Here is a 124,991-nt window from a genome sequence, read left to right on the forward strand (position 1 = left end):
CACCTGCTCTGGGGGAAGCCAGCGGCCGTGCTGAGAGGACACTCAAGAAGCCCTGTGGAAGGGGCACAGGGAGCAGCCAAGGCCAGAATCCAGTCGATGATCATGAATTGCATTTAGTTTCATGCCGCTTTCTTCTCCTTTAATCTTTAATTTGTCCCTGTGTTGTTTGTATTGTCCTTCAAAACGTTGGCGTTTTTGAACCGTCCAGGCCGCAGTCAGGCTTTGCCCCTTTCCTCCTGAACCGATTCAGTTAGCAGGTGAGGTTGTGTCACATTAGAAGTTTTATCCCATTGGTGGTGTTCAACTGCATCTCTTCTTTGTCCGTGAGTTTCTCTAAGGTGCAGATGTTGTTTGTTTCATCGCGGTGATCACGGATCACTCTAATATTTGACATTTTTGAAATTACAAAGATTCAATACACCCAAATCTTGACACTGAGGAAAGGTCCGAAAGAAGAATCATAAATGTTAACAAAAAAGAATATCAATTACAGATATAGCCGGAATGTTAACAAGTCAAAATATTCCAAGGTGCTTTAAACTTCCCAAATTCACCACCTCAACAAGGCAAACAAACTTCACATCACCAAGTGAGATGATCTGACACCTTGTGCCTCCCGGTGATGGAATTTGAAATACACAAAGCAATAAAATTTCTCCAACAAACTTTGGGAACTAATTTAGGGTGACTGTTTTTTTTTTTTACATGACCAACACCAGTAAAATTACATAAAAAGATGAAAAAAAACAACATTACCATTTACTAACAAACATTTAATGAAAAAATGTAGTGTATGTAACAAACATTTTTTATACCACTTACTATGGGCTAGGCACTGTTCTAAGTGCTTTACAAAGATAACCTCATTATGTCATCTTCCAACACCTTTAAGAGCTGGGCTGGGCCTGCGAGGGGTGCAGAGGGAGGGGCGAGGGGTGGGCCGGAGACCCCCCGCTCTCAGGTACCAACACTGAACTTGCAAAACCCCAAGTGTCCCCCAGACACCCTGCCTGCCTGCCTCTGGTCCCAGCCCTGTGTTGGCAGTAAACACTCTTATTAGAATTATTTGACAGATGAGATAACAGGAGTACAGAGAAGTTTAGCAATTCGTCCCAATCACACAGCTAGTGAGTGGCAGAGCCAGCTGTGGAACCCAGGCTCTCTGACTCCAAACCCCATGTTTTTAATCACCTCTCTCTGCAAATAGGATGTTTTCATGTGAAAAGGAAGGATTACAGAGCAGAACAGAACAGTCCTTTACAAGAAAGAGGGCTTTACAACGTGATACACTCATGCACGCTGACAAATGTACTTGAAGGGACTTGTAATAAAAATTTGATGTTGCGATGTCCTGGGCTCCGCAGCTTGGTGGTAAGTGCAAAAGGGGGCTGATGCGGAGGATTTCTCTGCCTGGTCACAGACGGGGTCACTGGGCCTTGGTTTTTAGGCTTCTGAGCAGCCCCAGGAGAATACATATCTCCGTTTTTGTTAGGATTTGCTCTTGGAGGAAAAGGGAATAAAACTGGATTGTCCCTTCAAGAGAGGGGATGGTCTGTGCTTGGTGAGAAGAGGGTGTGGTTTAGGGCAGCAGCTGATGTAGGGGCTCGGAGGCAGGAAAGAAGTGCTTTCTAGATGGGCCAGTGGTCCACCCCAGCCCCCTGGGAAAGAACACGCCTGGGCAGGGGCAGACCATAACCATTTAGGTCTTAAAACAGCAGCTGAGCTTTCTCCAGCAGGGACAGAACCTCTCTGTGAAAGGACCCTTTGCTGGCAGCCAAGAGCCCGGAAAACTAAAAGTGGACTGGGCATCTCCTGACCTCAGAGGTGTTTCACCTTTCCTGAATTACTTTGCAATTTGCCTTAAGATTGCCTCTCATGAACCCAAGTAAAGAAGTATTGCATTTAAACATCAAGGAGCAATTCATACTAGAAAGAAAGATTCCCCTCCCTTGCTCTAGTATTTTTCACATTTCAACAGAGTCCAGAGAAAATGCCATCAGGAACTGACCCAGAGTTTTGACCCCCCCTCCTTCACAACCTTAAAATGAACTTCACAGGCTCATTCATGCCCTCAACCAGCATCATCAGACTGAGCACGTCTGTGTGCCAGACAGTCCAGGCACGTGGAATACAAATGGTCCCTGGATGGTTCTGCTTATGATTTTCCAACTTAACCATGCTGTGCTTTCACTTGAGTGGTTAATGGTGAGAATCCATACGAACATGCCGTGTTTCACTTTCAGGACAGTATTCAATAAATTACACAAGCTATTCAACACTTTTTTATAAAACAGGCTTTGTGTTAGATGATTTTGCCCAACTGTAGGTTAATATAAGTGTTCTGAGCACATTTGAGGTAGACTAGGCGAAGCTATGATGTTCAGTAGGTTAGGTGCATTAAATGCATTTTTTATTTACTATATTTTGTTATTGATTGATCCTGAGAGAGAGAGAGAGAGAGGAAGGGGGAGGGGGGAGAGAGATCGATTTGTTGTTCTGCTTACTTACGTATTCATTCTCTATGAAACGGGGATTGGAGTCTCCTACTGTCTTCTTAGGGGTGATGAAAATTAAAGGAGGTATTGCGATCATAAGAGTTGGTACAGAGTAAGTGCTCAATAAAGTGCCTATTATTATTATTATCCCCAGAATAATAAAAGAGAGCCCTCACCAAGCTTATACCCTAGTATTGAAAATAAAATAGACATACGTTGTACAAAAAAGTGCTAGAGTCCTGGCCATTTGGTTCAGTGGCTAGAGTGTCCGCCTGCGGACTGAAAGGTCCCAGGTTCGATTCTGGCCAAGGGCACGCACATACCTTGGTTGCAGGAGGCAATCTATCCATGTGCCTCTCTCACATCCATCTCTCTCTCTCTCTCTCCCCCCTTCCACTCTCTCTAAAAAGCAATGGAAAAAAATCCTCAGGTGAGGATTAAAATAAATTAATTAATTAAAATAGAATAAAATCAGGGGGGAAAAAAGTGCTAGAAATGAAAACGCCCATAGAGGGCACTGTGGCAAGACATGCCTCCCCTTGAAATAAAACAGCAAATGGAACCGAGTCCTTTTCGGGTCTTACTCGTGATCCTCTGTGTGAATTTCTGCTGTGCAGTGTCCTGCCTTCTTCTACGCACTTCAAACAGGGGCTTTTGATGACCTTTCTCCAAAGAATGACCAGTTTTTATTCCTGTAAAATGAGTCGTCTGTCAGGAGGGAGGACTCTCCTTCAGGAGCCTGGGCTGGGTCCCCTGCCTCCGGAGAACCTGAGGCCTCCCCTGACCCGAATGCGGACCCCAGCCAGGCCGGGTGCCAGGTGACATCAGCAGGGCCCCCCAGCCAGGCCGGGTGCCAGGTGACATCAGCAGGGGCAGAGGGTTGCCAGGAGTTCTGAGGCTTCTCTGCAGGGTCACTCACCGCTCACCACCACCTCCACCCCATTCTGCCTTCCACTGTGTGTGTGTGTGTGTGTGTGTGTGTGTGTATTAGTATTTACCCAAGGATGCTTTCTCTTGCTTTTAGATAGAGTGGAAGAGAGGGAGGGAGGAGAGAAAGAGAGAGAGAAGCATCAGTTGGTGGCCACCCACACTCGCCCCGCAACCCAGGTACCTACCCTTGGCCGGGAACCGAACCCACACCCTTTGGTGTGCCAGCCCAGGCTCTGAGTTCCACCCATCCCCTTCCAGGCTGGGGGCTGGGGTGCAGGGCAGGGGGAGGCATTGTCTTACACTAGAAATAGCCATCATTTATTGGTACTCCTCGGTGCCACAGACTTGAAAGGTCATTTTTAAAAAATTCAAAGATGTAGAGGTAATGTCTATGCAGAACCAAAAAAGGGATCATCAGTAAATACCTCCCCCCACCATTGTCCCGAGGCATACTATGCATTTACAAACACATACATATTCTTGTTTTTCCTTGCCCAAATGGTAGCTCACCTACTACACTTCTGCACGTAGAACTTTCTATATGTCTACATGTAGAGCTATATAATAGCTGAACGTATGTGTCAAAATTGATTTAACCAGCCTCCTTTCTATGGCGATTTAGACCACTGCCACTCTTTTGCTATTATAAACAACATTGCAAGTGTCATTGTGCTGCAGGATTTAAAATTTTTAAGTAGTTGAAGTTATTGTGCTTTTTTGGCTTCTGGGTTTGGGTCAGACTTCGTAAGTCCTACCCCTCTCCGATACTTTAAACAACAACAACAACAACCCACCTTATTATTATTATTTTAGTACTTCCATGGTTTTACTATTTACATTTATATCTTTGGATTTTATTTTATGTAGATGTAGTGTTGGTGTCCAGATTACGTCCCCCCCCCCCCCAGATGCTCTGCCCAGGCATTTCAGGTTATTATTCTCACCACAGCTTGGGATCTAGTAGTATATGCCCATATTACAGGTGAGAAAACAGAGGCATGTGGACCAGCTCACTCAGGGAATAATTGGAAATGAGGTTCCAATAGGAAACCAGTGACTCTACCCTTAATACAATAAAAATAGCCTTTTTTTTTTTTTGAGCCCGGCAAGTACTTTAAAAAAAAAAAAAAAAGCCTTTTGTTTTGGAATAGTTTTACAGCTACGAAATTTTTTTGAGAATAGTACAGAGGGTTTCCATACACCTCAGACTCAGTTTCTCTGATTATTACTATCTTACATCAGTATGGTACATTTCTCACAATAGATAAACCAATATCCACACATTGTTATTACCTGAAGTCCATACTTTGTTTGGGTTTGCTTAGCTGTTACTTTTCCCTTTTCCACATTCCCACCCTGGCTGCCACATTATACTTACGTGGTCGTGTCTCCATAGGCTCCTCTTGGCTGTGACAGTTCTCAGACTTTCCTCGTCTCTGATGACTCTGACAGCTTTGTGGAGCTGATCAGGTATCTTGGAGAATGTCCCTCCATTAGGGTTTGTCTGATGTTTTTCTTAGGATCAGACTGGGGTTATGGCTTTGGAGAGGTGAAGTGTCATTCTCATGACTTCATATCAAGAGTGCATACCATCGCCCTGGCCGGTGTGCTCAGTGGTTAGCGCGCCTGTCCATGCACCGATGGGTCGAGGGTTTGATTCCCAGTCAAGGGCAGGTACCTGGGTTGCAAGTTCCATCCCCAGCCCTCATCAGGGAGCCTGCAGGAGGCAACCAATTGATGTGTTTCTCTCACAAGACACATTGATCCTCCCTCCTCTCCCCTCTCCCTCTCCCTCTCCCTCTCCCTCTCCCTCCCCCTCCCCCTCCCCCTCCCCCTCCCCTCTCCCCTCTCCCCTCTCCCCTCTCCCCTCTCCCCTCTCTCCTCCCCTCTCCCCTCCCCTTTTCCTTTCCTTTCCCTCTCCCTTCCACTTTCTCTAAAAAATGCAATGGAAAAATATCCTCTGGTGAATATTAACAAAAAACAAAAAAAGGCGTGTTGATGTTGACCTTGATTCTCTGCCTTAAGTGTTTGTCCAGTGTTACCCAGGTAAAGTCACTGGTGCGCCCCACCCTCCTCTTTCCATACTGTCCCCCTTCTGTCCTCTTTGGAGGGAAGTCACTGTGTGCAGGTCACTGTGTGCAGCTCACAAAAAAGATGGGCAGCTAAGCTCCACCTCCTGGAAACACTCATGCCCATTATTTGGAATTCTTGAGCAGAGGACACTTCCCCATTGACGATTACATTGATTTGCTTGGCATTTACTTTTAATTCTGTTTTAAACTGTACCTGAATAGATGTATACGGGCAGAGAAGAAACATGGATACGGTGTTAAAATTTAACAAACACGGCGTAAAGGAAAAACCCCGTCTGGCACCTTTCTCACCCAGCTCCCCACTCGAGGGAGATCTTACGCATTTACAAACACGTGCAAACAGACGCCCCTCCGCCCGCGTTTTGTACCCAAATGGTAACTTACTAGAAACACTTGTTTGCCGTTTATTTTTATTATATTTAAAAAAAATTTTAGTGAGACATGTGGGAGGCCGTCCCTTATCAGGCCTCTGGATGGAGCTGCCCGGGGTCTCCAGCCGCGGTGCCCGTCCCTGAGCGGGGACGCGGCGGGGCTGACATCACCCCACCCGCTGCGGCACGTCCTGGCCCCGCGCGCCCCGCGCGCCCCCTCGCCGCCCGCGCCCCCCGCGCGCCCCGCCGCCCCTGGAGCGGTCCAGCGCGCGGCCCCGGGAAGAGCGGTGTCCGCGCCCCGCCCCGGCCTCTGTGACGTCCGCGCCGGAACCTGGAATCCCGGCTCCGGCGGGGAGGCCAGGAGGCGGCGGCGGCGCGGCCGGAGCGCGTCTCCGGCGGCCTCTCGGGGCGGGGGGCGCAGCCATGAGCGAGCCGGGCGCCAGCGCGCTCCCGCCCGGAAAGCCCAGGAAAGCGCCCTTCGTGCACCCAGGTAGGGCGGCGGGGCGGTGTCGCTCGTGTCGCTAGCGGTCGGAGGGCGCACGGCGCGCGCGGGGTGCCCGGGACGCGTCGCGGGCCCAGCCTCCGCCCACCTCCCCGTCTTTGGGGAAAGCGGGCTCCCTCATTCCTGCTTTCTCTCCTCCAACCTGTCCTCCCGCGGTTAGGAGGGCGCACGTCCCACCAAAGGAGCACTGCGGCGGGAGTCCGGACGGCGGTGGCTTTGCCATCCAGTTGCTGGCCGAGGGATCCCCTGCGAGTCTCCAAAGAGCCTTGCCTGTTCAATGAAAAGATTTTGAGGTTCCCCGCCAGTTCTAACACTCTGGGAGGAGGTGCCAGCCCCCAGACGTTTCAGGGTTTACGATCAGATGGGCTCGGAGCCGAGTTCTGCCTCAGCTCTTTATGGTTGTGTGATCTTTGGTAAGTGGCTTTGCCTTCTCGGAGCCTCCGGCTCTTAAACAGTAACATGGGAATAGGATGTTGGTGGGGTTGGCGCAGAGAAAAATGTATGAAGTGCCTAGCGCAGTGTCCGGTGCAGAGAAAGCCCAATAAATGGTAACCAAGCAAGCATTATAAGGCGTGTGTTTTCGGTCTTTTTGTTTTTTTTTTTCTTTTTTCTTGGGGGAAAGTTGTGTCCTGCTCTGTGAAATTTTACAGAATTACGTACAGCCTTCACCCAGTCAAGACAGAAAAGTTGCCAGCATCCAGGCAGGCTTCCTTGTAGCATTTGTATCTTATATTTGTCCTTAACAAGACACAAGACGGCACTGTGAGTTTTATCTGCAGTGTTTTCTCTAATTCAGTTTGAGAATAGTGGTTTTGTTACAAGGATTTACAGTAAAACATGAGTGGAGATTTCGCCATTAGGCCCTTATGATTGGATTGTTCTCAACGTCTAGAAGACGACAAAGGAAAGACATCTAGACAGGACTCAAACCCTGGGAATTTGCTCAGGAATCAGAACTCAGACTGAGTTTGATGATAATTCTTTTTTGTCTCATTATTAATACTGCTGGCATCAGCTCAGTTCTAGCTTTTCAATAATGGCCTTCAAGGATTTTTTTAGTTGGTTTCTGTTTGTCTTCCTCTTATTTTAGCACAATCACATTTAAGATGCCAGTAATGGTTTCATATACAAGAGGGCATGAGATTAATCTTTTTTGGATCTTTACTGGGTGTTTAAGGGACCTCTAAACATCTTTTTTATAAGTATTATAACTGGTCCTTCTAAAGTCTCCCCCATCCCTTGGACAGATGGTATTTTTGACCTTGTACCCATCAGCATGGGTTGGAAGGCTCAGAAGGGACATGTTTATAACTTTGTAGCACTTTGTAAACTGTTAAGCTTTATATGGGCATCATGGGAGTACAGTTGGAGGTGCGCAGGAGACAAAGGGGATCTGGTTTACAGAATGGGCTTTGTGCTTCCTTCTAATCAGGGGTGGGGAACCTTTTTTCTGCCAAGGGCCATTTGGATATTTATAACATCATTTGTGGGCCATACAAAATTATCCACTTAAAAATTAGCCTGCTGTATTTGGTCAAGCATTTAATTAACTCACCCCTAATGTGATCTCTGGCACTGCTTCTCTTGGGTGAGGCCTTGGCAGGGTCAGACCAAATGTTTTTGAGGGCCGTATAGATGGCCTGCGGGCTGGATGTTCCTCACCCCTGTTCTAAATGATAAAACAGATCATACCACTCCCCTTTGTAATTAAAACTTTCCAGTGGCTTCCCATTGCTCTGAGTATTAACTCCAGGCTTTTCTGTGGTGGCCAACAAAGCCTGGTGATTTGACCCCAACTTCTTTCCCCCTCATCACCCTTAACCCGTTCTGCTCCAGCTACACTGGCTGCCTTCCCATTCCTCCAACATATCCAGCTTGTTTCTGCCTCAGGGCCTTTGCATCTGCTGTTCTCTTTGCCTGTACTACATTTCTCTTTGCTCTTTGTATGGCAGCCTCCACTTCCTCCTCCTGTCAGGTCTCAGCTCAAATGTCCTTTCAGAGAGGTGGACCTCTGGAGTCATCTTGGCTGAAGAAGTACCCCCATCTCACTTTCCCTGACCCCATTACCTTGCTTATTCCTTCAAAGCACTTAAGTGCTTGGTGCCTCAGTTTCCTTACGTATTAAGTGGAAATGACAGAACCTACTTCAGGGGGTTATTATAAAGATTAAGAGATTTTATTTATATAAAGAACTTCAGGTTTGTATTAATTATCTATGCTGTGTTACAAATTACCCCAAACTTAATGGCTTAGAACAGTAATACTCATTATCTTCCGGTTTCTGATGATCAGGACTTTGGAATGACCTGTCTAGGTAGTTCTGACTCAGGGTCTCTCATGAGGTTGCAGTCATGGTGTCAGCCAGGTATGCAGTCATCTGAAGGCTTGCCTGTGGCTGCAAGATCCCTTCCCAGATTACAAAGTGATAGTGGCTGTTGGCAGGAGGCCTCATTTCCTTTCCATGTGGACCTCCCAGGGGCTGCTGAGTGTCATCATGCCTTGGCAGCTGCTTTCCCCCAGAGCAGACGATCTAAGAGAGAGCAAAGCAAAAGCTATAATGCCTTGATGATCTGGTGTGGGAAATCACACTGTGCTATTTCTGCGATATTTTATTGGTCACATGGGTAAGTCCCATTCAGTGTGGAAGGAACCTTTATAAAGGTGTGAATGTCAGGATATTGGGGGAGAGGATGGATCACTGGGACCCATCTTGGAGACTGGCTGCCATGGGACCCTGGGAGTGTTAACTGCTGTTAATTAATGTCTCTGCCTCTCCCACTAGATGATAAGCTCCAGGAGGACAGGGGCTGGGCCTGTTTGGCTCACCCTTGCATCCCCGTGCTTAGCACAGTATTTGGTGCATAGTAGGCCTTCAGTAAATATTAGTTGAGGGATGCCCTTTGTGGTTTGGCCCCTGTCTTAGCTCCCATATGTCCCTCACATCCACCTAATGGTCTGCATGTTGTTTCTTGTGCCTGAGAAGCTCCTTCTGTTCCCTTTCCCGTGGGGGCCATTTACCTTACTAAGGCATGCTGCTCTGCTCTTTTTTCAATCTGGTGCCAATTCCCCCCCAAAGCCTTCCCTGATTACCTCTCCTCCCACAGGCTGGACTCTATATTCCTTCTCTGTAACCCACACAGATACTGTCAGAGTATCCACGGAACTGTATTCTCAATTCTCCTGAGTTGTTTTGCTTTTAAGAGTAGGGATGGTGTTCAGACACTGACTTAACCTCTTATAAGCCTGTGGTCAGGTGGAATCATAGCCAGTGATAGAAAGTTCTCTTTGGCCAGCTTTGCAGCTTTCATTGCCTTGGTAACTGTTCATTATTACCCCATCCCTTGTGTTATACAAATTTCCAAATTATGAAAACAATAAAGATTGTGTATAACAGAAAGTCTTTGTGGTGAGAGTTCTACTCATCAGCTTCATATCTAGAGATCACATTTCTGCCCCAGACATTTTATTGTTGCTTTAAAAAAAAGCCTTGTGGTGTTGAGCAAGTTACTTCCTTTTCTGAGCCTCAGTTTCCCCATCTATAAAGTGGATGTTCTGATAGCAGTAGAAGGTGCAGGATCACTTTGACCCAGGGCCCCTAGAGATGACTGACATCTGAGCCAGTCCCTGTCTACCTCTCCAGCCTCTACGCCTGCTGCACCCCCTTACCCCGCAGGCCCCAACCACCCGATAGTCCCTCTTTGTGTTTCCTTCCTCGTGTCTTTGTAGTCACTGTTCCCTCTGCCTGACACACCCTTGATTGACCCTGATCTTCCTGGAGCCACCTCCTCACACTTCTGATATCAACTTGAATGTCACCTCCTCCAAAAGGCAAAAACCCCACCAGGAGACATTTTGGGGGACCCCTGGACCCCTCAGCCCTATGATGTCTGGCATGTTCATTGTTTGTTGAATAGAATGACTCTTCTTTGCCAAATCTCTCTGATATTCCTGACACTGAGCACTTCATACCAGGTCATCTTCATCTAGCATGCATGCAGTGACTGTTTTTCTAATTGAGGTATAATTCACATCACAGAATCAACCATTTGAAAGTGTACAGTTCAGCAGCATTTAGTACATTCATAGTGTTAGGCAGCCATCACCTCTATTTAGTTTTAAAATATTTTCATCACCTCAAAGGAATCCCTGTGCCCAGTAAGCAGTCACTCCCTGTTTCCCCTCCCCCAGACCCCTGGCTACCACCGATCTGCTTTCTGTCCCTGTGGATTTACCTATTCTGGACATTTCATATAAGTGGAATCACGCAATATGTGACCGTTTGTGGTGTTTGTTTTTTTCACTTACAATAAGTAACATTTTTGAGGTTCATCCATGTTGTAACATGTATCGGTACTGGACTCCTTTTTATGGCTGAATAGTATTCCATTGGTTTATCCATTCATCCATTGATGCACATTTGGTGTTTCCACCTGTTGGCCATTAGAAGAAATGCTGCTGTGAACATTTATGTACAAGTTTTTGAATATCTGTGTTCAGTTATTTGGGGCATGTACCCAGGAGTGGAACTGCTGGATAATATGGTAATTTTGTGTTTAACTTTTTGAAGAGGGGCCAAACTCAGAGACTCCTGACCCTTCTGTGGGGAGTGACTATGACCATCATCTCATTGTTCAGTGGGGGAACTGAAGTGACTCAACCAAGATGATCCAATCACCACAATGTGGTTGCTGGCAGAATTACAACCTGTGTGATGGCTTCAGAGCCACTGACCTCTCCTCTCTCTTCCTCAAGGGCACCGCTCTTAGGAGGGGACCTGGAGGGCCCAGATGGGACTGTATTTGGATTGATCGCATCTGCCAGAGAGTGAGACTTGGTCTGGGCCTTTGAAGCCCGGAACACCTAGAAGGGTTAATTCTCATAACAGAATTCACTAAACAGCCCCCTTAGACTCCTCCTGTGAGGGGAGTTGGAACTTGTTTTGTTTTTTTAAAGATAAATGAAGAGAACCTTAGTTGGTAGTTTTTATGGAGCCTTCTGGGCTAGGTGTGGATTCTAACTTGGCCAGTTATTAGCTATGTGACCTTGAGCAAGTCCTGTTACCTCTCTGAACCTCAGTTTTCTTACCTGTAAAGTTGGGATAATCATACCCTTCTGCTAGGGTCACTAAGAGGATGCAGGGAGATAAGCATGTCAAGAATCTAGCGCTCGATTGGTAGCTGTTGGCATTGTTATTATTTGGCCTTCTCTAGCCCTAGTGCTGTAAGATTGGAGGACTGCATGTGCTGTGTGCCTGTTCTTTCTGCAGATAGGCTATGAGATATTTATAGAATCAAACAACTATTCTTTGGGCTTTTTCAGTCCAACAGAGTGTATTAAACTTGAAGTAACCATTCAACCTGCAGTGTTTATTTTTTCTCTCCCTATCTGCTAAGCCCATTCATCCGGGTCACTCATCACCCTTACAGGTGTCCCGGAGGGAGGGATCTTCTGCAAGCCTGGAACAGCTGCAGGTTCCACGGGCCATATTTGGGCTGCAATGGTTCTCTGGTGAGCCAGCCATCTGGCTTATTTTTGACCCTGTCTGGAAGAGTCTGACTTCTGCCCAGCAGCTCAGGCCGGGATTAGGCCCAGGGCCCTTGGTGGCTTTTTATTGTTTTGTTTTTGTTTCTTTTAGGAAGTGAAGAATTTATGGAGAGATAAAAGGGGGAAATGACTTTCCAGTGTTGTCAACTGTGTTGTAATCTGGTTGCTTTTTAAAGGAGCATTGTTTGGGTGTGGGACCCAGCCCAGACCCCTGGGGGCCTCCCCCTCCACCCACCAGGAGGAGGAAGGAAACTGACCTTGAGCCTTAACCATGCACCAGGCGGCTGGTCTACTGGTGAAAGAGGCAGGCTAGGGACACGCTTTCACAAAGCAGGGGAGACACCCACTGAACAGTGAAAGACAAAAATAGGGTAGTTACAGATCACCAGAACTGCTGAGAAGGAAATAAACAGGAGATGGGACAGAGCGGGGGAGGGGGGGACCTGCTAGATGGGTGGTCGGGAAGGCCTCTCTGAGGAGGGGACTTCTGAGCTGAGGCTGAAGATGTAAAGGAGTCAGTGCAGGTGACTCTGAAGTGCAGGTGGAAAGAGCGTTCAGAAGGAGGGACAGGAAGAGCAAAGGGCTGGAGCGGGAATGACCTTTGTGTGTTTGAGGAGGCCCCAGCTGGAGCTCGGAGGAGGAGATGGGATGAGGTCAGGCGAGCAGGAACCCGCTCCTGAAGATCCGCTAGGCCCGGGGCCGGTTGTTTGAGTTTGGTTTCAAATGTGTAACTTTCTTGAATCCTTACAGCAACTCAGTGAAGTAAGGTGTTATTTGTCCCTTTTATCCCTGTGGAAACTGAGGCTCTGAAAAGTTACTCACCAAGCTCCTGAAACAGAAGGACATTATGTTGTCAACCTGGAGCCAGCATGGCCATGTAGTCACTTTACAAATGTTTATTTGAACACCTGTTATGTGTCAGGCCCCATGCGAGTTGCCAGAGGTCTTTGCCCTCAGGGTGCAGACCGTAGTTCAGCCTGGGCAAAGTTCTTGTCTTCTCTGAACTTTCCATATTGTGAAATCAGTGATACATGGAGTCACTGTGAGAGTCGCAGGAGGTAATCATGTAAAGAGTTTGGCATAATCATAGCACATGGTAAATATTAGTTGCCATGAATGTCACTTCCAGGAACTTTGAAAATGTCTTTTGGAGAGATCTTTGCCAAGGACGATAAACACACCACATAAGGAGTAGCTTGGTCCATAGCAAGAATCATGTACGTTAAGTTCATCAGTAAATAATGTCAACCGATGGTCACTGGCGACAATTCACCAACAGGAACCCTCCATTTGGGGTGTGGTGAAGAAGGAAACTTTATTCAGTGCAAACAGCTCAATTGTGATACAGCACAGCTGTGAAAACAACAGGGCTGTGAAGCAGTCCTAAGGCCTGGTGGCCCTGAGGCCAGGTCCCTATTGACTAAAAGGGCTCTGCTCCACTCCTTGCTGTTCTGCTTTGCACTGCTCTGGTCTACTCCACTGTGCTGGGGTCTGTTCCAGCCTGTGCTGGTCTCCTCCAGTGAGATATCATCAGTGTTTTAGCTCAGCCAGGGAAACACACTCTTCTGTCTTTGGTGGGAAGAGAAAAGGCCCTCTGAGCCAGAGAAAAGTACAGCCCGTGGGCCAAATCCTGGCTGCCACCTATATTTATGAATAAAGTTTTATTAGAGCACAGTTATGCCCATTTATTTATGGATTATGGTTGCTTTCCTGCTACAACGTCAGAGTTGAGTAGTTGTGACAAAGACCGTGTGGTAAGTAGTATTTACTATCTGGCCCTTCACAGAAAAGTTTTGCTGACCTGTTTTCTGAGTATCTTATATAGCATAACTGTTTAACCCTCAGGAAGGCTGTGTGAGGTGGGAACTACTCCTAACGTGTGGGAAACTGAGGCACAGAATGGTTAAGAAACTCGCCAGGTCACACAGGTGGCAACTGGAGTTGGGATCTGAACCCAGGCAGCAGGCTTCAGAGGCCATGCTCTTAACCACCGTGTGATATCACCTCCTCAGACAGACAGAATCAAAGTAACTGCTCCACTGACAGCCCACCGGGTGCTCTGCTGGCTTGAAAACCGGGAGACCTGGGTCCTGCGCCCAGCATGGCTCTGATCACCCAGTTAGTCACTGCTCCTGTAGGCTGTTTGCTCAATGTTTGTAAAGCCTTGGACCCAACCAGTCTCTAGGCCCCACCCAAGGTGCCAGGTGCCAGGTGCCATGATTCATGATTCATGCAGTTCCTCCCAGCCCTGAAGTTCTGAAGCCTGGCAGACAGAGGAGGCTCCCAGGGCTCTTGGCACCTCCCCTCTCAGATTAGGCTCTGGGCTCCTGTGAATGAAGCCCCTTTACATTGTTCAATACATGTGTGGCTATGGAGATGTAAATTGAACGAAGTCTAATAAAATGAAAAATTCATTTCCTTAGTCTTACCAGCCACGTTTCAATTGCTCAGTAGCTACGTGTGGCTAGTAGTTACCATACTGGACAGCACAGATGTAGAACATTCCCACCATTGCAGAGGGACAGCACAGCCTGACATGTGATGCCCCGGCATGGGACATAGATATGCCAAACTTCAGCTCACTGACAAAAATAGCCACGGGACTGGCCAGAGAGATCCTGTTAAATATGAGTTAGATCAATGTCATTCCTCTGCTCAAAGCCCCTCATGGTTTCCACCTTACCAACTAAAAGTCATGGCCTCACCTTAACCCATAGGCCCTGGTGGCCTTGACCTCCTACCCCAGTACTCCCCTCCCTGCTGACTCTTCTACAGCCACACTGACCTCCTTTCTATTCCTCAGACTGGCTGAGCATGGTCCTGCCTCGGGGCCTTTGCACTTGCTCTTCTTCCAGTTAGCTTTGTGGTTCTTTCTCTCCCGTCAAGCTTTGCTCAAACCCATCCTTGCCTTATTTTTTTCCACACACTTATCTACCTGAAATATGTTGTTGCTCATTTACTGTCTCCTTTAGCTAGAATGTAAGTCCCATAAAGGCAGGAGAATTTGTGAATTATATTCAGGGCTGTATTCCAGTCCTAGGACAGTGCTTGGCACATAGCAGTTGCTCAGTAAATGCTTTCAAGTATGTGAATGAATGAACAGGCAGATAGGTGGGTGGCCTTTCCAGGGGTAGGGCAGTGATGAGTCTCTGGCCTCAGAGGTTTTTGAGCACTTGGTGGGGATGTCAGCGGCTTTAGCTAAATTCCCTGGATTGTGAGCCCCTAGTTAAGACCCCGTGGTAGCTGTGAGCACAAGTTACTCAGGTACCCCACCTCTAGTTAGCATCCAAGATAAAAACAATGTCAAACCTTAGAATATGAGTGAAAAGAAGTCCAGAGAGTTCTGAAATTGATGTCCACATTTCCTTAGTAGCAATACCAGTCTAGGTGAGCTCGTGCCATTTATTTCTTAAGCAATAATGGCAAAGCAGGTTCCCAATTGGGTTGGTTCATGTAAAGTACCTGAAAGAGGAAGAATGTACTATATGGTCAATATCTCGATACTTTTGCCAGCTTTTTTACCCTCCTTTAAATTTTTTTTAATTGTGAAAAATATCCATATAAAAAAGAATAATGTTAAATGCTTAAGTTCCTTAAATATTTTTCTGATTTTGGGGTGCACCTGCTTTGCTGGTATGCTAAGCATGTACTTTGGTCTGTCTGGTGGGTGATCCAATGTTACCTGTATATCCCCAGCACCAAATTCATTCATTCATGATTCATTCATTCTGTGGTGAAGGAGAAAGATGGGGCCTCTGCCCTCATGGATCATGGAGGCTACAGAATAATAGGGGAGGGAGAGGGTCCAAGACAACACACAAGTAAACAATTAGGAAGGGGGATGGAATAATGCCAGGGATGTGTGCAATGGGATGGGCTCTTAGGAGATTTGTGCTGATTGAAGGAGTGAGTGACAGCTCATCCAGGCAGGAAGGAGTCTTCATCTCCAGAGTCCCAATGCCCAGCCCAGAGTCCCATGCAGAGAGGGGCTCCATGCAACCAAACTAATTCCCATGGCAGCTGGCAAGAGGCCAGGACTGGATGACCCAGAAGGTCCCATCATATCCAGAGTTTCCATGATTCTGCAAATGGGAAGAAAATCCCTGAAGAAAATCCAGCACTAAATATGGTTGGGCTCAGTTCCTGGCAAACACTCAAGGGAGGCTGGTGGTGGTTTTAGTACCATTCAGATCACAGTTGGCCTGTGCCCACATCCTGGGAGTGTTTGTGCTCGTTGGCAGGATTTGGTGTCCTGTGGAAGGAGCTTCAAAGAAAGTTGGGACCTAAAGATGCTTTCCAGATGTGCCTGCACCTGCCCATTCGTTCATTCATTCTTCAAATGGAAGCCCTTCTACCAGCAAGACTCTGCTCTAAGCCTCAAAGAGACTAACTTTGTCCTTAACCTGGAAGATTACGGGACACCAGAAAAAGTACTTATGCCTGCCCCTGTCCCCACCCCTCCTGTGATCACCCAGTCACCTGTCCACCTAAATGATCATCTAATTGCTGAAACCTGGCTCCAGTGGCAACCAGAGTCTAGGTATTCCCAGATGGAGGCACCTCAGTATCTGAAATATGTTCCCAATCGCTTCCCCGTGCAAATGGTCAACAAACAGCCCACACATTGACCACAGGACTTAAGTGGCCACACTGATGACACTTTCAGCTGGACCAACTCAGGAAGACATTCTGACAATAACTGTGACGAGACATTCTTATTATCTCTGGGGATGAGAAAACCGAGGCTCAGAGAGCTGACATGACCTGCCTCTGTGAGAAGCAGTGGAACCAGGAGTCTGCCAAACATCAAAGCCTTGGGCAAGCCGCCATCTGTCTGGCCTCGGCCTCCCTGCTGCAAAGCCAGGGCACCTCGCTGCCTGCCTCTGCAGGCCGGCCTGAGAAACCACATGCTGCTACGCTCTGAAAAGTGTGTAGTCCTGTGTGAAAAGGAGAAGAGGTGGACCATAGTTATAAAAATGATGCCTGTGTTCAAAGGTATGGTTGTGATTTTTTAAAAAAAAATTTGAAGATGGAGAACTTCCCAAGAATGTCTGAAAAGGAAAAATCATTTCTCTTCAATGATGGCCATTTAAAAAATATAGTTTTCCACCAGGGACTGTCGTTATGAAATGTGAACAGGACACATTTTCCTGTGGAACGTATGCAAGAACAATCAAATTATGACTTTTAAAAACTATGTTTTTATTGATTTTAGAGAGAGGGGAAAGGAGAGGGAGAGAGAGAAACATTGATGAGAGAGAAACTGATCAGCTGCCTCCTGCGTGGCCCCCACTGGGGATTGAGCCCAGAGCAAGCCCACGACCCGGGCATGTGCCCTGACCGGGAATTGAACTGGCGACCTCCTGGTGCGTGGGTTGACGCTCAAACACAACCACACCAGCTGGGCAACCAAATCATTACTTTAATTGATATGGAATTTTAGCGATTATGAAACATTTTCAAATCCATGGCCCATTGAATCGTTTCATGGTGAAAACCACAGCTTGACACCTGACAAGCCTATGGTAGGGCCCTAGTTCCAACACTTAATAGGTGTGTGAGTGGGAAAGGCACTTAACCTCTCTAAGCCTCAGTTTAGTCATCTGCTAAATGGGATAATTCTATTCAAAGTTAAGTTCAAAGTATTAAACATGGTGATACATTCTGAGTACCTCGAATAGCCTATTTCAGTAAGTACTCAATGAATCCTAGCCAGTAACCCTGTCTTCACGATCACACCCATGAAGTCCATGAGGTCACATCCCCAGTTCTGGAGATGAGAAACATCACTGAGACAGTCATTGTCTTGCCTGGTTAGTGGGTGAGAAGCCAGCCTAGACTCCAGCTCCAGTGCATCGCCCTGACCCCACAGCTGCTGAATATTCAATAGGTCAGTGCTGCTCCATATTTAAAGACCTTTGTTTGTGGTTAATAGCAGCTCTTTGTTGCTGTCTAGAGGGAGGAGAGGCCTCTTGCCTGGATTACTTGGACCCTCTTGCCTCTAGACCCGCCCGTCATGCCCCTGATTTGCTTTAGGGAGCCATCATTACTAATTGGAAGTGTGTCATATCCTCGGGGTGCACTGGGGCAGGGAAATGGAAGGTTGAGGGAGACTGGCAGCCTTGTACTTGGCAACTGGCCAGGCTCCAGACGCGTGGCTGTGTGTCATCTGCGGTGGGACAGCTGTTCCTTTGTGTCTGCACAAGCCCATCAGAGAGGCGAAGGTTACAGCCCTGCCCTGTCAGACTCCCACTCAGAGCGAGGCCTTGGCTGGCTCCCTGCTCCCCAGCACTCCCTCTGTCCCTGCTGGGGAGCCCCTCCTTGTCCTGTTAGCTACATGGGCATTGATGGAGTCCAGTGGACTGAGTGCTTCCATCTGTAGGATCGCTTTCAGTGCTCATAAGTGGGCCCTTGTGGTGGGTCCTGTCCTTAGCCTCAAAGCCTCCAGAGTGATCCTTTAAAATTAAGTCAGATTATGACATGCTTCGGCCCAGAGCCCTCAGTGGCTTTTCGTCTGCCACATCCAAGGGTCGTAGCACAGCCAACAAAGTCTGACTTGGTCTGGCCCTGCCACCTCTTTGACCTTGACCTCCGCTTTTCCATCCTCCCTGTCCCAGTTACCTGTTGTTGCTTAACAAACTGCTCCAAACGGGGTGGTTAAAGCCATTTTATTATTTCTGCTGATTCTGTGCATCAGGGAATCAGTGGAGCCTGGAGGAGAGGGTTTGCTCTGCTGGATGTCATGTTTGCTGGGACCGAGTGTCCAGATGGCCTCTTCACACCCATGGCGGTGCCTGGTGCAGATGACCCAGAGGTCTGGGGACTGGTTGTAATGGCCTGCCAGGGTCGTAAGCCTGGGACCTTTGGTTCTCCTCGTTGGAGGTTGGGGCCTCTTCCTCTCCATGTAGTTGTCCCAGCAGCTTAGTCTGACTCTTTACATGGCAGCCCATGTAGGAAGCTTCAAGCACTTTTAAAGCTTGGGTCTGCAGCTGGCAGAGCATCACTTCTGTTGCATCCTTTGGTTAAGCCACAGGTCCAGCCCGGATTCAAGAGGGGGCAATAGAGGGCTGGTGTGGCTCATCAGGGACCACCAATGAAACTTCCATTAATTTACTTTTTCGTTCATTTACTTTTCTCCAGCCACACAGGTCTCCGTGCTCTTCTTCAAACTGCCATGCACATCCCTGCCCCAGGGCCTTTGCACTTGCTGTTTTCCTCTTCCCCAAATATCCACAGGGCTCACACCTCCCTCCATTCAGCCTCAGCTTAAATGCCACCTTAATAGAGACCATACCCGACCCCAGCTTATCAAAAACAGTGTACTCTGCCCATCACCTCTGCTCCCTTACCCCACTCTGTATCTTTTTTCACTTATTGCCTCCTGGCATAATATGTATTGCCTATGTATTGTCTGATCCCCCCTGCCCTCACCTTAGAAAATAAGTACCACATGAACAGGGCATTTGCTCAGCTCAGGCGCCAGATCTGACACTTGGTAGATATATTTGTTGAATGAATATATATTAAAGTTTAGGAAACTGAGGCTCAGAAAAGTTAAATAAATTTCCTAAGGACACAACTGTAACTAACAGAGCCAAGATTCAAACCCAAGCAATTTAGCATCTAACATTGAGCCATAGATGCTCTGCTCCCTGTAGGGTTAATTGTTTAGTTAATTATGGCTCCCTCCTATTTTCTCTCCTTGTGTCCTGTCTCCACTCAGAGTGATTGTCCCACAACTAAAATTGGATCAGGCATGAAACCCATCCTGAAGGCAGTGTCCCTCACCTTCAACAGAAGGACTTCCCTTAGACCACTGCACAAGGCACAGCAAAGCTTAGCCTCTAGCTGTGGCCTGATGTAGTAGAGCAAATATAAATTTTTGAGCCAGGCAGACCTGGTTCTGTTCCCAGCACCCCTGCTCACAGCTTCTGTAAACATGAGCAAGTTAGGATTGCCATCCATTCCTGCATCCTCCCGATTGGTACTTATGAACTCCCGCTCTGAGCCAAGGATGGTGCTAGGTCTTGGTTCACTGGGGGAGACAGTGAACCAAGAATGTGATAAGTGCTGTGGAGGACTCACTGGTATGGAACAGTGTGTAACAAGGCACCTGCACTAGTGCAGTGAGGCAGGGACAGTTTCCTGAGGAAGTGACATTTGAGCAGGAGCTAAGAGGTTAAAGAGGTAGGCACGTCCATTCCAGGCATAGAGGGAACAGCATATGCAAAGGCTCTGAGGAGGAGGGGACACATTTTAGTATCTGAAAGATCCCCAAAAGTGTGTGGGTGTAGGGCAGGGAGCCTGAGGAGCTGGAGAGGCAGGCAGGAGTCCGATCATGCAGGACTTTGAGGGCCTGGACAAGGGGTTGGGGAACCATCAATGACTCTATTCTCTCACCTGTAAAATGGGGATGATAATAAACCCATCCCCAGTATGTGGAGTGTCTGTGGTCCGCTGGGCATCAGCTGGCTGTAGGCTGGTCTGGGTTGGTCTCAGCAGGGTGGTCATCGAGCTCCGCGTGGTCTGATCGTCTGGCAGGTAAGCTCAGCTTGTTTACATGGCAGAAGCTGGGGTACAGAGAGAGAAATCCACAAGCTTAGACCTGGCATAGCATCATTTCCACTGTATTCTGTGGTCCAAGCAGATCACAGGGCTAGTCCCAATCCCGTGATGCATGTGAAACTCTCAACACAGTGCCTGGTTCATAGGAATTGTTCTGTAAACATTGTTGTTGTTACTATGCAAGGCACTTTTTCCTTTTCAATGTTTTATTCCATACGTCATTCTACCCTACACTGTGTGAAGATAGTTGAGGCAAATATTACTAGCCCCATTTGACAAATGAAGAACAGAGAGATTTAGATTAACTGCCTTAGGTCACACATTTAGCTAGTGGTCGCAGCCCCAAACACTAGCACTCAGATATCATGTAACTTAGAGCATATTTGCAGACTCATTTGTTGAAAGGGAACCCATTTGCAGATGATTTCATTGTCCTGAGCACCATCCTGGTAAATAAAATAAGATACCAACGCTTTTGTCAGTGGCCCAGGCTAGTGGCTGTCTCCAAGGCTGAGTTATGGTCTTTGTGGTCCAAGTCTCCTATGCAACTTATTCTTGTTGGCTCCCAACAAAAGTTGTTGGCTCACTGTGAGTAAATGATGCTTTTCTTCTTTCCCACCCAGAGAACTTATGTTTGGATGCCAGTTGCTTTTCTTCTCCACCTGTGAATTTCCTGCAAGAATTGCCAAGCTACCGGTCCGTTGCACGCAAGAGGACGAACATCCCTTCTCGAGACAAGCAAAGTGGCACTTTGCTGAAGCCAGTAGACTCTTATAGCTCTCAGCTGGAGGAGGGAATCACTGAAAACCTCGATGGCCAATCCATTCGAAAGTATGCACTGAACATCTCTGAGAAGCGGAGACTAAGGTTTGTTCAATAGCCACCTGGAAGGCATCTGATGTAGGTTTGGGGCAGAGGTGCATTTTATGCATGGCCTGCGTTTCCTCAAGAGCTCACATAATCAAAACTTCTTTTCTTAGAGTAAGCTAAGCTGCTGTGACAAAGATACCCAAACATGTAAAAGCTCAGTCTATTAGAAGTTTATTTCTTACTCACATAAAAGTCCTGGATCAGGTCAGTGGAGGACTTTGCAGTCACTTAGGGACCAGGTTCTTTCCATCTTGTGGCTCTGCAACCCTCCCAAAGCTTCACTGTTGTCTGCATCTGGCCAATAGGAAGGGAAAGAGTCTGGAGTATGAGTGCACCAAGTTAGCTGTGCTGTGTAATAAGTCACCCCACAACTTTGTAGTTTCAAGCAATAATCTCACAAGTCTACAAGTCAGCACTGGGCAATTCTTCTAGTTCTATTTGGGCTTACTATGTATCTATGGCCAGCTGTGGTCGAGAGGTAGCTCTGCTATCTAGGCTTGGGGTCAGCTGGCTGTAGGCTAGTCTGGAATGGTCTCATCCTCCACCAGGTTAGCTCAGGCTTGTTTGCATGGCAACAGCTGGCAATCCTGCAAGTCTTCTTGAAACCTGGGCTTAGAACTGGTACAGCATCACTTCTGCATTCTGTGGTCTGACCAGATCACAAGGCCAATCCAGAATATAATGTTTTCGAGGTTCATTCATGTTGTAGCATGCATCAGTACTTTATTCTTTTTTTTTGGTAGGGTTTTTTTTTGTTATCACCTAAGGATATTTTTTCCATTGATTTTGAGAGTGTGGAAGGGAGGGAGGGTGGAGGAGAGAGAGAGAGACATCGATGTGAGAGACACACATTGATTGGTTGCCTCCTGAATGTGCCCTGAGTAGGGCAGGGATTGAACCTGCAACCCAGGTATGTGCCCTTGACCGGGAATCGAACCCATGACTCTTCGTCACTCTAACCACTGAGACCACCAGTCAGGGCAGTACTTTATTCTTTATTATGGCTGAGTAATGTTCTGTTATGTAGCTATAGCTCATTTTGTTTATCTGTTGATAGACATTTGGTTTGTTTCCACCTTTTGACTGTTGTGAATAGTGCTGCTATGAATATTCTGGCATAAGTTTTGGTTTGAGACCCTGCTTTCCATTCTTTTGGGGTGTCTACCTCCGAGTGGGATTATTGGGTCATATGTTAATCCCAGCTTTAACTTTTGAAGGAACGGCCACTCTGCTTTCCCTAGTGGCCACACATTTTACATTCCCACCAGCCCGCTGGGGTTTTAGTTGATGCTAAGGCTTAGCAGTGGTGCCACAGTCATTGTCACGCTTGTTTTTTAATGCAGGGACATTCAGGAGACTCAAATGAAGTATTTATCTGAGTGGGACCAGTGGAAACGGTATAGCAGCAAGTCTTGGAAGAGGTTCCTAGAGAAAGCTCGCGAGGTGACGGCCCACCTGGAGCTGTGGCGGGAGGACATTCGCAGCATAGGAGGTACCGTGCCCGCGCCACCCGGTGCTCCGCCCGGTGCTCCGCCCCAGGGCCTGGGGAGAGGCGCCGCTTCGCCTTCTCTGACTTCCAGCGGCAATCTAGCGTTCCCTTCCACCACGAACAGGAGCAACACCACAGTTAGGAGCGGCAGAGCCTGTGTCTTTGTCACCAGGAAGGTCACAGATATTTTCCTGTTCCTTCCAGTCGTAGTTGTCTTGGAAGCCACTTAAGCTCATCGCTACTGTGAAATTACAGCCGGCTTTAGATGTGCCCCTAGGTCTTGCTATTTAACGTGCTAATGAAGATGCTCATGCGTTGTTCCATCACAGATCTGGCTTTGTTTATATTTTGTGCATTTAAAACATTATTCTGAGATGTCGTTCGTTAGGCTTCCCCACACTGCCACAGGTGCCCATGGCCCTGAGGACACTGAGAATCCCCACTTTCCCAGACGGTGACGGTGGGACGCAGCACTGCATTAGGCAGCTTGGGGTGCCATGGCAAAGTACCACAGGCTGGGGAGCTTCGACTACAGGCATTCATTTTCTTGCAGTTCTGGAGACCGCAAGTTTAAGTTCAGGCCACTTTCTCACTGTGTCTTCATGACCTCTTTTTTGTGCACACTCCAGGAGCGAGGGAGAGGAGGAGAGAAAGAAGGCTCTCGAACTGGTACCTCTTATATGGGCACTAATCCCATCATGAGGTCCCCACCGTTATGACCTCATCTAAACCTCATTACCTCCCAAAGGCCCTATCTCCAAATACCATCACATTGGGGTTAGGGCTCCAACATATGAATTTTGGGGGGACACAATTCATTCTATAGAAAGTATACAAAAATTGGAAGTTGTACCAGAGTATAAAATTAGGAGAAAAACATTTTTACGTTTGGGCGACATAGTAGAGCCAGAGGCGAAAATACCTTTTAGGTTTACATAGTTTCTACCATAAAGCAAAATTATTTACAAAAGTATCTCCTCTAAACTGCTAGGATGGACATTTTGTGAAATTTGTAAGCAGCAATGCAGGAAATACGGAAGAAATGATCGCCCCCATGATTACTATTACAAGACCTATAAAATACCATTGTTGATAATCTATTCAATGAACTACCTTTTGTGGTGGTTGTTTTAGTCAGAGAACGTAAACATGTTTCTAAGGAGTTTCATTAGAAACTTAGAACTTCAACCATCCACTTTTGAAAGTTAAGCAAAACTCACATTTGGAGTAAAATTATAAAAGCTGGCCTTTATTGAGCCTTTACTATGAACCAGGCCTTGTGTTAAACATTTCACTGGTCGTGTCTCCGTTAGTCCTCGCAAGATCCTTTCCTACGGGTGTTTATCACTTGCATGGCTCAGAGAAGTTAAAACACTTGTGCAAATTCACTGGCTAGGACAAGGCAGACCCAGAATGTGAACCCAGGCAGTCAGGCTTCAGAGGCTAAGGTTTTATACACCACACCTGTCTTATTAAGTGGCAGCCTTTCTGGAGATTTTCATTCAGAAAGTGGCTTGTGTATTGGAGGGCAGTTCTCCCTGGGGAACTGGGACCTGGATTTTCTCTTCAGTGCTTCCACTCCTGTGATTTCCTGGCTGGCAGGGTACTCCTCTGGCAGGAGGTGAAGGTGTGACAGCCGAGCTCCTTGCCCTGGCAAGGCTCCTGGGGTTAGAGAGAAGCAAAGATTGTGCGTCTCTTATATCTTCAGTCTCAGAAGATAAGTTTTCTGCTCCCACAAAGGACAAGCAGACATCCTTACTCTTCAAGTGCTTTCTGACCGTCCTTAATAATTGAACCATTATGTGACGGGAAGTTTGTTTTCTTCTTGAAAAATCATTGACTGTAATCCTTAACAGAATTAGGAGAAAAATTATGATTATCCCAACAAAGGCGTATAATTGATAACATTCAATTCTCATTCTTAGCGAATAAGGAATAGATGGGAACTTTCTTAGTCTGGTAAATGTATCTATAAAAATTCTGCAGCAAGCATCATACTTAACTGTGAAATGCTGCAGGTGTTCCCCGAGTCGAGAACGAGAAAAGGGTGCTAATTATCACTGACTGTAAGCTGCATCCTCCTGGAAGTTGTAGCCCATGTACAGCCTTGGGGGGAAAGATGTAGTGAGTGGAAAGGAAGAAACAAAATGCTGTTTTTAAAAAAAATAAAGTTTCTTGACACAAGATCTCTGTATAAAACCAACTGTATTTCTGTATACCAGCAACAAACACTTAGAAAATGAATATTTAAAAATGATGCAATTTACAATAGCATAAAAAAAATTGAATACCTAGGAATATAGATATGAAGGGAGATATGAATCACTCTGCACATAAAAATATACATTATTGAGGTTAAATAACCTAAATATATCATGTTCATGGATCAGAAAATTTAATATTATAAAGATGTCACGTCTTCAAATTGACCCCACATGTTTTCCATGTAATCCCAATCAGAATCTCAGCAGCTTTTGTTTATATGTGTGAAAATGACCATGCTGATTCTAAAATTTATATAGAAATGCAGAGGACCATACCTGAGGAAGAGCAAAGCTGAAGGACTTATAGCACTCTATGTTAAGTATCATTATACGTCTACAATAATTACAGTCAGGTATTGGTGCAAGGATAGACAAATAGACCAATAGAACAGAATAGAGAATTCAGAAACAGCTTCATACGTTTGGTCAGTTACTGAAGCACCACTGTATTTCATTGGGGAAAGATAGTCTTGCAATAAATGGTGCTGAAGTGAATTAGATTTTCATATGAGAAAAGATAACTATTGAGTCCTGGCACACCATTCTCAAATGGTTAATTCACAATTGAATGTATATTTACAAGTCAAAGTTTAAACAATTAAAAATAGAACCTTAAATTCAACAGTAGAAAAAAATAAACTGTTTCTCTGTCCTCCCCTCCCACCAGGATTCCTCCAACTTCAGCCCTATGTAGCTGATTAAATCTACAGTGGGTTAAAGGGTCGACACTTCTGGTCAGTGATGTCTGGATTTCTTTTCTTCCAGGGAAATTTGGCACTGGGATTCAGTCCTATTTCTCGTTCTTGCGATTTCTGGTGTTGCTGAATTTGGTGATCTTTCTGATCATCTTTATTCTGGTTTTGCTCCCAGTCTTGCTCACTGGATACAAGGTGACCAACAGCAGCTTCGTGCTCATTCCAGCCAAAGACGTAGGTGAGTCTAAGGCCTGATTTTCCCTGAAGAGTGTTACCTGGCTACAGTGCTCCCTTCTTTAGAAATCTTTATATTCTTAATCTTGGGTTACTGTATTAGTCAAGATGGGTTAGGTTATGCTGCAGAAACAAATGACCCTGTAACTCTCAGCACCTCATATCCACAGAGGTTTCTTGCTCACAGTACATGTCCGTCACTGTTTGGTGGTGGCTTTTTTACATGTTATCTTCATGCTGGAGACCAAGCTGATGGAGCACCCTCTTTCTAGACCACTCACAGTCACTATGTCCAAAAGAAAAAGAGCCATGACAAATGTGCTGTCTCCTAAAGCTTCTGCCTGAAGATGACACACGTCATTTCTGCCACATCTCATTAGCCAAAGCAAGTCATTCAGCCACTCCTGAGTTCAGCAAAGCATTTGGGAGGAGACCTGCAGTTTCAGAAAGTGGAATATTTAGCAAACATAATACAATCTACTCCAGTGTTTTCATTTCACACCTTTCATCTCCAAAAATGGTGATTCTTGGGGCTTCCATTAATTAAACACCAGTCATGCGCCAATGGCAAGTGCTGGGCCTGTGTCTTCTTACTGAATTCTCAACACAAGCCAGATCTCCTGGGTATTTTCTTTATTCACATGGGGAGAGCTTCAGTCATTCCACAGACATTTGATTACCCTCTAGTACCAGGTTCTGTGCTGGGGCTGGAAGTGGCAGCCGCAGACTTCTCCCGTCACATAATTCCTTTCCCTGGAGGACTCCTCCTTTAGAATCACTTCCGTGGCCCTAAACATTCCTCCTCTTCGTATTTGTTTCTGTCTTTATTTCATTACACTTCAAAAGAAAATGAGGGTAATGTGGAAACCCTGACTTAGTTCAGGGCATTGGCACTTGTATTGAGTGCCTACTGTGTGCCGGATGCTACCTTCTCATTTTTGCATAAGTCTGTTTTACAGATAAGTATTCCCTGCTGCTATATGAAAACCCTGGGTTCAGTTTCAAGGCCTCGCTCTGCTAGTTGATTAGACTTTCTGAGCCTCAGTTTCCTTATCCGTAGAATGGCGGTGACAATTTATTTTATTATTTATTTTTAAATATATCTTTATTGATTTCAGAGAGAGGAAGGGAGAAGGAGAGAGAGAGAGAGAGAAACATCAGTGATGAGAGAGTCATTGATTGACTGCCTCCTGCACGCCCCCGACTGGGGATCGAGCCCACAACCAGGGCATGTGCCCTGACCGGGAATCGAACCACAATCTCCTGGATCCTAAGTCGATGCTCAACCGCTGAGCCACGCCGGCCTGGCTGGCGGTGATAATTTAAATAATGAGACGATTAATTTCATTATTCAAATAACACCTCACTATTTAATACTTTGTTCATTAAAAGTAATAAATACTTATTTAAATTATAAATAATTGAAACAGTAATATAAATTCTGTATCATTTAACATAGAAAATAAGAATGTTTAAATAATTAAGCAGTACTCATAACTTAAAAATGAGTATTAAGTAAGACAATACAATGATCAGCACATGGAAACAGCTCAATACATGACAGCTTTTTTTTTTTTTTTTAGTGTTATTTCTTTCTAGAAGCACTGAATGCTATTCTGTCTCTCATGGGAATCGAGCCTGGGCACTTAACTACTAGACTCAACAGCCTGGTCACTTCTCCCTTCAGCCGTAGGCAGGGCCTTGGTCGTAGAGGAGTCACCCCCCTGCAGAAAATGCAGCTGGACTAAGTGTGGCCAGCGTGCATCCCTTCTTTCTCGTCACTATTTTCTCTGTGTCTTCTCCCCTCTTAAAAAATCACTTAAAAAAAAAAATTTACCTAGTAAACTCTTTCCCTTAAGAAAAGGATCAGAAGCCTTTCTCTTCCTTTTCTCACTTTCCTTCCCTTCTTCATTCCTTCAACAAGTGTTTATTGAGCACCTACTGTGTGCCGGGCCCTGAGCCTGACACTGAGGCTACAGCAGGGAACGGCACACCTGCATCCACAGTGTTAATACATTCTAGCAGATGGTGGGCTTTAAGGAATGAACCACACAAAGTACAGAAGGCATGAATTGGGCCATGGGGAAAGGGAAGAGATAGTCCTGAGAAGCTGGACGCCAGGACACTGGAGGCTGAGGGGTCCCCAAAGCCCTTTGTGAAGGCAGGGACATTTAAGGCCAGCCCAAGAGGGTGAGAGGAGGGCAACTTTTGAACTCAGGGAAGTGTCTTCATGCAGAGGAACAGCATCTGTGAAGGTCCAGAGGTGGGAAGTAACTCAGCATATGAGAGAAACAAAAAGCCTGGCATGGCTTTTCCTGTTAAGGGCCAGATAGTAAATATTTTGTTCTTTGCAGGCCATACAGTCTCAGTTGCCACTATTCATCGTTGCCACGAATGTCATGAATGGGCAAGGCTGTGTTCCCCTAAGTCCCTATTAACAAAAACAGGCAGCTGGCCAGATTTGGCCCACAGGCCATAGTTTGCCAGCCTCTAGGCTGGAGGACAGTGAGTGAGGAACAGAGTGGCAGGCATCTCATTTTATCTCCCTGGCTCCTCTCCAAATAGAATGACTGTCTCTCTCCTCTGCGTATAATGCCATGTTCATGCAACCATCTGAGTACCTTATGTAAACCTAACTGCTACTTGTCTTTCTTTACCCCTTGATGGGGAGCTTTTCAAGGGCAGGAACTGCTGCTTACTCATCATGTTATCTCCAACACCTAAGTGATTAAGAAATGTTTGTTGAATGAGTAAATGAACACATGCATATGTTAGAGTTATAAAATGGCAGAGCTGGAGAAACTGGTTCATTTATTTTAATAAAGGGGAAATTAGGACCCAGAAAACGGGTGATAAATTGGATTATTTTCCCCAATTTGTTGCTCCCTGTATTTGTGACTTTGCAGGGCCTCTCACTGTGGACAGAGAATACTTCCTGCTCCATTGCTTTTGCACTTGGTCACATGGCTTGTTTTGTCTAGTGGAGTGTTAGCTTGAAATGGCTTTGCGTGGCTTATCTTATGAGACAAACCATGAGGAGAGCATCCCCCAGGTGAGCCATTTCCTCTTCAGCCTGGGCCCCAGAATGGAATCATGGGGAGCAGTTCTGAGCCCAAGTGGAAGCCCAGAGTCTATCCTGGCTTAGCCTAAATCAGCTGAATTAACCCTAACTGCAGATTCATGAATGAGAAAATAAATGGTTGGTATGTGAAGTCACTGAGATTTTGAGGTTATTTGTTACAAAGCAATAACTGACTGACACAGAGGAAGTGAATTAATTCAAGGATAAGGTAGTGTCACTAAAATTGTTATTTAAATAATTTCTTGGTTAATTATACAAATATAAATATATGTATTTTCAAATGAAACTTCATATTTACACACACATAGAGAGCTTTTAAAATTGGATGTGCTTAAAATGGAATAACAATTATATCAATCACTTATTCTAAAACATGTACAAACATGAACCCCAAAACACAAAATACAGTGTGAGCAGAAAACATTACTATAAGTGGACCCACATGCAAAATGTACAGAAAAAAACATACATCCCCAGATATTTAGGGAGAATAGTGAAACGGAAATGCTTTTGTACTTGGTGCGTTGGGGTTTGGTCTGCAAATAGAAAGTCACTAACATACAAACACGTCCCTACATAAATATATCTATATATAATGATATCTAAATGTGTGTACATACACGTATGTGCATGTGTACACAAAGTGTGATAGACAAGTTATAAAGGCTGTGAAACTGTTTCCACTGATCTTGGTTTTTGTTTTTTTACAGATATTCAATGCACAGTGTATCCAATAAGTAGTTCTGGACTCATCTACTTTTACAGTTATATCATAGACTTGCTCTCTGGCACTGTAAGTATTTAACGTAATTCTGTATTGGAGCCCTCAAGATCCTGAAAATAGGTTAATTTAAACATCAGTTTCCTGAATGTTGTTAGTGAGAGCCAAACAGTGTGGACACAATTCCAGTAAAAGGCACAGGATTTGCAGTGACCTCTTCAGCGAGGAAAATGTTACCCATCACCTGCTAGAGTGCACAGGAGATAGGCATTATCTCTTGCAGCCATTGCCTTTTTCCTGCCCCAGCCACCTTCATGTTGACCTGCAACAAAATACTGAGTTCCCCCTTAGAAAAGTCAATGAAAATAAACCCGGATAGAATTATTTAATTTCTCTGACATTGAAAACCTAAGATTTGGGGTTTCTAGACCACCTGGGTGGAAGCTGTGGCTCTTCTCTGTAGAAATTACATACCCAGACGTGTGATGCACACATGCACACATACGCCCATACATGTGTGTGCTCACCCCATTTGTACACATACGTACACATGTCCTGAAATCCCTTAAAAGTCTACCGATCCCAGGTTAAGGCCCCCTTCTCTAAAGTGGAATTAATCTCGTCCTTCTTATAGTATTTCAAAAGGATTTTTTAACCTTCTAAAAAATGATTTTTTTGGTGAGCTTTCATTTTTTTAATCCCACTTTTTTTCAGCATATAAGAACACAGTCATGAAAAGTGACCATCTGCCCTCTAGATCAGGGTTTCTCAACCTCAGCACTGTGGACTTGTCAGGCCTGATAATTCCTTGCCTTGGGGGCCTGTCCTGTGCACTGTAGGTCTCCTCCCATTAGATGCCAGTAGCGGTTCTGCAGTTGTGACACCCAGAAATGTCTCCAGACACTGCCAAATGTTTCCTGGGGGCAAAATTGCCGCTCGTTGAGAACCACTCCATTCGATATTTATAAAATAATCTTTCTGAAAGTTATTGGTATTAAAATACTATGTCATTGAACTTCCACTTTTCTGAATAGATAATAGAAAGTATTGAGTTTGTCCATTGTGCTTAATTCTGAAAAAGTGTTTTTTACATCTCTGATATTTTTCTCAAAACAACGGAGAGGAATTGTCAGGTGGGTTTTGAAATGTCCTCTACACAAGGAGAAAAAAAATTCAGTGACTCACCCAAGGTCACACAACTATGGAAAACAAAGTGGGAACAAATCCCAGAACTGCTGTTATCCCCATTTCTTTAGATTACATCCCCAAAGAGAAATCTGTAAGAGCTCCACACATCATAATCTTTCTTATAGGAATTTTTTTTAAATCCTCACCTGAGGATATGTTTTTATTGATTGACTGACTGATTGAGAGAGAGAGAGAGAAACATCTCATCCTGACCAGGGATCAAACCCGCAACCCTTTTGGTATAGGTACGATTCTTCAACCGAGCCGCCCAGCCAGGGCCTATAGGAAATATTTTATTTTCTTTCTTTATTTATTTTTAAATATATCTTTATTGATTTCAGAGAGGAAAGGAGAGGGAGAGAGAGAGACATAGAAACATCAATGATGAGAGAGTCATTGATCGGCTGCCTCCTGCACGCCCCCGACTGGGGATCGAGCCCGCAACCCGGGCATGTGCCCTGACCGGGAATCGAACCCCAATCGCCTGGATCCTAGGTTGATGCTCAGCCGCTGAGCCACGCCCGGCCGGGCTATAGGAAACATTTTATAGGAGACTTAGCTGCACCTGATTATCAGTGTTCAATATGGTATGCAAGACAAAAACAGCCCTGTCCAAAAGAATATTCTACAATGATGAGAATGTCCTGGAACTGTGCTGTAAAATTCAATAGCCACTAACTCTTGAGCACTTGAGATGTGGCTACTGTGACTGAGACACTGAATTTTAATTTTATTAAAAATTTAAGTTTAGCCCGGCCGGACATGGCTCAGTGGTTGAGCGTTGACCTAGGATCCGGGTGATCGGGGTTCAATTCCTGGTCAGGGCACATGCCCGGGTTGCGGGTTCGATCCCCAGTCGGGGGCATGCAGGAGGCAGCTGATCAATGACTCTCTCACCATTGATGTTTCTGTCTCTCTCTCTCTCTCTCCTTTCCTTTCTCTGAAATCAATAAAGATATATTTAAAAAAATAAATAAAGTTTAGATTGGCCTGAGAGTGCCAGAGAGATCCAACAGTGTTTGTCTTCGTTGAAAACAATTGAGCTAAGCTCATTTTAAAATCAGAAAAATTATTTTCCTGGCCCAGTGAACCTTTACCCTGTAATGTTACATCGTTTTGAGGGAGAGATTAATAATAACCTTGATATCAGCCCCAGGGAATGTAAACAGGTTTCATGTCGTTGGGCAAGTTTTTATGGCCTGTGTGCCCGCCTTCGGGAGAGTTAAAAGAAAGATAGAGTCTTCTGTTACTACTTTTTTTCTTCCTGTTAAAAATTTTAATTAATAGAAAAATACACGATTGTCATAAAAAATACAGAATTTATAGAGTAAAATGTGACTATCCCTCTCCAGAGGTCACTAAACCTTGAACACTATATGGCTCATAGCCTTCTTGCCCTTTCTCATGTGCTTACAGGGCCTTACTTAATATTTTAGAGTCTGGATTTTTCCTGCTCTGGTCGGGCCCCTGTTGAGGGATGCTGCGGTTGCCTCCTTTTTCCTGCTTTGTAAACAATGCTGTGGTGAACATCTCTGTGCTGCGTGTGCTGCTGCTTCGTGTATGTCCTCTCCTCATCCTGGAATTTTCCTGCCATCCGTGGAGGAATTTGAGGTGGTCAGTTACTCTTTCCATGAGAAGTCAGGGACTGTTGCCCGGCCGGGCGTGGCTCAGCGGTTGAGCGTTGACCTAGGATCCAGGTGATCGGGGTTTGATTCCCGGTCAGGGCACATGCCCGGGTTGCGGGCTCGATCAATGACTCTCTCATCATTGATGTTTCTATCTCTCTCCCTCCCCTCCTTTCCTCTCTCTGAAACCAATAAAGATATATTAAAAAAAAGAGAAAAAAAAGTCAGGGACTGTTCTGTGCTATATTTTCACATAGGTCACTTCTTTCTTTCTATTATTAGTATTACTTTGGCTAATAGCTTTATTGAGATATAATTTACCTATCATATAATTCACCCATTTGAAGTGTTCAATTCAGTGGTTTTTAGTATGTGACTGAGTTGTGCAGGCATTACCACAATCACTTTTAGAATATTTCACCACCCCGAAAAGAAATTTTATGCCCTTTAGGTATCCCTTCCCAGTCCCCATTGTTAGCTCTCGGCAATTGTTAATCTTCTTTATGTTTCAATGAAATGCTTATTCTGGACATTTCATATAAATAGAACCATATGACATGTGGTCTTTTGTCTCTGGCTTCTTTCACTTGACATGTTTTTAAGGTTCATCTGTGTTGTAGCATCTATCAGTCTTTCATTCCTTGTTATGGCCAAATAAGATTCCATTGTATGGAAATACCACATTTTGTTTCTTTATTCCTGATGGACATTTGGATTGTTTCCACCTTTTGACTGTTCTGAATAATGCTGTGATGAACATTCATGTGTGAGTTTTTGTGCAGAGATATGTTTTCACTTCTTTGGGGGTATATACCTAGGAGTGGAATCACTGGATCAAATAAATGGTAACCCTATCTTTAATTTTTTGAGAAAATGTCAGGCTTATCTAAAGTGGCTGCACCATTTTATATTCTTACTAGTACTTTATGAGTGTTCTCATGTCTCCATATCCTTGTCAACACTTGCTATTACCTGACTTTTTTATTATAGCCACCTTGGTTTGTGTGAAGTGGAATGTCTTTGTGTATTTTTTTGTTTGTTTTTTTTCTTTATTAACTTTTTAGAGGGAGAGAGGAAGGGAGAGAGAAAAACATGGATTTGATGTTACACTTAATTATGCATTCATTGGTTGATTCTTGTATGTGCCCTGACTGGGAGTCAAACCCTCAACCTTGGCTTATCCGGATGATGCTATAAGCAAAGAGCCAAAGCTGTGCCTTTGCAGTTTTGATCTGTATTTCCCTAATGGCTAATGATGTTGAGCATCTTTTCATGTGCTTACTGGCCATTTGTTTATCTTCTTTGAATACATGTCTATTTGGATCCTCTTTTCATTTAAAAAAAAATCCTCACTAAGGGATATGCTTTCGTTGATTTCTAGAGAGAGATAGGGAGGGATGAAAGGAGTGTGGGAGAGAGAGAAACATCGATCGGCTGCTTCCTGTACACGCCCCAACTGGGGATCGAACCTGAAACTTGGGTATGTTCCCCTGACCAGGAAGCAAACCGGTAACCTTTTGGTGAATGGGACGATGCTCCAACCAACTGAGCCACCTAGCCCGGGCCTCTTTCCATTTTAATTGCATTATATATCTTTCTATTGTTGGGTTATAAAAGTTCTTTATATATTCTAGATACAAGTACCTTATCAGATATATGATTTACAAGTATTTTTTCTTATTCTCTGGATTGTCTTTTCACTTTCCTGATAGTGTCCTTTGAAGCACAAAAGTTTAAATTCTGATCAAGTTCAATTTATTTTTTCTTTGATTGCTATTATTTCTTTTGGTGTCCTATCTAAGGATCCACTGCCAAATCCAAGGTCATGAAGATTTAGCCCTGTATTTTTTTTCCTAAGAGTTTTATAGTTTTGGCTCTTACATTTAGGTCTTTCATCCATTTTAAGTAAACTTTTACATATGGTGTAAGGTACGGGTTTGAGTTTATTTTTTTTTGCGCTTGGCTATCCAGGTGTCTCAGCACCATTTTTTGAAAAGACTATTCTTTTCTCTTATCAAAAACCAATTAACCATAAATGTATGGGCTTAATTTTGGACTCCATTCTTTTTCATTGATTTATATTCTGTTCTTATATTACTACCTCACTGTCTTGATTACTGTTGTTTTGCAGCAAATTTCAAAATTGGGATGTGTAAGTCCTCCAACTTTGTTCTTTTTTTTCCAGTATCATTTTGGCTATTCTGGGTCCCTTTCAATTCCATATGAACTTGTCACTTTCTACAAAGAAGCCGGCTGGGATTCTGATAAGGATGTTGAATCTGTAGATCAGTTGGGGAGTGCTACCATGGATTTCCTGATCCATAAACATGGGATATTTTCCCACTTATTTAGATCTTCTTTAATTTTTTAAATAATGTTTTCTAACTTTAAGAATATAAGATTTGCATTTCAGTTGTTAAATCTATTCCTAAGTATGTTATATATTTTTTTGCTATTATTGCACATGGAATTGGTTTTTAAATTTCATTTTTGGATCATAGACCTGTGTATTTTTAATACTCAGGTATTATCTGTGCTTTATTCCCCAAACACTAAGCAACCCTTTTATCTCTGGGATTGTGTTCTAGTATCTGGGAATTCAGGGATGAACAATGACACTGGAATGTGACTTCTTGAGATAGAGTCTAGTCTCCTGGTTCCTTGCAGTGAACTTACCAGTCTGACCTCATGCCTGTGACTTTGTTTCAGGGTTTCTTGGAGGAGACTTGCCTCTTTTATGGACATTACACCATTGACGGGGTGAAATTTCAGAATTTAACCTATGATCTGCCTCTGGCTTATTTGTTAAGCACGATTGCCTACCTGGCCCTGAGCCTTCTTTGGATAGTGAAAAGGTAAAGTTTATCATATCATTATGTTCTCTGAATTATCCTGATGGCTGGACTTTACTGGGGGCCGTGGACTCTGGGAGCCATTGCCCAAAGGATGAGCAGAGTCCAGGGGTGGGCTTTGTGAGTGTTTTAGAGACTACGGAGATGTGGAGGCAGGATTTGGGAGCTGGAGGAGCAGCCTGGAGACCTTCACTCAATCATTACTGTGCACATTCCCCCCCCAACCTTATCTTCAATCTGTGTACATTAACCAGGTCTCGCTCGCATTTCAAACGGCAGAAACCCAACTCTGACTAATTGGAGCAAAGGGGAATTGAATGGCTCAGAGAACCAAGGCCGGGAGGAAACTCTAATTACAGGAAGGGCAAGGATAAAAGTATGGCTTTGAAATATCCAAAAGCAAGAGCTCCTTCATCTGATTCTCCTGGTGGCGGCTGCTTCTGTGGACTTTCTGGGCCACGGGCTCCGAAATCCTTTAAAGAGATTTGTTGGCTCTGCCCCATTCAGGTGCCCAACCCTGACCCTTCAGCCGTGGCCGGTGGGTTATGGTCCCACGAGAGCATGGTCTTCCCCAGTAGACAGGTGGTTGAGTGGGGGTGTCAATTCCCAAGAAAAGAAAAGAGGAATATTAATTACTTTAATTACTAACAAACAATTTCCCAAAAAAGTACAGTGGCCCAAACACGATAGAAGTTGTGTACCTTTCTTACATGAAGTTCCGAGCGGGCACAGGTTAGCGAGGTAGACGGCGCCCTAGCCGTGGTGGGGCTCAGGAGGCCCGAAGTTCAGGCGCCCTCAGCGTGCAGCTCTGGGGGGGAGGATGGGCGCGCAGTAGCAGCCGGGGAGGGTGTTTGTGGCCTAAGCCTGAGGTGATGCTCCTCACTCACATCCCACTGACGACCGCTTGTCACATGGCCGAGCTAACTACAAACGAGGCTGGGAAACGTTACGCCTGGCTGGAAGCCACTTCCCAGCACTCACACTACACTATGGGAGGGGAACCACGAAATTCTGATGGACAGCTTTCTGTGTCTGCCCCAGGGGGTTGCTTGGCACACAAGATCGTCATGGGCACCTCTCTTACCCACATCATTGGCCATGTGAGAGTGTGAACAGGGCTATATGCCAGGGGACTGTGAAGCTCCTTAGCACAGGAGAAGAGACCAAGATGCTGGGGACTGAGTTTGCCCTCCATGGGGACCAGGGTTCACCCCCACACAGAAAGCCCCAGGGCCCAGCTGGGCTCTCATAGCCTGAGTCAGAAGCTCTGAGACGAGAATTACCTGGTGCGTGTCCACTCCCCACCCAAACGAGCAGCGTACGGACTGGAAGGAGCAGTGATTCATTTTGAGGGGCAGAGAGATGCTTGGTAAAGAAACGCTGGGTGACTGGGCTTCTGGGCTTTGCTCCTTGGTAATGGTGGGGCAGGTCAAGTTTTACCAACCTGCAATTTAGACAATGTGGAGGAGCCCTCTTTAAGGCAAAGAATACAAAAATAGGTTTAAAAAATTTTTAAATATTAAAACAACAGGACCAGATGAACACACTGCTAGAGGTGCTCCCAGGGTCTTGGAAGGGGCCCTGGAGAAGAAATAAGCCTTATTAGCCAAATAGTGACTCCATCTCTGGATCTTGCTCAGGCTCCTCTCTTCTGGACCCTGATTGCTCCCTGGAGAAGCCTGGAGTGAGAGCTGGGTGTGATGTAATGGGCAAAGGCCCACCCCTGGCGGAGGAAGTGCTAGAATGGCAAAGAGCTTGGACTTTGGGGTCCTGAGACCGAGGTTCGAAGGTCACTTCAAGTTTTTAAACTCATTTTCTTCCTCTCTGAAATGTTACACACCCAGTTGTTGGGAGGACTCACTGAAATAAGACAGGTAAAGAACTTAGCACTGGAACTGACACTTGGTGAACATTTATTAAATTAAAATCATCATCAAATTGGCCCCAGTTTTACCACAAACTCTCTGATTCTAGGGAAATAATTTTCTCCAGACCTTAGCTTTCTCATCTGTTCAATGTAGGTTTGGTCTAAATCAGAGGTTTTCACCTGGGGCGGGACCTCAGAGTCTCCATGGGGCTTTATAAAGTAACACATTTCTGGACCCCACTTGAGGCCTACTGATTTAAAATCTCAGGGTATGAACACCCCCCCCCCCCCCTCGGGAGTCTGCATTTAGGAAAAGCACCCAGATGGTTCTGATAAAAATTCTTTGCTGTGAACCTTTGGCAGAATGACTGCTCTCTATAATTCCTTCAACTTTTTAGTGTCTTCACAATTCACTGGAAAATCCTAAAAACACCCCATTTCATCTACAGTGTGTGGCATTTGATGTATTTGTATTGCTAAGTGCCAGGATGTTTTTTCCCCCGGGAAAGCATTTGAATGAATAACAATTATGGTGTGTGAGTTGCATTTGATTGAAACAGGTGCTCACTAAATATTGCATTAGTTTACTATTTAAGTCATTTATTCGTTCATTTATCCATTAGCTGGAGAGTGGCTATATTATATCTAAACATTCTGGATATGAAGGCAATGAGGCAGCCAGGATATCCACCTTCAAGGAATTTAAAATGTAGTCAGGGACTATAAGCAGGAAACAGGTAAGTAAGATGATTGCAGATTAGGTTCATTGCTGTGAAGGAAATGAAAGAGACTAGTTTGAAGTGGGAGCCACAATTTTAAATGGGGTGGTGGGGAATCCATGGAGGGGTTATTTGAGCTGAAACCTGAAAGATAGGAAGGAGGCAGCCATAGGAAGAGGCAGGGGAAGAACTGTTCCAGGAGAGGGTAGCAGGGACTGCAAGTGCAAAGGCCCTGAGGCAGGAGCAGAGGTTTGTGTGTTTATGAAAAGGAAAAAAAGCCACTGTGGCCATGTGGGAAGAAAGATGGCATCATGCAGGATCACATAGAACCTCTAGGCTGTTAGAGTTTGGATTTTATTCCAGCTGTGAGAAGAGCCATTAGATGGATGAAAGGAAATGATTTTCAACCCTGAGATTCCTGGTTAGCTGCCACATGTATTTAGGATGGTCCAGAACTTGACCATGTCCAAAAGGATGGAAAATGCAGCCGTGTGTAACTGTTTTATTCTAGACAAAGCCAACCCTTGAGTCTGTATTTCATTGTTGTTCTTATGAGAAGCATAATTGTGTTTTGGGGCCAGGTCCGTGGAGGGGTTCAAAATCAACCTGATCCGGAGTGAGGAGCACTTCCAGAGTTACTGCAACAAGATCTTTGCCGGCTGGGACTTCTGCATCACCAACCAAAGCATGGCGAGCCTGAAGCACAGCAGCCTGCGGTACGAGCTCCGAGTGAGTGCTGCCGGCTTTTGTCTTCGTGGCTTCCTCGCCAGCGAGGCCGGGCCCTGGGAGGCGGGTTTGCAGCTTGCAGAGGAGCCAGGTGGGGGCCAGCAAGTTTCTCCTTTGTAGTTTTCAAGAGCTTTCTGCAGAAAACAGCTTCCTGGGGTTGATCCCCTTCGGCCCCAGCACGGAGCTGGTAAACGGGCTGGGAAGGCAAGTGGGGACGCAACAGTGAATGGAAGGATGTGGTGCCTTCCCTCCTCCCCCGCCACCCTGTCACCTTTCCACGTCGCGAGACTCTCTCAGAAACACCGCTTACACCAGGAGAGAGAGGACTAAGGATGGAATGCTACAGTGATAAGGTGGAGTGGATATGGTAAAGTAGAGGAGAACTTCTCAATTAATCAGGAGAGGAGTAATAAACAGCATCGTGATCAGACCAACCCTGCAAAAGAGGAGGGGACAATTACATTAAAGCTTAATAAAGAGGGAAGAAATCTAATCAAATGTGTTATTTGTTATACTAAATATGAAGAGTTTGAATTCTCCTAGTAAAAGCAGAGACCAGATTGAGTTAAAAAAACAAACACCCACCCACCTTACATGCCATTTCAAAAAATAATGTGTAAGTAATGTCATGAATAGGTTAATGGTTCTACTGCAATCGTAAACAGAAGGTTCTACCTTGACTTGGGCCTAGTTGTTTGATAGACACGAAAACTGGTTGGGCTTTATCTGGGAAGGTATCTTGGGAAAGATGAGCATTTAAGGAAAGTCTTAAAGACGGATAGGGCATGAAGCTAAATCAGAGGTTCCACCCCTGAATATCCCTTCACCCCCGTGCTCACAAATGAGTTTTCTTTGCTCCTCAGGCAGATCTGGAGGAAGAAAGGATACGGCAGAAAATAGCAGAAAGGACCTCTGAAGAAACCATACGGATTTACTCTTTGAGGCTGTTTTTGAACTGTGTTGTTCTGGCCGTTTTAGCAGCATGCTTTTATGCAATCTATAGAGCAACTATATTCTCTCAGGAGCACATGAAAAAAGTAAGGACTCCCTGAAAGTCAGTTTAGCTTCTACTCTGGTGGGACAGTATGCTAAGTGCCTTGTAAACCTCTGAGGCAGATACCATCATCATTTGTCTTACATATGGGGGTAGAAATTTGGCTGTTATGACAGAGAACCAGAAATCAGAGGCGACCAATTTCCACTTCTAAGACAAATAAAAAACATCCAAGATAGAGTATTTGGGGTACCAACTCTCCCTGGAATTCACAATATTTAAATCCTGGACTGCCTGATTTAATCCTCAACTCCTTTACTTACTAATAGAGGCCTCAGTTTACCGAAAATAACAGTGGTTTTAAAAACTCAAGTTGGTCTAGTGGTTCTGCTTCATGAAAGCAATCACGAGGGGCCCAGATGTCTTCCATCCTGTGGCTGTGCCGTCCTTAGGGTGTGGCCCTCTTCTGTATGGTACTTGATAGCTCACCTTATAGCCAATGGGAAGGAGGTGGGGAGGGCACATTCTTTCCCTTCAAGGTCATGACCTGGAGCTTGCACTTACATTCTTTTGGCCAGGATTTAGTCTGATGGCTGTATCTAGCTACAAGGGAGGCTGGGAAATTTCATTTTATCCTGAATAGCCATTTTGTGGCTAACTAATTTATTATTAAAGAAGGAGAGAATGGTATTCTAAATCATTATTACAGCCTTGAAAATACACTGCCCATTGATATGGAAACATGGATTGTTTGTTATACCTCACCTGAATAAACCCAGTGGAGCTCATTTTTCTTCTGGTATGGTGCTAGGTCATGTTTCCTCTATTTGAACACCTAAGGAAGGAGATGGCTTATGTTTAAGGGCCTTGTTGAATGACATGTATGTTTTGTTTGCTTGCTAATAAACATGTATAGATGAGGTCCCCCCTCAGTTTTATTAAGGTATAATTGACACCCAACACTGTGTAAGTTGAAAGTATACAGCCTAATACGCATAGTTGAGTTCTTTTAAAATCAACTCATTTGTGATACAACTTTCCTTATTATACTCCTGACCAGTTTTATTATCTTCATAGGAAATTGACAAGATGGTTTTTGGAGAGAACCTCTTGATATTGTACCTGCCTTCTATTGTAATCACGCTGGCCAATTTTATCACCCCAGTGATCTTTGCCAGGATCATCCACTATGAGGATTATTCCCCAGGCTTTGAGGTCCGGCTGACAATCCTCAGGTAATGTCTGGACATGCCAAGCAGATCACCGCTTGCCCCCTCCCTTGTATATGGCAGACTTTTCTAATCAACTGTGGCACACTTTCCTGCTAAGCCAAGAGTCCTCCTCAGTGTCCAGACAGCCCTCATGAATGAATCAGAGTTTGCACATGCAGTGAAATCTCTTTGACTTAAGAGTCTACTTAGTCAGTATTATATTTTTGGTTCATGTATTAGCACATCGACATCTGAGGGCATAGGGTGCGGCCCTAGGAGGAGGTGTTGCTCTGAAGATGTTAGAATGACAAGGGGGGTAAGAAAGTGAGAGAGAAGGAAAGGCAGCTGATAAAGGGGGTGTTATTGGGCAAGTTGCTGCTGTTGGCAACTGGGGCTCAGTCCTACTGGGTAACTCTGGGAGTCTGTGTGAGAAATACTTTAGCCCTTTCCCACCAAACCAGATATTCTGCCTGTCCCGCCTAAGGGTGGCTGGCTCCCAGAGACATAACGCCCCACATTTCCACCCACTACTCCCAGGCATGGGCCTTGGGTGGAGAGTTACAAGTCCTTGCAGGAGGAACCTGCAGCATTTGTTGGGATAGCGAGTGCTGAGAAAATGTGGCCAGGTCACCCCCAGTATGTGCTACAGTTGACTTTTTCTTCAGTTGTAATACCTCTTCTCATTTTAAATACATATTTGGTTTCATTTCTTTTAAATGACAGGTATGAAGGTAGGGCGCAGGGAGTTAACACAGATGAGTTGAAGAGGACCATGTGGGGACTGTGTGAAACGAGCCTTTTTTGTTGCTTCTCTGTACCTCATTACATTTGTATCTTTTTTTAAAAAATCCTCACCCAAGGATATATTTTTATTGATTTTAGAGAGAGGAAGGGAGAGGGAGAAAGAGAGAGATGGATGGGAGAGAGAAATATCTGTGGCTTGCCTCCTGTGCACGCCCTGACTGGGGTTCGAACCCCCTGCAGCCTTTTGGTGTACAGGATGACGCTCCAGCCAACTGAGCCACCTGTCCGGGGCCATTTGTATCTTTAAAAAAAAAAAATGAACCCCCATGTACCCACCCATCACTTAGTTTCCATCACCAACACATTGTTAGTCTTGTCTCATCTATTCCCTCTTTTGCTGGATTGTTTTAAGCAAGTCTCAGCCAACATGTTATTTCACCTGGAAACACTTCAGTATGTCTGTAAGTGACAAGGATTTTTTTTTAAATATAACCATCACGACCCAAAATTAAGTCAGTTCCCTGATGGGATTGCATATGGCTTTGTATGACCAGGACACAGACAACGACATGATTCCCAGAGGGAAGGTGGGTGGGGAGGTAGAGGAGGGCGGGGGGCGGGGGAGGTAAATGGTGATGGAAGGAGACTTGACTTGGGGTGGGGAACACATTACAATATACAGATGATGTGCGGTAGCATTGTGCACCCCTTTTATTCTCTAAAGAATTCTCCCTCCCCCTGGGTTGTGCATAGATTTCTGGGAGAACTGGGGCATTTGTCCTGTGTCCCCCAGTCGGCATTTAGTTCATTGTTTCTTCACGGTGTATTGTTCTGTGCCCACAGTCGTGGTAAACTACTGTGTTGACTGAAACTTTTCATTATATTCCGTTTCAGTTTTTAGTTATAGAAACCCCCTCAGTGACACTGGGTTCTCATGCCCGCCCGAGGCGCGTGATGTCAGGCGACGCGCTGAGTGAACGCGAAGAGTGGGCCAGTGGTGTGGACTCGCTTTTCTCTGCGGCCCACCTTTCGATGTTTTAATTTTTTATTACAAACCAAATAATAGACAGCATCTTTTAAAAAAAGAATACTCTCTGCTCCCCTCTTGAATCCAGCTTCCCCAGGCAGCCCTCTTCTGCGTGGTTCCCGGTGCTCGTGCCAGCATCCACACGTGTTTTTTTAAAAATGGATTCATATCTATAGGACACTCTGCAATGTGCTTTCGTCACTTCTCCGTATATCAGACATCTCGCAAAGCTGATACTTAGAGGAGTCATTTAGTTTTTTGCGGAAATGTACAATGTTCTGTAATGTGGCTACAACATCATAGATTTAGGAGTCCCCAGCTTTCTTATCTGTTTTTTTCCTGCCATTTAAAAATTGTGGTACACTCCTAGCATAAAACTTGCCATTTTTTAAGTGTACAACAGTGGCATTAAGTACGTTCCCAATGTTGAGCCACCGTCACCACTACCATTTCTAAAACTTGCTCATCCCAAACAGAAACTCGACCCATTTGTGAGTTTGCTTTTCAGAAGGGCAGCTCCTCTGCTCCGAGCCCTGGTTCGGGGCCCCGCCTGCCCCAGGGCCGCGTCTTCCCTCCCTCTCCCTCCCTGCAGGTGTGTCTTCATGCGGCTGGCCACCATCTGTGTGCTGGTGTTCACCCTGGGCTCCAAGATTACATCCTGCGATAACAACTCCTGTGAGCTCTGTGGCTACAACCAGAAACTCTACCCGGTGAGGCTGGGGGAGTGGGAGCATCCTGCTGAGTGGGTCATTTTGGAGTAACAGCCTCAAGGTTGAAAACACAGCCTTGAAGTCATGGGTTTGAATCCCAGTTGACCCGCTTTCTCACTGTGGAGCAGAGTCTGGCACTTCTAAGGACTTGAAAACCAAAGTTTGTGCCGGAGCTCGGAAGAGCATCCTCTAATAGCCTCCAGAGGCGGCAGGGTCTGGGGACAGGATGGGCACTGAGAATCCCGCTTTCTCCGCACTGAGTCAGGTCTCATTGCCTCTCCCTGTCTTCGGTTTCAGTGCTGGGAGACCCAGGTTGGTCAGGAAATGTACAAGCTGATGATATTCGACCTCATCATCATCTTGGCTGTGACACTGTTTGTGGATTTTCCTAGAAAGTAAGTGGGAGGTGTACCCTCCTAGTCTCCCCCACTCCTCCCACCCCTGCCCCAACCGGAAGATCCTCTCAGAGATGCTCTCCGTAAAGCGCTAAATAACTGCACAGTCCCTGGAAACCAGTGACAACCACCCGGTGACTTTCAGACAGCTCCAGGCCATCAGCCCCATAGTCCATTAGGTGCCCCCCAAAGGCAGTGTGAGGAGTGGAAATGGCACTGCTTTCCATGAGATGTCCGTAGGGATGGCTTCCTGCCGTGAGCACAGCCACAGGCCCTGTCAGGGAGGGCCCTCCAGGCCTCAGTGGACACCCCGTTTTCTGATCTGGGTTCAAGCCCCAGCGCTTGCTAGTCATGTGACCTTGGGCAGGTAATTGAAGGTCTGTGCTTATTTTCCACCTGTGAAGTGGGGGCAGTAGCAGTACCCGCCTCACCGCACCATTGTGAGGATTAAATGAGAAAATGCAAATAAAAGTACTAAAGAACTCACCAAAACATTATCGCCATTATGATTATCATTACTATGCTGGCATTTTAAAAATTATTCTGAGCATCTCCTTGAACCTTAAGTGAAACACTGCTCACTTAATGACTTTTTTACCCAGATGTACAAATTCTGTGAGCATGTCCTTTAAAAAATTATTCAACTATGACATGAATATGTGCTTATTGAAAATTTTAAAATATTTAGAATTTAAATAAATACAGAAGTCTGGAGAATAGTGAGAATTCATGTTTGTTACCATACCCCTAACTTCCCAATCCCACCCCACTCCCCAGATGGCCATTGCCAGTACTTTGGGGAAAATCCAGCAGTTCTTAAAAACAAAAATACTTATTTGCATAAATACATGTGTAAATAGGCACAGTCTTGCTAAAGTGTTCATTTCCCCCTTAAATGGGATCATGGTACATCTGTATTGGTCTGCAGCTTGATTTTCTTTCATACAAACAAAATATCATGAACTTTCTTGGGAAGACATATGGATTTTCCTCACTTATTTGAAGGACTGTGTAATATTCCACTGTATCCGTGGCTTATAGTTTGTCCACCCAGCCCCTACTTATGGACATTCAGGTTGTTCCCAGTAGTTTTGCTAATACATGGCAATGCTGTGGTGGACGATGGTATGTGTTTATCTCAGGCCCTGGTCCTAGGGTGTCTGTACGAAGCTTCGGGATTCCAGCGTGCTAGGTGGTAGGGTCCTCATAAGTCATTTTCTGCATGGATGCACATGACTTTGTGGGTTGAGGGGCAAGCCAGAGCACAGATACTGCCCATGTTGTTTCTTGACACCCCAACCTTGTGAACCAAATTGTGGTATCATCCCCCCATATTCCAGATGAGAAAAATGAGCCTTGTCTAAATTTATTTGGCTGATCAGTTGTAGATCTGAGACTCAGACCCCGTTCTTAATGATTCCAGAATTCACTGTCTTTTGCATCTTCTAGACTTGTGACTACCCAGTTTCCATGAGAGATCTGTGTGAAAACGGCCCTGATTTTGTGGACATGGTTCTGTGGCCTTGGCAGATGCTGGTGGTCCAAGTGAGAAATTGTCCCATTTGCTTCTAGGCTCCTGGTGACCTACTGTTCCTCTTGGAAGCTGATACAGCTCTGGGGGCAGCAGGAATTTGCCATTCCTGATAATGTTCTGGGGATCGTTTATGGGCAAACCATTTGCTGGATCGGAGCCTTTTTCTCACCCCTTCTCCCTGCCATTGCAACCGTGAAATTCATCATCATCTTCTATGTGAAAGAGGTAAGGAGAGAGGGGATGGGGGGCTCATACCCAGCACCGCTCTGGACCGTGTGCGGCATTTGGCACACGTTTGGAGCTCACCCGCATTCTGTCAGACATATATCCCTTATTCGATATATATATTTCTATTTTGGAAAAAAGATTTTCACATTTTTATAACTTCGAGAATTTTGTTAAGCATTGTTTTGCTCCTGTGATTTAAATGTTGTTTTTATATGTAACTGTCTAAGAGTTGAGTTGCAATTGATCAGTTGACAGTGGTACATTTCGGTAACGTTTAATGAAATGGTTATTAATTTAAATTTTGTAATTTTCTGTTTGGATTTTGGAGCCAGTGAATTTATGTTCAGGTCTCAATTATTTGTGTAGGTCCTTGAACAGCTCCGAGGCCCTAGGCATTGTGCCTGAAATAAGTGCTTAATGGGTAGAGTGGCCTGCAGATGACTAACCTACCTGGACTTATTAACCAAACGTCTCTTTCTTTATTATAGAGGCAATGTATGCTCAATATTAAACATTTAAACAATACAGATATTCATATAGTAACTTTCATCCCTTCTTCCAGGGGTACCATTTAAAAGTCCAACATTTATTGATTACCTCTTATGCCAAGGCCTGAGGATTCAGAAATGGAAATAATAACAGGTTTAATAATAATGACAATAATAAGAGCAGATGATGGTAATACCATGTGCCCCACTCTGCTGAACACTTAGGAAGCTGAAGTTCAGAGAGGTCAAGTAACTGGTCCAAGGTCACACAGCTTATAAGTGACTTCAGGGATTTGATTCCAGGTTTATCTCACTCCAGAGCCACTTAACCTGGTAAGCAGGGCCTTGAATTGGGCCAGACTTTCTACCTGGATGTTTTGGCCTTTGAAGAATGTTCTGATGCTTTCATTTGGAAACTTTAATTAGCTGAAGTCACCAAAGGAGAAATGGAGAAGAAAAAGTTCATAGGAACTTTTTCCCTTTCCTAAAAATATTGGTTGGCCAGTGGCTTCCCAGAGTGCAGCACAGTAAAAACAGTGTGGGGGTAATGGGCTGGGTCAGGGCCGCTGGGCTAACTTCTTTTTTTTTTTTTTTAAATATATCTTTATTGATTTCAGAGAGAGGAAGGGAGAGGAAGAGAGAGAGAGAGAGAAAGAGAAACATCAATGATGAGAGTCATTGATCAGCTGCAACCCGCAACCCGGGCCACGTGCCCTGACTGGGAATCGAACCCTGATCACCTGGATCCTAGGTCGACACTTTAACCACTGAGCCACGCCCAGCTGGGCTGGGCTAACTTCTGACACTCACTCCAGGCCTGATTGACTGGCTGCATCCAGACAGTACACCAAGTGTCCTCTGCGCACAAGATGTTCTGGCTACTGCTGAAGTCAGAAGAGCTTGATGCCTACTCCCAGTAATGATAGCATTTAAAAATATTAAGGGGAAATATTATGCTGTTACTACCTCTCTTCCCCTCCCTACTTGATTTGATATTTCCTTCAAGTCTTCTTTCCCTCGATGGAAATATTTATTTTTAAATATAGGAAAAATAAGTATTCTTATAAAAATGCAAGCAAAATATCTCTTAATTTTTTATAGAGCATTATAGATCCATTTATTTTATTTTTTTATTTATTGATTTTAGAGAGAGAGGAAGAGAGAACGGAGAGAGCGAGCACTTTGCTGTTCCACTTATTTATGGATTCACTGGTGGATTCTTGTATGTGCCCTGACCGAGGATCAAACCTGATGATGCTCTAACCAACTGAGCTACCCGGCCAGGGCTGTAGAGCCATTTAATATATATTTAAGCCCCTATAAAGAATACTTTTTTTAAACACTTAAAAGAGATCATAGCAGACAGAGTGCTGAACTCTACCCATTTCATTTCACAGTGCCATGTGGGATGTAAAGCTGGCTTTCTTGTCCTTTCTGGGGACTACATGGTATTCCATTGTGTGGGTGACATTTTTTAACCTTTAAGGACACCCCCCCCCCCCCCCATAGCTATTTCGGTCCCTTCCAGTTCAGTTATTCCCTGATACCAACAACCGTAGCAGTAAATATCCACAGACATGCATGTTGGCCCAATGCTGGGGTCTGGATTAAACATTTTTCATTTTGATCTCTACTGCTGACTGCCCTCTAAAAGGTTAGACCAATTTACAGTCCCACTGTGATGCTCGAATGTGCTCATTTATCCTCAAGGAAGCAGTACTTCTAACTTTTCCTCTCTCTTTCTCTCCCCTTAGATGAGTCTCCTCCATACCTGCAGACCCTCCCCGAGGCAGTTCAGAGCATCCAATTCTAATTTCTTCTTCCTGCTGGTGCTGTTGATCGGCCTGTGTTTGGCAGTGATACCGCTGACGATCAGCATGGCTCAGTAAGTACCGCTTGGTTTTCTAAAACATTTCCCTGCTTCTTGACCTGGTCCTCTCGTTACAAGACCCGCTGTGTTTTCTGTTGGGCTTTCCTAACACTGTGCGACCCACAGAGCTCAGGTCAGAAAGTCGCTGTTGGCTTAGCCAGGCCCACCCTTGTTTTGGAAGCTCCTTCTGGTTGCTGGAATGTTTGGTCCACTTTCAGTACTTGGGCTTGCTGGGTGGCCATTACTTTTGAGAGTGCCAGCTGGGCCTGTCCTATCCAGCTCCCTTTTCCTGAGACTTCTTTTCTAGTGCCCTTTTCGACTGTTTCTGATTATGGAAATAATACATGGTCATTGTAGAAAGCTTGGAGTAGAGAGGAAAAACAGAAAGAAGCAGGAAGTCACCTATATTCCTGCCACTTTGTTTGAGCGTTTGCACTTAGCAGACATTTATTTAACACCCTCTTTGTTCCAAGCACTGTGCTAGATACTAGGGATATAAAAACATTTAACATAAGACATACGAATGTAGAGTCTGTTGTGGAATTTGGAAAGAACAGAAATGCCCAGGACTAAGGATCAGAAATTGAGCTTTCAAGCCCCAGTGATGCCATTCCCTAGGAGTGTAATTATTTATACTAGAAGCCAGCAAACTTTTTCTGTAAAGGGCAGGAAAGTAAATAATTTAGGCTTTGTGGGTGATATAGTCTCTATAAGCTGCCATAGACAATGTATACACTAATGAACATGACTGTGCTCCAATAAAGCTTTATTTCTAAAAAAACAGGTGGTGGGCCAGATTTGGCCCATGGGCTTGTAGTTTGCCAACCCCTGACTTACACGCTCATGGAATTTCAATTCTTCACCTTTAAATTAAAATCCTTAAATTTGGAATCTGTTTCTCACATCTTATTTGTTTAACTAACTTGTATATATATATTGTTTTATTGTTATAGTAGTGTATATATTACATATATAAAATTCAAATAGTACAGAAGAGTATAAATTAAAGAGAAAAAAATTACTCCTTATGTTTACCTTTTAGTCCCACTCTGCAAAGGTAACCACTATGAATACTTGTAGAAGTTAATTATTAACAATGTATTTATTTTAAAAAAATACATATGGAATAATGCTATAATCCTGTTTGGCAGCTTATTTTTCCCCCTTAACTTTATATTGTGCCATTGTCCATGCCAGCAAATGTAGAACTCTCTTTTAAAATATTTTTTAGCTTTGATTTTTAAAATATAATAAATATATTCACATGGCACAAAATTCATAAAGTATACAAGAGTATATGGTGGAAATTCATTTTCCAATCCTATTCCCAACTACATACTTAGCTTCTCTCTAGAAGACAGTCATACGTATGTCTCTTTCTCCGTGGTTCTTCAGCATTCCATTGTATGAATGGATCCTAAATTGTTCATCCATTTCCTTAAACAACACGTAGGTTGTTTTCAGAAATTTGTTTTTATCCGTAAAAATGGGGTTGCAATGGAAAACCTTCTACAACAAACTTTGTGATGTGAATGTAGGCAGTTCTTTGCAGAGCTTTATTTAATTTTTTTTCCATCATAGTTTTATTTTCCCCCTATTTTGTACTTTGAAAAATTTAAAATCTATGGCAAAGTTGAAGAAATAGCCACGATGAAAACTCCTATACCCTTCAACTGGATGACCCAATTGTCGACATTTTGCTACATTTGTTTTCTCTTTCTCTCTCTGCATACATTTGTCCGTGTGTGATGAACCATTTGAAATTAAGTTGTAGGCACCATGACATTCATTCCTAAATGCGTGGGCATGCAACTCCTAAAAATAAGGACATTCTCCTTCCTGTGTGTCCACAATAACATTGTCACACCTCAGAAAATTAATACTAACAATCACATTCCTGCCATTTTCAAATTTCCCCAGTTGTCCCCGACTAGTCTTCCATAGCTTTATTTTAAAATGAGGATCTTTCAGGTTTTACCCATTGCTCTCAGTTTTGTGTTTTTAGTCTCTTTCAATCTTTGATTTTTTTGAAGAGTCCGGGTCAGTTTCCTCACCTTGAAACAAGAGCCTAGAGAATAGATTCCCCATATTCTGGATTTGTCTAATTATTGTCTTATGGTATCATTTAACTTGTTTTGTCCTGAATTTCCTGTAAGTTAGAAGTCAGGTCTAGAGATTTGATGAAATTTCAGGGTAAGCATTTTTGACCAGAATATTCCAGAAGGTCATGGGGTCAGGCAGTTCCTCACAGGTTACTGTTAACAAAGCCTCGTTGGGTGTGTAGAGGAACTCAGCCTGGGCGCACACCTCTCATGAGCTCCTCGGCCTGTGTCCTGGCAGCATCCCTTCCTCGAAAGCTTGTGGGCCGTTCACCAACTACAACACCACATGGGAGGTGGTTCCCAAGACGGTGAGCACCTTCCCCAGCTCGCTGCAGTCCCTGGTCCACGGCATCACGTCGGAAGCCTTTGCAGTGCCTTTTTTCATGATCATCTGGTGAGTAAGAACCACCTGGACCCCTGTGAGCATCTCCCCTTGAAGCACGTGGGCTTCTCTCTACTGGCAAATGGGAGCTCACCTGCTACACTTTCGATGTTATGAACCTTTCTGAGCCTCACTTTCCCGTCTCTAAAATGGGCATAATAATAGTAATTCTTTCAGAGGATCCTTGAGCACGTTCAGTAAGATCCCACATATAAGGCTCTTAGTCCAATGCCTGACTTATAAAAACCCAATAAGCATTGCCTATTATTACTGATGAGTCACAAAATCACTTGCTTTTTTAAAAAAGAAACTGATTATTGAGCAAAGAAGTTTATGCTCTCATAAACTTGAATCTTGGCTCTACCACTTATAAGCTGTGTGGCCTTGAGTCATATATATATAAATGGAGGCTCTAAAAGGATATATATGTATATCCTTTTAGAGCCTCCGTTTCCTCACCTGGAAAATTGGGATAAGAATGGCACATACCAGATAAGGTTTCGAGAAGAAGAAATGTGGTAACGCATGTAAAGTGCTTAGTAGAGGAGCTGGCCACTAAAGGCTCAGGAAATGACGTGATACATGCAGGGATGACAGGGTCTCTGCCACACGGTGGTTCACATTGTGTGTGAGGGTAATTCTAACACGAATGTGTACTGAAGCCTAACTCTGTGCTAGGCATTGTTCTAATCACAGTGGGTCCTCATTATTCATGGATTCCAGGGTTTTTTCCCTGTACTGTCAGTGTGCCCACTCACTAAAAGATGTTTGAAATCTCAAAATCTGTACTTGCAGCAGCTTTCACGGTCGTTTGTGGACACGCCTGAGTAGGGAAAAATTTGAGTCTTGCCATGCAGCCTGGGCTTGTGCAGGCTGCTGTAACAGAATGGCGCGGGCTGGGTGGCTTGGAAACAACAGGGGCTTCTCCCAGTTCTGGAGCCTGGAAGTCCAAGGTCAAGGTGCCAAATAGTTGCATGAAGACCCTTTTCCAGCTTTCAGACTTCTCACTGTGTCCTTACAGGACAGAAGGGGCCTGGGAGCTCTCTAGAGTCCCTTTATCAGGATGCTAATCCAAACACGAGGGCTCCGCCTTCATGACATAATCCCCTTCCAGAGGCCCCACCGTCTGACACTGACACGTTGGGCATTAGGATTCCAGCATGCAGATTTAGGGAGGGACCCAAATATTCAGACCAGAGCATGCACCCTCCCAGCTGAGGTCGAACCAGGCCTTAAGTTTACTGCCTTCTTGTTTTGGTTCTCATCCCATAAACAAATGTCCTTTTTGTAATCTATTTAGTGCCATGTTTCTTGCATTTTATGCTTTTGGTTGGTGATTTCACTGTGTGAAATGACCCCAGGCGTAGTGCTGAAGTACTGTGTAGTGTTCCTAAGTGCAAGAAGGCTGTGATGTGCTTTATAGGGAGAATACGTGTATTGGATAAGCTTCATTCAGTCGTGAGTTACAGTGCTGTTGGCTGTAAGTTCAATGTTAATGAATGTTGAATGTTTTTAAACAGAAACAGGGTTATGTATTGATAACCTTTCTCAATAAACGGGAAACATAAGACAAAGTACTGATCAGTTGACAAAACTGTTGTGACTGCTCATAGGAACCTAAGCCTGTATTTCCCCTAAGGGCATTGGTTCAAAATTCACCAATTCAGTATTCCTGGAGACTTTATAGAATATAACTGCCACAAATAACAGGAATTGATTGTCCCTTACATGCATTAACTCACGAAATCATCACAGTTACCCTATTATGTAGACATTGTTACGGTAAAATCCCACCATAATGCAAGAAGTGGGCCAAAAAATTCATTTGTTAAAGGCAGGATCCCTTTGATGAGATTAAGAAAATGACCTGGGCGAGCTGCGCAGCCAACCAGCCTGGATCCGAGGATCGTGGGATTCAGCTACTCCATCCTAATTTGTTCACCCCAGCTGTGGCACCCTCTGGAGGTGGTTGCCTGATCTGGCTTCAGCATCTTTTGAGGACCATTCTTGCCCTTGACTGTGGGGACTTCTAGAAGAATATTGTTGATATCAGGGATTCCAGTGGCCCTCATTTCCTCTGCCCTATCTGGGGAGATAGGACAGGAAACCACCTTCCCTTCATGGAATGAGCTTGCTTGCTGTTTCCCTCCACTCCACTTGCCCCACTCCTCAAAGACAATAACTTCCACCACCACCACCCCATTTGAGATTTAGGGCTGCACAGAAAACAGGAGCCAATTGCCAGTTGCTTTTATTCAAAATTGTATTATCTTAGGCTTGATATCACTGGGTTTTACTGTATTATCCCCATTTTACAGATGAGAAACTGAGGCCAGAGAGATTCCACAGTGAACATTCACCCCTCTGACTCTTTCTGATGCCCTCTGTTTGGAAGAGCTGTGGGTTTTCTTTTCTTGTTCTAATGAGTAAAATTGTTCCAGATGAAACCTGTAGGGTTGTTTTTCTAGTGGCCTTCAAATGATACCAACTCCCTAGTGACCACTTTACCTTGTATTGCAGCCTCATTATGTTTTATTTCATTGCCCTGGCCGGAGCACACAAGCGGGTGGTCGTCCAGCTCCGGGAGCAGCTGTCCCTGGTAAGGAAGCATGCAGGTCCAGAGGGTCGTGGCTGGGGACATTTACCCAGGACATCTAGCAGAAAATGACGCGTTTCCCAGGAATTTTACAGCCCCCCTCCCCACCACTCCCCCAAAACTCTGCCTTCAGGCCAAGCCTCTTCCAACTTCATTTGTTCCTTCAACATATATATAGGGTGTCCCCAAAAATGGATACACATACATTTTTTGATAGCTCAATTGATGTTTCTTTCTTTTTCGATTTAACCCATTGGAATTAATAATTATTCAAAGTGTGTATACATTTTTGATACTATGCTGAGATACAGTGCTGAAGAACAGGGACAAGATTGCTAAGTAGTGAAAGAAAAAAGATTCTGATAGCAATAACTGCTGAGCAGATAATACAAACCAGGCAGAATGGCACGTGGGCCATTTGCTGCCGTAGCTGGTGGCCAATGAAGGCCTCTTTGAGGAGGTGACTGACATTGTAGTTGAGACTTGAACCATGAGCGGGAGCTGATTGTGGGAGGTGTCGGGGTGAGTAACAGGCAGAGGCCACAGCCAGGGAATGAGCTGGGTGCTCCCGGGGGCTGGGAGGGAGGGTGGTGTGGCCGGGGAGGCAGAGTGATGTTTGAATTGCAGCCGGAATCTCAGCATAGCCTGACGGCTCTGGGCACAAGTTTGGGTGGAATCTGAGTGTGACAGGAGCCACCGGTGGGTGTGAAGCAGAAGCCTGATGTGCATTTTCAGAGGATCATTGGCCGCTCTGCGGACCAGGGGCTGTGGAGAGGGCAAGAGCGAGAGAGACTGACCAGTCTGGGGCCATTACAGTCATCCGATGTTCAGGATCCTTAGCCTCGTGTCTGACAGGCAGTTTAGCAGGTCGAAATAATGGTATTTGTTTCCAAGTATATGGAACGTGCTCTTGAACCGATTTCTTCTTTTAGGAAAGTCGTGACAAGCGGTATCTGATCCAGAAACTAACAGAAGCCCAGAGGGATGTGAGGAACTGACTAGACTGCTGGTGAAGATGCTGCTGCCAGTTTATAAGCTGACCCAGGGACCTGCCAAGCCTGCAGAGCCCACCCGGGTTTTACGCGACATTGAAAAAAGTCTATTTTTCAGGAGTTCGGGGCTTTCCTGCAGGTGGCTTCCTGTGCATAGCTGCGGTGGGCATGTTTACGCGACCCAGATCCTACGTGGGGCTTTGGTGAATTAGGAAAGCAGGTTCAAGACCAAGTCTTTGCCTGTTGACCAACCACTCAGTGGCTACACCGATGAACTGACTTAAGAAGCTGTTTAAGCTTTTACACCAAAAATGGAGGAGAGACCTTATCTGTTTTTAAGAGCTTATTTGTTTTGCTTTTAAAGTTAACTGTGGAGGTCATCTGTTTGTGAGGCTGGGGTCATTCTTTTAAACCAGGTCCTAGGGGTTTACGCCGAGAAGTGTCCCTTAAGTAGTGACCCTTTTGAATGGTTCTGTAGACTTAAAATGAAACCTGATATATTTTAAATGAAGAGAAAGCTTTGAAGCATGATTTTTGGAACAGGTGGTGGGAACATGGAGGAGATGGCTATGTAATTTCAGCCAGTTGGTAGTAATATGAGAAAAGCTATTCCTGCTGTTTTGAGTTAACAGTTTCTGAATGTCCTAGATTAAGCCTTAGGAGGGGGACTGCTGCTGGATGGCAGTGATTTCTTAGCTCAGCCTTATTACTCAGGGGACAGCTGCCTTTAAGGGCCTGGATAGTCACAAGCCTTCAGTTCCCTTCCCGTCCTGAGTTCGGAGACTTGGCAGAGGGCCCTGCACCATCAAAATTAAGAAGCAGACAAAGTTTGTTTCTCAGTCCTCCAAGTACCATTTCCCTTCCTGCACTGAAGTCTCTATTTCTGAAGGATGCTGTACATTTCAGAGCCAGGCTGGAAAAGGCTGTTGAGTGTTTACTTGAGTTGTGGGTTTATGTGCATAAGTGTTTGGAGATGTGTGTTGCAGCTCTACCTGTTAATCAGACCAGTCTATGCAGGCGTACCAAATGAGACTGAATATTATTTTCTTAAATACACATTTTCAAATTGTTCAGGACTATTGTTGGTTTTCTTGTGCTTAAAAATTTAAACACAAGTGCCTTTATGTTACAAAACATGCAGAGTACCTCTTAAGATTTCCATTACAGTAAACTGTATGCAATAAATACCTCATCATAAGCTTTCCAAAATAGATAGGTCTGAACTTCTTAACATAAGCCTAAGTTATTGTTTAATGTGATAAGGTTTCATTTTTATATCTTCAGATCACTTTCAATATACTTCAGTTTTGCAATGTACCGTTTGAGGCTGCCTTCCTTTCACTGACTTTAACCCTTTCCTGGGGGTAGCCTGGAATTTCACCCTGGCTGCAGGTTTCAGGAAGCTGCTGCTATTAAGAACATTTCCCGCCCTCTCCACCCCTCATTACAGCTTACACATGGCTGTATACTTGCCCCTTGCCCCAGGCCATTTACTTTCCTCCCACCAAGTTAGCATTAATGTGGGATATTTTTGTAACTGTGAGACCAATGAGCTTTTCAGGCTTTTTCTGTCTTGTTAAGGTTTATAACTTTCTAAGTTTAAAAACTAGTATCATGGAATTTGGAGTAAACAAAAGTTCATTCCACCTTCACTTTAAACAAATTTCCATTTGGGGCATTTCTGCCTAGTGTATTTATGTATATAATGATCTTGCTTCACCATACTTCTGAGGATAGTCAGTTTCTGTGCGTGTGTGTGTGTGTGTGTGTGTGTGTGTGTGTGTGTGTGAAAGAGAGAGAGAGAGGGGGAAAAGAGATGGAAGCTCTGTTTTCTTTCCCTATTATAAAACTGATACTGAAATATGCTAATATATTTAAGTGCTAATTTGCATATCTCTTGAATGTTTTTATATATGTATTTTGATAACTTAAATAACTTTAAGTGATGTCTGTATAATTGTTCTGGTGCAGCTCTCGCTAACAAATGTGCATGAAAACTACTGATTAAACAGTCTCGAAGGTTTTTCAGTGTGAATGTATATATTTGAATTTGCATAGGCTTCTTGTCAATAATCAAGCAAGCATGGAAAATTATAAGTTTGTAAGGTTGTTCTTTGCCTTTCCCTAGAATCAGAGAGAAAAAAGAAGTGTTTAATTGTAGGAAATCATCAGATGAATGTTTTGAAGACTCCCTGAAGCTGAGGGATGTGTGTGTGTTTTAAACGTAAAAGACATAAAATTATTTTAAGCACTCCCCCAATACTGGACACTAAATGGGTCCGAGGCTGCCTGTCACTACTTGGGCCAAATGAAGTAGAGACAGGGTTAAATCTTTATGAGCGTTTATTCCAGTAATGCCAGCAGTATGGGGAGAGCAGCAGGTTATCCTGGGAATTCTGCCCTGACCCCCCTGGCTAGCTGGCTGATTAGATACGGGTGAGGGAGAAAGGGCTATGTGCAGCTGGAGCTGAGAGTGTAAAAGGGAAAGAGTAAGGGAGGGTCTGCGGTCTGGCCTTCAAGAGCCCAAAGTCCGATTACTGGGTGGCTAACCTATGATGTCACAAACAGCTCAGCCTGTTCCTAGGGTCAGAGAATGGTCAGTGTTCCTGAGGCAAGCGCCTGGAGGGTGTCAGGGTCCCGGCACAGCAACCAAGTCAAAGTGTGTCCTGTCCTTGGTCTGCTTTTAAAATGTATTTTCTTCTTGCAACACATCCTCCAGTTTCCCGAGGTCTATAAGAAAACCTCTTATCTATAGTTAGTAAGATGAATAATCACTAAACAACTGTGGTACAGTTCTGAGTATGTGCTCTTCCCCCTGTGACCCCATCCCACCCAGAGGTAACCACTACTAATGATGTTTATTTTATTCTCTTAGAAAATTATAATACATACTCAAGGAGATATATTTATGTGATTATATGAAAAGTGTATTTCTGAGCTTCTCCCTTTTTTCTCATTAATAACATCTTGAAGATCTTTCCAAATAAGTAGTGGCACATCCTTTTTAATGGCTACATAGCATTCCATTATATCAGTGTGTTACCGAACTCCAGGAATACACAGCTTGGGGTGTTATATTCAAGAACGAGATGTGACCCTGGCTGGACAGCTCAGTTGGTTAGAGAGTCCTCCTGATATGCCAAGGTTGCAGGTTTGGTCCCCGGTCAGGGCACATACAAGAATCAACCAATGAATGCATAAATAAGTGGAACAACAAATTGATGTTTCTCCCCCAGCCCCACCCCACTCTGCCCTTCCTCTCTCCCAAAATCAATCAAATTTTTTTTTTAAGGTTTAAGAAAAACCCAAAAAATGAGATGTGGTTGTCAGATGTAGTTGTCTCAAGGTAGTTTTATTTACTTGCAGCAAGTAAAGGGCACAGGAGATTCACAGGACATAAGCTCTGTCTCCCAAAGGAACCTTAGCCATTCCTTATAGATACACTATTTGGTTAGTTATACATTGATTTCTTCTTTGCAGTTGGCTACATTTACCCATTGAGTTCCTGTCAAGCTCATCCTGTTTATAGCTGCATCTGCCAAACACTGGGCTATATTTTAACATTGAACAAGAATAGCATTTAGTAAGAACCACCCTAACCCTAACCTTGAGACCCTTGTACCATCTAACAAATGATTACTTCCAGAAGGATTCCCTCTCTGCTGGATACATAGTTTGTATTAGGCCCCAACCCCCACCCCTTAAAAACACTAGGAGCTGGAATTTTAAAAGTGCCCCCAGCATTTCTCTGTATCTTTGTTCTGCCCCATTCTGCAATGACAAAATAGTCTCATCCAGGAAAAGAGAAGAATCCAGTTAGGCAAGTCTTTGGTTTGAATTAATTAGTGAACTGGCAAACTAAATTCCTGCAGCTACATTATCTGAGTGCAGCTCACCATGTGTAAGTACTGGAGAAGAAAGGAATTAATTTTTCTAGGTTGGCACTGCAAGATCAGCTAGAACTTCTGAATGTCCCTTCTTTATATAGGATGTGGCTCTATTAGTAAATTTTCATCTGGTGTGTTTTTTCCCCAATGCATAGGATGTGCCTGGGACATGGAATGGCTTTGCCACAAATTAAGCATAATTGTGTAATTTTGTACAGATATCTTCACCTTTCTGGGATAAAGTTCCCTTATCTTTAAATAGAAAGATAAGACATACAATCACTTTTATTTTTGAGGATTGAATTAGGGAAAAATATGCTTTTTCTTGCCCTAGCTGATTTGGCTCAATGGTTAGAGCGTCAGCCCAAAGACTGAAGGGTCGTCTTGAGTTCGATTCCAGTCAAGGGCACCTACCTCAGTTGCAGGCTCCAGGCTCGATCCCCGCCACGGTCTCGGGGCCTATGCAGGAGGCAACCTATCAGTGTGTCTCTCTCACATTCCTGTTTGTTTCTGTTTTTCTCTCTCTCTCACTCTCCCTCCTTCCCTTCCACTCTCTCTGAGAAGCAATGGAAAAAATAACCTTGGGTGAAGATTAAAAAAATAAAAATTTAAAATATGCCTTTTCTTTTTGAAATTTTGTTCTTCATTATAAAAATTATTGTTTATTATAGAAAATGGAGAGAACACCGAAAGCTGCAGAGAAAAAAAGGAAAAATGATGTATGAGCAATATTTATGGATAGCCACTGTTAAACTTGGCAAAATTCCTTTTAACATAGAAAGTACAAAAGGAGGGAGGGTGAGAAGAGAAAAAAATGTTGCTACTCATTTCTTTTTCACTTAACATACATAAGTGTTTTCTTCTGTTATCAGAAGTTCTTTATAAACATTGCAATGGGCTACATAATATTAACATCATATAAATGAATCTTTTAAAAACATTCCCTTGCTACTTAACATTTTGTTTCCATGTCTTCCTGATAATAACTGGGACATGCATAAATCTTTGTCAACATTTTTCCTTCTTAGAGACCTAGAAGTGGGATTACAGCAAAATTTGGAACATTTTAATGCTTTTGAGAGCCAGATTTACACTCCCAGGAGCTTGTACATTAGAATGTTACATCATCCTCTCTCTCACTAAATATTTGGGTTTAAAAGGCTATATTAGTTCATCATAACTTTAAATTATTGCAGTGTATTAAAGTAATTTGAAAACAATTGGCAACTTCAATTATTTTACAAGAGCTGTGCTCTTTAAATGTTTTATAATAACTTGGATAAAAGATTTTATATGTATACACACACATATGTGTGTATATACACACACACATATGTATAAACATGTGTGTATGTAAAGTAGAAATCGAAAGCCCCTTTTTCATAATACCAACCCTCTGAAGTTCAATGTAAATGTGTTGTTATATATCCTTCCAGATAGACATCTTTGATTTTTTTTTGCCCTTACATACATACTTTATACATTCAAAAAATTATTTCCATTGGATAGATCCCTAGAAGTAGGATTGCTCTATCAATGGATATACATTTTTTTTTTTTATATACATTTTTAAATTTGTCTTTATTGAGAGAATTTTAGGTTCTCCCATTCTCCTTCCTACCTTCCCCCACTCCACCCCAGGCCTTCACCACACTATTTTCTGTGTCCACGGGCTATGCATATATGCATATAAGTTCTTTGGTTAATCTCTTTCCATCCTTCCTCCCCCTTCCCTCTGAGATCCATCAGTCTGTGCCATGCTTCCATGCCTCTGGACCTATCAGCGAAAGTACCCACCCGGTAGACAAGTGGATAAAAAAGCTGTGGTGCATTTACACCATGGAATACTATGCAGCTGTAAAAAAGAAGGATCTCATACCCTTTGAGACAGCATGGAGGGACCTGGAGAGTATTATGCTAAGTGAAATAAGTCAGCTAGAAAAAGACAAGTACTAAATGATCTCACTTATATGTGGAATCTAATGAACAAAATAAACTGATGAACAAAATAGGTCCAGAGGCATGGATATGCATTTTTAAACATTTCCAACAAAATTTCCTCTAAAGACTTCATTTCTTAGAGCAGGTTTAGATTCAAAGCAAAATTGAGAGAAAGGTGCAAAGACTTCCCGTACACTCACTACCCCGCACATGCACAGCCTCCCCCATCATCGCTCTGTGCTACCAGAGTGGCACATTCCTTCCAACTGATGAACCGACACTGATACACTGAATATGCACTTTTAAAAGTATGAAATATGTTGCTAAATCTCCTCTCCCCACCCCAATCCCCAAGAAACCAATTTGCACAGATAGAAGTGCAACCAACAGTGAAGTGGGAAACAAAAAATACGTGTTCTCTGCAGAAAATCTAAAATTTTAAGCACTTTGTCAGCCCCGTTATTTAGACGTAACACTACTGACCACGTGGCGAATTTAATTTCAGCATGTAATTTCCACTACTTTGAAGTGGACATGGGATAAAGACAGAGAAAAATATTTTTCCACGTTGGTAAATCACAAAGTACAATGGTTATGCCAATAAATGAATTCACTCATGGCCCTCTTTCCCAGGAATTTAGTTGAGAAATCTACCCCGTCGAAGATGGGAGCAGGATGGGGGCATGGGTGGAAAGGTGAAGGGGTTTAGAAGTACAAATTGGTAGTCACATGAGCGTCTGGGGGATGTAAAGTACAGCCTAGGGAATGCAGTCAATAATACTGTATAACACACGGTGTCAGACGGGTACTAGATCAGTGATCACTTCATAAGTCATATAAATGTCTAATCACGGGATTGTACACCTGAAACTAATATAATATTGTACGTCAAGTGTAATTTAAAAATTAAAAGAGTAAGTAAATCTATAATTTAAAAAAATCTTTATCACCAAAGAGAAATTTAGCATTCTCACCTCCATGGCAACCCACGGCTCCTTCAGCTCTCTAAGTGATTGATAAGGACTGCATCCAATAGAATCTTTTCATTTGCGATTTCTAACCAATCGCATGGAAGCAGAGGCCTAGGGGCGTTCCCACCTAAGCAAAGACGGGCAGCGTCTTCTACACGTCCGTCGTGCGTCATCAGTTTGCGCCAAGGGCACGTTTGGGCGGCGTGGACCAAGGGAGGAGTTGCCTTGTTGTTGGGGCAATGAGCTGCGCCCGGGTCATGGCGTCCGGCTCCCTGTGGCGGCTGCGCGCGGGCGCCCCACGGAGGTCTCTCTCAGGTAAAGCAGGAGCGTGTCCGCGGCCCTGCGCTGGGCGGCAAGCCGGGGAATTTTCGCCGGCAGTTTGGACCGGAGAGGTTACGGGGGAGACGTTTACATACGTCACAGGGCTGCGACGGAGCGCGGCTGACGGACGGGACGCGGCGGAGCCGGCGGCTGGGCGGGGCCGGCAGGGCGCCGGGAATGCGGGCGAGGCGGGGATGTTTTTTTGCCAGGACTGTGCGGCGGCCGCGTGGGGTTGACGCGTTGGGGGATTGCGCACCTGTGCGGTCACGTCACTGAGGGTGTGGTCGGAGTTCCCGGCTGAGGGCCGCTGGGGACTTGGAGAGTCCAGCTCCCCGTGGGTGTCATGGTTGCCTTCGCTCGCGGCCGCGTCAGGCCGCGTGTAGGCGGCGGCCAGCGTCTGCTGCCCCCCATCCCGCCCCAGAGCTCGTCGGAAATGCAGATTCTCAGGCCCCTCCACTGACCCGTTGGGTCGCCATACCCGTCTGTAGTATTTTAACAAGCCTCTGAATGAATTGTGTACATTAGAAAGTTTGAGAAACACCAGGGGAGCGGAAGGGGCCTCGAATTTGGAGAAGGGAGACTTGGGTTTGGGTCCCGGCTTCTCCTTTTCTCGGTTCATCTGAGCTGCTGCAGAAAATTGTTGTGGGGTCTTTTTGTCAAAGTTGAGTCGTTCGTGTGCCACCTTCAGGATTTTGCCTTATTAGCAATACCACTGGTGCTTTTGATTATTAAATATATTCTATAACCGCGTGGCATTTTTAAATTGAATAGGTTCAGGGAAACTAAGTCTCTATGGTAAACAGAAGACCAGTATTGCATGCCGCCAATAGAGTAATTATCAAGTAATCAATACACGGAGAACAAAAAGTTATTAAGTTGTATTAGATACTATTGCCTACCAAGGCTTGAGCCCAAGACCATCTTTTTTTTTTTTTTTTTTTTTTTCCTGGTAAAAAAGGGAGATTGGCAAGTGTCAGGAGGGTGTTCAAGATCTGTCAGCCATAAACAGACCAGTCTCCTTGATTAAATCAAAAGGATCAGAAGAGAATTTAAAAGAGAATAACTCTTACTACGTGGGTGTTATTTAATGTACGTTCATAAGCCATGTAAGATCTTCCCATATACCACTTAAAATCACCTGGGTAACTTTATTGGTATATGTTTCACACTTTGGAAAACAAAAAATATAAAACGATGCATTTAAGAGCTTCTAGCACTCCCCCTCAAGTTTGTTTATTTTTAAAGATTTTTTAAAATTGATTTTTAGAGAGAGGAATGGAAAGGGGGAGAGAGAAAAACATTGATGTAGAAGCGACACATCAGTTGGCTGCCTCCCCCACGCCCCCTGCTGGGGACCAAGTCTGCCTGGGGCATGTGCCCTGACCAGAATCAGAGGGGCAGCCTGTAACTGAGGCGCACCGGCAGGGCTTATTTATTTTTTATAGTGTGTGACAATACAGGCCAAACTCGGGGGATTGTTGAACATAAATTGTCATGCTGCTTTGTTGAGCCAATAGGCATAACAGATTAAGAATCTTTTTTCTTTTCATTTACAAAGTTACCTTGCTTCCTAAATCTCATTTTATCTTCACAAAAACTCAGTAAGAAAGGTTTTATTATTGTATGTTTTCCCCTAAAAGGGAAAGAACCTGATTATTACCAATTTTATATATAAGAAATGGCAATTCTGATTTCTCCAAGGTTAGCGTTTGAGACAAGACATATTTTCTGACCCTGGCCCTGTGCCTTTTCTGTGGTCCCTTCATACTTACTAAAGACACCTCTCAGAGATGGTGAAAAGATAGAAATGGCAAATACTATGACAATCCTCCATATCTCCCCCCCCACCTCAAATCATTTATTAGGTACCTGAATCTGAAAAGGTGGTATAGTACTAGGAACAGTCTAGTATGTTTTTAATGTAAATGTAATCCTACCCATCGAAAGTCAGTTGTGTGTTTGAATTCATCCTCTGTACTCAGCCCTTTGCTATTTTTCAGTAAGTGTTTTGTTTTTTTAATGAGTACTGGGTTGTCTTTAAAGTTCTTTCCCGTTGACAGGTTTTGGGGTGGGAGTAACAAATGAAGGAACAAGCGAACAAGATTATTTCAAGAAATACAGTCAGCTCATCATTTTCTGTTTCAATTCCTGGGGCAGTTTTTTGCACCATCTTTCTGCAAGGAGATCAGATTGATGAAAACACCAGTCCTTGGACTAGGAGGCAAAAACTTGAAAGAGGCTACCTTGACTGTCAGATGTCTCAAATTGTTCTTCACATAAAAACATGGCCACAGATGACAGTGAGCCATTGTCTGAAGGCACAGAAGTGAGTAGTACATTATACTTGGCAGTCCAGGAACTGGAGTCCAGTTTCTTGAGTCAATATACTCAGTGAGATGGAGCAGGTTATGCAGAGGAGTAGACCAAAGCTGAGTCACCGTGCTTCAGATCTCCATGTACAAACTCTTTCAGACCTCCATGTCCACACTCTTGTGTTTAGAGTGAAGCGTTTTAAACTCCACCTGGCCAAAATGTTCAAATGCAGAAAGACATATCCCAAATCCCACCAGGCCTACCCCATCACGTTGTGTCCAAAGCACTCAAACTTTTTTAATGAAAAAACTACAGATGTACCAAAAATGAAAATTTCCATACATTTTCTGGGTGTTGAAGTTAGCCTAAATGAAAAGTATCCATTAAAGACATGGTTGTCATACGTAAGCCTTGGAACACATCTCAAGGTGATACCAATACAGCTTAAAGTTCACATTACAAACTAAATAGTCTCTCTGGGTCTCCATTTCCATATCTGCAAAATGGGGTGAAAATAGCTTACATACCTACTTTGTTACAAAACCCTTAGAGAAAAAACTTTTAGGATGTCCTAATGCAAGGCTCAGAGAATATAATCCAGGTGTTACTTACTATTAGCAGATTTTTAAAGACAAATCTAATCTGTCCTGAAGAATTTACATTTTGAAGGCAAGAATAATTCAGTTGAATTGGTTATAGACCATAATGAGATGAAACCTAAGTTCTAAGGCTTATTTCTCAAAATCAGATGCTCATGGAAGCAGGTATTTTAAGAGATCTTAAATCTTTGGTTCTCAGCCTTGGCTACAGAGAAGATTTGTGCACAGAGCTTTTTAAAACTACCAGTGCCCTTCTCCCAGAAATGGATTGGGGAGGAGCATTCATGGTTTTGAAAGCTCCATGGAAGGTTCTGTGCAGCCAGGGTTGGGAACGAAGGGCCAGGAGGAATGGGTGAACTAAAGGAGAACCATGCCTTTCGAGAGCCAGCTGCCACATTAACTGCCTGGGGAGAAAACAGGCTAAGAATTGCCAGATCTTCATACACTTAAAGTGAAACCAGAAATTTAGATATTTAGTTAAGATCTTCTGTTTTAAGTGTAGGTAACTAATTCACTTAAAAACCCCGCACACAATACTTCAGGATAAACAATACCCTTAAGGGCATGTTAACCTGTGGGGAACTCATTTGTTACCTTTGTTCTAAGGTGCCCTTTTCTTCTGTCTGTAAAAGGAGACATCTCAATCTTACTTGAGAGTAATGAAGAATAAACACTTGCATTGCAGCTAGTGGAAGAAGGATCAGTGTCAGATTTTGTAGCTCAGGAATGACTTTAGACAACATCAATCGGGCAGCTGTGGATCGAATTATCCGGGTGGATCATGCCGGTGAATATGGAGCGAACCGCATCTATGCAGGGCAGATGGCCGTCCTGGGTCGCACAAGTGTCGGGCCTGTCATTCAGGTGGGTGCTGCTTCATCTCTCCTGGCCTGGCCTATTGGACAGGGCTTAGGGGGTGGGGACCCCAAGGCCTTCATGCGTTCTCAGGGGACATCGTTCCTCTCCAAACAAGTGAAAATTGGATATTGGGGAGGGGGAAGTGAAAAGCACATGATTCTTTCATGTATAGAGCACAGACGGGCATCTAGTACAGAAACACATATATGGTATATCTGTAGTAGTAAATTTTCATGGTGGGGTGGGTGATAATGAAAAAGGGGTTGAGAAACCATGTTAGATAAAAGTACTAGTTGCTGAGAGGTTGCGTTCCTGCCCCCAATGGAACCCAGTAGAGATATTTTTACTGAGAAGCAGAGAGAGAGACCTGGGTTTTTGGAGTCACATAGACCCAGCTTCACATTCCAACTCTCTCTCACCTGCTACCTATGTCACCTTGGGGAAGTCACATAACCTCTGGATCTTCATTTCCACATCTGAAAAATGGGCTGATAACACCTACCTCATTGTGTTTTCATGAGGAATAAATGGCTGGAATAGAGCAGCTGATACCATGCCTGGCATGTAACAGACACTCGGCACAAGTTAAGTTGCCTTTTCTAAGTCCTCAGACAAGTTACCTCACCTCTCTGTGCCTCACTTTCCTCATCTGTATAATGGGGATAATAATAGTTTGTCCTTCACAAAGCAGTTGTAGAGCTTAAATGAGTTGTCTACATAAAACTATTGACAGCACCCTGCACTTAGGAAGTGCCATGTGTTAGCTGTTATCTTTCCTTTCTCCTTTGATGTACATGATACTTATATGCTAGCAATTTGGAAGGAAGTTACACGATAGCTAATATTTTGCCCTCCTGATTTTGAAATGAGCTGAACTTCTCATTTCTTGTGGGTATGGTTCCTCATCCTTTAATAGGCATCCTGTGGGTCTGAGGGGCTTCTGCTAGAACCATGGTTCAGGGATAGGGCATGGAGCTTCCTTGGGGTACAGCAGGTGGCCTGTATAGAATGCCTGCATGTCTGTATTATGTTTCTTACAGAAAATGTGGGATCAAGAAAAGGACCACTTGAAAAAGTTCAGTGAATTGATGGTTACATTCAGGGTCCGACCGACGGTTTTGATGCCCCTTTGGAACGTGGCGGGGTTTTTGCTAGGTACGTGTCTGTCCAGAAGAGCTTATGGGAGCTGAAGGGCCTGGGATGATCGTATCCTTTAAGTACCACTTCACAATTCTTACTGTGTCCTTCTACAGCCTTTTTTTTACTTAATATTATTCTAAAGTTAAATTGGCTGATTTTTATTTTGCTTAAATTTATTTATGATAGAATCTTAAAATCATTAGTTTTATAAATAAAAGGTACAGTAAAAATGATACAACAGAGAGGGAAACGAAACTACACTAATTCAGTTGTAGCCAGATAATGTTTTCTGACAAAAGTTCTACACCAGAGATCTGCTCACTCTTAAAAAGGGAGGCAAGTAAATAGTATAGAAGAATCAGAGACATACTCACCCCAAATGACAACTCTCTCCTTGCCATAATCAGGTTAGGGAGATCCTTGGAAAGAGAATAGTTCTCTTACTACGTTATTCAAGGTTTAACACTGTGACCGGGTACCACCTAAAACAGTAGTTTTCAACAGGGTCAAGTTGCTCCTAAGGACACTTGGCAATATCTAAAGACATTTTTTGTGTCACATCTGGGGAGGCCAGGGATGCTGCTAAATATCCTACGATGCACAGGACAGACCCCACAACAAGGGATTATCCAGCCCCAAAGTTTATAGTGCCGAAGTTGACAAGCCCTGACCTGATATGCTCTCCCTTACCAGTGGTATCATTCCCATCCTTTTCTGCTCTGGATTTGACAATTCCAGGTGCAGGAACCGCCCTGCTTGGGAGGGAGGGAGCGATGGCCTGTACTGTGGCTGTGGAAGAGTCCATAGCACATCACTACAACAACCAGATCAGGACATTGATGGAGGAGGATCCTGAAAAATATGAGGAGCTTCTTCAGGTATTTGACTACACTCAGAAAGGGGCCGATAGGGGGGAAAGGTGCAGACAGGCAATTTAGTAAGGAAAAAACCCCAGAATGTTAGGGAATGATGGGACCTTAGAAATCAAGGTCAGTGCCTCATTTTAAAGGCAAGCTTACTAAGGCACAGAGAGCTGACGCTGTGTGCCGTGGTCACATGCTTGGGCAGAGGTTGGGAACCCATGTCTTCTGAGCCCGGCCTGTATTCTCTCCTTTCCGGATTATTGGTAGGTCCTGAGCAAATGCTGTTAGCATGAACCCTTCAGATTAAATAAATGAATTAAAAGATACCCCAGATAATAAAAATAAATAAAAATAAAGATCTAAAAAAAATAAAAAATACCCTCAGATAATTTTCCACAGCAGATAAGGGAACAGATATAGGTCTGGCTTTTTGTAAAGCCTAAATCAGGTTGGTAAACTATGGTTTGTGACCGACCACCTGTTTCTGTAAATAAAGTTTTGTTGGAACACAGCTATACCCATTTGTTCACATGTCCATGGCTGCTATCCCCTCTACAGTGGCAGAGTTGAGTAGATATGATAGGGACCATACAAAGCTTAAAGCATTGACTGTCTCTTTACAGGAAAAGTTTACCTACCCATCTTAGATAATAATATGAGGCTTTAGCTTCCAAAATGAGACAGAACACCAAGGGAGTTGGAATGCCGACTTGCTGCTACTTCTTTTTATTTAACCAGGTGATAAAGAAATTTAGAGATGAAGAGCTTGAGCACCATGACATAGGCCTTGAGCATGACGCAGAACTGGTGAGGACCCACCTTTACTGTCGCTTGTGGTGCTTTGGGCACCTTATTTGGAAGGCTGAGGGGCGGGAAGGTTTCTGTTTCCAGAAAAATAAATTTCAAAGTGACTGCCAAAGAAAGAAAACCAATGCACTGCTTTGACAAAGAGCAAGCTCCCAATTGGGAGCCTCAGTTCCTGCTTCCTCCACATCCTTTCCCCGAGCAGCTCCCCCCTTCCGGGTGAGACACCAGGGGACTCAGCACTCAGTGCTTTGGCAGTCACAGGGCATTCTAATCTTTTGAATAGATTTTTCTTTCCAAATTAAAATGAATTGTTTCCTAGATCTTATTTCTTATCCAAAGACATCTCAACCCTGCCAGACATGTATCTCACAATTAAAAGTGAACATAGCACATGCTTCTTTTGTTTGCTTATTGTTGTCTTTAACAGGCTCCAGCATACGCCGTTTTGAAGAAGGTTATCCAGGCTGGATGCAGTGTGGCGATATACTTATCAGAAAGAGTTTAAGGTATGTCCACTTTTCTCTCTGTCTATAAAAGATGATAGTAATTTAACAAGTGAGACTGGCAGAAAAGGAAATGTACAGTTATTGTTGCTGTGCAAGGGCTTCCTGCCCTGTGCTCAAAGAAGCCAATGCTATGACATCGTCTTTTGAGAAGAGAAAGGGCTTTAACTGGGAGGTCCACTGGCAATGAGACAGGAGGCAAAGCTCAAATCTGTCTCCCAGACTGAGGGTTTTGGAGCTACATTTAAAGGAAGAAGCAGGGGGAGTTGTGTATATTTATAGAGTTACATTGATTCAATAGAATGAGAGCCTTGCACTCAGGTGCTTGGGAATCACCGTTTTTCATGCGTGGAATGTTTGAATTCGGGGGTTGGGGTTTGTATGTAGTCCACGGTGGATTTTGACCCAGTGACTTTCAAAGGTTATTCTAGGGTAAATTTTTTCTCTAGTGTGTTGTCCTACTGTTTGAGTATATGATCTGTAACCTTATTCTGCTGTCTCTGAAAAATAACTTGGTATCTCATTAAACAGAATAAGGCCAGTTTATGCTAGTTTTTAGTTTCCCTGGTTATATTATTGTTATGTGAATTTTGTTAAACTGCAAGAGTTGATTTTTTTTCTGTGTATGACATAAGGCTGACAGTTCACCAGGTGCATTCAAATTACAGAAAACAAAGCTGGTCATTGTTTGGTCCATAGCTAATTTTTTCCTAAAACATTGAGAATGAATCATTAAGAAAGTAATAGGAATCTAAAGAAAAATTTGGGTTTACTGGTAACAAAAGGAAATTGAAAACACAACAGTGTTTAAGTTTGATACAAAGCAAGACTGTCAAGTTCCTCAGGTAAGTGGAAGACTCATTGTTTCTATTTTGAATTGTGGATTGAGGGCAGGTTACTTCCATTAGAGAATATACTAAATTGTGGATTATTTGCGAATTTCCAATAATTTTCTTTAGGTCAGTTACCAAAAAAAATGGACCAAAACGGACTAAACTTTTCATACTGTGTTAAAATCTTTTATGATTTGCAAATTTTTAAATAATTTTTCTCTGCTGCACATTAGAATGTCCTGAGGAGCTTTTTAATTAAACTTTTCAGATGGTAAACCAAAAATTCTGAATTAGGGTGGGGCATGGGGTTAGAATGGTTTTCAAAGCTCCCAGGTGACTCTAGTCTGAGTCAGGACTGGGGATCCCTGGCCTAGACTCCAAGTTTCTTGTGGTGAGGAATTACGTCATTAAGGCTTTTGCCTTCCTGGGTTTAATCGGCACTGCATGTTGGGGCATGTTTTGCCTCCAAGGGGTCCACTTTTGAAGGACAGTGGACACTGGATAATTTGGGGTAATTTGGATTAGTCAATGTGATAAGTAAATCAGCCTTCTGATGATAATTGTAGTAAATTAAACATGGGGGAGAAAGGTCAAATGCAATTTCAGATTCCCAACTCCTTAGTGCTAGGTTACGAACAGACATCTGCAGTGTGGCTTAGTGTAGTTGGTTAACAATGGAAAAGCCAAGTTCCTACACAGTGACCGCCTCATGTCTACATTATTTTATAAAGGTGAATTTTACACCTTTACGATATAAGACCACGAGTTTCTTGACGGCGAACAGTCTTTTCCAGTCCCTGCGTGATAGGCTGTAGGTGTCCTAAAGGAAGGAAGACAAGAAATGGAGGGGGAAGGATCAAGATGCTCTTAAGCAGCTGCAGAACTGCTGCGAGGGCAGCCTCCTAGGCTGTTCCCCCTGTCCTCTGGGTCTCTCGATGCCGGGGCGCTCAGGCTAAGGTCCTTGGCCCTGTCATCATCATCTTCTTGGTATCTCATCCCACCTTGTGGCTGATTCTTTCACATGTGTATCTCCACCCCAGATTTCCCATTTTCAAATAGCCCACTTTCTACCTGGCCCCTCCACTTGAAGGTTGAAGAGAATCTTAGGCTCCATCTGCCCCAAGCTGGACTCACCTCCCCTTCCCCCCCAATACTGCTTCCCCAGTGGCCTTCCCTGTCATCGTTAATGGCAACTCCATCTTTCTGGTTCTAGGCCAAAACCCCTGGAGTCACCTTTGACACTTGCCTCTATTATATTCCCGTCTAGTTGACCAGGCCGTCCTGTGGGTTCTACCAAATCCTTTTCATTGCCTTCAGTGCTTCCACTCAGGGCCCACCCACCCTCACCTTTCACCTGGATTATTTTAGAAGCCTCCTAATTATTCTTCCTGCCTTACCCTTGTCCTCCCACAGTTTGTTCTCAACACAGCAGGCAAGTGATCCTTTGAACGATAAGCCAGATCATGTTACTACTCAGCTCAGAACTCCCCTTGGCTTTTCCCAGTTCCCTCAGACTAAAAGCCAAAGTCCCTAAAATGGTTTATAGGACCCTATGCAATCTGTCCCTCTGTGACCTCTTTCTCCTTAACTCTGCTCCAGCCACACAGGTCTTGCTGCTTCTCAGAAATGCCAGGCACACTCTTGCTGTGTGTTCTTTGCAATGGCTGTCCCTCTGCCCAGAGTGCTCTTTCCCAGATATCCACATGGTTCAGATCTCTCACCAACTCCTAAAGTTTTGCTTAAATGTTACCTTTTAAAAGGAGGCCCACCCTGACCACCTTTTTCAAAATTGCACACTTTACCCCACTGCATGCCCCCCTCCCCGCTTGTTCTGCACTCTTTGCCCGCCATAACACTTACCACCGTCTGGCATATTATATAATGTACTTACTAGTTATGTTTTTTCTTGCAAGAATGTAACCTCTGTAGGGCAGGAATCCTTGCTTTAATCACTGACACATAATAGGTTTTCAAGAAATAGTTATTGATGGGAATGAATGAAGAAATTGCACTCTCTTATTAGAAGTCATTTTCACGTAACATAATTCAAGACTACTCCTGTGTGCCTCTCAGCAAAATTCAGTGGAGATTTATTGAAAGGATGCTACCCATCTGGGGTGAGCCCCTGTGCCCCTGGTCTGTACAGATTGTTTTGCTATAAAATTAAAAATCTTACAGTGGGGGTGGGGTAAGGGGGGTGGAGGAGGTAGGAATGAGGGGAAAGATGCTACCAGGAAACCAAAGGAAGGCCATTCTCTATGCTTCTTGTTGATTAAAAAAAAAAAAAAATACAGGATAGGTAACCACATGCAAAAGAATGAATTTAGACCCCTACTTCACAGCATATACAAAAATTAACTCAAAGTGAACCAAAAATCTAAATGTTAATGCTAAAACTCTAAAGCTCTTAGAAGAAAACATATGGGTAAATCTGTGTGATTTAGGATTACACAGCAGTTTTTTGTTTTTTTATTTTTATTTTTTAAAAATATATCTTTATTGATTTCAGAGAGAGGAAAGAAGAGGGAGAGAGAGGGAGATAGAAACATCAATGATGAGAGAGTCACTGATCAGCTGCCTCCTGCACGCCCCCAACTGGGGATCAAGCTCACAACCCGGGCATGTGCCCTGACCGGGAATCGAATCCCGGTCACTTGGATCCTAGATCGATGCTCAACTGCTGAGCCACGCCCAGCCGGGTGGGATTACACAGCAGTTTTTAAAATGTGACACCAAAAGCACATGTGACAAAATAAAAAATAGATAAATTGAACTTAGTCAAAATAAAAACCTTTGTGCTTTGACGACCACTATCAAGAAAGTGAAAAGAAAGCCCACAGAACGGGAGAAAATATTTTCAAGTCAAAAATCTTATAAGACGTTTGTATCTAGATTCTAGAATATGTAAAGAATTCTTACAATTCAACAATGAGACAAATAGCAAAATTAAAAACAGGCAAAGGATTCGAATAGACATGTCTCCAGAGATGTACAAATGACCAATAAACATTTGAAAAGATGCTCAACATCATTAGTCATTAGAGAAAACCACAATGAGCTACCACTTCACACTACTAGGATGGCTATAATCAAAAAGACAATACATCAAAAAGAAATTAGGTGTTGGTGAGGATGTGAGAAGTTGAAATCCTCATAAACTGCTGGTGGGAATGTAAAATGTTGCAGCCCCTTTGGAAAATAACCCGGCAGTTCCTTAGAGAGTTAAACATAGAATTAACCATGTGATACAGTAACTCCTCTCCTAGGTATAATCCCAAAAGGAATGAAAACATGTTCAAACAAATACTTGTACGTGAATATTCATACCAACATTACTCATAATAGCCCAAAAGTGGAAACAACCCAAACGTCTGTCAGCTGATGAATAGATAACTAAAAGTGATGTAGCTATACAATGGAATAGTATTCAGCCATAGAAAGGAGTGAAGTGCTGATACATAACATGGGTGAGTCTTAAAAAGATGATGCTTGGGTACAAAGTTTCAGCATGGAAAGGTGAAAATAGTTCTGGATATGGATGGTGATGATGGTTGCACAACAGTATCCTTAATGCCATTGAACTCTACACATTATAAAGGTTAAAATGGCCCGGCCGGGCGTGGCTCAGCGGTTGAGCGTAGACCTAGGATCCAGGCAATCAGGGTTCGATTCCTGGTCAGGGCACATGCCCTAGTTGAGGGCTCGATCAATGACTCATCATTGATGTTTCTGTCTCCGTCTCTCCCTCTTCCTTTCCTCTCTCTGAAATCAATAAAGATATATTTAAAAAAAAAAAAAAGTTAAAATGAAATTTTATATTATGGATATTTTACCACAAATAATAATTTCTAGACACAAATTGTCACATATTGTATGATTCCATTTGTATGAAATGTCCAGAATAGGTAAACCCATAGAACAGAAACTAGACATGGTTGGCTAAGGGACTGGGGAGTAACTGCTAATGTATATGGAGTTTCTTTTTTGGGGTGATGAATTAGATGGTGGTGATAGTTACACAACTGTGTGAATACACTAAAAACCACTGAATTGTACACTTTAAAGTAGTGAATTTTATGGCATGTGAATTGTAATAAAACTATACAGGGTTTATAGTTTTCTGTGGTATCTGAAAGCAAATTTCAATTGAGGCTGTTGAGTGGGGAAGCACTTTCTTTAATGTACGTACCGTCCTTCAAGACAGCAGAGCATATAGAAGCCTTGATCTTTGAGATGCTGGTGGTATTTGTTGCCCTTCCATATCAAAGCTAATTTTGTAAGTATTGCAGTCAGGAATCTTAGGCATATGACGGCACTTTGTACAATCCTTATTAAAAGCCCAGACTTGTTGCTGTTTGTTTAGCATCCCCTTCAGAATTGATGCCTAATGTTTTATGCTTCTGAGAGCTTCTAAAACACAAACAGAGAGATTTTATGGATTCCCATTTGATTGTTTTTTATTGCATTACAGCTTGTCCTCGTGTAATCTTGTCTTTCCCTTACTTTATTGCTCTGACCTTTCAGAGGAAATGTGATTTTAAAATTGGACACCATCCAAAGATGATGCCAGCATGACAAAGGATGTTGTTCTTGCAAGTAGTATAGTTCCAAAGATGTGATCTGAGCTATTGTTCTCTGCATGTGTGATTTCCTCTCTACTCAGCAGTGGTATCAACTGTGAGCATGTTGGAAATGCAGAACTTTGGGCTCCTCCCCAGGCCTACTAAATCAGAATATGCATTTTAACAAGATGCGGTGGTTTTAAAGTATGTCCACCAATTCCTTGATACTCCTCTGCTCAAGACAAGTGGAACCTAATTCTTTCTTGAGTATGGGCTGTCCTTAGTGACTTATTTTTAACAAACAGAATATAGTGGGAATAATGGAGTATGACTACAAGGCTGGTAGGTCATAAAAGACATTGCAGCTTCCACCTTTCTCTCCAGGATTACTCACTCTCGGGGAAGCCAGCTGCCATGAGATGAGAACACTCAGGCGGTTACTCTGTGGAGAGGGTCACATGGCCAAGAACTGAGGCTCCCTGCCTATAGCATCTTGGAAGTGACATCTTGTGTGACATCTTGGAAGTGAATCCATCAGCCCCAGTCAAGCCTTCAGATGACTGCAGCCAACATCTTGACTGCAGCCTCATGAGAGATCCAGAGCCAGAATCACCCACCACTCAGCTAAGCCAGTCCTGAATTCCTGACTTTCAGCAACTGTGTTAGATAATAAATGTTTGTTTTCAGCTGCAGAGTTCTGGGCTGCTTTGCTAAAAAAGCAATAGATAATAACCAGTGCCCAACACTTGCAGGTGATTTGGAAGCACAGTAAAGTTTGAGAAGCATTGAACTAGACCACGAACTAGAAGGCAGAGACCGTCTGAATCCTTTCCATATCTTCAGAGCCCAGCACAGTGTTTGACACTCAGTAAATTTTTCTTAGACTAAATACAAAGTTAAATTGCCCTGTTTTTAAAAAAATTAAAACTTTTTTGTAATAAATAATGTGTGTATATGTATGTATACATGGTGAAATACTCCAGCAATGCTAAAGCATATTTACAGTGACAGATAAATCTCCCTGTAGACTGCTTGTTGATTAACAGGAAAACTGACTACTTGCTTTACTTTGTGATTAACTATTAGCAATCTGCCACATAAGACAATACAATTTTTCTTTCTTTTTTTTTTCCCTTCCAAAAGTAATGCTTGCTTCAGAATCAAACAACATGAACTGCATATTAGTAAAAAAGAAAAGAAAGCACCCTTCCAAACTTATTCTTAGAAGTAACCACATTAATAATTCATTGTGTACCTTTCCAGACTTAAAAAACACACAACCTTTTATCCATACATGTACATATCTGGGTTTGTACTGTTCCCCAGATGGAGTGATACTGTGCATCTTGATCTGCAATTTGTCTTTTTCATTCGGTGACCTACTTGGCCATCTTTCCAAGTCAATACATATAGATCTCCCTCATTCTTTTAATTGGCTGCAATAATTTTCTTCCATTATACAGCTGAGCCACTGCAGCACCGTGCCAGTTCCTTACCTCCGTAGACTGCTTTACCCCCTGAACTCTCAGGACCACACTGTTGGACACACACTCTCCTCGTTCGCCCATTTAGAGTGTGCTAGGTGCTGGAGAGGCTTGAATTTAACCGCGAGGCCATCTGGCCCGTTCTTATTTCCTCTCTTCCCCTATCAGTGGACATTTAGGTTATTAGTACCAGACTTTGGGGACCTCTAATGCTTCAAGGGGACCACATTTGAACATAGTTTCTATGGAATTTCAGGAGGAGGGGCCCTTCCGGACTCTTAACCCTTTTGGAGATCCCAGACCTCCTTGAGAATATGATAAAAACTCTGGGTGGGCCCCATAGACTCCTAAAGATCCTCCTTAAGACCCCTGGATCCCAGTGATTTGTGGAGAAGAAAACCCAACCTTTCCCAACGGAGGGAAACAAAGAAACCTTTCCTCAAAAGGGCCTTTTTTTTTTTTTTTGGCTCTGCCAGAGCACAAAGCACTTTTCTATTGAATACGTTATCAAGGTTTAAAAGGCCCCTCTTGCCTTCGGGACATGCTTCCTCCCACTCCTGCCTCCCTTAATGGCAGCCCTGCTGGGCTGTGACTGAACAGGATGGGTCCTTTGATCCTGGTTCTCAAAGAAAGATTTGCTGCTGGGCTCGCCAAGGGCAAGGAAGGTCTAGGGCTTCCCAGTGCCGGCCTGCAGACACCAGGGGGCGCCCTTGCCCCGGAGTCCTGAGTCCAGCGGCCCTTACCAACTCTGTTAGTCATTCCCATAATGTCATAGGGACAATGCCTGCGGAGCGTGGACAGGCAATTGCTACATGTTGTGATAATCTGGCCCCAATAATCCCACCTCCTGATTTTTACCTTAGGTGAGAGTGGACTGTCACATTTGCACACTGTGAGATGCGGAAGACTCGCTCAGCTGGCTGCTCTACTCTGAGGGGGCCACTGGCTTGTGCATCCTTGTCAGGGAGGAGGCATTTTCTTTTTCAGAAAAGGAAGAGAGAGGAAAACACAGGGGAGACTGACTAGTCTCTGTCTAGGGAGTGCTGCATGAAACCAGCATTAAGCACCAAGTAGTGTCCAAGGGGCTGCACTGCGTGCATATTCATTAGTTGGCACTGCTCCCTAGACCCACCTTGCTCACCTACACCTTTCTAGGATCCCCATGCTCAGCCCCTCTCCTGATGAAGGCTCTTTGCCCTTTCAAACCCCCTATCTCTTGGGTGAACTCATCCCACACCCTGTCTCCTATTCCTGCATTTCCTAGCTTCCTGCATTGGCATTGCATTTTATCATTGCATGGTTGTTACCTGCTTTCCTACCATTTCTCCAACTTGGCAGTGAACTTCTCAAAGTCAAGGGCTGTCCCCAGTACCTGGAGCTTAGCAGGCCCTCAGCCAACAGTTGATAAATGAGTCTAAGCTAAAAACAAATCATGTGGGCTCATAGAATGGAATAAAATAATTGAAACAAGTAGTGACAACAATCTGATCTTGGTGTGAGCACACCTAGAAACATCTGGATCAAAGTATGAAGTGGGGAAGGGTCAGACTTGTGGGTGTCCTTCAGTCCTCTTGTCCATCTGCACTTCAAACCCAGCATAAGCCTGACAAACATTTTACCCGCAACCATGTCTCAACTCTTCTCCCTAAAAATGCCTTTTCTTTATAGCTGCTGTGTTGTTTTTTGAGAACTACTCTTCATGATACTTTTTGTTGCCCTTTTAAAAATCTCAATTGTATTTCCAGTTATACAGAATTTCCTGATGATTAATTTTGGAATATATATATTTTAAATATATCTTTATTGATTTCAGAGAGAGGAAGGGAGAGGGAGAGAGAGAGATAGAAACATCAATGATGAGAGAGTCATTGATGGGCTGCCTCCTGCACACTCGCGACCGGGGATCGAGCAACCCGGGCATGTGCCCTGACTGGGAATCGAACCCCGATCGCCTGGATCCTTGGTTGACGCTCAACTGCTGAGCCACGCCCGGCCGGGCAATTTTGGAATTCTTAACTAGGCATGCACGTCAGACTAAACTCTTGAGGTTAAAAAACAATTTCCTTATGCTCCTGCTCCCCCCACTCCTGCTGAAGCAGGCACTATAGGGCTGGTCTAAGGGACAGATGTAGTTTCAAAAACACACAAGGGCTTGATGTGCACCCTGGTTAAGAATCAGTGATTTAATTCCACAAGGGCTTTATTTTAAATCTGCCCCCAAATTGATGCTTTTCCCTGAGGGCTGATTCAGGATTTACATTCTGTCCCACTTTTCCTGCAGTTTTCTGCTAAGGTGTGACTTGTTCCGATTTTCTCCAGCCCATTTGATGCCGTGACAGCTGGAAACATGTTCCAGATCAAGTTGTCTTCATCATATGGAAACAATGGTGACAGCAATGCTCCCCGTTCTACTGTGTGTGGGGGGGAGGGGCAGCCTTTGTGTGGTATTATCCATGCCTAACTTCCAAGTGGCTTTATGGAAACAATAAAAAATTGCATGGAGATGCCACCTGTTGCACTCACTTGCTGATGCTCTGTGCATGTGATTAAATAAGACAACCTGGGCATTTTAAGATTAATTATCTCAGGTACTTATTTGGCCACTTTAAGGGACCATATTATTCTAAGTGCTGTACAATGAAAGAATTTTAGAATATGACTCCCTTATATCATTTAGAAGAGACAAAATATCTCACCTTTGCTTCTAATCAGTATTAGCTCTGCTAAATGAGAAACCCAGAAGTCATTTTCTTCAGGTATGGTTTGATCCAGGAGCTCAAACCAAACACCTGGTTTCTCTTTCTCCTAGCTCTGCTTTACACAGTGTTGAAGTTGGGCTCCTAGCGGTCCTCCTCATGTAAGGTAGCAGAATTGCTGCAGCACTTTAATCACCTCCTAATACTCCTCCATCCACAAAAAGGGTGAGGGTCTCTTCCTCTAGCTTCTGCAGAAGAGAGAGAAAAGTTTCCTTTCCCAGAATCCATAGCACATGCCCCCCTCCCCACCTCTAGTCTCATTTTTCTCCAATATGTCCCACTCCTTGCTCCCCCCACCCCATGACTGGCCTGGGGAATTGTGGTGCTCTCACTGGCCAGGCCTGGTCACATGGTTGCTCCTGAACCTGGTGGAGTGGGGACAACCCCACTTAAGCCACATGGCCCAGAGTGGGGTAGGGATGGTTTCCACAAAGGAAGCCAGAGTCCCCTCACCAGGTGAAGGGAGAACAGATGTTGGGCAGGTAAAAAGGCCTGATGTCCCCTGAGCCCAGGAGGTCCTGGTGGACGCAGAACTTGAGTGGTTATAAATGGGGCATTGGGTCCAGGATGGACTGGATCAGGGAGGATGAGACTGCGGGGATATTGCTATAGTGTTCCACTTGATGATGGATGAGGACCTGAGTGAGGGCTCTGTAGTTACAGAGGCAGTGTAGCATAGTGGTCTGAAGCACCTGGTTGTGAATTCTTGCTCTACCGTTTACCAGGTGTTACCTAACCTCTCTGCCTTGATTTACCCACCTGTAAAATAGTTGCTCCTGGGTTATCATGAATCAAGCTGAAAACATGCTAAGTGGAAGAAGCCAGTCACAAAGGACCACATATTATATGATTCCATTTACGTGAAATGTCCAGAATAGGCAAATCTATGCATAGAGACAGAAAGTAGATTAGTGATTGCCTAGGGCTGGAGGGAATGGGAGTGTTGGAGGGTGATAGCTTTGGAGTTTAGGGTTTCTTTTCAGGATAATGTTCTAAAATGTTCTAAAATTGACTGTGGTGTTGGTTGCACAATGCTGTGAATATACCAAAAGTCATAGGAGTGTACACCTTAAATCAGTGAATTGTATGGTATGTGAGTTATATCTCAATAAAACATTTTTAAAAGATAATATGTGTCGTCCTGGCCGGTGTGACTCAGTTGGTTGAGTATCATCCCATGCACCGAGGTCTTGGTTCGATTCCCAGTCAAGGCACATGCCCAGCTCGGGTTGTGGGCTTGATTCCCAATAGGGTGCATGCAGGAGGCAGCCAATCAATATTACTCGCTCCCTCTCCCTTCCTCTCTCTAAAGTCAATAAAGAAAACCACATTTTTTAAGGAATATGAGTCAAGTGCTTTGAACAGTGCCTAGCACATTCCCTTTGTCTGCCTCATCACACCCGGAGGTCACAGTAGCTTCCAGCTGTCAAAGGACCTTGGAAGCTTCACCGTCCCTCAAGCTTAAGTCCCCTTCATCCACCCTTCACCTTTCTGAGCAGTCTCATCATTAAACTCCCTTCAGTTACCCCCATTTGAATGCCTCTCATTCCTGCCAGGACCCTGACTGCATGGAAAGCACCTCCAGAGGAAGAGCAGGGCTTGTTGGCTAATCAGTCAGGTGGACACACAAAAGTGACTAGTGATGGTTAATTTTATGAATCCACTTGACTGGATTACGGGTGCCCAAACATTTGTTCAGACATTAATCTGGGTGTTTCTGTGAGGGTGTTTTTGGTTGAGATTAATATTTGAATTGGGTAGACTGAGTAAAGCAGATTGCCCTCCCTAATGTGGGTGGGCCTCAGCCAATCAGTTGAAGGACAAAAAGGCTGACCCTCCTGAAAGGAAAGGGAATTCCTCCGGCCTGACTGCTGAGCTGGGACATTGGTCTTTTTCTACCTTCAGACTTGAACTGAAACATTGGCTCTTGGGTCTGGAGTCGCCAGCTTTCAGACTGGAACCCCACTCTTGGCTCTCCTGGGTCTCCAGTTTGCTGACTGCAAATCTTGAGACTTGTCAGCCTCTGTAATCACGTGAGCCAATTCCTTATAAGTCATCTTTCTCTCTCTCTCTCTCTATATATATATGTATACACACACGCTCTTAGTTCTGCTTTTTCTCCAGAACCCTGACTAAAACAGGACCTAAAGGAAAGATGCGTCAATGGTGAGTTTCAGATTAAATAGGAAAATTATCAAAATATAGGACAGAAATAAGGAAATCATGTCAAGGGAAGTGACTGGTTTTGAAAGAAGGTTTTTCTTTCATTCACAAAACATTTATTAAAATAGCATCTGCCCTGTGCCAGATAAAGGGCCAGCCACTGGAGATTAAAAGATCTACCCTGCTGTATAAACTAGAGGCCAAAATCCAGCCTTCTGGCTCTTTCTTCAACCTCACTGTCCACATCGAATTAATCTTAGGATCTGTAATTTTACCTCCTCAGATTGCTCTCAGATCTGTTTCCTTGGCATGTAGACAGGGGCTCTCATTGGAACCACCATCCCCCTTCCTTTTAGATCCACATTTTGTAATGATTTCACTTAGGGTTCAGAAGGAGCCTGGACCTTTTTGAGGTGTTTGAAGAGTTATTGTATGTGAAATTAGGAAATGGAAAGTCACTGATATTGGTCAGAGTATGTGGGCATAAAGTATATTTCCATTTCTGTATTCCTTAAGGCGATAAGGAAGGGTGCTGCTAACAATGTTAAGTGTTTATTGGGAAGAAATAGTGTCTGAAAAAAAATTATCTGCAGTTTTTCTATGAAACGCCATTAGTTAAAACGGACTATAGTAGAGGAAAGATGGGATGGGGAGAAGGCATCTCCAGATAGGGAGAAAAAGACACCAACAAGGCGACAGCTAAGGCTGAGAGTCTGAGCTCCTGAGGGTTACTTCATGCTTCATACTTTTTCCCCATCTGAGGGAAGGGAACCTTAAGAAAGCTATAGCAAGAAGGGACAGCTTGGATCACTCCCAGCTTTTTGGAGTAACATGGGACGTGGTGCTTATCCACCCATTTCTATGAGAGCCCAGGGGAGGCCCTCAGGCTGTCTCCCCACTGCAACTGGATGTGCCCGTGGGAGTTTGTTTGGGTCAGTGACATATAATCAGAAGCTCTTAGGTGAGATTTTCAGGAAAGCTGCTCAGGAATGGGGGCAGATAACTGGAAGCTGCTTTTTTTTTTGCCTTCCCACAAATGTTGCCTCCAGCCTGGGATACGGATATCATGGCTGAACTCCATGAAGATATAATACAGCTCAACGTGTGCAGAATGACTTGTGTATAGGCATTTGCTACAGCATTATTTGTGATGGCAAACTTCTGTAACTGACCTCAGTAGCTGCCAGGAGGGGACCAGCTAAGCAGCTTACAATTCAGCCGAAATAGGGATTACTCTGTAGCCAGGGAGAATGCGGTGTCTCTGTTGTGATACAGAAAGTTCTCCAGCACTGACTGTAGTGGGGGTAAACCAAGACGCAGAACAGTGTGTAGTAGAGGTGTAGCTCGGACCCCAGTCAAACCACTTCACTAGCCTGATGAGCTAGGCTTTACCTCTCTAGGCCAGGAGTCAAGTTTTATTGGAACACAGCCTTCGTTTACCTATCTGTGGCTGCTTTCCTGCTGCATTGGCAGACTTGAATAGTTGCAACAGAATGCCTATGGCCCGCAAAACTAAAATATTTACTTACTGGCCCTTATAGAAAACATTTGCTGACCCCTTGATCTAGGCCTTAGTCTCATTATCTTTTAAATGGGTTGCAAAAACATGACTTGCTTCATAGAGATTGTAAGAATTAAGCAGCTCAATGATGATAAAAACTACTGAGCATGCGCAGCAAATTCTCAATAAATGTAGTAATGATCATGATTTTCTCACTGGTTTTAGTCTGCTCCAGTAGAAACTTCCCTGTAGCTATTTAACCGGTATAAGTTTTTTGCTAATCCAGGTAGATTGCTTTAGCTATGAAAGGGTAGCTTCTAAATCTAGTGAACGTGTGTGTTGGGAGGTGGGGGTGTTGGCACTGAGTTGAGGGATGAGAAACCAGTGGTGGTTAAGCCTCTACCACAGGTCCTCGAAGGCTGTCATTTTGTTCAACATTGTTTTGTTATAACATTGATAAGATGCTGTAGGAACTTAACTCTTGTTTATATCAATTAGCCTTTGGTAAAATTGGTTCCTTTATATGTCATTTCACTTAAAGTCGCAGAATTTATCAACGGCGTTAAGTGAGGACTGAACTGTACTATGTGGCAGGCATGTGCTAGGTCTTTCCATGTGTTACTTCATGTGATCCATACTATCAGGAAACTTGAAAATCAAAAGGAAGGGATGAGTAGTTGATGATCCTCGGTAAGTCTCTCTGAGCTGGGACTCAAACTCAGCACTGCTTACCTCCAAAGCACATGCTCTTTCTGCTCTAGAAGCACCTAATTACTGAGCTGTGTCCACTACCAGGCAATCCTTGAACCGCTGCACACCTCCTCTGCGGTTTGCCAAGGATGGTTCTGGTCTGTGCCTGTTTTCTGACTTAATTATTCATGGCAATCAGTTTCCCTCTCAAGAGTGTCTGAGTTTGGACAATAAATTCTAGAGCCCCCATTATAACAGACAGTACTTTCAATGCCAGTTCAGTGAAGGCTGAGGTGTTTGTTTCGTTCACTGAGTGTATTCCAAGCACCTAGAACAATATGGCACAGAGTAAGTGGTCAGTAAGTATGTGTTGAATCAATGGATGTTGAGTGAATTATCAATAATCCACACGGGTACCTGTCAGGTGAACAAAAGCCACACAGTGGGTTGAGGATTGTTCTCTTAAAATAACTCTGAACACACAGGTGCCTGGCTCTTGGTCCCTCTGTGTGGTTACAGCAAGCTGTGCCTAGTTTGGGTCTTGTGTTTTTACTCATGCAAATGGAACCCCTGCTTCATATCAGGATGGCCCAGGTTGGTCATCCAGGTGAAGGAAGTGAGTGTTGTTCAAGGCCTCCTATGGGAGGGGGGAGTTTGGGGGGATCCCTCATGCAGGGTCAGAAATAAAACATCAAATCCAGCCTCGGGTGGCTCTGCGGAAGAAAAGGGAGGTAGATTGTATGCTCAGCACAGCCCTGACGTAAAGGTGAGGCTGATAATCCATCCCTTTTATGCACACAGTGTGTCATGGGCCACTTCCAGCGCAGGAGAAAGCCTGACCTTTGGAGAGGGCTATAAAAAGACAGCCGAATTCACTCCTTTCCTCATAGTGTGCCTTTAACAAAGGAGGGAAAGTGAAGGGCTCCTGTGTCCAAGTGAAGGGTACACAAAGGCAGCTCGGCATCCTGTCTAGCTGATGGCCAGCCGCTGCTTAGATTCTGGGCAGCCTGATGTCGCCGGCAGAACCCAGCAGAGGGGCATCCTTTCCTCCCCGCCCTCCAGCACCGTCAGGCTGGAACGGGGAGGCAGTTTGGGAAGACTGCTCAGGAGCTTCAGAGCCAGGAAGGAGTCTGAGTCCGAGTTTATTGGCAGTGCTGGCGTTTGGAGTCAGAAATAACATCTGTATTTGTGATGAGCTCAAGTGATCCAATGAAGGGTGTCACACCCTCCAGTGAGAGTCTTCAAAGCTGCAATTGATGAAGACATTACAAAGGATGAGAGTGGCAGGTTTCAGAGAAAACAGCAGTGTGCTGTCTCCCAGAAACTCTATATACCTAGTTGACTTTTTTCTAGGGCTGGAACCCATCACTGCATTTCTCTAGTTGAGCTTTGTAGGAAGTTGTTTCTTAGGTCCATGTTGAAGGGAAATAGCCATCTTTAAATACTAATTGTGCCCAGCAGGTGGGAACTGGGATGGAGTGAGGGGACAATAGCAGATACATGGCTTCCATCTTACACCCACCGAAAGGCTTGTGCTTATAGACTCAATGGTAGACGGTGGTTCCCCTGCCATGTTTGCATTGTGACTCCTCCCCCTCCCCTCCCCTCCCCTCCCCTCCCCTCCCCTCCCCTCCCCTCCCCTCCCCTCCCCTCCCCTCCCCTCCCCTCCCCTCCCCTCCCCTCCCCTCCCCTCCCCTCCCCTCCCCTCCCCTCCCCTCCCCTCCTCCCTTGCCCTCCCCCTCCCCCTCTCTCTTTTCATTTTTGTTCCCACCTCTTCCTGCCATGGTTGAATTCACATAAATTACAAAGGATGGGGCTTCTCTATTTGACCCTAACAGGAAAACTATAAATGGTAGAGATTTAGACACCATGGAGAGATTCAGATACCACCAAAAAGTGACCAATATTCAAAACCAGGCACTTTTTCCAGGTGCCTGCTCATCATTAAATTAGTATATGTCCATATTCCTGGCATCTTTTCTGAAAAACCCCTGCAGACGTTCCCGTCTCTGTTGAAATCAAAGCAAACACTGTGAAACCACCATAGCTGTCTTCTTTACCAACCTGTCCCTCACTCCCATCTCCATGGAAATTATTTATTTCAGTAGAAGGATAACAACAGGTGGGCCAGGAGCTCAAATGGAATTCAAGGCTGAATGTCTGTGTACCTCCAGATTTATATGCTGAAATCAGACCCCCAATGTGATGGTATTAGGAAATGGGGCCTTTGAGAGGTGATTAGGTCATGAGGGTGGAGCTCTCACATATGGGATTAGCGTCCTTATAAAAGGGACCCCAGAGAGCTCCCTTGCCCCTCTGCCATGTGAGGATACAGTGAAAAGACTGCTGTCTGTGAACCAGGACATGGGCTCTCACCAGACACCAAATCTGCTGGTATCTTGACCTTGCACTTCCCAGTCTCCAGAGCTGTGAGAGAGAAATTTTTGTTGTCTATAAGCCACCCAGTCTACGGTATTCTGTTACAACAGCTCAAACCGGCTAAGAAATACAGCATCAATTATGGAGACAGCTCTTGCCAACATTTAAGAGATGGACTTTGGGATTCTTTGGGAGTGCGAGGAAGATATTCAGAAGCAAGGAAACCCTCCTTCCTCTCACTTCCAATCTCATAGAGGAGAGGCTCAAACCAACCTAAATATAGTCATGGTTGGACCCAGGAGCTCAAGTGAAACCATCAGCAATTTCTATTTCTAGTATTGGTAGTCCTTTCCTTTCTACAAGCCTTTCCCCTGTGTTGGCAAGATGCCTGCCAGCATCTCCAGGCCTACAGTCTAATGGACCAGCAACTCTGATAGAAAAAAGACTTCTCTTTCTCAGTTTTCCAGTGAAAGTCCAAGATTGACTCAAGTAAATTGCAAATGGCCTCAAATTCTTTGCAGCTCCTTCTACTAAGAGGTGAAATTTATTGCACCACTCTTTAAATCTGGGCTAGATTTGTAACTTGTGTTACTAATAGAATGTAGTAAAAGCAACTGTGTGAGTTCCAAGCCTAAATCTCAACCTGCTTTTCAGTCTTTGCTCTGGATTTCTTTGAATGCTGCTGCCACAGCAACAAGCCTGGAGTAACCTACTGGAGGATAAGAAATTTCATGGATCAGAAGCATTCTGTTCCAGGTGTCCCTAGACAAACCAGCCTACCAACCACTGGACACTGAGTAGGTCATCCTAGAACATTCAGCTCCAGGCAAACCACCAAGATACTACTGAGATCAATGAGCTGGCCTAGAGCAGAAGAACCACCCTGCCTATCCACAGAATTGTGAAAAATAATAAATGTTTCTTATTTAAGTCTTAAGGTTTGGAATGTTTGTTATACAGCAAAAGCTAACTGATACTTATGGATCAACTTGGGTCACCTTCTCACCCTGAATCACACAGTGAGCAAGGGGATACTGTGCTATTAATGGACCAGCCTAGGTCATGTGTCTGCTCCTGGAGCTGAGGGTTGTGGCCAGTTCCACTCAAATCAAATAGAGAGCTGGGGAGGGGAAGTTCCCAAGAAAAATCAGATACTGTCACCAGATGGATACCAAGGAAACAGGAACAAGACATACCTACTAGAGTGGTCTAACCTATACTGGTAATCTAGGGGAGCTTGCATTAATGGCCTCAATTCTAGTTCTCATTTGCAGCATAGCCTGAAGGACAACACTTTCTCTTTGACATTCAATTCAAAGAGCTATCATGGTGTAATGGCACAGGCATTGGGTGGGAGGCAAGTGGATTGAGTTTAATTGTTGGTTTTATCTGCTCTTGGCTGGATGGCTCTGGACATGTTTTGTAATCCCTCTGAATTTTTGTTTCCTCATCTGCCAAGTGGGGGATGATATTAATACCCACCTGTTATATAAAAGTTGGCTATGAGCATTAGTGATAATAAATGGAAAGCACAGTGCTTAACACACAGCAGGGGCTCAGGAACACTTGTGGATTTGCAGATACAACCAGGTGCCTAGAAGCCAGGTCTCATGAATAAGTGGCAGAATTTCCCACTGTGCCCACCCAGAGTCCCGGGAAATACACTCCCCAAGGGGGTTCTGAGGTTCCTCTCTGCTGTGCTTCCTCCTTCCAGAGAGATGCAAATCCCAAGTGATCCTTTTGGTGTCAAAACACAAGGGTCTTGTTGACTTTTGAGGCACATAAAAGAGCAATATTTCCCCTCCTTGAGGGAAAATTATCCCAAGTGAAATGTGTGGAGTATGGGTTACACGGGGAATCCTGGCCAGGCTGTGGTTCTGTTCTTGCTGGTTGAAGTGCCTTGATGACTGTGTCCTTAGACGATCACAGGACATCCATGTGGGGCCGGATCCTAGCATGGGCCCATCTGTCTATGAATCCGTGGGTTTAGTAATGACCTTGCATCCAGGTGCAGGCTATTTTTCTCCCCAGCCCTTTATATTTCACAGGCCAGTAAAATGAGTTCAACAAATATTTATTTATGGAGTGACACTTGTGCCAGGCACTGGGTAGATAACGGGCACAAAGCAGGCAGACAAAACCCTGCCCACATGTGAGTGGCAGATGAAGTGATTTGGAAGACTGACCTAGGATCGCCAACTTTTCATTTTGCTAGGTTAGGACTGAAGGAGAGAAACCAACTTCCCATGATTATGGTTACTATCAATTTCTCCCTTAGAAGAAAATGGTTCTTTTAACATTCAACAGAATGGAAGGGTATACTCTTAAAGGATTTTTTAAATGACGGTATTGGAACCAAATCATATGCAAATTTAAATTGCAGTGGTCGGCTACATAAACAAAAATGCTTTGGGGTATGGGAGAAACACCTTAATAGTGTGGACAGTGTTGCTTCACTTATCTCCCACTGTCGCGTCTTACAATGGCTCACTCTTCCTGCTGAGTGCTTAAAGATTCGTATTATTCACACAGCTTGGCCCATGAACTCAAACCAGTTCCTTCATCAGGTGCTCAGCTGATGAAACTTTGGTTTCAATGCTGGAGAGAAATCTGTCTGTGGTGACCAATGAGAGACACATTATCAGTTTCCAAACTAGCAAGTTCCTAACAGATTTTCAAATGTATTTTTCTCTCTCAACATTATATTAAAAACTTTTTCAAGCAAACAGAGAACTCAAAAGAATTATCCAGAGAACATCTATATATCAACCACTGAGATTCTACCATTAATGTTTAACTTCACTGGTGTATCATATGTCTATCTACTTATCCATCCCTCTCTCCACCCATCAGTCCCTTTGATTTTCTGATATATTTCAAAGGCAATTGCTGAGGCCATTTCACTTCACCCCTAAACACTTCAGCATGCATTTTACTCACTAGAATCCAATATGCGTTTATGATTTATTTGAGATAAAATTTAGATACAGGAAATGTATCTAAATGTACAGAAGTGGACCATTCAGTGTTTTGGCAAATGTGTAAACCAAACCTCTATTCCAATCTGTCAAGGGCAATTTGAAATAAATATAGCTTTATTTTGCTACATGCTGACTTTGAAATGTCCTTACCCTGTAAGAGGAGACTCCACTGAAAATTGGGCTTTATGAAAAGTTCCCTTAATATGTTTTACTTTCACCTTTCCCCCCAGACCCTGGAAAACATTATCTGATGCCCATTTGGAGACAACTGACTCAAGGCAGTGTGTAGGATTGTTAAAGGTATCAACAGGGGAGGCATGGGTTCGAATCCCAGCTCTGCCACTTTCTGGCTATATCACCTGGGACAAAGTATGTATCCTGCCTATGCCTCAGTTTCCCCATCTATAAATTGGAGATAAAAATAGAACCCACCTCAAAATGTTGTTCTGTGTGGTGAGGACTCAATGAGTGAAAACCATGTAAAGTGCTTAATTGGGACATTGCCTGTGGAACAGTAAACACTCAGGTCGTGCTGACTCGTATCTCCACGCGGATAGCAGGAGGCAGGGAAGAAGGGGCCTTGTGTCTGACTCTTAACTCTGCAGACAGTGGCTTTCTGAACTCAGTGATTTTATGTCCCACTCTGTTCTGAGTCTCTTTTGGCCCTGTTGGCCCTCCAACCAGAAATTAAATGACTGTCAAAATTATCATCATGACATCACCCCACAATGCCAGTGGGAAGTCTATGTCCATAAAATGAACTCAAACGAGAAGAACTGGAGCAGGTGGGGAAGTGGGTTCTTACTCTCTAATTGTGTTTGGTTTTTATAGTGTGAATCTCATGGACTTGAATTTAATATCGCACCATTTTATTGGCAAGAAATTGCATTACAGACTCATTAGCTCTCTCTTGGCCCTTCATCTCTGCCAGAGCAAAGCTTCCCTTTGACTGATGCTGGTTCCATTATTTATGACTCATATAAACAGTGGCTTTGGAAATACAGACCAGGGAAGAACATTCTCTAATGAAAAACTCTTTATAGGGCTACTTTGCTGGACTTCTGAAATAAGTATCATTCATTCATTCTTTCATTCAGTCGGTCATTCAACAATCAGTAATTGAGTGTTCACAAGGAAAGCTTACAATATATTTAGAAATACAAACATTTAATTAGTAATCACACAAATAATGAATCACAATTAGAACAGAACTGACCCAGCAGGAGCCCAAGGGTAGATACTATTGGTTGCCTACTATGGCAAAGGCTGATGATTCTCCCCTAATATTTATTCTCTTTCTTTTCCATAGTAATAAAACACATTTTTTAGCAGGATACATGCATGCTTTATGATAATGGCTACACTTCTTAGCCTCCTTTGCTGTTACATGTGGCCAATTCCAGTGTGTGAAAGGGCATTTTCCCACATCACCAAGCAATTTTTGGACACTAGTTGGATCACAGAAAGATGGAAGGAACCTGACAATGTGGCTGAGCCATTGAATTAAGCAAGCCTAGAGCCATTTCACCTCCAGACTTGCATTTTTTGAGGTTGTCCTTGCTTTTTAAATCAACTGAGTTGGGGTCTTTTGTTATTAGTAACAATAGCTGCCTAACCAAACAGCATGGTACATAGGTTGTGACCAGATCTCTACTCTCATCTCAACATTTCTCCCTTAAGCTCCAAACTTCAGACCTACTGAAATCCAAACCATGCTTTTTCATTTGTCCAGGGTTCCATAAATGAAGGGACTTCTGCACATTTGCCCTTCTCTATCCCCTTTGTCTGGCTATGATCAATTCATCTTCCAGAATCAGTTTAGCAGACACCTCCCCCAGGCGGCACTCTGTACCAGACCCAGTTTATGGGCCACCCCAGACCATTCAGCCTTGTCTACTTGCCTTGCTTTTTACCCAGAGCAGCCCTAGTGAACAGCTCGCTCCATTTTCATAATTGGAAAGAGCCAGCTGCCATCACTGCCACCAGCCAAGGACCTCTTCTGCATGGAGCCAACGAAGAAGTAGAGACTGACCGCATGTACACCAACCAGGCTAGACCTGCAGAGACTCTGGCTTCTCCATCAGCCTGAAAACACAGCCAGGAAGGAAGTAGAGGCATTTAATGCCCAGTGGGCATATTTGGACAGATGAGGGACTAGAGATAGAAAGGAAGCACCCATTGACTTGACTGCCCTTTTTCTCCTCGGCTGATTAGAGATAAAGGGGCTCTGTGCAGCATCTTTGGGGACTCTGGTGGCTGGGGAGCCAGCTATGTTTGCCACAGGGCTGTGGCCCGCTCAGTAATGCACCACATTGTAGGCACCCTCCTTCCTTCCCTGCCTCACTTCCCCTCTGCCCTGGCTCTGGCTTTATGGGCTTTGCACTCCCCAGAACACATTCACAAGCAAGCCGTCCCCTTAGGTTCTGTTTTCTAGGGGACCAGGCTAAAATGCCTCCAAACCTCATGCCACAACTACCCGAGTTTAGCAGGGATTATTATAAGGATCCACATGGAACCGAGGCAGCAGCTGCTTGCTCAGAAGGGAGGGAGCTCTGGACTGTCATCCAGGCACACACAACAGCCCTGTGTCCCAGCGTCAACTCTGATACCCACCATTCTCTGATCAGCTGCTTGCCGTTCTCCTTCCTACCCTCCCCTGACCTGCTGTGGTTTCTATTTTCTCAAAACTTCGCCTGTTCCATGCCTTCTGCTTAATTCTGAGTTCTGCCTCCTCGTGGCTTCTGTGTCCCATTCAGACTGGGGAGCCAGCTATGTCTGCTGCAAAGCTTTGGCCAGCTTTGTAAGGCACCACCGTGTGTGCACCCTCCTTCCTTCCCTGCTTCCCTTCTCCTCTGCCCTCACTCTCCCTTAGATAGGTTTGGGTCACTTGGTCACCATCCAGTTTTGGGTGGCACCATTGACAAAGCTGTGTGTCCCTTGTTACTGGATGCCCTGCTCCCATCACTTTAGAGTAAGTGTTTAGAGACATCTGCATCGACTTAGCATTGCTGTGACATCCACAGAAGTGTGATTGATGGGCTCGTCTCTCTGAATAAAGGGTAGGCCATGTGGGTGTTCTGTGTAATAGTCATGCATAATAGAACCAACAGGAAATTTTAAGCAACAGCCACAGATCATTTATTACAGATAGTTTCAGAAGCTATGGGGAGGTTGCAGGAAAGGACTCTGGAACTTCCAGAAAGGATTCCTAAGTTACACAGCAGACTGAGCCACCAAAGGAGCTGCTGCCTCCACCCCACCAGGAAGCTGCCGTGGAATCAGGGCTTCAGAACCACCCAACCTCTGCTGCCAGCTGCGCTAGCAAAGCAGGTGTCCTGGTGCCAGGGAATGTGGGAATGTGGGAATGTGTTTCGCTTTCCAGCCCCAGCTGCGGAAGAAGGCTTGCTGGAAGAAAGAAGGCTGGAATGGATGGCCAGTGAATGCCAGTGTCCACTCACCAACCCCAGACTTCTGCAACAATAGGACCGATGTCCTGTTCCCCCCAGCTGTCACACGCTCCTGGACCTCTGTGCGTTTGCACATTTTGTTTCCATTACCTGGAATGGCCTCCCTGAATTTCTTCTGGTAAAAACATTCATTCATTCAACAAACCTTTATAAAGTTCCAGGCAAAGTGTTGGGTGCTTCTGATACCAAGATGACTATGGCAAAGTCCCTGCTTCCAAGAACCTCATCAGCTGGTTAGGGAGACAGGTACAAACATAAATTCACCTGCCTTCCCAGAATGCCCTCTTTCTGTGCAGTAAAACCTTTATGATGTGAAAGGAAAAGAAGCACCAGGGATAAGAGCCCAGCTCTCAAGTAGCCTTGCCAGCTGTGTGACCTTGAATAAGTTACTGACCCTCTCTTAGCCTCACTTTCCCCTATGTGAAACGGCATCGGTAACAGCACCTACCTCATTGGGGTGGTTCTGAGCATTTCAGGAGCTACCGCACGGGAAGGGCTGCGTCCAGGAGGCTCATGATGTATATGACATACTGTATTGTCTTTTCCCATCTTCGCAGCCTGGTCATATGTCCTCTCCCTGGAGCCTTCCCTGGCCTCTGTGGGAAATGAGTCACCTCCTCTTTCCTCCATCAGCGTTGGGGGCACACCTCTGGGATATCAGAAATGTTGGGAGGGATACGTGTATATATTTGCTAAGCTGTTAAAAAGAAAACAACAGGAGTGGCCCTTGTCAAATATTAAACATTAAATGGAATTTTTAATGAAATAAGTATCAAAAGCCTACAAAACAGTGACAGTTTTCTGATTCTACGACATTGGGCAGGGTTTTAATCTGTCAGCTCCGAGCGCCGTTTTCCTTCATGTTTCTCTCTGCCTGGCACACAGTGAGGACCCACAAAAGTGGGTAGTGAACTAGTGAATAAGTGGACTTGTATTTGTTCTGACATATACAGTAGATTTTCCAAGTGCAAAGTTCTGAGGCCTGTACCTTGAACTCTTTGGAGGAAGTGAGCTATGGAAACCAATTACAGGCAGGAAAAACAGTCACAGTAACACATTATTGATTCAGTACAGTGGGGTGAAGTGTTCCGTGTGAGTAGTAAAGGAGATAAAGGAGGGAAAACTGAGCTTTTTCCAATATACCTCCAAAAAGATATGTCCACATCCTAACCCTTGGATCCTGTGAATGGGACCTTACTTGGAAAAAGGGTCTTTGCAGATATAATTAAGTTGAGGATCTCTAAATGAGATCATTGGAATTACCCAGGTGGGCCCTAAATCCAATGACAAGTGTCCTTATAAGAGAAAGACACAGACATGGGCTCTGGCTGGGTAGCTCAGTTGGTTAGAATGTCGTCTCGATACACCATGGTTGCAGGTTCGATTCCCAATCAGGGCACATACAAGAATCAACCAATGATTGCATAAATAAGTGGAACAACAAATCTCTCTCTCCCTTCCTCTCTCTCTCTGTGTCTTCCTTCTTCTCTTTCTCTAAAATCAATTTTTTTAAAAAGATACAGACACAGAGAAGAAGGCCATGTGAAGATGGAGGCAGAGGCTAATGTGATGCAGCCACAAGCCAAGGATTGCCTGGAGCCACCAGAAGCTGGGCAAGGCAAGGCAGGATTCTCCCCTAAAGGCTTCAGAAGGAATACAGCCCTGTTGCCCTCAAGAACTGTGAGAGAATAAATTCCTGTTGTTCTAAGCCACCCAGTTCGTGGTACTTTGTTACAGCAGCCCCAGGAAATGAATATAGCTGCTTTGGAACTACAGCAGCCAACCCTAGTAGTTGTAGCAGAGATTGTATGGCCCACAAGCCTAAAATATTTACACAAAATGTTTGCTGACCTCTGATTTAGAGCATCGCCCTTTTTTGTATGGTTGATGATATGTACTAGGGGAAAAATAAGTCACCGTGTTAGTATTACCCCCATTTTATAGATGGGGAAATTAAAGCAAAGTGAGATTAAGGGACTTGTCCAAATATATCCTGTTGCTTTCACATGCCAAAACATCCCCTCCCTTTTCTCCAGCACAACACCCTGACTTTCCTTGGGGGACACCCCACCCACAGTGCCCATGGTTTGGGCAAGGCTCACCTCACCTCCTGGTTCCAGGGTTGAGTATCTAATTGTCTTAATCAGCTGGGGCTATATATATAACAAATACCACAGACTGTGTGGCTTAAAAAACAGAAATTTATTTTCTCACAATTCTGGAGGCTGGAAGTCCAAGATCAAAGTTTAGCAAGGTCAGGCTTCTGGTGAAGGCTTTCCTCCTGGCCTGCAGATGGTCACCTTCTCCTTGTGTCCTCACAAGGTCTTTCCTTAGTGTGTGCAGGAGGAGATCCCCCCACCCTGCCTCTTCTTATAATGATACTGGTAATGTGGGATTAGGACTCATCATTATGGCCTCATTTAGCATTAACTATCTCCTAAAGGCCCTGTTTCTAAAAAACGGTTGCATTGAGGGTTAGGGCTTCAACCTATGAATTTTGAAGGGACACAGTTCAGTCCACAGTTCCACCGCAGGCCAGGCTAATCAGTGCTTTCTTTAACTTGGTAACTTTTAGCATATGACCCAAGGCTATATCTCTAGGCATAGCCTTTGCTGCAACTTTCAGACAAGCAAAGCTTTCTTTTCCTTAGCACTCAGGATAATGTGAGGCTAGAGTATCCAGGGGCATATGGAGAGGACCTGGCAGAGGGCACAGCCACCTTAGAAGAAAGCAGAGCTAAGCAGCCTATGGAGAGTAATTAGATCCAGCCTTACTGAAGTAGGATCCCCTAGATCTCTGTTAACATATACAATCAATTTTTTTTGAGCTGTTTCCTGTTTGATAGACGACCATCTGATAGCTAATAATTGTGGAGATGGGATCTGAAAGCAGGTTTGTTTAGCTCTAAGAGGCTCAACTCAGAATTTCCTGGGAGTAATCTTGGTGCTTAACATAGGAGCCATCCTCAATCCTGCTTCCCAGGTGGCAGATGGGTTATGAACATTTTTATTGCCTTCACTCTTGCTCTCCTTAATTGATGGTGGGAGCAGGGAAGGTGCAATGAGTGTAAATAAATAAAGAGAATTATTTAAATCTAGGTTATTTCAGGGAGTTCTCACTAGTTATGAAACAAAACAAAGCTTCCCCAGACTGAGGTCCCAATGTAGGTCCTGACAAAGGATACAGACAAATTCCCAGCAGTTGAGGAAGGGGAATTTCTGGTCCCCTCCCCGAGTCCCGACCCCTGGTTTCTCTGGAGCCAGGTGACTGTGTTCAAGGCACAGCTCTGCTAAAGCTGTGTGAGCCTGGGCAAGCAGCTGAACCTGCCTGTGTCCCTGGTTCCTCATCTGAAAAATGGAGATAGTGCCCACTTCATAGGATTAACATAAGGAGTGAGTGAACATGTGTAAGGCGACAGTGCTGGCACACAGTAAGTCCTTTGTAAAAGCTGTTATTATTCCGGAGGCTGGCTCCTCCTCATTCAGTTCTCAGACCAAACTGCACCTCACAGAGAGCCTCCAGCTTCCCTGGGGCAACCCCCACCTTCTCACTCCCTCATACAGTTTTGTTTCATTCAGAGCATTTTCTGCTATGGGATCCCTTCCCTTTCAGTTTCCTTTCCTTTTTTTTTTTTTTTTTTTTAAAGTATGCAAGCTTTACAAAGGACAGAAACCTTGTATATTTTGTCAACTGCTATTTCCCCAGCACCTAGCTTCCTACTTGGCACATAGTAGGTGCTCAATAAACATTGGTTTGAATGTAGGACAGCGGCACTGAGCCACACCACCAATACACCACCACGGCCGTCTCGTCGTGAGCTCTTTTCTCCTCCTCTTTACTTCCCAGTGTAACTTCTTGTGAGCACAACTCCAGAAGCTCCCCAGACAAGGCCACCGCCCCAGAACCGGGGCCTTCCCCGCTCCGCCTCGCGGGCGGGAGAACGGGGCGGCCCGCTGGAGAGCAGGGCGAGCGCCCAGCAGTCCCTCCCGCCGCCCGCGTCGCTTTAAGGCGGAGGCCGGGAGGGGGCCGACCCCGCCCGCCGGCTCGGCGCGCGGCTCCAGACTCCGGCATTTCCTCCCCGCTAGCTGGCGCGGCCTCGCCTCCCCTCGGAAGAGGAAACTCCCGGGGCTCGAGTAACGGGAACGAGCGCGGAGGAGAGCGACGGGGGAGCCCGGTGGCAGGAGGGCCGCCCAGGGTAGGAGGCGAGCCGGCCCGGGCCAGAAGCTGGCCCCGGGCAGCGCTCCGGGGCGCTGGGTGGGGAGGGCCACCGGGCCAGACGCGGCGCGCAGCCGGCGCAGGGCGCGGCCCCGAGCTCGGGAGCGCAGGGCGGGCCGCAGCTGGAAGGAGAACTTGAGCTGGGAGAAGAGGCCAAGCTGGAGGGCGGCTTCCCCCGACCCTGCGAGGGGGGAGCCGCCGCGAAGGCGAAGGCGATCGGGACAGCAGGGCTGCTGGGGCGCTGCGCGCATGCTGGGCCGGGGACGCCGCCGGGGCTCGCGCCCTGGGCTGCCCGGGCGCCCGGCATGTCGGTGCACTACACCCTCAACCTGCGCGTATTCTGGCCCCTGGTGACCGGCCTGTGCACTGCCTTCGTGTGCCTCTACCATGTCCTGCGAGGGAGTGGGGGCGCCCGGGCTGAGCCCCCCGACGGCGCGGACGGTGGCTTCCCGCTGCTCAAGATATCTGTCCTGCTCCTCCTCGGCTACATCCTCTTACGCTGTCGCCACGCTGTCCGGCAGCGCTTCCTGCCCGGGTCTCCCCGCCTGGGGGACCGCTCCACCTTCTCTCCAAGGCACTTCCAAGAGCCGAGCCTCGGCATCTTGCTGGAGAGTTACTACGAGCATGAGGTGCGCCTGTCGCCGCACGTGCTGGGCCACAGCAAGGCACACGTGAGCCGGATCGTGGGCGAGCTGGTGCGGGCTGGCCGCGCCCGCGGATCCCCAGGCCCCGTTCCGGGGGGGACCTTGGCCTTGGCCTTCCGCGGAGACTTCATCCAGGTGGGCAGCGCCTACGAGCAGCATAAAATCCGACGGCCAGACGCCTTCGACGTTCTGGTGCCGTTGCGCCTGCCGCCGCTGGTGGCGCTGGAGCCGCGGGGCCTGGGCGCCCAGCCCGCTTTGGCCCCAGCCTTTCATGGCTGCTTCGTGTGCTCACTCAAGGCGCCGCCGGGAGCCTGTGGGAGCCAGTGGCTCCGGGACTGCAAACCTTTCGCTGACAGCTTCTGTGTGGACGTGCGGGGGCGGCGCCACCTCTCGGCTACCCTGGTGCTGCGCTGGTTCCAGTCGCATCTGCAGCGCTCCCTGGCCACCGTGCGATACAGCTTGGAGGAGCGCTGTCGGGTCACCCTGACCCCTGGAAGCCTGGAGCAGCCTCCCACGCTGCACATTCTGCCCTGCCGCACTGATTATGGCTGCTGCCGCCTTTCCATGGCCGTGCGACTCATTCCCGCAGTCCACCTGGGCGACGGCGTCTTCCTCGTGGCGCCACCACCGCCATCCACGCCTGTCGGGTCCCCGTCGGAGCTCCCGGGAGGCCTGCGTGCCGATGCACTGTGGGGCGTGAACACAGCCCGCCAGGAGCAGAAGCTGCTGGGCTGGCTGCAGGAACGGGCCCCTCCAGGTGCCTGCTACCTCAAGTGCCTGCAGTTGCTTAAAGCCCTGCGAGACCTGGGCGCCCGCGGGCTGGACCCCACGGCCGCCACCCAGTGGGGACGCGTCCTGTCCTCATACGTGCTCAAGACGGCGCTGCTGGCGGTGCTGCTGCACGAGAGGGCTCCGGAGCAAGGCTGGGATGAGGCTCACCTGGGCAAGCGCATGGAGCAGTTAGTGAGGTTTCTTAGGGACTGCCTGCTGCGACGCCAGACACTCTTCCACTGCGTCCTGGGTCCCGGAGGGGCGGTCGCCGAAGTGGGCCCACTGCCCAAGGTACTTCGTGAAGCCACCCCAGTTGACCTCCTGGCAGCTTTTGATGGTCGCGCCCGGGAACTCGTGGCAGCACGCTTGCTGTCCACATGGCGAAGGCTGCCCCAGCTTCTCCGGGCCTATGGGGGTCCCCGCTACCTTGCCAGGTGCTCCCCACCGCGGAGCCAGCGCACCCAGGGCTTCCCTAAAGATGAACCATAAACTCTGATAGTGGCCCTACCTGGCCTAATGCTCCTAAAGCCTCTCCCACTAGGTGGGGTTGGGGGTGGCAATGAATCCAGTTCAACTTTAGAAAGATGAGCTGCAGAAGGTGATGGAAAATTCTGAGGATGACATTTGGTGACTTAAATGTCATCACCCTTGGATTCACAATCCAGTATAGTTGCAGCATCTTCTTTATACTCACCTAGGCAGGCTCCAGAAAGACATCCAATAGCAGCAGCTAAGAGTTGGTCCAAATGTTGGGTTGTGTGGAACGATTCTGTGGAAGGATCCGCAGATTTTAGGGAAGTCCAGTGAAGGAAGAGAGAACTAGCAGCAGAGAAAATTCCCTCTGTGGGTTGTTGAGGCACAGGTCTCTCTGGCCCCCAAATTTAAAGAAGTTAATTTTTTTTCTGGCATAACTACTTGCTGGGCCCTGGGTTCCCAGTTGGCTTTTTTAAAAACATGATTATCTACAACTGGAATTGATATTCTATTCTAGGGGCTACTGTTCTGAGGAACATAGTTTCTACTCTGCAAATTAATATTAATGTATATTTTAAATGGTGCGGTCATGGGTGTGTGACGAGATTCTGAAGAAGTAAGTCACACAGGCAGTCAAGACTTGGTTAGAGAAACTTCCAGAGCAAATAGCACTTTATTTCGATCAACTCTTTTGTTCTGTGGTAATTGCTAGTGCCAAGTGTTGCATCTGAAAGGGAGGCTAGCTGCGTTTACTACTAAGAAATGTGTAGTCTTGAAAAGCTGGCTTGCTCTATTTACATCCCTCCAGGCACATGCCAGGATGTGTACTGGTCAACACCCATCCGTTGAGCTCCTGCTGTGATCCAGGCACAGTGCAAAGTAGCATCAACGTGCATGTTTAAGACAACACTGGTGAGGGCAGAAAACATGTTGGGTCTAGAGAAAGATGTATTTTAGCTTTGCCTATCAAGGTGTCTCACTGGGACTTGCTGCTGGCTGGAGCCAGAAACCTTTTTTCGTTTTAAGGCTTTTAAGCAAACTCCTTTGCATGAGATTTCTTTTGAATTCAATGAGATAATGAAGAGGAAGTGCCTACTGTAGTGCCTAGCAGGTAGTTAGTGCTCTCAGTGCCCAGTAATGGTTAGTGGTTGGAAAGCTATTCTCCCACTGCCCAGGCTGCCTTTAAGTGGTCCTAAAGCAACTTTGAAGAGAGGTTGTCCGCATAGGTCTTGCGAGGTGTTTCACTTATGTATAGTTCAGTATCTGGACTCTGTACTTGAAGATCCATGACTCTGATCAGTCAGCAGAGGAGAAATACAGTGAAGAGCAAGAGATGGGTGGAGATAAAAGGAGGTAGCCCTTGTTAGTGGTCAGCTCTTTTTTGTCTTTGGACAGAAATATCACCAGGTTGGGTGTATTTTGCAGCCAGGAGGAGTCCATTCTGAAATCCCTCCTTGTCCTCCCAAATTTCTAGCAACCCTCAATTCCAAGTTTAGAATGTCCATAATATGCTTGCCGAATAGAAACTGCAGCCAGTCCCAGTGTTATACTTTGGGATTCTTTTTTTAAACAAAGACATGTACTCCCTTAGACTCTTAAAGGTAAAGCTTGGAAGACAGAAGTAGCTACCTGAATAGGGCCATTGTTTAATTCCTGAGTTATTTTGAGGGAACTCTTTAAACTTTTTTTAGGGGACCTACTCGGCCACTGCAGGAAATCATTGTGAAGAAATGATTTATAGGAAATCCTCATCAGAACTGCAGAGACTTCTTATATTCTGTGCAACCTTGGACTGTAAGAGAAGCAGTTCGCAAATGTTTTGCTTTCTCTTTGAGGTTGTTTTGGGGAGAGTTCCCCTTGAGACCACAAAGGTCATTCCTAGCTTTTGAGGTTATTACTAGGTTATATATAAGGTACTGCATTTAGCAAAGGGGTCAGTCTACCAACTTTCTGCAAAGATATAAACTGCACAGTGTTTTTTAGAATTCCTTTTTTAGAGTAAATGCCAACAGGAATTAGATCTTATAATGTTTCCATAGTCAGCCACAATTTCCCCTGTGGTCATTAAGCCTACTGGAGCAGGGGATTATAAAACTTTAAAAGCTGAATTTTCCATATATTTCTAGCTGAGTTGATAGGTACCTTTTTTTTTTTATCTTAGTAGTGTTTTGAAGTTTAAATCTGGTAACATACTGTTCTTGTAGGTTTTTGTTATTTTTTTCTTCAGGTTAATTACCCAAAGCCTTGTCCATCCTCAAGATTTTAAATTTTTATTATTTTTTTAAATTAATGGGGCATTGTGTTTGTGAATTTTTTTTTTAATATTAATGTTGTATTTAAATGCCATGCTGAGCAATTGTTCTCTGTACATGGTAACCAAAACTTAGCTTTCGATCAATTTTGATCAATGTTTAGTAATCCCAAACATGTACTGTGTACAAATGGAATAATATGGCATATTAGCCAGGTATGATGGTTGCCCGAGGCACTTAAATTAAGCTCAGTTCTGTATTTTATTAGGGCTCCATCATGACCTTAATCAGAAAATTACACATTTTTGGTGTATACTTGGTACTGGAGATTCATATTTGCAAATATTTTTTACAGGAAGGCTCAGAATTGCTCATGTTTAAAAAAAAAAAAAAAATTGTCTAGCCAGTGCCCACAGAAAATGTTTGGGGAAAATGACTCAGCCATTTTGCCTTGAGACACCCTTCAGTAACTCCCACTGACCAGCCTTGGGAGCCATTCTAGAATGCTGGAGGGCTGAGAGTAGGAGGTGGGGCTTTTTTTTTTTTTTGCAGAATGAAACTGAAGTGAAAGAAGGGAGAATGTGAATGAATCAAGAGAAATCTGAAGGACTCAGGAAGGAGGACTTAAGATGGAAGTGAAAGGAAGGGAAGATGGGATGGAAATCATATGAGGGTGGGAGAGAGGTTTGGGTTAGGAAACACATTTTTAGGTATGTGCTATTTCAAAATCAGGGGTCGCAAACTCAGCAGCCTGCAGAAGCAAGGTAGAGAAGGGGTGGGTGGGCAGTGGGGACTGCCTGTCTTAGGGGGGCACAGCCATTACTCAGCTCCATGCAAGGGGGAAAAGGGGTACAGTGGGGCTGAAATTCAGGATTTTTTTAAGTGAAACTTTCTGATTTTTAAACAAAACAATTTAAAATTTCTAAAACACCATGTGGGTTAAACAAAACATTTGGTTGAGCCTGTCGGCCACCAGTTTACGACCCCTGCCTTACACAATTAACCCCCCCAAATATGTATAAGGTTATATTTATTGTTATGGATATGATGTTGTTATACATAGTTGGGGGAGTGATATCTCAGTCTTCTTTATCTCTCAGAATTAAGCTTTATTGTAGAAACAAACCAAAAAAATTATCACGGCCACAGATAACACTTAACTCTCAGATGGACCCTCTCTCCTGGGGCTGTTCTTTGCAGTCAGATCCTCCAGCAAACTGCTGGGGGCCAGTTCTTGGCATTTCCTTCCTGGTGAGTCCGGGCTCAACTCCTAGGCTATGTCGGAGTTTGAAGATGAGTCATCAGCAAGGATTGCAGAATAACTTGTTTCTTTTTTATTTGCATTTTATTCTTATTTTAAAATTTATTATTATTATTATTATTGTTATTATTTGTGGTAGTGTCCTTGGCTGTGCCTTAGCAATGATAACTGGTGGCCTTGAATACCAGAAAATCAGTGCTGGGTCTTGGGGCCATGCTTCTTAGGCTTGTTACCATTCCCATTGCCAAGAACAGTTCCGATCACGTGTCCATCCCTTTCTGACTCGGTGGCTCCCACCAAAATTGACATCCTAGCATTCTGAAGGAAGTAACCTAACAGCTTCCAAAGGGGCTCTTTGATCCTCATGGAGTAAGTCACTTTTTCTGTAAAATGTGGCATTTGACCTTGGTGCTGAAGACTTAGCTTATCCCCTCCCACGAAGAGGAAGGTTATTACCTCCCCCCCAGTCATGGAAAAAATGAATCTCATTACAATTCCAGTGTCCCTTGAGAGGGAAAGAAGTTCAGTGTTATCATGTGGCCTTTGTTTATTTCTTAAAAATTGCATGTCTGTTGCTTAGACACTACTGTTTATTCTTTATACCTACATAGCCCATGATATGGTGGGGATAAAGCAAGTATAGTAAATTGGGAGCAGGCAAAGATATATATGTGATCATGTATACAGAGGAAATAGACCAAAATGTGCAGCTAAATTATATATAATCTGTTTTTTTAGTATCCGATATTCAGGAATATTTTAGCACCTTTTGCATTAAAAAAAAAAAAAAAGTGCCTTGATTTAGTCACTTGACTTTAAAACATTCCTCTTATTTTATTGTGATTTTTAATGTGTATTCTGACCCCAAACTGTGTATTATGATGCAGTGTCAGCTGCAGTCATAGCATATGTTGTGTTCCAATAACAGAGACCAAAGAGTTAATCAAATATGGTTCAGCTGCTACAGTTGTGTGATTAAAATGTATTTTAATCACACCAAATTTCCATGGCCCAAAGAGCCGAGGCCTGCCATTTGTTTTCTATTTCAGGTTGGAGTAAATTTGCACTTTTTAATCACATGGGTCATTTGGGGGCCTTGTTCTTTTATACTTTGCTTTGTTAATAAAGGAACTTGTAGAAACCTGTGGACTGGATGTCAGATTTTGGGAGGGGTCTCACCTTCCTTGTGGCTGCCCTGGCTTATGTTTTCTTATGGAAGGAAGCCTCGCCTGATCTCAGTGTCTGGGTGTATGGGAGTCTTTCCCAAGCAGCACCGCTGGGATCATCGCTTGTACAGCATTGGCTCCGTACACAGGTGGGAAAGGATGCCAGTTCATAGCTCTGCAGGCTTGCAGCCTGGGGTCCTGCCTTCCAGTCTCTTTTTCCTTGCCCAGAACCTTCTGCTCATGCTCTGCTTCTCCCCTCCTCTCCCCCCACTTTCACACACACTCCTAAATGCAGTTCAAGTCTTGACCTGTGGCTAATTTATAGCTCAAGAATTTTACCCAGAAATCTCTTAGGCCCTCAGGCCTTCTCCAAATGGTAAACATTTGCTAATATGAAAAACCATAAGGCTTAGTGAGAGATGGAAGCTTGGAGGCTAGGTAGGGCCCTTCAAAGCCTTGGTGCCAGGTGGAAGTTCAGGGAAACCTGTACCCACAGGCTGATTAAATAGTTGTGTAGGACACTTGCCCAGGGGAAAATGGGGTGGGGTGTGTTGGCTTTAGTTTTTAACGAGTAGTTAGTTAGTGGCTATTGTCCCTGGGCATTGAGGACACATGCAGTGATGACCAAGACAGTGATGTGGTTGCTCTCTCATGAGCGCACAAACTGTGGTGGGTGTTAGGTGGGGGAAGGGTTATGGGAGCACGGAAGGGGCACCTCCTGCAGTTCAGGGAGGGTTGCTTGCAACAAGTGACGTCTTAGTCCAGATCCAAAGATAGGTTAGGAATTTGCTAAGTGATGGGAGTCGGGCTGGAGAAGAGTGCGTCACGCACAGAGGCGAAGGAGCATTTCGGTTTGGCTGGAAAGTGGAGACGGGGAAGCCAAGGATGAGGCAGAACAGGTAGGAAGGCACCAGGACACCAGGGGTCTTGAAGCCAGAACTTCTCACTACTGAAGTGTGCAGATCGCTTGGGAGTCTTGTTAGAATGCAGGTTCTGATCAGCAGGTCTGGGTGGGACCTGAGGTTGCATTTCTAACAAGCTTCCAGGGGAGGGTGATGCTGCTGGTTTGGGGGCCACGCTTTGATTGCAAGGCAGTAAACCGCACCGCAAGTTTGGACTGATCCAGAAGATACTAGATGGGCAAGAATGGCAGGGTCAACATTTGAGTTTGCCTTGCTCTGGCTGTAAGGTGGAGAATGGATCAAGCAGGGGTTGACAAACGATTTCTATTTATTTAGTTTAATTTAATTATTTTGTAAATAAAGTTTTATGGGAACAACCACACCCATTCAGTTACATACTGTCTTTGGTTGCTTGCACCCTGCCTCAGCCGAGTTGAGTAATTGGGACACAACCCTGAAAATATTTACTCTCTGGCTGTCTACAGAAAAGGCTGGCTGAAAGTAATCAACCTGGAAGTCATCAGATGCTGCAGTGGTCCAGGCCTGGGTGGGGCGGGGTGAGCGGGGCTGCAGCAGGGACAGAGAAACCAGTTACCCTAGAGACAGAACAGTGTCACAGTTAGGGCCAGTGCTTTAATGCCAAGAGACCTGTGTTCAAGTCTTGTTTCCTGCACTTCTCATCTGTGTCTCTCTGCAACTTACTTAATCCTTTCTGAATCTCAGGTCCCTCCTCTATAAATGGGATTCATAATAGAACCTCCCCCATAGGAGCAATAGGGGATTAGGTGAGTTCATGCCTGTCAAATGCTAGACTCATGTTAAGCACCCTGTACAAGTCAGCGTAGAAGTAATGATCAGAATGGATTGTCATTTAGTCTGTATCTTCAGCCTCTTCCTCTGTCCCTTTGCTGCTCACTCTTTCTCCACTGCAGGATTGTCTCCACTTTGTCCACCCAGCCATCTCTCTGCTACCCAAATTTTGTTCATCTCTTTCCTTGATGCCCATGGTGTTCCCCTCTATGAAAAGCTCTCACTGTAGCGTAGTGGACTGGTTTCAAAAATAGTCCCTATTCTCCAACCCTTCCTATACCCACACCCTTTGCAAAGTGACTTTGCGGTCTCCCCCATCAAAAAGGGGAGTGACCTTTTGCTGACTGCTTGAAACTGGAATGGCTTTGTGACTTTCTTCAGTCAATAGAATGTGGTGGTGCACATTTCCTTTATAGCACAATTTAATATAATACCACAATAGACATTGTGCTAGTTCCGGGCCTGGGCCTCAAGATACCTTACCTGCTTCTGACTGTTCTCTTGGAAGCCTGCCACCACCAAGTGAGGATGAGAGACCTCATGACCCAACCAGGCCTTTCACCAGAGCTGACAGCCAGCCACCTGTGAGACAGGTGGGGCAGCCATCCCAGACCAGCCCCGCTACCCACTTCTCCCCGACAACCGATATGACAACAGACTGATTGTAACTCAAACCCATCTAAGACCAGCTAAACTTGACCCAGGTCAGCGGAACCACTCAGCTGGCCCATAGCAATAATAGACATTGTTTTAAGCCACTGGGTTAGTGGTAGTTTCTCGCTCAGCACCAGCTAACTGATTTGGAAGCTTTAAAAAAAAACACAAAAAAACTGGTATGCTAGGGCTGCCACTGGAGAAAATATAGGCTGCCCTTGACTTCTGTGCTTTGGACTTTTTTTTGTTAATCCCTACCCCAGGATATTTTTTCCATTGATTTTCGGAGTGGAAGGAAGGCAGAAGGGGGAGAGAGAAGGAGAGAAACATCGATGTGAGAGAGACACATCAATTGGTTGTCTCCTGCACGCACCCACACCCACCCTGACTGGGGCCGGGCATCGAACCTGCAACCGAGATACGTGCCTTTGACTGGAAATCAAACCAGCAACGCTTTGGTCCATACGCAGACACTAACCCCTGAGCCACACTGGCCAGGGCTGTGCTTTCAAACAGCCAGACTTTGATACAAGCACTGGACTGACAGTGAACCACCTTCCCCACGGCGCACCCAGGTTTCCCTCGCCGGCTGAAGCCCAGCGGGCTGCTGGCCTCCGGCTCAGTGGTGAGGTGCAGCAGCGTTGCCATCTTTGAGCTGTGTGTTTGCACAGCTGTTGGACTACATTCCTGTGCTTGTCCTTATCTTGTAAAAACAAATGGAAGCTGGGAAAACTAAATACCGATTCGGATGACAAAATGCCACAGGTCTCAGATGATGGCACTGATTCAGCATCCCCAGCATGGCTAAGCTTCAGCTTCAGCCAGATGCTGGCTGGGGGGCAGCTGGTGGGCAGTGCAGTGCGTTCCGCTGTAAAGACCAGAACGACAGTGAGGGGCGGCATTTAGGACGCGGCATCACCTAGGAATATTTGGCCACAACTTATAAAAACCTAACCTACAGTGACAAACAAATAGAGGCTTATATTTTCTCATCAGCCAGAAGCCTGGAGGTAGGTGGCCAGCAGTGCAGGGGTGACTCGGGGATCCAGGCATTGGTTTGCTCTGCCATTTTCATTTTATCCGTATTTTCATTTTTAGCCATATGCTTGTCATGTGAAGATCCGCAGTGGCTACGATAGGGATGGAGAGGAGAAAATGGATTAGGGAACACCGTAGACTTCCTCTCTCATCTCATTAGCTGGAATAGTGTCACATGGCCACACTTAGCGGCAAGGGAAGCTGGGAAAGAGAGCCTGGCACCTGTCGTACAGCAGCCCTGAGCATAATATGCAGGAAGAATGGGTGTTTGTGGGTAAATAAGATTCTGCTAGAAACAAATAGAAGATTATGTCGAAGAAGTGAGAAGTAATTAGGGAATTTATAATTCTATAATTTATATTTGCCTAAGTCCTAGCGTTGAGTAAATGCTCCATAAGTGTTAGGATTGACGTCTCAGCTCTGTCATTCACTGGCCTTACTCTTTTGACAAGCCAGTTAACTTGTCTGGGCATCAGTTTTTTGATTTGCAAAATGGGGGTGAGAGTACCTCCTTTTATAGGTTTGTTGGGAGAAGCAAAGAGTAATGCATGTGAAATTGACAGGTGCCATCCAGTTGCTAGCTGTGGTCTCCTAGGAGTGTGCCCAGCAGCTTTGGGACAACAGAAAGGGGAATCCATTTCTTAAGAGGGGGCCACCCTCAGGCACTTTGCCCAGTGCTTCCCCATCATCAAACCTCCCTTCCCACAGGACTGTGAGTGAGTCTGCAGTTGTGAATATTTGTTGTACACGTTCCCAGAAGGGAGGAAATTAAGTGAGAGGACTGACCGCCCCCATATCTCTTTGTTTTAAATTATGTCATCTTCTTATAAGCTTTCTCCCCATTTTATTTCTCAAATGAAATTTGATTTGCATTGTTTGAGTCCTGGCAAAAAGCTCAAGCTAGTGGTTCTCAATCCTGTACCTATAATAACATACAAGGGGCTTTGTAAGATTGTCCATGCTCAGAACTCCACCCTGGCTCCATGAGGTCAGAAATTCAGGGGTCCATCCCAGGCTTGGGCACTTTCACAGCTCCCTGGATAATTCTAGAATGCAGCCAGGGTTGTGAACCACTGACTTAGGTCAGATGGTCCTTCTGGAACCTGTCAGTAGAGAACCCCTGATTTCCCCACCAGGTGTGTGGAACCACCAGTTGGTGGGTGTGAAGTTTGCTTTGTGGTAGAGACAGACAGCTGAAGTGGGTGGTGGTGGAATAAAATCCTAGGATGGAACCCTTTAACTAAGAGACACAGGCAAAATATTGCTAAGTAGGCACAGGATTTAATTCCATTGGCAGTTCCTCTTTTCTTCAACCCCAGGGAGATGGAAACGATGAAAAATATTTTGAAAAAATATAAAAAGCCATCAGAGTCATCCTGACACTTCTCAGCAAAGAAAAGTCTATATTTGGAGGAACTGTAAACTCAGTCTAGCCTGGAGAGAACATATATCAGATACAGCCTGTTTTCACAAAATGCTGGCTCTTTTCATGAATAGTCAATGGTTTTTCCCACACTTTGTCCCAGTCTCTGCCCCCTCTGCCCCACCATCCTTAGATGCTGGGACTTTGAAGTCCATTAAGACACCTTCCAATGAAGCTGGGGGCGGGGGGGGGGGGATTAGGAATCTAATTGTGTGCCAGACTCAAACTAAAAGCTTTTAAGGACCTTGTCTCATCAAAAGATTTTTATCTTCATGGTTTATTTAATCATTGGTCTCCTGGAATTAGGAGCTATGCCTCTGATGGGCAACTGTCGATCCTTATCAAAAGGAAACGATGAAAACATATTTCAGTCACATAGAAAAATGGTGTGGCATTTGGAGATGAGGGACCCTCGGGGCCTTGCATGGCAAGAAACTGCACAGAAAACACTGCTCCATATTTGAAGCAAAGGATTTGTGATGATTGATTGTTTTTCCTCTGCTCAATACCTGGTTTTCAAAAGCAGTCTAATTTGTAGGAATCTTCAGCTTCCAAGCCTTCAGAATGCATTTGGGTATCATCTCACTAACGCCGGCCCCGTGAGGCCAGCCAAGAATTCTGAGCCCTTTATGTGGCACAGACACCTCTGCTTGCTTAATATCCTTGAGGAACCCAATATCTCCCAGCCCCCTACAGTTAGGAGGGCCAACTGACTGGTTCTGACCAACGGGCAGGGAACAGAAGGGACTTCTGTGAGATCCTGCAGAGGCAATAAAGGCCAAATATGAGGGCGGGCAGCATCACGAGGTGGAACTGAGTCACTACAAAGAAAACAGCTGTCCTTGACAGTCATCTGATTCATACTGGACTTCGCATGGGTGACAAATAAACCTTTGAGATGTTAGGTGTCCGAAACAAAACGCGGGCTCTTTGATACTGCAGCATAGCCCCACCTAACCTAACTAATGCAGCAGGAGGCCGAAGAGGGCTGCTACCGTAAACTTATTCTGGAAGACCCCATTGGAAGGCCCTCAAATTGATGTGTTGATTAAAAATGGGGAGAAGATGCTCTTCCCTAGGGCCCCAGGGAATTCCACATTATGAAGTGCTCCATCTCCAGTCACTCATTCAGTAAATAGCCTACTATGTGTCAGGCCCTGTGCTCGTGCCCAGGATAAAGTGGTTAGCAAAACAGGACACCATCTCATTTGTCTGCAGCTTCCAGTCTGCTGGAGGACAGAGATGCTTATCAATAAGCATGCCAATGAGTGCCGAATGACAGAGGTGAGCGCTCTGAAGGAAAGAAACAGGTTTCTGTGACACCAAATCAGAAGGGACCTCACTGAAGCCCCGAGGGATTAGGGCAGGCTGCCCTGAATTCTTGAAGCCCAGCACACTAAACCATGTGGGTCTGTCTCAAGGGGTCACCTTGCAGAGCACTTTCTGTGTGCGAAGCCCCATGCCAAAGGCTTGACACATACCATCCTCCTCAGTGGATCATCGAAATAGTCCTAGGAAATGGGACTATATCATCCCCATTTTACAGATGAGGAAACTGAGGCTCAGCAAAATGAGGCCACATGCCTCAACGCCACTTAGCAAAGTAAGTGCAGGCTGGGATGTGAATCTACGTCCACTGCTTCCTAAATGAACACTTGCTGCGCTTCTGGCCCTTGCAAACCCAGCCAAGAAGGTTAGTCATGCAGGAAGTAGTTCCTCATGAGTCCCACAGTGGGAGATCAAAATGAAACCAGCAGGCAGATGTTTACAAGTTGCCTGGAAAAGCCACCCACCCAAGGAGGGGGGATAGCTTTCTGCCCACCCCCCAAGTCCTTCCTATAAAGCTCCAGAGTTCCCTTTTCAGTTTTACAGTGTTCCCTCCCCTCCCCCCAGGGGGCTGACCTCACTGGCCTTTCTGCAGAAGGGAAGGCGTGGGCTGCTGGCTCTGTAGTAGCCCAGCCAGCCACCAACTGGCTTCCCTCCAAACCTAACCCAGATGGACAGGGACATACCAGCCCTTTCTCTTGGGTTTCTAAGATGCTTCCCTTTCTCCCCAGAATAGAAGCAGGAAGGCCTGGGGTAGCTGCCTTGAAATGTTGGGTGGTACAAGCTCATTGCTTTCTTTTTATGGACTAAACAGATTAGGCGCATAGACACATTTACACTCATTCAGACACAGGCTTCCCACGCAGACATGCGTGTACACATATGCATGCATAGACATCCACACTCTTCATAAATACACACTGACAGCTAACACGCGGCAACACTTTTACAGCACTGTGTTCCAGGCAGTTTTCTAGGTCTGGGTGAACGACTGCCTGTGGGCCAAATCTAGCCTGCCCCCTGCTTGTGTAAATAAAGTTTTACTGGAACACGGTCGTGCACGTTTATTGACACAAACCATCCTCTGTTGATCACTGCGACAGTCCTAGTTATTATCTGTGGCTGCTTTTGCACTACAGCAGCGGAGGCAAACCTGAAATATTTACTACCTGGCCCTTACAGGAAAAGTTTGCCAACTCCTACAAAGTATCAGTTTATTTTCTTGACTCTGAGAAGGAACATACCTGTCAAAAAGGACTCTTGTGGTTAACAGGGCCCAAATTCATAATCAGTCTAGCAGCATTATTTACGGGGGACCTCGCACGCACGCTGCATTTCAGGGAAAAGCCACAGACTAAGCTGCCAAACCTCCTGCACCGTGTTCCTGCCAGCTCTGCTGACCTTCTTAAAGGAATTCCTGGTAAACGTTTCAACTAATGGGCTCAGACCAGCCCCATCAAATTGGAGCTGTACACCTATGTCCTTATTTGCATCTTTTTTTTTTTTAAAAAAACATATCTTTATTATTGATTTCAGAGAGAGGAGAGGAGAGGGAGAGAGAGAGATAGAAACGTCAATGATGAGAGAGTCATTGATCGGCTGCCTCCTGCACGCCCCTGACTGGGGATCGAGCTCGCAACCTGGGCATGTGCCCTGATCGGGAATCGAACCCCGATCACCTGGATCCTAGGTCGATGCTCAACTGCTGAGCCACGCCCGGCCTGGCACTTATTTGCATCTTTACTGACTAATCAGAGTGGCACCATAATGACCCACCAATAAGGACACACTATTCTGGACAACCCAGACAGTGCAATTTGGACCAATCAAACTATGCAAATTTAGATGCTCCATTTGTATAAAAATGGGCCAGTCAAGGACCAGGGCCCTTCCTCTGTATATGTAGGCCTCCTCTTTGTCTGGAGGAGTGGAGTTTTGGTTTCTTCTGAAGGCTTTTTTTACCCATTTTGCAAACTGTTTACCTGAATAAAGTCACTCCTTTTACTGCATCCCAGGTTGGGGACTCCTGTTGGCATTGGATTGGTGGCAGCGACTTATTATTGGCAATTCGCTGCATGACTAACCACCCTAAAACTTAATGGCTCAAAAAATCACCACCACCACCATTCTCCCACAATTCTGTGTGTTAACTGAGATGTACTGACAGTTTTGTCCTGGTAATGTCAGCTGGGACTACAGTCTTCTGAGCATCAACTGAGATGGATTATCCTGTCCAAGAGGGCCCACTCCCATGGCAGGCAGTTGGTGCTGCTGTGTGTTGTGAGCTCAGCTGGCACTGAGGACCAGTGTACCTCAGTTTCCTTCCATGTGGCCTCACCTTTTGGCTCTGGCTTCTCATGGCTCAGGCACTGGGTTCTGAGAGGCAGTGATCTGTGTGTGCAAATGCAGAATTGTGATCTCTCAAAGCCCAGATTCTACTTGTCAGAACAAGTCACAAGTCCAGCCAAGGTTAAGGGGAACTGATATGGAACCCCCCACACCTGTCAATCAATGGTAGGAATGGAAGAGAATTTTTGGCTTCCTTTAATCCACCATGGTAAGTACTTAACCTTCATTTTAGACATAGGGAAACTGAAGCACAGTAAGGTTAAATAACTTGCCAACCAACAGCCAGATAGTAACACAAACACTCTCATACACACACAAATATGCAGGTGCTTACATCATCACGCATTATACATATATCCATCACATCCATAATTTCCATACATATGTACACTTACCTATAGTCACGTTTGCATCCTCATATAGACACCAACTCCTCATGCAAATTCACATATATGTGCATTCATGTTTGCACATAAGCATTCTCAAAGACACACTCCACTGCACACACACATACTCCTGGCCTACACACCCTCAGACACAACCCTTCCAGTCTCACATACATAATCATATGTATCTGAGTACATGAGTGCACATATACAGTGTGCACACAGTTTCCTCCCTCTGCACTGACCACGGCAATTTCCTCCAGGGTCTCAGGAGACCTTCCCCTCCTCCCATTTGAACAAGGTGTTCTCTTGGTGCCAGAAACCCTGCTGCCTCCCCACCATTGTGCAGGCTTCCTCTACCACAGAGAGGCCCCCAGCTCGGGCCCCTGGATCCCCAGCCCCACTCGTAATGGCCTTAGGCCCTGAAACCCAGGCACCTCGGTTGGTGTTGGGTGTGGAGGGAGTCAGGGCCCAGGAAAGTTAAGTACGGTGTCCAGGGTTGCCCAGCAGAAGCCAGTGAGCTGGTAGCGCACACTGAGCGCCCAGCGTTCAGCTGGGCCAGGCCCAATGAATGAATGATTTGGAAGCACTTGTCCAGACTGAGTTTTAAAAAAAACAACTTTATTCTTTTAGAAGCAGTTTTAGTTTCACAGTAAAATTGAGAGGAAGGTACAGAGATTTCCCCTATCCCCCCTGCCCTGCACACATGCACAGCCTCCCTCAGTATCAGCACCCCCACCAGAGTGGTACATTCGTTACAACTGATAAATCTCCGCTGACACAACATCGTCACCCAAAGCTCACAGTTTACATTAGGGCTCACTCTTGGCTTGTACGTTCTATGGATTTGGACAAATGTGTAATGACATGCTTCCATCGTTATGGCATCATACAAAGTAGTTTCACTGCCCTAAAAATCTATTCATCACCCCCCCCCCCCGCAAACCCTGATCCTATTAATGTCTCCATAGCTTTGCCTTTTCCAGAATGTGATATAGTTGGAATCATGCAGTATGTAGCCTCTTTCCAGATCGGTGTCTTTCACTGAGTCATATGCATTTAAGGTTCCTCCATGTCTTTCCATGGCATCATACCTCATTTCTTTCTTTTTTTTAAAAAAAAATATCTCTGTTGATTTCAGAGATAGAAAAGGAGAGGGAGAGAGAGAGAGAATCATCAATGATGAGAGAGTCGTCATTGATCGACTGCCTCCTGCACGCCCCCAACTGGGGATCGAGCCTGCAACCTTAGCATGTGCCCCGACCAGGAACTGAACCTCGATCTCTTGGACCCTAGGTCGATGCTCAACTGCTGAGCCACACCCAGCAGGGCTAGCTCATTTCTTTTTAGTGCTGAATAATATTCCATTTTCTGGGAGTACCATGGTTGATTTATCTGTTCACCTACTGAAGGACATACTGGTTGCTTCAGTATTGGTTTTTCTTAGTGGCGGTAGAAAGCAGGTAGTACAGAAGTGCTCCTTCAACCTTATGATTCAGACACCAAGGATGTCAGAAAGAAACACGAGATGTAGAGAAGAAACGTCCTCCTCATTGGGTGATCATCTGTCACAGCCATCTTTAGCCCTAGCCGGTCATTATAGTGACCACGGAAGATTTTAAAAATACCAATGCCTGGGCCCCACCCCTAGAGACTGTGATTTATTTGGGTGCAGCTGGGAAACAGGATTTTTGCATGCTCCCCAGACGATTCAAATATGAATGAAGGCAGAGCCCAAAGCAAGGTCAGAGAGAACCAGCTAACGGAAGGGCCCCTCAGGGAAGTGATGTCAGACTGAACTCAGACTTGGGGAAAGGACATGCCAGGCAGAAGACACAATGTAGTTTGACTTCAGAACTTTGGGGAAGTCCTTTTACCTCTCTGAGTCTCAGTTTCCTCATCTGTAAAGTGGGAACCTTCCTCGTGGGTCCTTGTGCGGATTAAATAAAATAAAGCACACAAGGTAACTGGCCCAGAACATAATGAACACTCGTGAATAATAATAAAGGTGCCATTTGTTGAGGGCTCATTATGTGCTTGGCACCTTGTTAAAAAGTCTATGGCTCATTTGGACCTAGGAGGTAGCTAGTGTTCTTTTTTTCACTTTGGAGTCATTGTAGTCTGCATTTGTAGGAACCAGAGGCTCCCCTTTCAGTTATTTCCACAGAGAGTCAGGCCAAGGAGCAAGTGGCCCCAATAGGTCAGAAACTGAGCCTGGGAATCTAGAAGGGCACAGTCTGGCTCTGGATTGGTTTTTCAAAACACAAATAACTTTCTTGTTCGTTTGTGATCATAGAAATAATATATGCTCATTGTAAAATGTTTAAATCATGCAGAAGCATGTGAGAAAGAAAATCTTTGGAAACCCTTAAAACTTCTGGTCCAAGCTTCTGCCGTGAGCGAGCAGGCCTGGGAGGAAAGGGCTGCTCTAAGAGGGCTCCTCCCACCCACCCTTGCCCATCCTTTCAGGACAAAAGCATATTCCCATTACATCATGTCCCTGCCTCTTGGTGTTAGGGACAATGTCAGGATGTGGACGTCCAACTTAGAATTCTGACATCAGCCTACTTGGAAAGGGCTTGGCCTGGCTGGGACTTGCCCCGGTCAAGGCCTCTAGGAGGACTGTTTCAGCGTGCGTCCAGAGCTGTTCCCAGAGTGATTAATACTGGTGTTGACTAAACTATGACAATACACCGGGCATCACTCAAAAGGTGAATTAACTCATCAAATCCTCGTGACCAACCTAGCAGTCAGGCTCTGTAGATGAAAAACGGGCCACATACTAAACTGGACAAGCTCAGGGGAGACCTGGACAGAGGGCCTTACAAAATCAGAGTCCAAAAGTAACCACATAGGATGTTCTGAAGTTAAAACTTTCTGACTAAAAGTGAGACATAGCAGGTAGTCACGTCTTAGGCCAGAATCTTCCTTGACAAAGGTCAACCTTTACCTTCACCGAGCCTCTGTATTTTCTTTTTGCATCTAAGATAACATACCTTTGAAATGTCAGAGTAATCTCCTCTTCCAGACCCCTCAGGGCGCACCCAGGCACAGAGCACAGAACCTCTCATTGTTATTTTGTTCCATGTCTATGTGCTGTAAATGTTAACTATTAATTATCCTGTACCCACCAATATTAAAGATGTATGTTCTCTGTTTTACTTTTTATCCAATTCCAGAGATTTTCTGGCTTTGCCTTCTTTTTCCCCCTTAACCTGCCACCAATGGATTTCATGTAATCCCCTCATGTCTTCTCCTTTGATTCTAAATTATAAAGTAACCTGCAAAACTGCCATTCTCCAGAGCATTTTTCTCAATCTGTTGAGATTTTGCTTCCCGGTAATTGTCATCAGTTTGGCTCAAATAAGCTCTTAAAAATTCTCTACAGGTTTGGATGTTTCTTACAGTGACAGTGCCATTACGCCCTTCTTACAGAAGCAGCAGCAGGCTCAGAGAGGTAAAGTAAGTTGCCCAAGGTCACACAGCTCATGAGCATCAGAGCCAGGACTGGTGCCTGGTTCCAAGCCTTGAGATCTTCACAAGCCACATGTAAGCCTTTCCTCCCTCGAGGTAACATCTCAGAACAGCCATATGGGGCATGTGTATTTAGAATCCTCGTTAGATACATAAGGAAATCAGGGCCTTGCACAGCTGAGTGACTTGCCCAGGGTCATACAGCCAATGAGAGAGCTGAAAAAGAACTTAAAGCTCATGTGCCCTTAGAGCCAGCTCTTGGTACTAAGTTTCCTCAACTTCAGCCCTTGAGGTACCACCTTCATAGCCTTTGGTACATCAGTGTACCTTATATATCTAATCTTTTTTCTTAATGTTGCTGTTTTGCCTCTAGCCTCATTCCAAACAATATCTGTTAAATGATTGTTTTACTGTGCTAGTTACATATATTTTTCTAATAATTAAACCCCTACTGAAATAAACCATGTATGTCATGTTCTACTAATTATATATGTATTCAACTATAAAAAAAAAACAGCCCTGCCAGTGTTGCTCAGTGGTTGAGTGTCGACCCATGAACCAAGAGGTCACCGGTTTGATTCCTGGTCAGGGCAATAAAAATATATTTAAAAAACACACAGGATGGTGCAACCACTATGGAAAACAGTATGGAGTTTCCTCACAAAATTAAAAGTGTAACTGACTTATGACCCAGCAATTGCACTTCTGGGAATATATTCGAAGAAACCGGAAATATTTGATTTGAAAGAATATATACACCCCTATGTTCATTGCAGTATTATTTACAATAACCAAAATTTGGAAGCAGCCCAAGTGCCCATCAGTAGATGAGTGGATAAAAGAGCTGTTGTACATTTTACACAATGGAATACTACTCGGCCATAAAAAAAGGGAAATCTTATCTTTTGTGACAGCACGGATGAACCTGGAGAGTATTATGCTAAGTTAAATAAGCCAGTCAGAGAAAGACAAATACCATATGATTTCACTTATAGGTGGAATCTAATGACCAAAACAAATTAACAAACAAAATAGAAACAGACTCATAGATATGTGGTAGGCAGTTAGACAGACATGAGCAGAGCAAGGACAATGATGGGCCAGGTACAGAAGGTCCAGGGTGGAAAGCCCTGGGTGCCTAGCAAAGGACAATTGTAGGGTAGGACCTCATTCCAGGGTGACCTTTCCTCCCCTAGCATATCTCTGGTCTTGTGGCTTGGACCTCCTGACCTTTCCTCCCTAGAGATAACATTTAGGCCTCAGTTGTATTTCAGCTCCAGGCCAAGAAAAGCCACAAAACCAGACAAGTGACGCCACAGCAGACCTCAGGACCAGCTGCATTGAATAATGACCCCCCCCCCCCCGCCCTGGCCTTGACCAATCAATCAGTGGAGACCCAGACCATGAAACGCCATACCTGGAAAGCTGCTGAATATTCTATTCATATCTTCCCCTGGGACCTCCCCTAAAATCTCCATCTTTAAAACCCTTGGGATGGAGGACCCAGTTCACTCTCCCTCCTGGGAGTATGCCTTGCCCCCAGGTGTGTCACCTTGACCTTCCTCACTTCTAAGCTCCAAGGGCCCTTCCTTAGCTCTATAACTTGTTTCCTAAGCCCATTTCTTTTATGACTCACTTCTTCAACATCTGTGACTTTCTAAATAAACTTTCTCTTATAGTTTGAGTCTTGGCTTTGAATTCTTTCCTATCCAGAACTCGAGTACCAAGATTGTTGAACTCAGGTCTGTTCTGACCCCGCCTAGTGCCGTTCTCACAGCCACCAACAGATACAGAGAACAGACTGACTATGTCAGAGGGGAAGGGGCTTGGAGGGGTAGGTGAAAAATGTGAAGGGATTAAGGTGAGGGGGAAATAGACTCAGACAACAGTAAGGGGGGGTAAATGGTGTTGAAAAGAGACTTGACTTTGGGTGGTGAGCGCACAATGCAGTATGCGGGTGATGGGTCATAGAGTTGTACATTCTAAACCTGTATAGGTTTATTAACCAATGTCACCCCAATAAAAAAATTTTTAAAAACCACAAGAGTTTCTCTGACTAGGCATGAACTCCACATTTATGGAGCTTACAGGGGAGTGGAGGAGATGGACAGTGTTATGGGCTGAATTATGTGCCCCCCCCCTCCCGCCCAAATTCATATGTTGAAGCCCTAACCCCCAGTACTAAGAATGTAACTGTATTTGAAGACATTGATTCTCCACCTCCTTTTTCATGTGAGAGAGAAATAGACTTTAATCTCAGCCTTGTTATTTTCAGGGTTTTTTGTTTGTTTGTTTTTCGGAGGGGAACCTAATCCTAACTGATTTAGCTGCTTACCAAAATGGAAAGATGTCACATTCCAATCCAAATTTCTGTCTTTACTTGAAAAATAAGCTCTGGCTGCTCTGAGCCCACATTCCCATGTGGCCACATTGGGGCTGGGGCTGAGGAGGGTCCCCTTTATTCCGGGCATGAACTCCCATCTTCAGTTCACAGGGTTCTCACTAATCACAACTGATCTCTGACTTCATTTATATTGCCTGCCTGCCTGCCTCTGTAGGCACTTGAGCTTGTGGCCCCTGACCCACCTTCGCAGAGCTTCAGTTTCCTCAATGGCAAAACTGGGCTAATAGAACCTCCCTTTTAAGCTACTGGACAGTGGGAAGATTAGATGAGCTACCAGATGTAAAATACCAAAGTGACATGCACAAGCCTCAGTAGTGAGTGCCGTGGTTACTGTCACCATCATCGTCTTCGTCAATATGGGAAGGAACTTGGCTTTCTTGGTGGATGGTCCAAAATCAGAAGAGAAAGCAGGGGAACAGCACAGACTCTATCGAGAGTTTCCAGTGTGTGATCACGCCTGTGGGCAACTTTTCTTTTCAGCCCAGGGAAGTTTCCGATGTTTAGCTCATCTCTCTCTTTAAATGTGTCAGCAGCTCCTGGCATCTGTAAAGGATGAAGCTGCTTTTGATCTTGTCCAGCAGCTCTCAGCTTCTCTGGTCCCAAAGGCAAGGGCCACCCTGGGCTTCCGCCCACAGCCCCTGAGTTTTCCAGCCTGGGCCTCTCTGCCTCACTCTTCTGTGGGGCTGCGGCTGAGGGCAGGGCTGCCAGGCCCACTGAGGAGGGGCAATTCCAGTTAACCCAGGGAATGAAGGAGAGTGGGCTTTTCCTTTGCACTTTGATTTTCCCGAGGCTGGTACCTCCCAAGGAAGAGGCAATAAAAGGAGGGCATTTTGTGGTATAACTCAAGGCTGGAAAGGAGACAGACACCCTTATTGCAGAGGTCTGGGGGATGTGCTGCAGAAGCACCCTCAGCATGTGCAGGGATGCTCTACTCACCTTCTCTCTCTGAGGGCTGCTCCTGTGAACCTCTGCACCTCGGGCCAGAGGGCTCTTTACCTGCTGCGATAGGACACTCCACCTGTATGCAGGACCAGAGGGAAGTGCTGGAGACTCAGAGGCCCCAGAGCAGGCCTCAACTAATGACCATGGGGCTGGTGGAGAGACACCCCAGCTCCCTCACCTTCAAGTACAAGAGCTCTGGGATGCATGCTAGGGATGGTGGAAGAAAGGATCTGGGGGCTCCAGTTGCCTGTAGAGACAAGGAAGGCGGCCCATGCTAAGAGGGGTGAGTTGAAAGGACTAGGGAAGCCCCTCCCACCTCACCCACGGGCTTCCCACTGAAGTAAAGAGCTAATGTGCCTGCCATTGGGATGCAATTCAAAGCTGCTCAATAGGCCAACAATGAGTTCATGTTGCTCCTGACCTGCTGGGTACCAGGGGGACCAAGGGGAGTACAGTGGCTAGGAGCTCCGGTTCTGCGATCGGATCTTGGTTTTCTGATTCAAAAGCTGTGTGATCTTCAGCAAGTTGCTTAACCCCTCTGAGCCTCAGTCTGCTATCCCAGTATCCGTGTGGTGAGCATTCCTCACCCTGTCTATTCAGGCAATGGGCAGGAGTTTCTCTAGAGCACATCCCTGGGGCCCGGACATGCTGAGTAGTAGGCTGTGGGCAACCTCAGTGTTATTAATGTTATTAACGAAGGCCAGGGTGCTCTGCAGGGATGAACAGCAATTTACGCTCCCATCAGTGTGCGAGCTTCTCGAGCTCCTGGACATCCTTTACAAACACACAGAATCACAAGGTCGCATTCTTCAATTTGCTTTGTTTTCCACGTACTATGTGCATTGGAGATCTTTTCATATCAACCCTATCTAGACATGCCTCATTAAAAAAAAACCTTCTTACTGAGTTTTAACATAATTATGGAAAAGTGCACAGCATGATGCATTTCCAGAGTGAAAAACACCTGAGAAATCGATGACTACTTAAATCCAGAATCAGAATGTCCCCCTCGGCCCAGAAGCCCTCTGCCTGCCCCTTCCCGCTCCCTGCCAAAATGGCTTTGTAAGTAATTTGTATTCTCTCTGTGTGTGAGGGGGGTGGGGGTGGGGGGTGGGGTGTCTATGTCCTTCAGCTAAACATCATGCGTGTTAGATCATCTATGTCGTTGCCTGTAATGACATTTTGGCAACGTCTGCAGACATTTGTGGCTGTCACGACTTGCAGAGGGGATGCTCCTGGCATGCAGAGGGGGCGTCCAGGCATCCTGCGCACGGCCTGCAACTCACAGGGCAGCCCCACAGCAGAGAACCCAGCCCGCTGCCAGGAGTGCCGACGCTGGGCAAGCCTGTTGCAGTCCAGGCTGAGAACTTCGGGTTTTATTCTGAGCGATGGAGAGTGGGAAACCCTGGGCTAAGTGTATGTCCAGGTGAACTAGATCCTGCCAAACTGTTTTCCAAAGTGGCTGTGCCCTCTTGCTTGATTAATGCCCACGTTCTTTTCTGTCATGGGCATCCTTTTACCAGGTCCCATTGATTAACTTTATATATAGTTTATATGGTTTACACTACACCAGCATCAAAACGAGAACCCTGTCACAGTTTATTTAGAGAGAATATCATATTTCTATATTAACACAGAAACACTCTCTCGCACACACAGTTTCTCTTTCTGGAGATTCCAGACAATGACCGAAATTTAATTTAAGTGTAAATTTCCTTCACCCCAGCATGTAGAACATAGAACTGACTTACAGAAATAGCTCCTGTCATCTTGGCTCCTGCCCTGGGTTCACATCTTGTGCAAGTGGACGAAGGATCAGGAAAGATAAACAGGAAATCCTTGGCTGCGTGGGAAGATGGGCCAGGCCTCCATTCCTCTGAGCTGGGACTTGGAAACTCAGCATGTCAGCCCCAGGACAGGGGGAGGGGGCAGAGGACCTAGAGCTGACCACCCTCTGCCCACAGGCAGGACTGACCACCTCTGAGGATGATTTACAGTGTTTTCCTCCAAATGCTTCATGTGAACTAACTCCACTTTGAAATGAATCTCTGGCATCTCCATGCCTTTTATCTTTATCTAAAATTCAAATAATGGGCAGTGCTTTGATTTCAAATGCACTGTTTAAGCTATGACCACATAATATGTCCTGACCATTTTACCCCACCTATTTTTCAAGCAGCGGACATAACAATTTAAAAATATTAACTCTAAATAAATGTTACAGGAACAGCAGGGTCAATAGGACAGAAATTTAAAAATATGCATCACATAAAAGAAGACTAAGCCCAGGCTCATCCAGTTACTATTTATTTTTATTATTTTAAATATATTTTTATTGATTTTTTGAGAGAGAAGAAGGGAGAGGTAGAGAGAGAGAGAAACATCGATGTGAGAGAGAAACATTGATCGGTTGCCTCCCATATGCACCTGGACTGGGGACTGAACCCGCAGCCTAGGTATGTGCTCTGACCGGGAATCGAACCGGCAACCTTTTGGTGCATGGGGCGGCATTCAACCAACTGAGCCACGCTGGCCAGGGCCATCCAGTTACTATTAATAAGAACTAAATTTAGCTCTGAGCTTCCCGGTAGCCAAAGCAAAAAGGGAAGTACACGGCATCACACAACTTCTTGTCTTCTAATGAAAGGAAACCGGCACGTCTTCAGCTGAGATGACTATTGTCTTGATTCTAAGTTCTGAAAGGATCAGAATGTGAAAATTTTGAATTCGTGCTTTCAGTCTGTGTTTCTATCCCTTATCTTTTTCCTCCCCCGGGATGGGGTATAGGTATAAGTGCAATCATAAAATGATAGCTATCACAAAATGATAGCTGCCAGGTACTGGGCTAACTGTTTTACACTCAAGATATGGGCTGTTTGGATCCTCATTTTATAGTAAGGGAACTGAGGCTCAGAGAGGCTGAGTAACAGCTCCCACCTCACACTTGCCGGTGATGGAGCTGACAGGCAGGCAGGGCACTCCTTTGAGAAGGTAAAAATCTTGTCTAAGGTCACACAGCTGAGAAGTGCCGGAGCCAGGATCCAAGCAGGGGAATTTAGATTCTTAGAAATCTTTAGCACCTACCAAGTGCCAGGCACACCTTAGGGCTTTTTGTGTAATTGTGAAGGGGTGTAAGTTGAAATTAAGAGAGTGCCTGATGGGAGCCCTCTTCTGTCTCTTACTAGCCACATGACTCTGGGCAATTATTTAACTCCTTTGAGCCTCTGTTTCTTCCTCTGAAAATGGGCAGGTAATAGTGCCAGCCTAAGGGGGTGTTGTGGGGTCAGCGAATTGATACCTGGGGAGGGCTTGGCACAGAATCTGGCCAGGAGGATGCCACCTGATGGGCTCTCAGTATCAAGAACCCTTGATGATAAAGAGAATGTGGTATATACATAGGATAACAGCTAATTCATTCTTTAAAAACAAGGAAATCCTGTCATTTTTTGTAACAACATGGATGGAACTAGAGGACATTAAGCTAAGTAAAATAAGCCAGACAGAGAAAGCAAAGTATTGCACGACCTCACTTATATGTGGAATCTAACACAGCCAAGCCGTGGAAGCAGAGAGGAGATGAGACAGTGGTTGCCAGGGGCTGGAGGGAGGGGAAGGGGAGGCGTCAGTCAAAGGGGACAGAGTTTCAGTTGTGCAAAAGAAGCTCTGGAGATCATCTGTGCAGCATAGGGCCTAGCTGTGACTAAAAAAGCTGTTATATGCTTAAAAATTTGCTAAGAAGGTAGATCTCACGTTAAGTGTTCTTATCACAAAAGGGGAAAACACACAAAGGGGGCAGGAGGAAACTTTTGGAGGTGATGGATAAGTTGATGGCATTGATAGTGATGATGGTTTCACGGGTGTATACTTGCCTACCGACGCATTAGGTTGTATACATTAAATCTCTGTATAGATATAGATTTAAAAATCCCCGGTGAGACAGGAATGGCCAGCTCTGTGCCCCAGGTGGGATTAACCTCCCTTCCCCCTTTTATAAGCTTTTCTTCCCCCCTGCCCTGCACTTCCCCAGCCCTCTGATTACCCTGGGGCGGTGGTGGGAGAAGGGGGTGTTGAGAGGAAACAACCAGGACAGTGGCTGGAGTTTAATAAATAAGCTTCCTTTGAGGTGGTCAGAAGGCCCCGCTGTAAGCTGTCTGCAGTGGTTTTCGCTGCAGCCTCATAGTGATGCCTTCCGTTTTTATCTGCAAGCTTCCCTGTTTCCTAGCCCTATAGCCGCATGCCCTCGTCTGCCTGCCAACTGCCTCACTTCACTTCTCCAGCGATTCTGTGAAGGCACCGGATTCTCATCTCCATTTTATAAATTAAGCAAAAGAGGCTCAGACAATTTTGAACAAAAATTTTAAAAAATTTAAAAAAAGGGGCTCAGGCAGGTTAAGTGACTTCTTCAAGGTCACTCAGCAGAGCAGATACAGAACCCGGCTCTTCTGGCTCCAAGCTCAGGGCTTTCCTCTCCCACATCCTGCTGCAGGCCAGCAGTTAATAAAGCTATTTCCAGAAATAGTTAAGAGCTAGAGCTGGGGAGAAAAACCCAAACACGTTTTGAATTGGCCAAGAGAGATTTGAAAAATAACATGTGTCAAATCCCTGACTTTTCTCCTGATGTGGCGGCTCGGCCCTTGTCACGCGCTGTTCCTTCAGTCCTTGTGTCCCTGACGACCTTCATCCCGCTGCCCAGAAACAAAGCAGCAGACCCCTTCATCTGCTCATTTATTCATTCACGCGTTCATTTTCTGTTACGGACTGAATTGTACCTGCCCCCTCTCCCCAATTCATATGTTGGAAGTCCTAATCCCCAGTACTCCAGGGTGGGGCAAAAGCAGGTTTACAGGGATACGTATGGAAAATAACACAATAATAAAGAAATAATAATACAAGAATAAACTCTGCGCTTTGCGTACTTACAATTGTAAACCTACATTTGCCACACCCCGTATTGGGAGATGGGGCCTTTAAAGAGATACGTAAGGTAAAAGGTCATATTGGTGGGCTCTAAACCGATGTGACCGGTGTGTCCTCACAACGAGAGGAGAGTAGGACACGGACACACATAAGTGGAGGGGCAACCAGGTGAGGACAGAGCAAGAAGGTGGCCGTCTGCAAACTAAGGAGAGAGTCCTCAGGAGAAACCAACCCTGCTGACACCTTGATCTCGGATTTCCAGCACCACGAGGAAGAAGATTTCGTTGTTTAAGATGCCCGTCCGTGGTATTTGTTGTGGCAGCCCTGGCGGACTCCTACGCTCACTGTTTCTTCCTTCCCACGTTCATACACACCTGACCTCGCGCAGGTCTCCGCTTCACTGCCACCCGGCAAGGCCTCCTGCCCACTCCCTTTAAAACTGCTACCCCATTTCTTCTTGCCTCCAACCCCCTAGTCTCCTTCTCGGCTTTATTTTTCTCTATAGCATTTACCACTGTCTGGAAAGTCATATATTTGCTTTTTTGTGTGTTTACCGCCACACAGCAAGGGCAGGGATTTTTCGTCTGTTTTGTTCAGTGCTGCATTCACATGCCTGGGTCACGGTAGGTGCTCAAGAAGCGTGTCTTGAATGAAAGAGGTCATGGACCCACTCAACCAAGCTCCAGCATCTGAGCTATGATTTAGCACCGGGCACTGCGCCAGGGGCCAGGATACCCGTGGGGACCCAAGTGTCTGTTTCCCGTACGAGATGGAGAGATACTAGGTGTCAGGGGCCACATTGTATTCATTCCTGCCACCTTGGCATCTGTCCCAGGCTCGGCCCGGGGCAGTGCTGGACCCATGATTGCTGGATGACTGCGTGTTGGGAGAAAGGACCTGACATAGCCTGACACCTTGGACATGAGAGTGAATGGTCTCCCTGTGGGGTCATGATGTGGCAGGTAACTCATTACTTATTTATAATGAAGTGCCCAAGTCTGCAAACGGGAATAGAGGACGTAGTCTCCTCCCCCATCACTTGCTTCAACTGTACCCCCCTGAGAATGAGAAACAGGACAGACGATGCCCTGCTTGTCAGGGAGACACCTGCCCAGAACCCCAGAACCCCAGAACCTTCGGGGCCCCAGTGAGCCACACTCCTCACCCTCCTGGCTTCCATCCATGGCCTGGGAGATGCTGAGTTGTTATTTTAGAATTACACTTATCTGCCTTTAATTTTACCCATGGAGATATGTTCACTAAGGTGGAAGAGCAGCAGGGTTGAAAAAAGCAAGAGCACAGGACACTTTCTGGGGTGATGGTGACGTCCTGTGTCTTCATAAGGGCTCGGGTTGCACAGCTGTGGGCCTTTGTCAAAACCCGTTGAGTGGGGTACTTAAGATGTGTGCAAATTACTATATATAATTTTACCTACAAACAAATACGGACTCTAGAGAACGATCATGTTGGTGAGGTATTTAGGAGGCAGCCAACAGTGCCGGCAGCTTCCTTTGGAGCGCATCAAAGCTCAGGCGCGTGAACAGGTGGAAAGAGGGACTAGTAGACTCGTGGTAAAGCCTGGAGAGTAAAATATTAGGGATGGGGAGTAAAATATTAGGGGTAGAGCCTATGTGGTCACTGTAAAATTCTTTAAACTTTTTGGCAAGCTTGGAAATTTTTATGATCAGATGTTGGGGGTAAAAAGCATGAGGAAAGCACTCATCCTTTTGGGGAAGAGGGGGATACACAGGTTTCTTGGACACGGTAGTAAAGGGCTGGACAAGGGAGTGAGACTGAAATGTCATCTTCGGGGTAGTTTCCACATGCTCCTGATTCCTGTTCCTTCCTGATTAAAGAATTGCACTGGCGATGGCATCACCCACTCATCTCCTCTTTCCTTCTTTTTAATCTTTCTTTCACTATCTCCTTTAATCACTCATTCATATAGAATCAATTCTGTGATTAACATCATAGAATTAATATCAGACAAGTGGAATGTGCAATGATGCCTTTTCATATTAATAATATGTTAAAATCTATACAGTCTATGTGCTATCATTTAAAATAATAAAGTATATTTATGCTTCTTTATCAGTGGTAGATCTGGACAGGGTTGCCAGATATAGGAAATACAAAATACAGAACCATAGGTACATTTGAATTTCAGATGAACAATGAATACTTCTTAGTTTAAATATTCTCATGCAATATTTGGGATATACCTATATTAAAAATAATCATTGTTTTTCTGAAATTCAAATTTAAGTGGGCCTCTTGAATTTTTTTCTGACAACCCTCACATAGTCTCACCTCATGTATATTCCTTGTAGAGTAGAAACCTGGAAAACGTTAACATTGGTTTTTAAAAATCTTTTTATTTTGGAATAATTTTATATTTATAGAAAAGTCACAATGATAGTATAGGCCCTTCGCCCAGTTCGCCAAAGTTAACATTTTA

The 124,991-nt window shown here is 45.0% G+C and overlaps 3 protein-coding genes across 4 annotated transcripts; all 3 read left to right on the forward strand.

Moving 5' to 3' along the window:
• The first annotated feature begins 6,291 nt into the window (after positions 1-6,291).
• TMC7 (transmembrane channel like 7) lies at positions 6,292-55,422 on the forward strand. Its single transcript, XM_087815106.1, has 16 exons — positions 6,292-6,379; positions 21,124-21,367; positions 22,714-22,862; positions 25,889-26,056; positions 29,845-29,927; positions 35,378-35,523; positions 38,688-38,835; positions 39,696-39,869; positions 40,904-41,061; positions 43,401-43,518; positions 43,816-43,913; positions 45,486-45,672; positions 47,918-48,048; positions 50,374-50,529; positions 53,038-53,116; positions 54,046-55,422. Exons 1-16 carry the CDS (start codon positions 6,313-6,315, stop codon positions 54,109-54,111), a joined length of 2,172 nt encoding a protein of 723 aa, XP_087671232.1. The 5' UTR covers positions 6,292-6,312; the 3' UTR covers positions 54,112-55,422.
• Positions 55,423-64,736: 9,314 nt separating this feature from the next.
• On the forward strand, positions 64,737-85,588 carry COQ7 (coenzyme Q7, hydroxylase). Of its 2 annotated transcripts, none has more exons than XM_016196272.2 (6): positions 64,737-65,001; positions 66,036-66,150; positions 66,874-67,013; positions 67,737-67,805; positions 68,233-68,311; positions 74,088-76,309. In XM_016196272.2, the coding sequence occupies exons 1-5, from the start codon at positions 64,864-64,866 to the stop codon at positions 68,308-68,310; spliced, it is 540 nt and encodes a 179-aa protein (XP_016051758.2). In that variant the 5' UTR covers positions 64,737-64,863; the 3' UTR covers position 68,311; positions 74,088-76,309. The 2 variants fall into 2 exon arrangements, with proteins under 2 accessions (XP_016051758.2, XP_016051757.2); XM_016196271.2 differs by lacking the exon at positions 74,088-76,309 and adding an exon at positions 85,331-85,588 and having other exon boundaries at positions 64,738-65,001.
• A 9,949-nt stretch (positions 85,589-95,537) lies between these two features.
• ITPRIPL2 (ITPRIP like 2) lies at positions 95,538-101,888 on the forward strand. Its single transcript, XM_016196270.2, has one exon. It carries the CDS (start codon positions 95,646-95,648, stop codon positions 97,242-97,244), a length of 1,599 nt encoding a protein of 532 aa, XP_016051756.2. The 5' UTR covers positions 95,538-95,645; the 3' UTR covers positions 97,245-101,888.
• Positions 101,889-124,991: the final 23,103 nt, after the last annotated feature.

Source organism: Miniopterus natalensis, chromosome 3 (assembly GCF_054644295.1).
Source record: "Miniopterus natalensis isolate mMinNat1 chromosome 3, mMinNat1.hap1, whole genome shotgun sequence".
Taxonomy (NCBI): domain Eukaryota; kingdom Metazoa; phylum Chordata; class Mammalia; order Chiroptera; family Miniopteridae; genus Miniopterus; species Miniopterus natalensis.

Coding starts and splice junctions, on each gene's coding strand:
- COQ7 (XM_016196272.2), top strand. CDS start 64,864: ATGACTTTAGACAACATCAATCGGGCAGCTGTGGATCGAATTATCCGG. Junction 65,002..66,035: donor GTGTCGGGCCTGTCATTCAG/GTGGGTGCTGCT, acceptor TGTTTCTTACAG/AAAATGTGGGATCAAGAAAA. Junction 67,806..68,232: donor TTGAGCATGACGCAGAACTG/GTGAGGACCCAC, acceptor TGTCTTTAACAG/GCTCCAGCATACGCCGTTTT.
- ITPRIPL2 (XM_016196270.2), top strand. CDS start 95,646: ATGTCGGTGCACTACACCCTCAACCTGCGCGTATTCTGGCCCCTGGTG.
- TMC7 (XM_087815106.1), top strand. CDS start 6,313: ATGAGCGAGCCGGGCGCCAGCGCGCTCCCGCCCGGAAAGCCCAGGAAA. Junction 45,673..47,917: donor TCATCTTCTATGTGAAAGAG/GTAAGGAGAGAG, acceptor CTCTCCCCTTAG/ATGAGTCTCCTCCATACCTG. Junction 48,049..50,373: donor CTGACGATCAGCATGGCTCA/GTAAGTACCGCT, acceptor GTGTCCTGGCAG/CATCCCTTCCTCGAAAGCTT.